The 142,798-nt window shown below is 42.1% G+C and overlaps 8 protein-coding genes and 1 long non-coding RNA gene across 12 annotated transcripts in view; 2 read left to right on the plus strand and 7 right to left on the minus strand.

Annotated features, from left to right (window-relative positions):
• The window catches only part of LOC133019807 (von Willebrand factor A domain-containing protein 7-like), an 8,376-nt gene extending 4,375 nt beyond the window's left edge, over positions 1-4,001 (minus strand). The window contains exons 1-8 of the mRNA XM_061086376.1: positions 3,825-4,001; positions 3,458-3,730; positions 3,237-3,327; positions 2,848-2,979; positions 1,744-1,930; positions 1,484-1,653; positions 797-909; positions 577-693 (exon numbers count right to left, since the gene is read on the minus strand). Of these exons, the coding sequence (XP_060942359.1) occupies positions 577-693; positions 797-909; positions 1,484-1,653; positions 1,744-1,930; positions 2,848-2,979; positions 3,237-3,327; positions 3,458-3,730; positions 3,825-4,001 (1,260 nt within the window). The remainder of the gene's footprint in view (positions 1-576; positions 694-796; positions 910-1,483; positions 1,654-1,743; positions 1,931-2,847; positions 2,980-3,236; positions 3,328-3,457; positions 3,731-3,824) is intronic.
• Positions 4,002-13,106: 9,105 nt separating this feature from the next.
• Positions 13,107-19,789, minus strand: LOC133019808 (von Willebrand factor A domain-containing protein 7-like). The gene is made up of 15 exons (XM_061086378.1): positions 19,625-19,789; positions 19,239-19,511; positions 19,031-19,121; positions 18,641-18,772; positions 17,461-17,647; positions 17,201-17,370; positions 16,680-16,792; positions 16,459-16,575; positions 15,380-15,601; positions 15,154-15,286; positions 14,907-15,056; positions 14,392-14,484; positions 14,012-14,295; positions 13,619-13,912; positions 13,107-13,523 (listed from the first exon to the last, which is right to left on the minus strand). Exons 1-15 carry the CDS (start codon positions 19,787-19,789, stop codon positions 13,107-13,109), a joined length of 2,841 nt encoding a protein of 946 aa, XP_060942361.1.
• Positions 19,790-25,164: 5,375 nt separating this feature from the next.
• LOC133019809 (von Willebrand factor A domain-containing protein 7-like) lies at positions 25,165-33,616 on the minus strand. The gene is made up of 15 exons (XM_061086379.1): positions 33,440-33,616; positions 33,073-33,345; positions 32,869-32,959; positions 32,481-32,612; positions 31,423-31,609; positions 31,162-31,331; positions 30,537-30,649; positions 30,317-30,433; positions 29,324-29,542; positions 29,102-29,234; positions 28,855-29,004; positions 26,447-26,539; positions 26,067-26,350; positions 25,684-25,977; positions 25,165-25,581 (listed from the first exon to the last, which is right to left on the minus strand). Exons 1-15 carry the CDS (start codon positions 33,614-33,616, stop codon positions 25,165-25,167), a joined length of 2,850 nt encoding a protein of 949 aa, XP_060942362.1.
• A 12,661-nt stretch (positions 33,617-46,277) lies between these two features.
• Positions 46,278-59,778, minus strand: LOC133019451 (von Willebrand factor A domain-containing protein 7-like). Its single transcript, XM_061085941.1, has 16 exons — positions 57,345-59,778; positions 55,223-55,410; positions 54,838-55,110; positions 54,633-54,723; positions 54,249-54,380; positions 51,220-51,406; positions 50,960-51,129; positions 50,396-50,508; positions 50,175-50,291; positions 49,108-49,326; positions 48,886-49,018; positions 48,639-48,788; positions 48,101-48,193; positions 47,719-48,002; positions 47,336-47,629; positions 46,278-47,233 (listed from the first exon to the last, which is right to left on the minus strand). The coding sequence occupies exons 2-16, from the start codon at positions 55,397-55,399 to the stop codon at positions 46,823-46,825; spliced, it is 2,844 nt and encodes a 947-aa protein (XP_060941924.1). The 5' UTR covers positions 55,400-55,410; positions 57,345-59,778; the 3' UTR covers positions 46,278-46,822.
• LOC133019452 (protein ABHD15) lies at positions 58,109-62,134 on the plus strand. Its single transcript, XM_061085942.1, has 3 exons — positions 58,109-59,103; positions 60,441-60,670; positions 60,767-62,134. The coding sequence occupies exons 1-3, from the start codon at positions 58,258-58,260 to the stop codon at positions 61,497-61,499; spliced, it is 1,809 nt and encodes a 602-aa protein (XP_060941925.1). The 5' UTR covers positions 58,109-58,257; the 3' UTR covers positions 61,500-62,134.
• Positions 62,135-62,183: 49 nt separating this feature from the next.
• Positions 62,184-86,460, minus strand: LOC133019450 (serine/threonine-protein kinase TAO1-like). Of its 2 annotated transcripts, XM_061085938.1 has the most exons (21): positions 85,922-86,460; positions 78,678-78,936; positions 78,357-78,428; positions 77,705-77,806; positions 77,552-77,597; positions 77,314-77,410; positions 77,096-77,209; positions 76,694-76,785; positions 76,366-76,459; positions 75,881-75,962; positions 70,142-70,309; positions 69,708-69,914; positions 69,022-69,156; positions 68,689-68,925; positions 68,470-68,598; positions 68,039-68,122; positions 67,660-67,779; positions 67,338-67,577; positions 67,043-67,255; positions 66,402-66,584; positions 62,184-66,164 (listed from the first exon to the last, which is right to left on the minus strand). In XM_061085938.1, exons 2-21 carry the CDS (start codon positions 78,807-78,809, stop codon positions 65,664-65,666), a joined length of 3,048 nt encoding a protein of 1,015 aa, XP_060941921.1. In that variant the 5' UTR covers positions 78,810-78,936; positions 85,922-86,460; the 3' UTR covers positions 62,184-65,663. The 2 variants fall into 2 exon arrangements, with proteins under 2 accessions (XP_060941921.1, XP_060941923.1); XM_061085940.1 differs by lacking the exons at positions 75,881-75,962; positions 76,366-76,459; positions 76,694-76,785; ... (5 more) ...; positions 78,678-78,936; positions 85,922-86,460 and adding an exon at positions 75,392-75,412.
• LOC133019453 (uncharacterized) lies at positions 67,114-71,610 on the plus strand. Its single transcript, XR_009682877.1, has 3 exons — positions 67,114-68,620; positions 68,767-68,976; positions 69,765-71,610. It is a non-coding gene; the product is annotated as an uncharacterized LOC133019453 (long non-coding RNA).
• A 1,912-nt stretch (positions 86,461-88,372) lies between the features above and the next one.
• Positions 88,373-101,870, minus strand: smg6 (SMG6 nonsense mediated mRNA decay factor). Of its 3 annotated transcripts, XM_061085391.1 has the most exons (20): positions 101,780-101,870; positions 98,338-100,684; positions 98,042-98,234; positions 97,594-97,704; positions 97,234-97,340; positions 96,915-96,993; positions 96,594-96,704; positions 96,049-96,264; positions 94,391-94,452; positions 94,104-94,249; positions 93,642-93,755; positions 93,336-93,410; positions 92,770-92,944; positions 92,297-92,516; positions 91,957-92,136; positions 91,596-91,754; positions 91,163-91,307; positions 90,808-91,070; positions 90,628-90,709; positions 88,373-90,530 (listed from the first exon to the last, which is right to left on the minus strand). In XM_061085391.1, the coding sequence occupies exons 1-20, from the start codon at positions 101,868-101,870 to the stop codon at positions 90,400-90,402; spliced, it is 5,007 nt and encodes a 1,668-aa protein (XP_060941374.1). In that variant the 3' UTR covers positions 88,373-90,399. The 3 variants fall into 3 exon arrangements, with proteins under 3 accessions (XP_060941374.1, XP_060941376.1, XP_060941375.1); XM_061085393.1 differs by lacking the exon at positions 93,336-93,410; XM_061085392.1 differs by lacking the exon at positions 93,336-93,410 and having other exon boundaries at positions 93,603-93,755.
• Positions 101,871-122,133: 20,263 nt separating this feature from the next.
• Positions 122,134-124,804, minus strand: ovca2 (OVCA2 serine hydrolase domain containing). Its single transcript, XM_061086187.1, has 2 exons — positions 124,373-124,804; positions 122,134-122,863 (listed from the first exon to the last, which is right to left on the minus strand). Exons 1-2 carry the CDS (start codon positions 124,524-124,526, stop codon positions 122,340-122,342), a joined length of 678 nt encoding a protein of 225 aa, XP_060942170.1. The 5' UTR covers positions 124,527-124,804; the 3' UTR covers positions 122,134-122,339.
• Positions 124,805-142,798: the final 17,994 nt, after the last annotated feature.

The raw sequence follows: 142,798 nt of genomic DNA on the forward strand, positions 1-142,798 counted from the left end.
TGGTAAGATTGAGTTTTGTGTTTTTGTGTTGGTATCACACCTTTAACTCTTAAAGAGCGTGAGGCACACTCGCACAATGGTTGCCAGTGCAGATGAAACAATATGCTTCATTATTATCATAAATATATGAAGTAGCAATATTGCTGGTCAAAGTTGAAGTCAATTCGAAGCCAAGCTGTGATTTGCCTGTTTCTTTTGCCTCTGAAGCGAACAAGGAGTGAAGGTTTGCTTCATAAAACAAGAATTTGTGTATCTTCACCAAACTGCCACTGAGTAAAGCAGATCATGTTTCTCCGGTCAGGGTTTGCTGTGCTGTGCATTATTGAATTTACAGTAAACAGTGGAACTATCCAGTTTGACTTTTTCCCACATTAAACTCAAGGACGAGAAGCATAGAATTTTCGTTGGCCTTTCAACACTTATCACGGCCGTTTAAGCATACCTCTGTTATTATGTCATTCATGTTATTACAGGCAGTTATTATTTTTAATTTCGAAGTAAATTCTCTGAAACAAATTTACTGCAATAATAATTTCCCCGGCCTGTGCTTTTACTCGGACAAAGGACTATACTCACCACTGATTTAGTTTGCTCTACGAGTGAGATCACTGTACCCAACAGGTGATCGTCTTTAGCAGTTGCATCAGTGAAGACGAAGATATCAGAGCCTGGAGGAGCACCGGTTAAAGCAAACTGTATGGAGGAGACAAGCAGCACCAATGTAGTTTGTTTTAAACCATTATCGTGGGATTTGCGGTGTCAGATCTTGAAATAGTCTCAAAGATTTCAACAGTACCCGAAGTCCTGAAAGACTCAATTCTGGAAGATCTCCTCCACCAGTTGCAGTAAGTGAATTGATAGCTCTCTTGAAGGCCTCTGGATCTGTTGTCCTCGTCAGGGGCCCAAAGTCTGGGTTTAGGGAGAGACGAGAGGGGAGAAATTATTAGACTTTCATCTTGGTGAGACAGTGAGTAGTAGTAAGGATTTTTGTTACCATTCTCACTTAAAAGCCATATTTATACCACGGACATCATGAACTCTCAGTATAAGAAGCTCAAATGCTGCTGTGAACTGTTGTGCTGCTGTGATTCAGTTTCAAGGTCAAATAAGCCCAACAATAAATCTAATTGGACGACAGCTGATGTTAGCATTCACCACCAGGGGGCAATCATATTATTTAACTTTTGGGGAGCTGTCATGTTATCCATGTTCTTATATAATCTATAGTTAATATGACCTGCAACCCGGATCATGGCAATACAACATTGTTCTGTGGAGAGTATTTGAGCTTCCGGCCTTGAGTGTGACGGCAGAGGAGAATGGCCGCTTTGCGAATATGATCTATCGTCGGAATATGTCGTACAAGAAAGCGACAGATGAAGGTCAACTCATTTCCATTGTGACGGTTTAACAGACAGAAAGAGTAAACTCTCTGTGGGAAAAATGACCCATATACAGGATAATGAAGACTTCAAGGTCCCACCTGGATCATTGAACGGTACGAGAATGTAAGCCGAGGGCTCGTCCTCTGTCCCCACTCTGCTGTTGATTATAGAGTTTGTGACTTCCCTCACTGCCGCGATGTCATCACCCATGCTTCCCATGGTGTCGATCACAAAACAGAGAGGTTTTCCTTTGTTGATTCCCATCAGCCTGAGGAACGAGTTTTCAAAAAGTTGAGATTAACTTTGTGATTCTGATTTTTAAAGTGCATACAGTAACTGTGACTGATTGGTTTCTTACTGTAGGAATGCGGGGTCACCGACAGCCAGACGAATGTCCTCCAGCACCTGCTTGGTCGCAGCGATGGCCATGTTTGCTGCTTTAACGTGGAGATGTCCGTGTTGAGAATCCTTTGTGTCTTTGTTGATCCCACCCGTAGGATCAATGCTGCTTGTTTTGTCAAGTTGACCTCCACGGCAGCATTTTCCTGTTTACCATTAGAAACAGAATAAGAATGACTCGCTCAGCTTGACACTTGCCTCTTCTATCGGTGACAACATTCCTCCGTATTCATGAGCGTTTATATGTAAATGCATTTCAGTTTTATTACCCTGGCTAAGGCGGTTATGTTTTGACCCGTGTCTGTTTGTTGGTTGTTAAATTTTTTTCAAGGATTACACAAAAAACTACTGAACTGATTTCTAACTAGCCTGCTGGAGGGATGGGGCCTGACACATCCCTTGACATTTGAAGATCTTCTGCATAAATTAAGTTACCAACTACCAGTAGATGTGAGCAGGTGTTAATGGCCAACAGCGGATGTTAGGGACATAAAATGTAAAATGCTGTGTATTATTAAAATGCTGGCACTACGGCTGTCTTGTTTGCGATCGTATGCCTCCATCAATCTACAGACATTTCCCTACCAGGGTCGTATGAGGTCCCAGTGACCATTGACCTTCGACCACTGAAAAGTGATCTGTTCATCTTTGGGTTTAAGTGACAACTGGTCAAAATTTGAAGAAAGTCCCCAAAAGCAGAGATATCGTGTTCGTAAGAATGGGGCGGATGGACAACCCCAAAACATAATGCCACTGGGTGTCACCAGAGAGGAGGCATGAAAACCACAGCATCCACAGGTTTATTATTGTTGGATGTCACAAAAAAGTCAACATTTGAATAGAACATGAATCAACTAAACACATTGTTAATTACGGGCCATATCTGTAAAGTGGGCAACTTTAGGCTCACGTCTCATTTTGTTTCGGTCACAAGAAAGCCAGTAGTGCTGCATTATTTCCTGAGGTGGCCCACATCCTTCTGCAATCTGGGAATCACAATCATAAAACTAGCATTGGATTCGGATCCTGTTGATGACCCAGTCAGGTACATGAAGGGATTTACCATTAGGTTTGGAGGATCCAGGCAGAAGTTCAAAATATCCTGTGGTTAGTATCTTCTCCCGCAGGATGTCCTCCAGAATGTTGTTCGTGCAGTCGTCTCTGTTCCAGCTGCGACAGGTTGCTCTGCTTTTTGCTGTAGATTGGATGAGATTAGATTCAGTTTAGTTGCTGTTGAACACAATCAACACCAGAGCAGTGAAATGCAGTGGAGCATCAGACCACATTGAGCAAAGGGGAGTAAAAGTGCATGTGGACACAAAATAAATCGGTGTAAAGAATAATATGCATACAGTTTTTAAATGTTTGATATAATTTGTTAAATGAAGTCAAAGCAAACAAGGTGGTGACATTTTCACATACACACTGAGACTATAGCTTTGATGTATTTACCTGCTGTTTTTCCGAGGCTTCCTGGTTTGATCAGCTTAGAGTTTGGATTTGTTTCTCCCATTTCCACCCAGTTGCTGTGACTGTAGAAATCCTTCAGATTTAAAAAGGTAAACCACAGAAGTTATTTTCACCCAGATCCCTCCAAAAATATTTATTGCAATCGAAGCACATTTTTACTTCATAAATTACCTGCAATGGAGATAACCATAAATAGAAAGTACCTGTAAAGAATGCAGCAGTCTTCCCAGAGTTTTCCTCGCCGCTTCAAAGTTCTGGCGTTTATTGTTGGCCTTGACAGATGATAATCCGCTCGTGATGAGTTTCTTTCCCTTCGTGAATTCCTCGTTGTCAAAGTGATGACGGGCAGTGAAGAAATACCAAAAGTCTATACCCACATTTTTGTCCTTGATATACTCAATGGTTTGGCTGAAACTCTTGGAGGATTTTGCCGCATCACAGGCATGAGCAACAGACTCAGCAGTGTAAGGCGGTATCTAAACACACACACAGAGTTTTATTGCAGTGTGAATTAATAATAATTATTTGTTAGTACAAAATCTGTTTAATTAAGCTTGATTCAACCCTTACAGGTGGTGAGAACTTTTTGCCCGCAGCCTGAACCACAGCACGGCAAACATCCAGCGTGGTTTCAAGGATGGCGCTCTCAGTGATCTCCTGATGATTCAGAGAGTCTCCACCAAAAATATCAAAACCATGAGCCCCAGTCTGCAGGAGCACGAGACACAGCGCAGCCAACCAACCCATCACTGCAGCTCCTGTGTGATAGACACGAGGGAGAGAGTACAAACTGGGTTTCAGGTCAAATTCATTTGCATATTGCCCAAACACAATATGCGCTCTGTGGTACTCCCAAAAGCTGTGCAGCCAGATTGTGTTTGTTTCATTGAATTTGCTGAATAGCATTTTTCTTTGATTTCTAACATAATAACATAGGCTACTGTCTCGTTATTACATTTTTCAAGTGTTATGAAGAAACTTTTTAAATGTAAGCAGCATCAGGTGGAACTTTTGGCATGGGATTACCATTATTATTAATGTACTTCATCCTCCTTACATCGGAGTTTCTACCGTGACAGTCTCATCTTAACTTGAAAAATTATCCGCCTATTCTTTAGAGCATTCCGTTTATTAAAGGTAATCATTAAATCACTGGGACAACAACAACCACCAAACCTGCCAAACAAGTTTACGTCCATTGTTCAGATTGACTTATTCACAGTGGTGAATTTTACTAAGGCTTTTTTTGGACTCAATTCAACAACTTTACTTAAACATGACTTTGCATATTCACGTATATGACACAAAAACATTTAACAAACAAGTACATAAGGATTATGTTATAAGAAAGTAACCTGATACTACATGATTTCACACTTATAACTGGAATAAATTTAGCAAAATGTAAAATACGAAAACACAAATGTTCATATTCAGGGGATCAATCAAAGCAGAGAAAGTGGGGGTGAGTTACAGATATTATATATATATATATATATATATATATTTGTATATACTATAGCTCTGATTACTTAACACCATCTCTTCTATTTCTGTGATCAGAATTAAATGCTTGAGCTGGTTTAATTACAGAGGGCTACCATTTACATACATACCGTGCAAAGTATGTACATGAATAGTAGCCTTTGGTATTTGCACCTGCATAAGCATTTCATTCTGATATCACAAACATCCAAGATTTGGGTAAAACAACATAAGAATGCTAATGCAGTGAAAATCTAGGTTCTGGTTAGTACAAGAAATTGTATTAAAATCAAAAAATGTGACAGATGTCACATTATATATATATATTTTTTAACATCACGAATGTTTGTTAGATATATGATTGTAACCTACCTTATGTCTTGAAGTCGTCCTGGAGACTTTATCTCTCATGGAAACGCTGACATTTATAAGAATTCACATCCGGGGTGGAGTCACTTGTTTGACCGGTTTTCTTTGTCCCACCTTTAGGTTGGATTTTCCTCATACTTTAATGAACGGGAACTTGCATTTGCCCCCTAATTGATTTATTGTAAATGGACACAACTCAAACTGTCTCTATTGATTTGATTTGACTTATCCTTTATTTTTGCAGGAAATCTATGGTTTAACTAGGGTTACGTTGTAGCACTTGCGGGCCCGAGCACCTGCACGTTGAAGCCTGTTGCGGTCGGGGAAGAGAGCGGTCGATGACCAAGCGCACGTCTCCGCGTTGGATGCGTTTTCCTCTCTGTGGCAAGGATAAAAGCTTCACTTCTTGTAGCCACCAGGGGGCGCTGTGATTTAAAGTCATGATTTCTGTGTAGATGTCATCAGGCTGGGACTCTAGTCTTACATGTCTAGTTTGGACTCATTTGGACAATAAAAATAAACACTTCATTTCCTGTAGCCACCAGGGGGCGCTGTGATTTTAAGTCATGATTTCTGTGTAGATGTCATCAGGCTGGGACTCTAGTCTTACAAGTCTAGTTTGGAGTTGATTGGACAATATATGTCCGAGTAAGGAACCTCGTGTTTTGATGGCGTTTAATCAAACTTCGACGCCACGGTCACACGGCCTTAAAACCATATGAAGATCTTCAGGGGGGGGGGCTGTTGATACACACATGTAGTTTGAGTGAGATAGAACCATGAACACTGAAGTAACAGCATTTCGTGTTTCACGGCGAGTTGATGAACTTTGACGCCACGCCACGGTCACACGGTGTGACGAAAAAACAATCCCTAAATCATTTTTTAGCTCCATCTTGTTGTGATGACACTCATCTGAATTCAAAGTTGAACTGATGAAAGCCCTGGGACAAGTATGTCAAAGTAAAAATGTGGAATATGGTCAAAATGGCCACTGAATCCAAAATGGCGGACTTCCTGTTTGGTCTAACATATCGATCCAAGAGACTTATTTGTTTGTTATGAAAAGACACATGCCATACTCAATTTTTGTACATGTCGGCCAATCGTAGTGTCGGGGCTGCCCTTTAGGGGGCGCTAGTCAGTTTTTTTGCCACGCCCATTTCTTAAAACCATATGAATATCTTCAGGGGGGGGATGTTAACACACACATGTAGTTTGAGTGAGATGGAACCATGAACACGGAAGTTACAGCAATTTCGTGTTTCGCGGCGAGTTGATGAACTTTGACGCCACGCCACGGTTACACGGTGTGACGAAGGACAAATCCCTAAATCATTTTTTATCTCCATCTTGTTGTGATGACACTCATCTGAATTTGAAGTTGATCTGATGAAAGCCCTGGGACAAGTATGTCAAAGTAAAAATGGTGAATATGGTCAAAATGGCCACTAAATAGAAAATGGCGGGCTTCCTGTTGCGTTTTTCATAATGCTCTAAGAGGCTTTTTTTCATCATTAGTCACGATACACCTCTCGCCCGATTTTGGTGAAAATCGGTTATGTGGAAACCTAGCGGCAGGGTTCCAGGGGGCGCTGTTGAGCCATTTTGCCACGCCCATTTCCAAATACTCCAGAATACTGTCATTTTCACCACGTTCTAATAAAATGCAAAGTTTAGCAACTTTTTGAGCATTGGAAAGCCCTCAAAAAGCAAATTTAGGATAGTGACAGTAATAATCCTTACAGATTCAATAGGGCCTCTCACCATTCGGTGCTCGGGCCCTAAATACAGCACGAGCTCTAAAACTAAAAGAATTGCTTCATAGAAAACATTCAGAGGTAGTGTGTGATGGCCGCACCAGCAACCACACATGCTGAGATTCAGTAACATGGTGGTAACTTCCTAATTTGCTTAGTTCTTTTTACACACGCACCCACCCTTCATTTATTAAATAACTGGACACATTTTGATTTCTTTCTGTGATAATTAACTACATTTTCTTTGAGTTACCAGTTCCTGGGGGTTGTGGCTGGAGTCATCTGGCCATTCAGCAAAAGCTGCAGCAGGCAACCTTAAATGGGGTTGCATACTAATTGGACTGCACCATGTATCGTGTTGTCATGGGGAAGGACATCATTTCATTATCTTGATTTGTAGTTGTTAAATCCTTGATTATTGTTTGACATTTATATTTAGTTAATTTCCCTTAGTTAATATTATATGGTCTTGTAATGGGGGTTATGTTGTGGCTGTAGTTTGTTTTCAATGTTAGTATGTTTAAGTTTATCCCCCTCTTTGATTTTGAGTGGCTTGACCCGCCACCATATATGTTCCCCCATCTCAGCTGAGTGGGGTCTTTCTTTTTTGTGATGCTGTTACCTGGTCTCCAGCAGTTACAGGAGGCTAGTATAAGAAATTGACGATTTGTGAAATTTATCTTTTTGGCACTTTGTTAAGAAAAACCAAATTAAAAAACAACCTTTTTTTCAAGCAACCCTGTGGCTCTCTAGTCTCTCCTGCTCGGTCCCTGACATAGTGCAAAGAATTTTATACCTCAGGCACAAAAATGAATATTTAGGAAACAAGGCTGGAGATGTAGAGAATTCACTAATAAAGTCTGTTTTTTTAACTTTAGAATCTAAGTCACTTCGCTGCCATCTCACTGATGTGATTCTTAGATCTGAACTTTTTCAATAAATGATCAATGTGCATAATAAAGCAAACTTTTCATAGACCCTTGAGAGACAATATTGTTCAATTAACAGCTTCACTGAGGGTTATACAGCAACGACTTGTTTTTAGCAGTGCTACCTGATTTTAAATTGATTTATTCTGTTTATGTCTTGTGTTGTTTCTACCATCCTGGATTCTACCTCTGTGTGAAATGTGCTTTATAAATAAAACTGCTGTGAGAACGTCATTGTTGGATAAAAGTTAAGTTATCTTCAAACTTCGTTAAAGTGATCAGAACCGAAGCTGTTTTCCATGGAAGAGGGTGTGACCTCAGTGTGTGGGTACCACGTGATGAGTCACTGAACACCGGACCTAAAAACATTTACTATAGAAGTGAGTGCGTGAGTGTGTTTGGCATTCAGACTGTCCTCACAAAAGAAGAAAATTTCTGTTGTCTCGGTGTTCATTATTTTTAATCATCTTGATTACAGGCAACGTGTGGAACATTGCTGGTGATGGTGTGGGCTTTGTAAATAGTGGCTGTTGCATTGTTTGCAGAAGCTTTTCAAGTTAAACCATTCATGAGCTGATAAGGAAGTTAGTGCACGAAAGTGGTCAAACCTGCTCATGCAAAGAGATCAACTGATTAAGATCCCCTCCCTTCAAGAATGAACTCAGAACAATAGAATATACAACGATTTCCAGGGAACAAGCGGGGGAAAGAATACAAAAGAAATGAGAACAGACAAGGTTCAAGAGAATCATACTAAAGTTAATGGGAAACGAGACTTCAGTGAACCTCAGATGAGGTCAGACCTTCACTCTGGTGCGTGAAGCAGCAGTTTGTAAACGATCGGGGTCAAAGGTCAGTGAGGGAATCAAAGCCGAACGTTCCACAGAAAACCACTGGATTACTTTCTGTAAAGATGGAACCGTTTGTATGGGACTGTCTGTTCTGTTGTGGGAGGGGAGGAAGGAGCATCAGTCGGGGGGAAAGGCGCTGGGTTGTTTCACCTCGACGGCTCCTGTCCTTCTCCTCATCCCTCATTCATGGGGAGGGGTGAGCCCTCACTTTTTTTTTTTTGTGATCAAATTTTTATTGGATTTGAAGAACAACAATCATCATTCAACAGCGCATAAATAAAGTAATTACCGTACACAAACATAAGTATACCCATGTACTCACACACACAGATACACACATACACGCTGGCTAATAATGAAATAAAGACATAAAAATAAAATAGAACGATATCTGAAGATAAATATATAGGAACAGTTAAGTGCAATACATATGTCATAGAAGCAAAAAGGAAAAAGGTGCCATTGAAGTGTAACCTAGTTAGATCTATTCAATACAATTTACAGTACACAGTAAAACATAAACAGGCAATATAAACCAAAGAAAAGAAAAGAAAACAGGACCAGGGGGGGGGGGGGGGGGGGGGGGGCTCAGCTCACACCAAAAAGCCCTTGAGAGCCTCCACTGTTCGAGCCCAGTACAATGACACTTCCTCCTTTGCACCATGGACGCGTGCTGTGGACAATTCAAGAAGCGCAACATCTATGAAGTTGAGCAGCCACTGTCGCCGAGATAGTATATGGGGTGGTTTCCACCTTGTTGCGATCATCTTTTTGGCTGCAGTTAGGCCAGCCAGAAATACGCGCTTTGAGGATTTCGTGAGTTTCAGTTGAGAAATATCATTCAAAATAAAAACAGATGGGGACAGGGGGATAGGAATGGACAATAGCAATGACAATTCACTCTGCACTATTTTCCAAAAATGTTCAACCCCTGGGCATTCCGAAATCATGTTGAAGAAGGTGCCCACAGTGCCAGTAGTACATAGTGTACAGTTCGGATTATCTTTAATTTTCATGCAGTACAGTTTACGAGGAGTCATGTATGTTCTGTGAATGAAATTTAGATTAATCTGTTGGTGGTCAGGGTTTCTGGATGACTGTAAAACTGTCTCCCAGACCCCAACCCAGCTGAAGTCGGGGTCAAGGTCAGGAATATCTGCCCGCCAAGATGCATTCACTGGCAGAGTACAATAAGATTTTTCAAGGAAATAACGATACAGTTTAGATACAATTTTTCTAGATTCCCGGGCCTGATGCAAAAGTTTGATTAAAGAGTGTTCCTCCAGTGGACCTTGCCAGGGTACACCATATGTTTTCATGGCTGTTCTTAGCTGCAAGTAGAAATAAAAAGTGGAATGTTGCAAGTTGAACCAGAATGTGAGCTCTTCAAAAGAGTATAGGCCTCTGTCCCCAAAAATATCACCAAGGGAGTGAATCCCCTTGTCATACAGACAATCATTATAAAAAATAGGTGAATACGGGTTCCAATTAGATAGAATACCACAAATTTTTTCCGCTGCCCTCCAGACTGCTAATACGTGAGACACAATGGGACCATAGCTGACTTGAGATTTCTTTAGGGGAACATTGGAAAATAAGATTTCATTTAGTTTCAATGGACGAACCATATTCTCCTCCAGTGTTCGCCATGAAGTCTCGATACCCTTGTCGAACCAGCTGATCAGAGGTCGCAGAGTGAAGGCCCAGTGATAAAATTTGGGGTTAGGCAATGAGAGACCCCCGTCAGTTCTATCTCTTTGTGCTGTGAATAATCTGAGACGAGGACGCTTTCTATTCAGAAATGATCTGCTGGGCTTTGACCCAATAACGTGGGGGTGGTGACAAAGGCAGCATTGCACTCACAAAGTTAATCCGGGGAAGCACATTCATTTTAATAATAGATACACGAGATCTAAGAGAATTTGGCAGCGTGGACCATTTATCAAGGTCACGGGTTATGTTGGACAGAGTTTCTTCATAATTGGACTTGACAATGGTCTGTACCGATGAGCTAATCTTAATTCCCAAATACTTAAAGTGGTTGACTACTGGTATATTTGTAGGTAAAGCTATGTTTCTCATTTGGTCATTCAGAGGTAAGAAGGCTGACTTTGTCCAATTTATTCTGTACCCCGATATCTCACTAAAACGTTGGAAAATAGATAAAACATCAGGCAGAGACTGTTGTGCGTTCCCTAGATATAGAAGGATGTCATCCGCATACAAAGAAATGTAATGTGTGGTCCCAAACACGGTGATAGGAGTGATAGCTTTAGACATCCGGATTGACTGAGCGAGAGGCTCCAGAGAGAGTGCAAACAGGAGGGGACTCAAAGGGCATCCCTGTCTGGAGCCCCTCGCAATGTTAAATAGGGAGGAGCAAGTCCTGCCCGTAAGTACCATAGCTGTTGGATTTGTATATAAAACTTTGATCATATGTAAGAAGTGAGGACCCACCTCCAAAAACTCCAGTACTGACCAGAGAAACCGCCATTCCAAACGATCAAATGCTTTCATAGCGTCTAATGAGAAGACAGCTGATGGTAGTTGTAATGAGGAGGCCCCGTGTATTATATGTATTAATCTCCTCACATTGTCTGCTGGCTGCCTGGATCTGATGAATCCTGTTTGGTCACAATTAATGAGTTTCGTCATAAAGGGTTGGAGCCTACGTGCAAGAAGCTTAGCGTAAATTTTATAAGCATTTATAAGGGATAATGGTCTGTAATTGGCACATTTAGAAGAATCTTTATCCTTTTTCAACAACAGTGAAATGATAGCTACATTCACATCTCTGGAGAGAGCACCTCTCTCCAAGGAGGCCTGAATCATATCAAAAAATAAGGGCCCCAGACTATACCAGAAAGTTGTGTAAAATTCTGGGGGGATCCCGTCCAGGCCAGGTGATTTGCCCTTGTGCATATCATCTGCTGCAGCTTTATGTTCATTTAAAGTGATAGGGGCGTTTAAACTTTGGGAGCAATTGTCTGACATTTTAGGAAGTTGAATGGAACTCAAGAATTTGTTGCATGAATCTTTGTCATGAGAAACCTCTGAGCTGTGCCCGTCTTCTGATCTAATGGAGGTGATGTCAGCGAAATGTTCATTAGCCTTCAGTCTCGACGACAGTAAATGGCTGGGTCTGGCCCCATTAAAATAATATGTTTGGCGTGTTCTATGGATCAAGAATTCTGCACGCCGTTTGAGAATAGCATTCATATCTTTTTTCACCAGATCGTACTGCAATGCAACCTGATCATCAAAATTTTGTTGTAATAAGTTGTCCAATGTTGAAAGTTTGCGCTCCAGCTGGGTCAACCTAGAGGATCGGGCTTTCCTTAAATTAGATGAATACAGTGTAGCATTATTTCTAATAAAGCCTTTAACAGCGTCCCAGAGTATTCTCGGGTCACTGACTGACCCCTTGTTTATATTGATGAATTCATTAAATTGGTGAGCCCTCACTTGAAGGCCCTGTGCCATCAGGCCATGCGTCAGGGCTTCTACGTGGTGGTGTTCCACCCCCGGGCCACAGCAGGGTGCCCGCTGACCACAGCGCGACTCACCGAGTTCGGAGACCCGGCTGATCTTGAGCAGGTAGAGAGAGAAAACCGTTGATTCACAGCAGGTGCAAACTGACGGAAGCATAGACAGAGCTTTTTTTACATGCTGTTATTTTGAAAGTGAAGTTCCTGTATAGACGCGGACTTACTGTTATTAATCTGTCACTTCACAAAGGAAAAGTTGTGTGTTTTAGCGACCCGGCGAAGAGACACAAGGTCTTACTGTGTTGTTTCGAATAAACCTGAAAACATCAGTTGAAAATCTCGACCATCTTTTGGGGGATTTGCTTCAGATAGGTAAAGGATAGTTAAAATTTCCGTCCATAATTCAAATTAATAATTAATAATTCCCCCCCCCCCCCTTTTTTAACCTGTGTATCATGCCACTGAAAGCCTGACAGTACGGGCAATGCATATTTTCAATTAATTTTGTGATCCATGTTGTGGTTTTATATTCAATTTATCATGATATATTTTTTTATTTGTGAAATAAACAAGTCTCAGACGTAGATAACATTTTCATTTAATCAACGGTAACAATCACAGCTTTAATATCAGTAATGCCCACATCATGAATGATGTATTTATATATGTCTTCATCATACCACATAGTGCAAACCCATTAAGGTTTTTTAAAGAAATTTCACAATGACATCAGCAGCCTGTAGTCGCATACTTGTAGCAAACAAAGCTTCAAACTCAAAGCTCCCAGAATCTTAAACTAAACCCATTTAAATCAACACAGGTAGACCAGCTATTAGAAACACCTCTCAGTAGAAAACCGAGATCCTGATTATATACTGAGAATAAACTGGCAAGTGATTTTCAAACCCCCAAAAGCACTTTTTAATATTTGATTCTTGATCCTGGATGTACAGATTTAACTGATCCCGTTTCAGATGGTTAAGCTGAGCCCTAGAATTGTGATGCTGAGGCAAAGAAGAAGAGACTGAACCGCTTGTGCAGAAGCTGCTGTTGTTGGCTGTGCGGTGGTTGTAGTTGGGTTCACTGTTGGTGTCGTTGTCCGAGCCGTGTAGGAGCAGGAGCCTACATTACCCACCTGATCCACAACTACTATCTCCACATCAGGTGAACAGCAAGATGCATTATAGGACACCAGCGTTGCATTACCAGCGAGCAGGCTGGTGTTACTGGTCCCGTTTCCTCCTCTGAACCTGATGGTGTCGATGCCCGTCCCGTTGACCCCATCGGTCACCTCCACTGACAGCTCCCACATCGACGCGCTGCAGTCTGCAGAGCAGTCGGACTGCAGGCTGAGCAGCTGACAGCCTGGCTCCGTGAAATCAGTCACCTGCGGAGAGAGAAGAGAAAAGAAGATGAAGTCAGGTGATTATACATCAGCAATTCAAACAGTAAGAACAAGGATGAGGAGGTTTTGAGAGTTACCGGGACGAGGACACCCAAACGCAGAACGAGATAGTTGGCGTCCGTGCCTCCTGGAGCATTGACCACGATGGTCAGGCCGAAGTCGGTGCCAGATGCAGTGCCAGCAGGTGCCGTGATGTTCACCATGCCATTAGCCATGCTTCCATTGGTCAGGGGTAAAGAGGAAGGGAACGATAGCGCAAAACCTTGGTCATTGGTAGCTTGGATGGTTAAGTTTCCTCCTGAGCCATTATTAAATACAGAGAAAGGAACAGAAAGAGGTACTCCTGGTTCCAAGACACCATCTAAATCATTCTTAAAAAAAAAAAAAAAAAAAAAAAAAGGAAAAACATTCAGTAACAGGTGAAACATCAGGACTGCAATTCAGTTGTTAGCCCGATGTATTTTACGTACAGCAGAAACAGTCACAGCAGAGGCCCGGATGGAGTTGGATGACTGCCTTTGGAATGGTGTAGCTGCTCTGGAGGAACGGGTGCTGCTCTCATTGCTCTGGCCCTTCACAAGCACCACAAACTCAACCGATGGAATACTGTCAAACCGAGCTAAGAATTTTCCTTTCCCCAGAGCCTCCACGCTGCCGTTAACCCTCTCTGACGTTAACGATACCACCAGAAACACTTCTGTCACTATGGCAGACCCCCCCCCGATTACCGTCACCCTCAGGCTGGCGTTGGCACCTTCAGGGGGAAAAAAAAGAGGAGAAAATCCTTTCAAGCATGTAAGAGGTTGAGTAAAATAATCTTTTAAGTATCACAAAGATCTGGGTCCTTTACCAGCTCTGGGGCGATTTTCCAGGACTTCAAAACCTCCCAATGGGCCCTCGGACACCTCCAAAAAGTCGGAGAGGAAGTCGATGGAACTCTCACCTGCAAAAATATAAAAGTTCAGAAAAAGTGAAACAAAGCAGCCACATTTAAATCCGCCCGTGACCTAATTCACTGTAACGTCACTTCTCTGAGGGAAATGGCTGCATGTGCAAAGTTTCATTGCAGTAAGTAGATGACGAGATATTTCCGCCTGAACCAAGCTGGTTGATATTGTCACAGCTTTAAACACATGAGTTGTTGATCGTTGATTTTATGGCCCAGTGGTTCGGCAGCATATCTTCCATGTTGTAGATCGTAGGCTCAAAATCTGTTCGGCAAGTTTAGGTTGAGGAACAAAAATAGCACTAATACCATGTTCTTTTGGGTTTTGAGAAAATGGTCCAGTCCAGATAAAGGATATAGAACAATGCAATGTTAAGTACTCATTATGTGATTAAGCAACATAATCCCGGAGGCCGCACCTTTGACCTTCAGCGTGTAGGGATTTGTTGACATCAATCTTATTTCCCACAGTCCCACTTGTGTTGTCAGCTCCAGAGTCTGGAAGTTTCCCACTGACTGGGATGAACTGATCAAAGGTCCTGTCAGGTCAGTGCTACTCTGAGACACACCTAGAGAAAACAATAAACGAAGCACACTGGTGAACTAGTTAATAAATGGTTAACAAACACGTACTAATCGCTTTAACCAGTAGCAATGACAGATCACCTGAGGGACTGATGAGAGTAAAGGCGACCGAGCGCCCAGTGATGAAGATGGTGAGGTTTTTTACCGTCCCGTCCACTGTGAAAGTAAAATTGGCGGATTTTCCAGGACTCCTGGCCGCTTGCAGAAGGAGAACCTGGAAGATTAATTTATTAAAACTGATGACACAATTTAATCTTGATCAATCAACTAAAAATGGCTCGTGCCAGTGTGAGCGTTTTGTTTGTACCTGAGCGGAGCTGGAGGATTCTGTAACGATGGTGGTGGCAGCGAGCAGCTGACTTTTTGTTGTCTGAATAGCCAAACCTCCCGAAGTCTGAGACAGGTCCGCGTACACCTCGGCAGATGTGTTCAGCATCGCTCTTGGTTGCTGTTGTTGTTGTTGATCGTTGGTATTATTACTCTCTCTTCGGCGACGAAACCCCAGACTGCCAGTTATCATGAAGTTCACCTAAACAGAAAGTAGGTAAATGAGATACTGAGACAAGATCATGTAAAGTTGCAATTAAAAAAATGGAATGTATTATCAGTCTGTGATAAGATAAACGCTCATATTTGGCCAATTCAACAACAGTACTATATATCCTGGCAGGTAACACAGCATAGAGGCCTTTACAAAGCTAATTAAAACCTGCTTTCCTGTTTTAAACGTCATGGAAATGACTAAGTGCTGGTAAGATTGAGTTTTGTGTTTTTGCGTTGGTATCACACCTTTAACGCTTAAAGAGCGTGAGGCACACTCGCACGATGGTTGCCAGTACAGATGAAACAATATGCTTCATTATTATCATAAATATATGATGTAGGTCACATAGAGTGGATAATTAATGAAGTCAAAGAGGGCCCGGTCACACACAAACACAAAAGCAATATTGCCGGTCATAGTTGAAGTCAATGCGAAGCCAAGCTGTGATTTGCCTGTTTCTTTTGCCCCTGAAGCGAACGAGGAGTGAAGGTTTGCCACAGATACAAGATGTGTGTGACCGAGCCTTCATCCTGCTGACAATGAATAAACCTACATAAAAATAGGTTGTGTATCTTCACTAGTGCATTATTGAATTAACAGTAAACAGTGGAACCATCCAGTTTGACTTTTTCCCACAATAAACTCAAGGTCGAGAACCATAGAATTTTCTTTAGCATCCCAACACTCATCACGGCCGTTTTAGTATACCTCTGTTATTATGTCATTCATTTTATTACAGGCAGTTATTATTTTTTATTTCTAAGTTAAGTCTCTGATACAAATTTATTGCTTAATTAATTTCCCCGGCCTGTGCTTTTACTCGGACAAAGGACTATACTCACCACTGATTTAGTTTGCTCTATGAGTGAGATCACTGTACCCAACAGGTGATCGTCTTTAGCAGTTGCATCAGTGAAGACGAAGATATCAGAGCCTGGAGGAGCACCGGTTAAAGCAAGCTGTATGGAGGAGACAGGCAGCACCAATGTAATTTGTTTTAAACCATTATCGTGGGATTTTGCAGTGTCAGATCTTGAAGTAGCCTCAAAGATTTCAACAGTACCTGAAGTCCTGAAAGACTCAATTCTGGAAGATCTCCTCCACCAGATGCAGTAAGTGAAGCGATAGCTCTCTTGAAGGCCTCTGGATCTTGTGTCCTCATCAGGGGCCCAAAGCCTGGGTTTCAGGTAGAGACGAGAAATTATTATACTTTTCATCTTGGTGAGTAGTTTACGATATTTATTTTTTTCTCACTTTAAAGCCATATTTATACCACGGACACCATGAACTCTCAGTATAAGAAGCTCAAATGTGCTGCTTTGATTCAGGTTCAAGGTCAAATAAACATTGATGTAACTTGACCAAATGATAAATCTAATTGGACGACAGCTGATGTTAGCAGTCGCCACCAGGGGGCAATCATAACATTTAACTTTTGGGGAGCTGTCATGTTACCCATGTACTTATATAGTCTATAGTTAATATGACTTACAACTAATTTCCATCGGTTTAACAGACAAAAGAGTAAACTCTCTGTAGGAAAAATGACCCATATACAGGATTATGAAGACTTCAAGGTCCCACCTGGATCATTGAACGGTACGAGAATGTAAGCCGAGGGCTCGTCGTCTGTCCCCACTCTTTTGTTGATTATAGAGTTGGTGACTTTCGTCACTGCCTTAATGTCATCACCCATGCTTCCCGTGGTGTCTATGACAAAACAAAGAGCTTTCCCTTTCTTGATTGCCATCGTCCTGAGGAACGAGTTTTCAAAAAGTTGAGATTAACTTTGTGATTCAGATTTTTATAGTGCATACAGTAACTGTGTCAGATTGGTTTCTTACTGTAGGAATGCGGGGTCACCGACAGCCAGACGAATGTCCTCCAGCACCTGAAGGGTTGCAGCAATGGCCATTTTTGCTGCTATATCGTGGAGATGTCCGTGTTGAGAATCCTTCGTGTCTTTGTTGATCCCACCCGTAGGATCAATGCTGCTTGTTCTGTCAAGTTGACCTCCATGGCTGCATTTTCCTGTTTACCGTTAGAAACAGAATAAGAATCACATGCTCAGCTTGACACTTGCCTCTTACATTACATGTCATTTGGCTGACGCTTTTGTCCAAAGCGACTAACAATTAGTACACTCAACATTCATGAGGGGCCATTTTTAGGGGTTCAGCATCTTGTCAAGGACACAAAGGCATACAGATGGGGAAGAGTGGGGATTGAACTGTCAACCTTCTTGTTGTAGAACGACCACTCTACCCCCTAGGCCACACCGCCCACTTCTATCAGTGACAACATTCCTCCGTATTCACCAGCGTTTATATGTAAATGCATTTCAGTTTTATTACCCTGGCTAATGTGGTTGTGTTTTGACCCGTGTCTGTTTATTGGTTGTTTTATTATTTTCCAGGATTACACAAAAACTCCTGAACTGATTTCTAACAAACCTGCTGGAGGGATGGGGCCCGAGAAGAACCCAAAACTGTTGGTGCAGATGCAGATCAAGATGGTTACTACTTTTTCTCCCAGGGTCATATGAGGTCCCAGTGTTCATTAACCTTCAACCGCTGAAAAATGATCTGTTCATCTTTGAGTTTAAGTGACAACTGGTCCAAATTTGAAGAAAGTCCCCAAAAGCAGAGATATTGTGTTCGTAAGAATGGGGCAGATGGACAACCCCAAAACATGATGCCCCTGGCCACTGGGTGTCGCCAGAGAGGAGGCATGAAAACCACAGCCTCCACAGGTTTATTATTGTTGGATGTCATAAAAAGTCCACATTTCATTAGAACATGATTCAACTAATATATTTTACACATTGTTAAATACGAGCCATATCTCTAAAGTGAACCACTTTAGGCTCTGGTCTCATTTTGTTTCGGCCACAAGAAAGCCAGTAGTGCTGCATTATTGCCTGAGGTGGCCCACATCCTTCTGCCATCTGGGAATCACAATCATAAAACTAGCATTGGATTCGGATCCTGTCGATGACCCAGCCAGGTACATGAAGACATTTACCATCTGGTTTGGAGGATCTAGACCTAATTCCAAAATATCCTGAGGTGAGTATCTTGTCCTGCAGGATGTTCGCCAGAATGTTGTTCGTGCAGTCGTTTCCGTTGCAGCTGCGACAGGTTGCTTGGCTTTTTGCTACAGATTGGATGAGATTAGATTCAGTTTAGCTGCGGTTGAACACAATAAACACCAGAGCAGTGAAATGCAGTGGAGCATCAGACCACATTGAGCAAAGAAGAGTGAAAGTGCATGTGGACACAAAATAAATCAGTGTAAAGAATAATAAGCATACAGTTTTTTTAAATGTTTGATACAATTGTTAAATAAACTCAAAGCAAACAAGTCTGTTGAATTGTCACACACACACTGACATTATAGCTTTGATGTATTTACATGCTGTATTTCCAATGCTTCCTGGTTTGATCAGCTGGGTGTTTGGAGCCTGTTCTCCCATTTCCACCCAGTTGCTGTGACTGTAGAAATCCTTCAGATTTCAAAAGGAAAAAAAACATTATGTTATTTTCACCCAGATCCCTCCCAAAAACAATTCATGCAATCAGAGCACATTTTTACACCATAAAGTACCTTAAATAGAACGTACCTGTAAAGTATGCAGCAGTCTTCCCAGAGTTTTTCTCGCCCCTTGAAAGCTTTGCTTGTTAATGCAGGCCTTGACAGCTGATATACTGCTCGTGATGATTCTCTTTCCTCTCGTGAATTCCTCGTTGTGAAAGTGATGACGGCCGCTGGAGATATACCGCTTGTCTATAAACACATTTTGGTCTTGGATATACGCGATGGTTTGGCTGAAACTCTTGGAGGATTTTGAAGCATCACAGGCACGAGCAACAGACTCAGCAGTGTAAGGGGGTATCTAAACACACACGCACACACACACACACACACACACACACAAACACACACAGTTTTATTGCCCTGTGAATTATTAATTATTATTTGTTTAATTTAGCTTGATTTAACCCTTACAGGTGGTGTGAACTGTTGACCAGCCGCCTCCTGGCAAATACCCAGCGTGGTTTGAAGGATGGCGCTCTCAGTGATCTCCTGATGATTCATAGAGCTCCCGTCAATACCAAAACCATGAGCCCCAGTCTGCAGGAGCACGAGACACAGCGCAGCCAACCAACCCATCACTGCAGCACCTGTGTGATAGACACGAGGGAGAGAGTACAAACTGGGTTTCAGGTCAAGTTCATTTGTATATTACCCAAACACAATATGCACTAACATAATAACATAGGCGACTGTCTCATTATTACATTTTTCAAGTGTTATGAAACAGCAATCAGGTGTAACTTTTGGCACATCAGAGTTTCTACCATGACAGTTTTATCTCATCTTGACCTGTCAGTGAAAAATGATCCGCCCATTCATTAATCTGTAATGATTAAATCTCTGGGACAACCACAACCACCAAACCTGCCAAACAAGTTTAAATCAGTTTTTTCAGATTGACTTATTCACAGTGGTGAATTTTACTGTGATCTTTTTTGTACTCAATTCAACAACTTTACTTAAACATGACTTTGCATATTCACGCAAATGACACAAAAAATGAAACCAACAAGTACATAAGGATTATGTTATAAGAAAGTAACCTGATGTTACAGGATTTCACACTTTTGACTAGAATAAATTTAGCAAAATGTAAGATACGGAAACACACACATTTTCATATTCAGGGGATCAATCAAAGCAGAGAAAGTAATTTTGGTGTGTGTGAGTTGTTACTATTGACACAAGAGTTGTTCATCTTGTAATAAAGATCTCAAGGAGGAAACACGCTGTGTTTTTTTTTTTTTTTTACCGTGGTATAGAAATTGGCATCGAGAATATGTTATTTTACTGGTATTGGCACCGACTACTGAATTTTTGGTATCGTGACACCCCTACTTACAAATGGTAAGAGAAAGTCTTGACTGTCTGACTTAGTAAATAAATCACAATGTCGCTTAACATACGTCACATACTACGCTGCTATATATATATATATATATATATATATAAATATTTATATATACTATAGCCAGTGTTGGGGAGTAACGGAATACATGTAACGGCGTTACGTATTTAGAATACAAATTATGAGTAACTGTATTCCGTTACAGTTACAAATTAAATAGATGGTATTCAGAATACAGTTACATTGTTGAAATCAGTGGATTACATGACGGCACTTCTCTGTTTCACGAGTTTAATCACTGTCTCGTAAAACCACCGGAGGCAAAGCCCCCAGGAAGCAGCTGGAGACCAGGGCTGCCGTAATAGCGCCCGGACCCCGGCGGCGTGAAGAAGCCTCACCGCTACCCGCTCGGGACCGTTACAGGCCCCGGGACCGAGGCTCTGAGAGAGTTCCGTCGCTACCAGAAATCTACGGAGCTGCTGATCCGCAAGCTGCCCTTCCAGCGCCTGGTGAGAGAAGACCGACCTGCGCTCCCAGAGCTCCGCTGTCATGGCTCTGCAGGAGACCAGCGAGGCACGCCGGGTTCACACCGGACGCTGAAGCGACGCTAAAATAATATCACCCGTTGACCCAGTAGTATAAAAGCATATGGTCACTTGTTGCTCCAACATTAACTGCAACAGCGTCCCAATTTAATGTCATCCATCTCCAAGAACTTCTCCGCTGTTTGCTCCGTTCAATGTCGGGTGTCGAGGGTAAATTACGTATTCTCCGCCCCCCCCCTCTCTTTATTTAAAACTCCAGGACAACAGAAGGGGAATACAAACTATGGGATGCATGCTTTATCATTTATATCATATAAAATATGTCATCAATATCGTTTAAAATCCTTTTTCAGTGTGTTTCCTGGAGCGATACGCTCGCGTCAAGCGCAAAAAATAGACCCGACGCCGAAACGATCGCTGCACGGCGCGAGGCAGCCTTGGCGCAGAGGGGGGTTCAGCCTCCGGTGGGACCGGCACAGAGGTGGGAGTGGATGGGAGCCGGACATCCAGCGGGCCCGCAGCATCGGTGGAGAGAGAGTTTAAACTGCTGCTGCTCCACTGACTATAACAACGCCGCAATCATACACTTAAAAAATGCAATACAAACCGGAAGTATTCCAAGTATTCAGAATACGTTACTCAGATTAGTTAATGTAATGGAATACGTTACAGATTACATTTTTGTGCATGTATTCTGTATTCTGTAACGGAATACGTTTTGAAAGTATCCTTCCCAACACTGACTATAGCTCTGATTACTTAACATCATCTCTTATATTTCTGTGATCAGAATGAAATGCCTGAGCTGGTTGAATTACCAAGGGCTACCATTTACATACCGTGCTTTAACTGTTTGACTGATGGTATTAATTGAAAAGATCTATAATAAATCGATTATGTTCTAATTAATTAGTAAAAGCAAGTATGTACATGAATAGTAGCCTTTGGTATTTTCACCTGCATAAGCATTTCATTCTGATATCACAAACATCCAAGATTTGGGTAAAACAACATAAGAACGCTAATGCAGTGAAAATCTAGGCTCTGGTTAGTACAAGAAATTGTATTAAAATTGAAAAATGTGACAGATGTCACTTTATATATATATATATGTTTTTTTTAATATCAGTAAAGTTAATTAGATATATGAGTGTTACCTACCTTATGTCTTGAAGTCGTCTTGGAGACTTTATCTCTCATGGAACCGCTGTCATTTATAAGAATTCACATCCGGGGTGGAGTCACTTGTTTGACCGGTTTTCTTTGTCGCACCTTGAGGTTGGATTTTCATGATACTTCCATTCATGGGGAACTTGCATTTGCTCTTTAATTTATTTTTTGTAAATGGACTCACCTCAATCTAAAATAATTGCTTCATAGAAAACATGCAAAAGTAGTGCAAAGAATATATAGGAAACAAGGCTGGAGATGTAAGGAATTCACTAATAAAGACAGTTTTTTAACTTGAGAGTGTAAATCACTTCGCTGTCATCTCACTGATCTGATCGAACTTCGTCAAAAAATTCATAGATCTGAACCTTTTCAATAAATGATCAATATGCATAATAAAGCAAACTTTTCATAGACCCTTGAGAGACATTATTGTTCAATTCACAGCTTCACTGAGGATTATACAGTAACGACTTACACAAACCAACAAGAAGAGATGCGTTGATGGGATCATTCATAAACATTTATAAACATATATAAACTGTTTTAAGGCTATGATCTGATCTCTAGCCTGATTAAAATTCCCAGTTTGTAAATCCAGACTGAAAGTGTTTTTTAACTGTTTTACTAAATTAATGGTTATCATCATTTAATTTATGTTTACCTCTTTTATTCTTCTCTTTTTAATCTCTTTTGATTCAAAAGAGTTGTTTTTAGCAGTGCTACCTGATTTTAAATTGATTTATTCTGTTTATGTCTTGTGTTGTTTCTACCGTCCTGGATTCTACCTCTGTGTGAAATGTGCTTTATAAATAAAACTGTTGTGAGAACATCATTGTTGGATAAAAGTTAAGTTATCTTCAAACTTTGTAAAAGTGATCAGAACTAAATCAGTTTTCCACGGAAAGGGTGTGACCTCCGTGTGATTAGTCACTGAACTCTGGACCTAGAAACATTCACTATAGAAGTGAGTGAGTGAGTGTGTTTGGCATCCAGTCTTTGGCAGAGAGAACTGTTTTCACAAAAGAAGAACATATCTGTTGTCACTGTGTTCATCAGCTGTCAATCATCTTGACCGAAGGAACGTGGCTGGAGATGGTATGTTGGGTTATGTAAGGTTAGTGCCTGTTGCTTTGTCTGTAGAAGCTTACAAGTTTAACCATTCATGAGCTGATAAGGAAGTTAGTGCACAAAGGTGGTCAAACATGCTCATGCAACAGACTGGTCTCATCAAAATTTCTTGGGAAATCCTACTTAAAGTAATGCACTAGAATTCGTATATGAATTCCACATAATCGTGAGTCAGGAGGCTTGGCACACGTGACCTATGCGCTTCTCTCTCTTCGTGAAAACAAAAAACATGGCGGACATTCATCTAACCCTAACCCACATATGAAAAATACATATGAACTCTGCACCATGGGGATTCATATCATAGGAAAAAGCTGTTCCTGAACCTGCTGGTCCGGGAACGGACGACCCTGTAGCGCCGCCCAGAGGGGAGGCGGGCAAACAGTCTGTGGTTGGGGTTTGAGGAATTGGGTTGTTAATGAACAAAGGTGTCTCTAACTTGGCCCAAAGTGAAACATAGGATTGTGTACGAAGCAAACATACTTATTTTGACCATATCTGGCCATTAAATACCACTTAAAACATACTTGACAGATTTGATCCAGCTTGGACCTCATAGGGGTCTGAGAAAGAAAACCCCAGAGGGCCTGTGCTTGGAGCAAGATGAAATGTAAACTTTGTCGTAGGACAAAAGCATCATTGTAAAGGTTGAAACACGCCCCCATAATCACAGCCCAATGGAGCGGTCTCAGACTCATATTCTAACTAGAATTCTGAGTATGTCAATGTCAGGCTAAGTTTTACCTACTAGATTTAATCAATTTGATTGTATGCATCAAAACATGATGAATCCAAGTTCAGAGTGGCTTCTAGAAAAAAAAGGCAATCAAGAAAAAGTTTTTTAAAGCTTCTTTCTTCTGTATGAGTCAGAGATGATCATAATTCTTCAGCTCAGGAATTAATCACTTTGGTTCTCTGCTGCCCCCATGTGAAACAACCCAAAACTTCAAGTTTTTATTTCCCCTTTCTTTAAATTTGATATCACATTTTTGTGAAAGCCACCAAATAGGATGTTTAATTTACCACCTTGCTTCATCAATAAGATTAAAGCCGATCTAAAAGTCCTGCCCCCCCCTTTTTTTAACCTGTGTATCATGCCACTAAAAGCTTGACAGTATGGGCACGTGTATTTTCAATTTATTTTGTGATCCATGTTGTGGTTTTATATTAGATCATGATATCTTTTTTTATTATTTGTGAAATAAAAGAGTCTCGGACCTAGATAATCAATTAATCAAATTTTATTTGTATAGCCCATATTCACAAATCCCAATTTATCTCATAGGGCCTTAACATGGTGTGATATCCTCTGTCCTTAACCATCAACAAGAGTAAGGAAAAACTTCTAAAAACCCTTTAACAGGGTAAAAAGAACGTAGAAACATTTTCATTTAATCAACGGTAACAATCAGCTTTAATATCAGTAATGCCCACATCATGAATGATGTATATATATATATGTCTTCATCATACCACATAGTTCAACCCATTAAGGTTTTTTATATTTCATAATGACATCAGCAGCCTGTAGTTGCCTACTTGTAGCAAACAAAGCTTCAAACGCAAAGCTCCCATGTTATTAAGCTAAACCCATTTAAATCAACACGGGTAGACCAGCTATTAGAAACACCTCTCAGTAGAGAACCGAGATCCTGGTTATATACTGAGAAAAACTGGCAAGTGATTTTCCAAACCCCAAAAGCATGTCTTAATATTTGATTCTTGATCCTGGATGTACAGATTTAACTTATCCCGTTTCAGATGGTTAAGCTGAGCCCTAGAATTGTGATGCTGAGGCAAAGAAGAAGAGACTGAACCGCTTGTGCAGAGGCTGCTGTTGTTGTTTGTGCGGTGGTTGTAGTTGGGTTCACGGTTGGTGTCGTTGTCCGGACCGTGTAGGAGCAGGAGCCTACATTACCCACCTGATCCACAACTACTATCTCCACATCAGGTGAACAGCAAGATGCATTATAGGACACCAGCGTTGCATTACCAGCGAGAAGGCTGGTGTTACTGGTCCCGTTGCCTCCTCTGAAGCTGATGGTGTCGATGCCTGTCCCGTTCACCCCATCGGTCACCTCCACTGACAGCTCCCACATCGACGCGCTGCAGTCTGCAGAGCAGTCGGACTGCAGGCTGAGCAGCTGACAGCCTGGCTCCGTGAAATCAGTCACCTGCGGAGAGAGAAGAGAAAAGAAGATGAAGTCAGGTGATAATACATCAGCAATTCAAACAGTAAGAACAAGGATGAAGGGTAGAATTATTTTGAGAGTTACCGGGACGAGGACAGTCAAACGCAGAACGACATAGTTGGCGTCCGTGCCTCCTGGAGCATTGGCCTCGATGGTCAGGGTGACGTCGGTGCCAGATGCAGTGCCAGCAGGTGCTGTGATGTTCACCATGCCATTAGCCATGCTTCCATTGGTCAGGGGTAAAGTGGATGGGAACGATAGCGTAAAACCTTGGTCATTGGTAGCTTGGATGGTTAAGCCTCCTCCTGAGCCATTACTCGACACAGAGAAAGGAACAGAAAGAGGTACTCCTGGTTCCAAGACACCCTCTAAATCATCCTTAAAAAATAAACAAAAGGAAAAACATTAAGTAACAGGTGAAACATCAGAACTGCAGTTCAGTTGTTAGCCCGATGTATTTTACGTACAGCAGAGACAGTCACAGCAGAAGCCCGGATGGAGTTGGATGACTGCCTTTGGAATGGTGTAGCTGCTCTGGAGGAACGGGTGCTGCTCTCATTGCTCTGGCCCTTCACAAGCACCACAAACTCGCCTGATGGAATACTGTCAAACCGAGCTAAGAATTTTCCTTTCCCCAGAGCCTCCAAGCTGCTGTTAACCCTCTCTGATGTTAACGACACCACCAGAAACACTTCTGTCACTATGGCAGACCCCCCCCCGGTTACCGTCACCCTCAGGCTGGAGTTGGCACCTTCAGGGGGAAAAAAAAGAGGAGAAAATCCTTTCAAGCATGTAAGAGGTTGAGTAAAATAATCTTTTAAGTATCACAAAGATCTGGGTCCTTTACCAGCTCTGGGGCGATTTTCCAGGACTTCAAAACCTCCCAATGGGCCCTCGGACACCTCCAAAAAGTCAGAGAGGAAGTCGATGGAACTCTCACCTGCAAAAATATAAAAGTTCAGAAAAAGTGAAACATAGCAGCCACATGTAAATCCGCCCGTGACCTAATTCACTGTAACGTCACTTCTCTAAGGCAAATGGCTGCATGTGCAAAGTGTCATTGCAGTCAGTAGATGACGAGATATTTCCGCCTGAACCAAGCTGGTCGATATTGTCACAGCTTTAAACACATGAGTAGTTGATCGTTGATTTTATGGTGTTGTATATTCAGCTAAGAGATCTTTTGAACATGGTTATAAAACATAATACATTACATCTATGACGTCTTATGCTCAGATTTTTAAATAATATTCCAGATGTGGTCTGTTAGTTTCCTCCCTTCTCTGAACGTTGTTTGACCCGCTTATGGAATGATGAAAGAATGGATGTTCTTCAACATGTCTGTAAAACTTAGGTACAACGCATGCCCAAATTTAGTCACCTTATCTCTAGTTTTGGGGCACACACTCCCCCATAAGAGTCCTTGTCTTGCAGAGGCAAGGCGAATTTTCACCATTCGACTAGTGTGTTATCTCCGAGCTTCTAGAGCTCGTCCTGACCTGTAATACTTCCGTTTAACAAACATTGTATACATGTAAGTACTGGGTCCGCGGTTTCCTTCCCTCAAACATCGACTTCGACAACACTCTGCTGCTCGAAAGACACGGCAACGGCTCAGTGGTTGGGCAGCACATCTTCCATGTTGAAGATCGTAGGCTCAAAATCTGTTTGGCAAGTTTAGGTTGAGGAACAAAAATAGCACTTAACCTTTTCTAAGTAATACCATGTTCTTTTGGGTTTTGAGAAAATGGTCCAGTCCAGATAAAGGATATAGAACAATGCAATTGTTGGGACATGATTTTTGTGCAAAGCGCAGGCCTCTCTTTCGGCGTATGTGTAGACAAAACCTGAAACCACATGGCCACATGTGCTGGACCAAGTCTCCCCAACTCAGTCTCCTAGGGGACAACATGTTTTCTTTGTTCTTGGAAAGCTAAAGAACTCTGCCTCCCAGGGTGCAACATGTTCTCTTTGTTTCAGCAAATATCACACAGAGCTGTGAAAAGCCACCGAGATCAACTCCATTGGTCAATCTGGCCACAAGACCTGGGAGTCAATGGGCCTATTTAAGAGCAGGCCTCCTCCAGAGTCTCTCTTTCTCCACGGACCACTACTGAGGACAGCAGGCGACCAGCCATCTCCCCTGCACCGCCTAGGAGAGGGCCGGGCTGCAGCAGCACATCCCCTCTTCCAATACAACAACTGGAGGGCAAAGGTCAAGCTTTCAGCTCATCTCAAGAAAATCTCCTCGCCCTTCAAGCTCTACCATTCTCCTTGCAGGGATTCAATATCCTGCAGGTATAGAATTCAACAAGCGAGAGCATCACAGCTCAACAGAACCGCGGAAGCAGAGACCAAGACGAATGGCGAACCGCACAGCAACTTTCTCCCTGTTCAAGGACTGGTAACATACTGGGCTTAATAATTATACTACGCTAAGCAAGACTGTTTATTTGATTCTGTGTGGTGTTTTTAAAGTTTGATATATGTGGTGTTATTGTGGTTACAAGTAAAATGAAAGTTAAATGTTAGATACGTTCCTCACAGGATTTCTCTGACCCTTTCAGATATCTGTTTAACATCCACATAGACACGCATATCTCCTCACCTCATTAGCTTAGACCCCACTGCATGCCGTAAAACCACTTCTGCAGAAGAAGGGGGGTGCTATCTTAGGGGGTCAAACCACCATTTTGAAGGCATGCTGAAGAAGGTGTGAACTTTTGGTCAAACCACCATTCTGAAAGCACCCGTATTTACATACGCACAGACACACTCACACACATCTTTGTTAGTTAGTATTTTGTTTAGTAATTGGTGTTCTTATACTTATTATGTTTATAATAAATGTTTTCTTTTAACCTTGTCCTTTCATTAATGTTGTATAAGTGAATTTTGCCAACCGTTTCAACACTATCAAGAACTCTATAAACCTTAACTGTTCATTATATAATCTTTAATAGTAAATATTAAGATTTCTAATTGATCTAGATCTAAATGAGACTGATCTTAATCAATAAATTGGCTATCTTTTCCCTTCTGTGAAGGGTGGTGCCCCGCGAGAACTTAAACAAACTAAAGTTATGATTTAATATTAATATTTTAAATATTAATGTTTTATATTTTATTTTGATAACCAAATTTATTGAACGCCTAAAGGCTCACCAGTTTATGCTATCACTCCTAACCATTATTGCACAACACAATGTTAAGTACTCATTATGTGATTAAGCAACATAATCCCGGAGGCCGCACCTTTGACCTTCAGCGTGTAGGGATTTGTTGACATCAATCTTAATTCCCACAGTCCCACTTGTGTTGTCAGCTCCACAGTCTGGAAGTTTCCCACTGACTGGGATGAACTGATCAAAGGTCCCGTCAGGTCAGTGCTACTCTGAGACACACCTAGAGAAAACAATAAACGAAGCACACTGGTGAACTAGTTAATAAATGGTTAACAAACACGCACTAATCGCTTTAACCAGTAGCAATGACAGATCACCTGAGGGACTGATGAGAGTAAAGGCGACCGAGCGCCCAGTGATGAAGATGGTGAGGTTTTTTACCGTCTCGTCCACTGTGAAAGTGAAATTGTCGGATTTTCCAGGACTCCTGGCCGCTTGCAGAAGGAGAACCTGGAAGATAAATTAAAACTGATGACACAATTTAATCTTGATCAATCAGCTAAAAATGGCTCATGCCAGTGTGAGCGTTTTGTTTGTACCTGAGCGAAGCTGGAGGAATCTGTAACGATGGTGATAGCAGCGAGCAATTGACTTTTTGTGGTCTGTATAGCCAAACCTCCCGAAGCCTGGGCCAGGTCCGCATACACCTTGGAAGATGCTTTTGTTATTGCTTTGGGTTGTGGTTGTTGTTGATCGTTGGTATTATTGATCGCTCTTCGGCGACGAAGCCCCAGACTGCCAGTTATCATGAAGTTCACCTAAACAGAAAGTAGGTAAATGAGAAACTGAGACAAAAAACATGGAATGTATTATCAGTCTGTGATAAGATAAACGCTCATATTTGGCCAATTAAACAACAGTACTATATAACCTGGCAAGTAACACAGCATTGAGGCCTTTACAAAGCTAATTTCAAACCTGCTTTCCTGTTTTAAACGTCATGGAAATGACTAAGTGCTGGTAAGATTGAGTTTTGTGTTTTTGTGTTGGTATCACACCTTTAACTCTTAAAGAGCGTGAGGCACACTCGCACAATGGTTGCCAGTGCAGATGAAACAATATGCTTCATTATTATCATAATATATGAAGTAGCAAAATTGCTGGTCAAAGTTGAAGTCAATTCGAAGCCAAGCTGTGATTTGCCTGTTTCTTTTGCCTCTGAAGCGAACGAGGAGTGAAGGTTTGCTTCATAAAACAAGAATTTGTGTATCTTCACCAAACTGCCACTGAGTAAAGCAGATCATGTTTCTCCGGTCAAGCTTTGCTGTGCTGTGCATTATTGAATTTACAGTTAACAGTGGAACTATCCAGTTTTACTTTTTCCCACATTAAACTCAAGGACGAGAACCATATAATTTTCGTTGGCCTTTCAACACTTATCACGGCCGTTTAAGCATACCTCTGTTATTATGTCATTCATTTTATTACAGGCAGTTATTATTTTTATTTCTAAGTAAATTCTCAGATACAAATTTATTGCAATATTAATTTCCCCGGCCTGTGCTTTTACTCGGACAAAGGACTATACTCACCACTGATTTGGTTCGTTCTACGAGTGAGATCACTGTACCCAACAGGTAATCGTCTTTAGCAGTTGCATCAGTGAAGACGAAGATATCAGAGCCTGGAGGAGCACCGGTTAAAGCCAGCTGTACGGAGGAGACAGGCAGCACCAATGTAATTGGTTTTAAACCATTATCGTGGGATTTGCGGTGTCAGATCTTGAAGTAGCCTCAAAGATTTCAACAGTACCCGAAGTCCTGAAAGACTCAATTCTGGAAGATCTCCTCCACCAGATGCAGTGAGTGAATTGATAGCTCTCTTGAAGGCCTCTGGATCTGTGGTCCTCATCAGGGGCCCAAAGCCTGGGTTTCAGGTAGAGACGAGAGGGGAGAAATTATTATATATCTTGTTGAGTAGTTTACGATTTTTGTTACCATTCTCACTTAAAAGCAATATTTATACCACCGACATCATGAACTCTCAGTATAAGAAGCTCAAATGACCAAACGATAAATCTGATTGGACGACGGCTAATGTTAGCATTCACCACCAGGGGGCAATCATAACATTTAACTTTTGGGGAGCTGTCATGTTATCCATGTTCTTATATAGTCTATAGTTAATATGACCTACAACCCGGATCATGGCAATACAACATTGTTCTGTGGAGAGTATTTGAGCTTCCCGCCCTGAGTGTGACGGCAGAGGAGAATGGCCGCTGTATGAATATGATCTATCGTCGGAAAATGTCGTACAAGAAAGCGACAGATGAAGGTCTACTCATTTCATTGTGATGGTTTAACAGACAGAAAGAGTAAACTCTCTGTAGTAAAAATGTCCCCTGTACAGGATAATGAAGACTTCAAGGTCCCACCTGGATCATTGAACGGTACGAGAATGTAAGCCGAGGGCTCGTCCTGTGTCCCCACTCTGCTGTTGATTATAGAGCTTGTGACTTCCCTCACTGCCGCGATGTCATCACCCATGCTTCCTGTGGTGTCGATAACAAAACAAAGAGCTTTCCCTTTGTTGATTCCCATCAGCCTGAGGAACGAGTTTTCAAAAAGTTGAAATTAAAATTTGTGATTCAGATTTTTAAAGTGCATACAGTTACTATGACCGATTGGTTTCTTACTGTAGGAATGTGGCGTCACCGGCAGCCAGACGAATATCCTCCAGCAGCTGACGGGTTGCATCGATGGCCATGTTTGCTGCTTTTACGTGGAGATGTCCGTGTTCAGAATCAGACTCGTCTTTGTTGATCCCACCTGTAGGATCAATGCTGCTTGTTCTGTCAAGTTGACCTCCATGGCTGCATTTTCCTGTTTACCATTAGAAACAGAATAAGAATGAAATGCTCAGCTTGACACTTGCCTCTTCTATCGGTGACAACATTCCTCTGTATGCATGAGCGTTTATATGTAAATGCGTTTCAGTTTTATTACCCTGGCTAAGGCGGTTTAGTTTTGACCCGTGTCTGTTTGTTGGTTATTTTATTATTTTCCAGGATTACACAAAAACTACTGAACTGACTTCTAACAGACCTGCTGGAGGGATGGGGCTCGAGAAGAACCCTAAAATGTTTGTGCAGATGCCGATCAAGGTGGTTACTACTGTGTGCCGCGTCAGATATTTTATGTCTAACTTAAATTAAAAGTGTTAGTGGCCACCAGGGGATGGTAGGGACATATAATGTAAAATGCTGTGTATTATTAAAAGCCTGGCACTACGGCTGTCTTGTATGTGATTGTATGCCTCCATCAATCCACAGACATTTTTCTCCCAGGGTCGTATGAGGTCCCGATGATCATTGACCTTCGACCACTGAAAAATGAAAAGGAAGAATGGGGCGGGTGGACAACCCCAAAACATAAGGCCCCTGGCCACTGGGTGTCGCCAGAGAGGAGGCATGAAAACCACAGCATCCACAGGTTCATTATTGTTGGATGTCAAAAAAAAGTTCACATTTCGTTAGAACATGAATCAACTAAACACATTGTTTAATAAAGGCCATATCTGTAAAGTGAACCACTTAAGGCTCACGTCTCATTTTTTTTCGGCCACAAGAAAGCCAGTAGTGCTGCATTATTGCCTGAAGTGGCCCACATCCTTCTGCCATCTGGGAATCACAATCAAACTAGAATTGGATTTGGATCCTGTCGATGACCCAGCCAGGTACATGAAGACATTTACCATCAGGTTTGGACAATCCAGGGGAAAATTCAAAATATCCTGAGGTGAGTATCTTGTTCTGCAGGATGTCCTCCAGAATGTTGATTGTGCAGTCGTTTCCGTTGCAGCTGCGACAGGTTGCTCTGCTTTTTGCTGTAGATTGGATGAGATTAGATTCAGTTTAGTTTGCTTTTGAACACAATCAACACCAGAGCAGTGAAATGCAGTGGAGCATCAGACCACATTGAGCAAAGGGGAGTAAAAGTGCATGTGGACACAAAATAAATCAGTGTAAAGAATAATATGCATAAACTTTTGAAATGTTTGATATAATTCGTTAAATAAAGTCAAAGCAAACAACGTGGTGACATTTTCACACACACTGACATTATAGCTTTGATATATTTACCTGCTGTTTTTCCGAGGCTTCCTGGTTTGATCAGCTTGGAGTTTGGAGCCTGTTCTCCCATTTCCACCCAGTTGCTGTGACTGTAGAAATCCTTCAGTTAAAAAGGTAAAACACAGAAGTTATTTCCACCCAGATCCCTCCAAAATTGTTTTCATGTAATCGAAGCACTTTTTTACTTCATAAAGTACCATAAATAGAAAGTACCTGTAAAGAATGCAGCAGTCTTCCCACATTTTTCCTTGCCGCTTCAAAGTTTTGGCGTTTATTGTTGGCCTTGACAGCTGATAATCCGCTGGTGATGAGTTTCTTTCCCTTCGTGAATTCCTCGTTGTCAAAGTGATGACGGGCGCTGTAGAAATACCGAAAGTCTATACCCACATTTTTGTCCTGGATATACTCGATGGTTTGGCTGAAACTCTTGGAGGATTTTGACGCATCACAGGCACGAGCAACAGACTCAGCAGTGTAAGGCGGTATCTAAACACACACCAAGAGTTTTATTGCAGTGTGAATTAATAATAATTATTTGTTATTACGAAATCTGTTTAATTTAGCTTGATTCAACCCTTACAGGTGGTGTGAACTTTTTGCCAGCAGCCTGAACCACAGCACGGCAAACATCCAGTGTGGTTTCAAGGATGGCGCTCTCAGTGATCTCCTGATGATTCAGAGAGTCTCCACCAAAAATACCAAAACCATGAGCCCAAGTCTGCAGGAGCACAAGACACAGCGCAGCCAACCAACCCATCACTGCAGCACCTGTGTGATAGACACGAGGGAGAGAGTACAAACTGGGTTTCAGGTCAAGTTCATTTGTATATTGCCCAAACACAATATGCACTCTGTGTTACTCCCAAAAGATGTGCAGCCAGAATGTGTTTGTTTCATTTTAACTTTGATTTCTAACATAATAACATAGGTGACTGTCTCTTTATTACATTTTTCAAGTGTTATGAAGAAGCTTTGTAAATGTAAGCAGCACTCAGGTGGAACTTTTTGCATGGATTACCATTATTATTAATGTACTTCCTCCTCATAACATCAGAGTTTCTACAATTACAGTCTTATCTTAACTTGATCTCTCAGTGAAAAATGTAATCATTTAATCTGTTACGATTAAATCTCTGGTACAACAACAACCTGCCAAACAAGTCTACGTCCATTGTTCAGATTGATTGATTGATTGAAGGCTTTTTTTTTGACTCAATTCAACAATTTTACTTAAACATGACTCTGCATATTCACACAAATGACACAAAAAATGAAACCGACAAGTACATAAGGATTATGTTATAAGAAAGTTATCTGATGTTACATAATTTCACACTTAACTAGAATAAATTTAGCAAAATGTAAAATACGAAAACACACAACTGTTCATATTTAGGGAATCAATCAAAGCAGAGAAAGTGGGGGTGAGTTGTTACAGATAGTATATATAAATATATATATATATTTTTGTCACTTTATATATATATGTTTTTTTTAATATCACTAAAGTTTGTTAGTTATATGAGTGTTACCTACCTTATGTCTTGAAGTCGTCTTGGAGACTTTATCTCTCATGGAAACGCTGACATTTATAAGAATTCACATCCGGGGTGGAGTCACTTGTTTGACCGGTTTTCTTTGTCGCACCATGAGGTTGGATTTTCATCATACTTCCAACATGGGGAACTTGCATTTGCTCTTTAATTTATTTTTTGAAAATGGACACACCTCAATCTAAAAGAATTGCTTCATAGAAAACATGCAAAAGCAGTGAAAAGAATATATAGGAAACAAGGCTGGAGATGTAAGGAATTCACTAATAAAGTCAGTTTTTTAACTTGAGAGTGTAAATCACTTAGCTGTCATCTCACTGATCTGATCGAGCTTTGTCAAAAAATTCATAGATCTGAACCTTTTCAATATATGATCAATATGCATAATAAAGCAAACTTTTCTTAGACCCTTGAGAGACACTTTTGTTCAATTCACTGCTTCACTGAGGATTATACAGCAACGACTTACACAAACCAACATGAAGAGATGCGTTGATGGGATCATTCATAAACATTTATAAACATATATAAACTGTTATAAGGCTATGATCTGATCTCTAGCCTGATTAAAATTCCCAGTTTGTAAATCCAGACTGAAAGTGTTTTTGAACTGTTTTACCAAATTAATGGTTATCATCATTTAATTTATGTTTACCTCTTTTATTCTTCTCCTTTTAATCTCTTTTGATTAAAAAGAGTTGTTTTTAGCAGTGCTACCTGATTTTAAATTGATTTATTCTGTTTATGTCTTGTGTTGTTTCTACCGTCCTTGAATCTACCTCTGTGTGAAATGTGCTATATAAATAGAACTGCTGTGAGAACATCATTGTTGGATAAAAACAGTTATCTTCAAACTTCGTTAAAGTGATCAGAACTAAAGCAGTTTTCCACGGAAAGGGTGTGACCTCAGTGTGATTAGTCACTGAACTCTGGACCTAGACACATTCACTATAGAATTGAGTGAGTGAGTGTCTTTGGCATTCAGTCTTTGGCAGAGAGAACTGTTTTCACAAAAGAAGAACATATCTGTTGTCACTGGGTTTATCAGTAGTCAATCATCTTGACCAGACGGGAGGAACTTGGCTGGAGATGGTATGTCAGGTATGTAAGGTTAGTGCCTGTTGCTTTGTCTGCAGAAGCGTTTCAAGTACCCTTTCATACACAACATGGGTCAAAAATGACCCGATGGAGTTTAAATTGTGAATATCTTTGCAATAAAAATATTTCATCATTCAGAATTTCAGGAATTCCTCAACTAACTTGTTTTTGATCATCACAAATTCTTATTTTCATTTGTCCTTTTCTATGTTTTTAATAAAAAACATTTTTGTATCACTACCCTTCCATGGGTCAAAAATGACCCGTATTCATTTCACATGTTATTTCATGCATGGCTGTGCTTCTTTGCTATGTCTTTTAAAATCTATTCATTTAATCATTTAATATTTCAAAGTATTCATTAAAATATCTTGTTTTTGATTACCACAAATCATTATTTTCATTTTCTCTGTCTTAATTTTTTAACTAAAATAGTTTTTGTATTACTTCATCATGTTTACACACATGGGTCAAAAATGACCCATGTACCCATGTGCAATAGGAGTAGACTTGACGTTGGCTAATTATTAATAATCATGAAATATGATTATTAAAATAATACAAATTATTTATTAAAAATAATTAAAAATGATAAGGCTATCACTTAAGAATAGTAAAAAAATCAATTAGAAATTATAAGGTTATCCATTAAGAATAGTTAAATAATTAATGAAAACAATAAAATTATCAATTAAGAATGATACAATCTGTAATATTTACTTATCGTAGCGGGGCACAACCCTGGTTACAGGGACCAACGAGTCAAACTATAAATATCAGTCTCATATGATAAATGTTAAATTAATAATCTCAATAGTTAATATTAATGATTATTTAATCAACAATTAAGGGTTTTGAGTTTGAGCACAGGCTATCATAATCCAGCTGTATTCACACACTTATGCACAAATAATCACAGACTACAGATACTTTAATTACAAAAGCATTTATTAAAAAGGGGAAATAAAGTTAATGTTATTTAATGATTCATCATTTTAACAAACTCCAATATTTCAAAGAAAACAACAGCAGCAGCACATCACAACTCAGACAATACATGTAATACCTGTGGTCTATGTACGTCTGTCTCTGTGTGTCTGTGTCAAAGTGTCTCTCTGTGTGTGTGTCTATGTGTGTGTATGTGAAATAAAGTTAATGTTATTTAATGATTCATCATCTTAACAAACTCCAATATTTCAAAGATCACAACAGCAGCAGCACTTATCACAATTTAGAACACACATGTAACCTCTGGTCCATCTATGTGTATCTGTGTATGTGTGTCGGTCTGTGTATGTGTCTATCAATGTGTCTGTGTGTGTGTGTGTGTGTGTGTGTGTGTGTGTGTGAGAGAGAGAGAGAGAGAGAGAGAGAGAGAAAGGGGAGTCGTCTGAGTTGTGATGTGCTGCTGCTGTTGTTTTCTTTGAAATATTGGAGTTTGTTAAAATGATGAATCATTAAATAACATTAACTTTATTTCCCCTTTTTAATAAATGCTTTTGTAATTAAAGTATCTGTAGTCTGTGACTATTTGTGCATATGTGTGTGAATACAGCTGGATTATGATAGCCTGTGCTCGAACTCAAAACCCTTAATTGTTGATTAAATAATCATTAATATTAACTATTGAGATTATTAATTTAACATTTATCATATGAGACTGATATTTATAGTTTGACTCGTTGGTCCCTGTAACCAGGGTTGTGCCCCGCTACGATAAGTAAATATTACAGATTGTATCATTCTTAATTGATAATTTTATTGTTTTCATTAATTATTTAACTATTCTTAATGGATAACCTTATCATTTCTAATTGATTATTTTACTATTCTTAAGTGATAGCCTTATCATTTTTAATTATTTTTAATAAATAATTTGTATTATTTTAATAATCATATTTCATGATTATTAATAATTAGCCAACGTCAAGTCTACTCCTATTGCACATGGGTACATGGGTCATTTTTGACCCATGTGTGTAAACATGATGAAGTAATACAAAAACTATTTTAGTTAAAAAATTAAGACAGAGAAAATGAAAATAATGATTTGTGGTAATCAAAAACAAGATATTTTAATGAATACTTTGAAATATTAAATGATTAAATGAATAGATTTTAAAAGACATAGCAAAGAAGCACAGCCATGCATGAAATAACATGTGAAATGAATACGGGTCATTTTTGACCCATGGAAGGGTAGTGATACAAAAATGTTTTTTATTAAAAACATAGAAAAGGACAAATGAAAATAAGAATTTGTGATGATCAAAAACAAGTTAGTTGAGGAATTCCTGAAATTCTGAATGATGAAATACTTTTATTGCAAAGATATTCACAATTTAAACTCCATCGGGTCATTTTTGACCCATGTGTGTAAACTTGATTTAAAAATACAAAAACTATTTTAGTTCATAAATTATGAAAGATAAAATGAAAATAATGATTTGTGGTAATCAAAAACAAGATATTTAATGAATACTTTGAATATTAAATGATGAAATAATTAGATTTCCAAAAATATAGCAAAGAAACACTCAGCCGTGCATGAAATAACATTGAAAGTCAATTCATTTTTGACCCATGTTGTGCCTTAGAGGGGGTTTGCATGGCTTGTGTATCAAAGGGTTAAAGGGACTCTTACCTTTGTTGCATTTTTACACTTTTTGTGGATAAGGTTAAATTGGTATTAATAAGGTAATGACACTCTAAAATGCAAGACAGACCCACCAGGAGTTAAAGCAAACAATTATTTCACTCTCGTAATATTTAGTGAAAACTTCAACCAATAAAATTCTTCGGACCGAAGGACCTTATTGGCCGACAGACCTGTCTGTTTACTGCATGGAAACAGACAGGAAGCCCGTCTGCTTCTTCTGGCGCATTCGGGCCCGCGTCATCAAGGCGCGTCCTCAACTATAGGGTTTGTTTTGATTCCACGGCAGACAGTAGCGAGTAGCGACCCTATCGACCGTAGCGACTGACGATGGCAGACCAAAGTGGTCCACGGCGTACTGAAACAGCCGCTCCCAGGGGGAAAAACAAAAGAAAAAACACCGCGGATGGGAACGAGGGGGTGGGGCATTGGAGGAAGGCGGGATGATTCGAATGTGCTGTAATTCTCAAATGCAACAAAGGTAAGAGTCCCTTTAACCATTCATGAGCTGATAAGGAAGTTAGTCCACGAAGGTGGTCAAACATGGTCATGCAACAGACTGGTCTCATCAAAATTTTGTAGGAAATGCTACTAAAAGTAATGCCCTAGAATTCGTATATGAATTCCACATAATCGTGAGTCAGGAGGCTTGGGACACATGACCTATGCGCTTCTCTCTCTTCGTGAAAACAAAAAACATGGCGGACATTCATCTAACCCTAACCCTCATATGAAAAATACATATGAACTCTGCACCACAGTGATTCATATCATAGGAAAAAGCTGTTCCTGAAGCTGCTGGTCCGGGAACAGAGAACCCTGTAGCGCCTCCAAGAGGGGAGGAGAGCAAACAGTCTGTGGCTGGGGTTTGAGGAATTGGGTTGTTAATTAACAAAGGTGTCTCTAACTTGGCCCAAAGTAAAACATAGGATTGTGTACGAAGCAAACATACATATTTTGACCATATCTGGCCATTAAATACCAGTTAAAACATACTTGACAGATTTGATCCAGCTTGGACCTCATAGGGGTCTGAGAAAGTAAACCCCAGAGGGCCTCTGCTTGGAGCAAGATGAAATGTAAACTTTGTCGTAGGACAAAAGCAAAGACATCATCGTGAAGGTCTTGACCTCGGGAGAAACATTATGTCAGTGGGAAAATTGTGGATGGCTCCTGCTCCTCAGGGATAATCTTTGAACCTTGCACCTTAGTCAGTTTTGATGGCTTTTACAGGATGGAAACTAAATATGCAACAGACATGGTATGAACTGTTTTGGAAAGGTGTTGAACTCCACTACCATAATGCAAATATATTGGGGGCGCCACTGATTAGGGCCAAAACCTTGAAAAAACTAGATTTTACCTTTTTATTTTTTCTCACACCAAAAAAACATAAAAAAGCATGCAAGGTTCCCGGTCGCAATCTCACATAACAGTGAAAACACATTAGTACTACAAAGGATGGGAACAACGCACACACGTACGTGACCAAGCCGTCCTTGGGCAAGATGCCGAACCCACCCCACAAAGTGGCCCCTCATAGATGTTGAATGCACTAATTCTAGGTCGTTTTGGATGAAAGCATCAGCTCAATGACATGTAATGAATGTCGTGAAGATGTTAGAATAAATAGTTAACATTCTGAAACGTAAAATTTGATGGAAACATAAGCATTAGTTAGTTTTTTTGCATGTCTGCCAACATATATAGGAACATATGTATGTGTGATTATCTAACTTAAATCTTTATACCGGCTGAGTCTCGTCCTCCACTGGCTCAGAGCACATTGTGGAAGGAGCATCAGTCGGGGGGAAAGGCGCTGGGTTGTTTCACCTCGACGCCTCCTGTCCTTCTCCTCATCCCTCATTCATGGGGAGGGTTGAGCCCTCACTTGAGGGCCCTGTGCCATCAGGCCATAGGTCAGGGCTTCTACGTGGTGGTGTTCCACCCCCGGGCCACAGCAGGGTGCCCGCTGACCACAGCACGACTCACCGAGTTCGGAGACCCTGCTGATCTTGAGCAGGTAGAGAGAGAAAACCTTTCATTCACAGCACGTGCAAACTTCTTTTCTTATCACGTTAATATTTTGTGTGGCTATGTGCTTAAATTATTAGTAGATTTGTGATAGACAGAAAATTAATTGCCAACACTTTCAGTTTAATCATTTTTAGTAATTTTATTTCTCAACTGGATTCATTCACCAACTCGTCAAGGTACAGTTTACACTATGTTTGTGCAGACTCATGTAAGTGAGGACTCTTGTGAGGTCAGAGGGAGTTTTGCTTAGCCTGGATGCCAGACGAACTTAGCCCCGCCCACAACATTTGAGGTCGGGAAGTTCAGTCTGGAGTCGCTCCATTGGGGAGAAACTATGCCCGAACAGAAGCTGTTCGGACCAATCAAATTGTCAGTGCGGGCTTTATACAATGATGGACAGATGATCAACATTAACGTAATCAACCACCTCACCAAAGAGCGCTTGGGTTGAAATCGTTTAGCACAAACATGCCTGTCGCTGGAGAGCTGAGATGTGTAGATGCTGCCATTGAGTCTGTTTTAGAAGACATCGATAGCGCATTCATTTTGAAAGAGGAACAGAGAAACACGATCAAGGCATGGCGATGCAACTCGGCGTGCACAACGAGGTGGACATTATTTTTTCATCTATAAAACTATTGCATGTTCACTATGTGGCAGGAGGTTTCCCTGAACGCAGCACAGCGAGGATGTTAGCAGCTGGAGGAAGCAGCCCGGAGCTAGCCTCCGCTGCTCGGCTTCATGTCCGCACACGGACCGCCAGTTCATGAGAAGGGAACCCGGACAGACCCGGGTCTGGGTGAGGAGTTCCGGGAGTGAGGGCGTGACAACAACCGGACTGAGAGGTAGAGAGCCGTCAAATCGAGCTAGCTCTCAGCGGTTAGCTGCTCTCTCAGCGGGACTTAAGAGTATTTACAAGTGTAACCATTGAACGGATTCCGTTTAACTGCCAAAAGAGTTGTTCATCTTGTAATAAAGATGTCAAGGAGGAAACACGCTGTGTTGCACCGTGGTATCGAAATTGGCATCGAGAATCGTGTTATTTTACTGGTATTGGCACAGACAACTGAATGTTTGGTATTGTGACACCCCTACATACAAATGGTAAGAGAAAGTCTTGACTGTCTGACTTAGTAAATAACTCACAATGTTGCTTAACATACGTCACATACTACTGTTGTGCAATAGGAGTAGACTTGACGTTGGCTAATTATTAATAATCATGAAATATGATTATTAAAATAATAAAAATTATTTATTAAAAATAATTAAAAATGATAAGGCTATCACTTAAGAATAGTAAAATAATTAATTAGAAATGATAAGGTTATCCATTAAGAATAGTTAAATAATTAATGAAAACAATAAAATTATCAATTAAGAATGATACAATCTGTAATTATTACTTATCGTAGAGGGGCACCACCCTGGTTACAGGGACCAACGAGTCAAACTATAAATATTAGTCTCATATGATAAATGTTAAATTAATAATATTAATAGTTAATATTAATGATTATTTAATAAACAATCAAGGGTTCTAAGTTCGAGCACAGGCTATCATAATCCAGCTGTATTCACACACTTATGCACAAATAATCACAGACTACAGATACTTTAATTACAAAAGCATTTATTAAAAAGGGGAAATAAAGTTAATGTTATTTAATGATTCATCATTTTAACAAACTCCAATATTTCAAAGATAACAACAGCAGCAGCACATCACAACTCAGACAATACATGTAATACCTGTGGTCTATGTACGTCTGTCTCTGTGTGTGTGTGTGTGTGTGTGTGTGTGTGTGTGTGTGTCTGTGTCAAAGTGTCTCTCTGTGTGTGTGTCTATGTGTGTGTGTGTGAAATAAAGTTAATATTAATTAATGATTCATCATTTTAACAAACTCCAATATTTCAAAGATCACAACAGCAGCAGCATTTATAACAATTTAGAACACACATGTAACCTCTAGTCCAGGGGTGTCCAAACTACGGCCCGCGGGCCAACTGCGGCCCGCCATCCATTTTTAATTGGCCCGCATCATGTCTAAAATTATAATGTATAAAAAAAAAAAGAAAAAAAAAAAAATTTAGTAGCCCTCAAATGGCACTTTCATAAAGCACTTTGTTTTGCTTTATGGGGCCAGGATTCGTCGACAGGGGAGGGGCCGGTGCATGCTTCTGCATTTTCGAAAGAAGGGGCATGCAAGCCCCTTCTTTCGTGCGTTCACCAATTTTTGTTACTATACGACAAAGCTACGCAAGCCTCACGCAGCCCGCAAGGCTGTGATTGGTCCGCTAACTACATCCTTCCCAGGGTCATATTTCCGGTTTCATATAATATCGATTCCATAATACCGGCACAAACCAAGGAAGATTTAGAAGAATGGATATGGACCAAATAGAAGAGCACTTGGCAGAAGAGATCTGAAAGTATGACCACTTGTATAACCCGTCACGGACTAAATACAAGGACACGCAGATGACCTGCAATTCCTGGAAGGAGATCTCGGCTGACGTCGGTTTGCAGGTCGACGAGTGTACGAAGCTGTGCAGAATGATCAGGGACACATTTGTCCTCCAGAAAAAGTAATAAACAGTCAACGAAGACTGCCACACACAAAGAAGGTGTCTCTAAGATTGTCTTCGACAAAAAACGTTACTCCACCTAGTGGTCTGGCGGTGAATTGCTTTGCTGACTTGCTAGCTGTCCCTCAGAACGCCACCACGCCACGCCGCCACGCCCCCCCCCCGCCCTGAGCGACGCGACTGTCAACTGTCCGCTCCAGGGCAGGGGGGCGTGGCGGCGTGAGTGGCCCAGTCCTTGGTATTTTTTTCTGTATGTGGCCCTCGGGACAAAAAGTTTGGACACCCCTGCTCTAGTCCATCTATGTGTATCTGTGTATGTGTGTCTGTCTGTGTATGTGTCTATCAATGTGTCTGTGTGTGTGTGTGTGTGTGTGTGAGAGAGAGAGAGAGAAAAGGGGGAGTGGCGATGACGCAGTTGTGGTGGATGTGTAATTTTGTAAATTATCAGTGATCTGCGATGTGTTGCTTTGGCCTGTCTGGGATCTGTTGCTTTGGTCGTTGTGATGTTTTCACACTTCCGGGTTTGGACAGCAGAGGGGGTTGGCTCAGGCATTACAATTGGACCTGCATCCAGCATCAACGTTTCTGCTTCTTTCATGTTCTTTCCCCTGATTTTAGGTAAGGACAGGTGTTGGAATATGGTGACTGAATGCATTTAATGTATGTTTTAGGTCGTGGTGAGAGCCTTGGTGATTGTATATTTGTTACTGGTAGTTTTGATAGTTTAGTTTTAGGAAGTTTAAAACATCAAAGAGCTGGCCCGATGCGCCATGCTTACTGGGTGGGCCGCAGACGGCGCATGCTCCAGATGTGTGTGCAGCGCGCGGCGCTGTGTGTATTGTGTTGTTTGTTCATGAATGCCACATGTGTGTTTTATATCTTGTATATGTCATTTGTACGATTTTCCTGATGTTTTTATGTTTGTTCATGCATTACAATTGGACCTGCATCCAGCATCAACGTGTCTGCTTCTTTCATGTCCTTTCCCCTGATTTTAGGGGCGTAACACAGGCACGTGGTGACGGGGTCTGGTCACATCCAAGATGGAGGACGATAATGATTCACCGAAAAACTCTCAAAATGGTGGTGAATACAAAACAAAATGGCGGAGCCGCTTTGGAAGTTAGAGGGACCACGTGTGAGACACAAAGGCGGAGGTACAACAAAGGATTCTTTGTTCTAGCTTAGCTTTGGCGTCAAAATGGCGGCAAGATGCGTTCAGGCCCTCTAAGTATAGATTTAACTATGTGACGTGAACTGTATGAATTAAGATCGAAACGTGTGCTTCATCGCGCGCTTAAACACTGTAACACACGGAACCCGGAAATGAACCGGAAGTAGCCGGCTCGTCGTGGCTAAAACAATGAGACACAGAGGTCCCACAAACAAATACACTCAAGTATTAAACAATACACTACGTATTAAAAGTAGTATCTGCCCAGACAATATAAGCCTCTTACTGTAAAACCCTCGCGGTGTGCGTGCGCGTCTGCGCGAATATGCCGGGAGCTCAGTGAATCACGTGGTCTCTCTCAAGCGGAGCTCCAGAGCTTGGCCGCTAGACCGGAAAGGGAGCGAATTCCTCGTGCTGCCCTGGACGGAATGAAACTTCGTCTTCTTCTGTGGCAGCGGAGATCGTGCTGCTTTACAGGAATGGAGTGGATTTTCTCATACTCCTCCGCGGAATGTCCGTCGCGCTTCTGCAGGGAACGGCTGTTTGGAAGCCGTTTGTAGATCATTGGAAAAAGAAAGTCTCAGCTCGGCCTGCAAGTGAACTTTGTAATGGAATATTTTCATACAGGACACAGCAATACAATTATCATTCTGGAGTTTAATTCTTACCCAGCTGCGGCTGGGGGCTACTTTCTATCATCACTGACAGATTCGAGCAAGAGCAATGAACAATGAAATCACGTTACATTTATACAAGTTTGACCTCTCCTTTCACATGAGAATAAAGTAGACCAATCATCTCTCTGCATGTCCTGACAGGATGTTCAGACATTCGGTCTCCATCAATGTCCAAGTGATCTGCTTTGAAGTCTACAAGACAATGACCTGTGGTTGTGCTCAGATTCTCTGAAAGACTCTTGGTGTGAATACATCTTCCTCTGAGACTCCACGTCTCTGGTCAGTCACACCCAAAAGGCCTTGAAGCCTCCTGTTGCAGGAGACTTAATTGGCCCCTGCTGAGAAACCTTTTGTTCACACTAGATTGAGGAGGCCACACGTCTTAATGTTTCCAAGAGCAATATGCATAGTGTTACCTTGAGCTACAACTCCTGACCTACAGTCTTAAACACAGAAACACATTTCTCAGTAAACTTCTTCTACATAAATGTAATTTGTTTCGTTAAACATATCTAAATACAAAAATTTCCATCACAACTTCCTGTTTGATCTTTTCGAGTTAAAACAGCAAAAAGTCCTATCAAAATAAAACTTTGACTGAAATAAAAGAAAGAAAAATGAAATGAATTAAAACAAACGTCTGTGGTTGCTCCCTTTTACAACTAAATCGTCTGGTTGACCTGGAGAGGTCTGGAGAGGTCTTAGTGCACGGGTAAAAGCAGAGATTTCTGTGAGTTCAGCAGTCTTGTACCCTTGAGAGGAGGCCAGCCTCCTTGAGAAGGGGGGTCATGGGTCAGCTGGCTATCAGCCAATTGAAGGTCAGAAGTCAAATCTCAGGGAGCGGCTGAAAGTGGGGTCCTCAACGGACACAGGAAGTGATGAGATAAGATCTCCATGCTGTTTTTTTATTAGAGGGAAAAGTCTAGGCTGGTCTCATCATTGCGTGTAGGCCTTGTTTATGGGTCTTTGTTTAAAAGTCAGATCACTGGGGCCTCCCCAACAGTACGTTGCTCTGATTGGTTGTAGGTCTATCCAATCGAGCGAATAGGCACTTTTTTTCCTGGTTCGGTTGAAACACGCCCCATAATCACAGCCCAATGGAGCGGTCTCAGACTCATATTCTGACTAGAATTATGAGTATGACAACGTCAGGCTAAGTTTTACCTACTAGATTTAATCAACTTGATTGTATGCATCAAAACATGATGAATCCACGTTCAGAGTTGCTTCGAGAAAAAAAGGCAATATGAAAAAGTTCATAATTCCTCCACTAGATGGCGATCTTATGGTTTTGTACTACTCAGGAAGGAATCACTTTGGTTCTCTGCTGCCCCCATGTGAAACAACCCAAAACTTCATGTTTTTATTTCCCCTTTCACTAAATTTGTATATCACATTTTGCTGAAAGCCACCAAATAGGATGTTTAATTTACCACCTTGCTTCATCAATAAGATTAAAGCTGATTTAAAAGTCCCCCCCCCTTTTTTAACCTGTGTATCATGCCACTGAAAGCTTGACAGTATGGGCATGAACATTTTCAATTCATTTTGTGATCCATGTTGTGGTTTTATATTCAATTTATTATGATATATTTTTTTATTATTTGTGAAATAAAGAGTCTCAGACATAGATAATCAATCAATCAATCAAATTTTATTTGTATAGCCCATATTCACAAATCGTCACAATTTGTCTCAAAGGGCTTTAACATGGTGTGACATCCTCGGTCCTTAACCCTCAACAAGAGTAATGAAAAACTACTAAAAACCCTTTAACGGTGAAAAGAAAGTAGAAACATTTTAATTTAATCAACGGTAACAATCACAGCTTTAATATCAGTAATGCCCACATCATGAATGATGTATATATATATATGTCTTCATCATACCACATAGTGCAAACCCATTAAGGTTTTTGAAAGGAATTTCACAATGACATCAGCAGCCTGTAGTCGCCTACTTGTAGCAAACAAAGCTTCAAACGCAAAGCTCCCATGTTATTAAGCTGAACCCGTTTAAATCAACACGGGTAGACCAGCTATTAGAAACACCTCTCAGTAGAAAACTGAGATCCTGGTTATATACTGAGAATAAACTGGCAACTGATTTTCAAAACCCCAAAAGCATGTTTTAATATTTGATTCTTGATCCTGGATGTACAGATTTAACTTATCCCGTTTCAGATGGATAAGCTGAGCCCTAGAATTGTAATGCTGAGGCAAAGAAGAAAAGACTGAACCACTTGTGTAGAAGCTGCTGTTGTTGGCATTGCGGTGGTTGTAGTGGTGTTCACTGTTGGTGTCCGGACCGTGTAGGAGCAGGAGCCTACATTACCCACCTGATCCACAACTACTATCTCCACATCAGGTGAACAGCAAGACGCATTATAGGACACCAGTGTTGCATTACCAGCGAGCAGGCTGGTGTTACTGGTCCCGTTGCCTCCTCTGAAGCTGATGGTGTCGATGCCTGTCCCGTTCACCCCATCGGTCACCTCCACTGACAGCTCCCACATCGACGCGCTGCAGTCTGCAGAGCAGTTGGACTGCAGGCTGAGCAGCTGACAGCCTGGCTCCGTGAAATCAGTCACCTGCGGAGAGAGAAGAGAAAAGAAGATGAAGTCAGGTGATTATACATCAGCAATTCAAACAGTAAGAACAAGGATGAAGAGTAGAATTATTTTGAGAGTTACCGGGACGAGGACAGTCAAACGCAGAAAGACATAGTTGGCGTCCGTGCCTCCTGGAGCATTGGCCTCGATGGTCAGGGTGACGTCGGTGCCAGATGCAGTGCCAGCAGGGGCTGTGATGTTCACCATGCCATTAGCCCTGCTTCCAGCGGTCAGGAGCAAAGTGGATGGGAACAATAGCGTAAAACCTTGGTCATTGGTAGCTTGGATGGTGAAGCTTCCTCCTGAGCCATTACTCAACACAGAGAAAGGAACAGAAAGAGGTACTCCTGGTTCCAAGACACCCTCTAAATCATCCTTAAAAAACAAACAAAAGGAAAAACATTCAGTAACAGGTGAAACATCAGAACTGCAGTTCAGTTGTTAGCCCGATGTATTTTACGTACAGCAGAAACAGTCACAGCAGAGGCTCGGATGGAGTTGGATGACTGCCTTTGGAATGATGTAGTTGCTTTGGAGGAACGGGTGCTGCTCTCATTGCTCTGGCCCTTCACAAGCACCACAAACTCACCCGATGGAATACTGTCAAACCGAGCTAAGAATTTTCCTTTCCCCCGAGCCTCCACGCTGCTGTTAACCCTCTCTGACGTTAACGATACCACCAGAAACACTTCTGTCACTATGGCAGACCCCCCCCCGGTTACAGTCACCCTCAGGCTGGTGTTGGCACCTTCAGGAGAAGCAAAATAACAGGAGAAAAAACATTCAAAAATGTAAGAAGTAGATTAAAATAATCTTTTAAGTATCACAAAGATCTGGGTCCTTTACCAGCTCTGGGGCGATTTTCCAGGACTTCAAAACCTCCCAATGGGCCCTCGGACACCTCCAAAAAGTCAGATAGGAAGTCGATGGAACTCTCACCTGCAAAATATAAAAGTTCAGAAAAAGTTAAACATAGCAGCCACATGTAAATCCACCTGTGACTTAATTCACCGTAACGCCACTTCTCTGAGGGAAATGGCTGCATGTGCAAAGTTTCATTGCAGTAAGTAGATGACGAGATATTTCCGCCTGAACCAAGCTGGTCGATATTGTCACAGCTTTAAACACATGAGTAGTTGACCGTTGATTTTATGGCTCAGTGGTTCGGCAGCACATCTTCCATGTTGAAGATCTTAGGCTCAAAATCTGTTCGGCAAGTTTAGCAAGTTAAGGTTGAGGAACAAAAATAGCACTAAACCTTTTCTAAGTAATACCATGTTCTATTGGGTTTTGAGAAAATGGTCCAATACAGATAAAGGATATGCAACAATGCAATGTTAAGTACTCATTATGTGATTAAGCAACTTAATACAGGACGCCGCACCTTTGACCTTCAGCGTGTAGGGATTTGTTGACACCAATCTTATTTCCCACTGTCCCACTTGTGTTGTCAGCTCCAGAGTCTGGAAGTTTCCCACTGACTGGGATGAACTGATCAAAGGTCCCGTGAGGTCAGTGCTACTCTGAGACACACCTAGAGAAAACAATAAATGAAGCACACTGGTGAACTAGTTAATAAATGGTTAATAAACACGCACTAATTGCTTTAACCAGTAGCAATGACAGATCACCTGAGGGACTGATGAGAGTAAAGGTGACCGAGCGTCCAGTGATGAAGATCGTGAGGTTTTTTACCGACTCGTCCACTGTGAAAGTGAAATTGTCGGGTTTTCCAGGACTCCTGGCCGCTTGCAGAAGGAGAACCTGGAAGATTAATTACAACTGATGACACAATTTAATCTTGATCAATCAGCTTAAAATGGCTTGTGCCAGTGTGAGCGTTTTGTTTGTACCTGAGCAGAGCTGGAGGACTCTGTAACGATGGTGATGGCAGCGAGCAGCTGACTTTTTGTGGTTTGAATAGCCACACCTCCAGAAGCCTGAGCCAGGTCCGCGTACACCTTGGAAGATGCTTTTGTTATTGCTTTGGGTTGTTGTTGTTGTTGATCGTTGGTATTATTGATCGCTCTTCGGCGACGAAGCCCCAGACTGCCAGTTATCATGAAGTTCACCTAAACAGAAAGTAGGTAAATGAGAGACTGAGACAAGATCATGTAAACTTGCAATTAAAAAAATGGAATGTATTATCAGTCTGTGATAAGATAACGCTCATATTTGGCCAATTAAACAACAGTACTATATAACCTGGCAAGTAACACAGCATAGAAGCCTATACAAAGCTTATTTCAAACCTGCTTTCCTGTTTTAAACGTCATGGAAATGTCTAAGTGCTGGTAAGATTGAGTTTTGTGTTTTTGTGTTGGTATCACACCTTTAACGCTTAAAGAGCGTCAGGCACACTCGCACAATGGTTGCCAGTGCAGATGAAACAATATGCTTCATTATTATCATAAATATATGAAGTAGCAATATTGCTGGTCAGAGTTGAAGTCAATTCGAAGCCAAGCTGTGATTTGCCTGTTTCTTTTGCCTCTGAAGCAAACGAGGAGTGAAGGTTTGCCACAGTTACACGATGTGTGTGACCGTGCCTTAATCCTGCTGACAAAGAATAAACCTATACAACAAGAATTTGTGTATCTTCACCAAACTGCCACAGAGCAAAGCAGGTCATGTTTCTACGGGCAAGGTTTGCTGTGCTGTCCATTATTGAATTTACAGTAAACAGTTGAACTATACAGTTTGACTTTTTCCCACATTAAACTCAAGGACGAGAACCATAGAATTTTCTTTAGCCTTTCAACACTCATCATGGCCATTTTAGCATACCTCTGTTATTATGTCATTCATTTTATCACAGGCAGTTATTATTTTTATTTTTAAGTAAATTCTCAGATACAAATTTACTGCAATATTAATTTCACCGACCTGTGGTTTTACTCTGACCAAAGACTATACTCACCACTGATTTGGTTCGTTCTACGAGTGTCAGCACTGCACCCAACAGGTGATCGTCTTTAGCAGTTGCATCAGTGAAGACGAAGATATCAGAGCCTGGAGGAGCACCGGTTAAAGCCAGCTGTACGGAGGAGACAAGCAGCACCAATGTAGTTTGTTTTAAACCATTATCGATGGATTTTGCGGTGTCAGATTTTGAAGTAGCCTCAAAGATTTCAACAGTACCCGAAGTCCTGAAAGACTCATTTCTGGAAAATCTCCTCCACCAGTTGCAGTGAGTGAATTGATAGCTCTCTTGAAGGCCTCTGGATCTGTTGTCCTCATCAGGGGTCCAAAGTCTGGGTTTCAGGTAGAGACGAGAGGGGAGAAATTATTATATATCTTAGCGAGTAGTTTACGATTTTTGTTACCATTCTCACTTAAAAGCCATATTTATACCATGGACATCATGAACTCTCAGTATAAGAAGCTCAAATGCTGTTATGAACTGCTGCTGTGATTTAGGTTCATCATTCAATAAACATGATGGAACTTGACCAAACGATAAATCTGATTGGACGACAGCTAATGTTAACAGTCGCCACCAGGGGGCAATCATTACATTTAACTTTTGGTGAGCTGTCATGTTATCCATGTTCTCATATAGTCTATAATTAATATGACCTACAACCCGGATCACGGCAATACAACATTGTTCTGTTGAGAGTATTTGAGCTTCCCGCCCTGAGTGTGACGGCTCTGTGGGAAAAACGACCCATATACAGGATAATGAAGATTTCAAGGTCCCACCTGGATCATTGAACGGTACGAGAATGTAAGCCGAGGGCTCGTCCTCTGTCCCCACTCTGCTGTTGATTATAGAGCTTGTGACTTCCCTCACTGCCTCAATGTCATCACCCATGCTTCCAGTGGTGTCAATGCAAAAACAAAGAGCTTTCCCTTTGTTGATTCCCATCAGCCTGATGAACAAGTTTTCAAAAAGTTGATATTAACTTTGTGATTCAGATTTTTAAACTGCATAAAGTAACTGTGAGCGAATGGTTTCTTACTGTAGGAATGCGGCGTCACCGGCAGCCAGACGAATATCCTCCAGCACCTGCTTGGTCGCAGCGATGGCCATGTTTGCTGCTTTAAAGTGGAGATGTCCGTGTTCAGAATCAGTCTTGTCTTTGTTGATCCCACCCGTAGGATCAATGCTGCTTGTTCTGTCAAATACACCTCCATGGCTGCATTTTCCTGTTTACCATTAGAAACAGAATAAGAATGACTCGCTCAGCTTGACACTTGCCTCTTCTATCGGTGACAACATTCCTCCGTATTCATGAGCGTTTATATGTAAATGCATTTCAGTTTAATTACCCTGGCTAAGGCGGTTATGTTTTGACCTGTGTCTGTTTGTTGGTTGTTTAATTTTTTTCAAGGATTACACAAAAACTACTGAACTGATTTCTGTCATATACAGTGGTTTAATGCGCTTGCGCTGTGATGTTATCCGCGGATAACATCACAGCATATGTTATCCGCGGACGTACTGTAAACAACCTACTCAGCAGGCCGTTGTCTGTGAAAATGAATCTGGTGAGGAGAGTGAATGAAACGGTGTGCGACAGAGGACATCCACAGGCATATGGAGAGCATGGGACTTTAAAGACTGAGCCGGTTAGAATACTGCTAAAAGACAACGCTCAGCCATATGCTGTATACACAGCATGACGCGTGCCTCTTCCTTTGCTGCAAAAGGTAAAGGAGGAGCTCCAGAGGAGGGAGGGAAATGGCATCATCGAGAGGGTGACAGAGTCATGTCAGGTGTGCTGTGAACTGAGAAGAACACAACAAAAGGAACCTCTCATCTCCACACCGCTTCCGGAGCGACCCTTTGAAGAGAATTGCAATGGACCTGTGTGAGCACAACCACCACAACTACCTGGCAATCTCAGATTATTACTCCAGGTTCCTAGAGATACTGCAGCTGTCCTCAACAACGAGTGCACATGTTATCCAAAGAATGAAAGCGGTCTTCGCCAGGTTTGGCATTCCAGATGAGGTGGTAAACGATAATGGACCCCAATTTTCAAATGCGGAGTTCAAGGAGTGCGCAAGGCAGCTCGACTTCAAGCACTGCACATCCAGCCCTCACCATCCACAGGGCAATGGGCACGCAGAGAGAGCCGTGCAGACAGCGAAGAAAATTCTCAAGCAAGAAGATCCTGTGATGGCTCTGATGAGCTATAGGTCCACTCCCTGCTCCACCACAGACTTCAGTCCAGCCGAGCTGTTGATGGGGAGGAAAATCAGAACCACACTCCCCACTCTGGAGAAAAATCTCCTACCCAAATGGCCCAGCAGAACAGCTGTGAAAGAGAGGGACGGGAGGGAAACGGCTAAACAGGCTCACTACTTCAACCGCCGTCATGGAGCCAGGCCCTTACCTGCCCTGCGACCAGGAGATGTTGTATTCTCCAATTGGACCACGAGAAGTCATGGTCTTTGCCAGCGGTGATCTCAAGCGAGAACACCAGCCCAAGATCCTTTGTCATCAGGACGCAGCAAGGAGCAGAGCTGCGGCGGAACCGCCGTCACCTCCAACCAGGGCCGGTTCCCCAGCCCATTCCAGCAGCGCACAGGGAGGCCACAGGGACAGGCACACACTCTGAGGGAGCCACCCCATTAGAGACTGTTCCTGTTAGTCAGAGTGTGGCTACACCCACAACCCCTCTACCTGGTCAGACTGTGACCAGATCTGGACGGGTGTGCAAGCAAGTCGATAGGCTTGACCTGTAAATAAGTGCAGATCATATTGCCTTTGGGGGGGGAAAGAAAAGAAAAGTTGTATTCACATTGATGTGATAATGTTGATTTGTGAAAAAAGAAAGTAGTACAGTTTGTACAGTTGGAAATGTTGATAATGTTTATTCGTTGGTTGAGTGGAAAGAGACCAGTGTATGTTGAAATGTCTCAATTTAAGTTAATCTTAATTTATACTATGTGCTGTCTGAATAGGCATTTTCAGTTAAAGTGTTCCTGTTATTGACATAACACTCAAAAGAGGGGGAGATGTCATATACGGTAGTTTAATGCACTTGCACATTAACTGTGGGTTATACGGTAGTTGCGAGAAGAACCCAAAGAATGTTTGTGCAGATGCAGATCAATGTGGTTACTACTGCGTGCCGCGTCATATATTTTATGTCTAACTTAAATTAAAAGAACATATAAGCCATTTATTTATGTTGCATATGTATGGACTTATTAACATGTTTATTAATTTACGTATTTTATGTGTCATAGCTGTCTAACCATACCTTGTTTCAAGCAACAGAAAATGAGGAGATCTTTGCATAAATCAAAATTGGGCCATTTTTAAAATTGTTTAATATGGGACAAGATGATGAATATCCCTTGAATGTTTGAAGATCTTCTGCATAAATTAAGTTACCAACTAACAGTAGATGTGAGCAGGTGTTAGTGGCCACCAGCGGATGTTAGGGACATAAAATGTAAAATGCTGTGTATTATTAAAAGCCTGGCACTACGGCTGTCTTGTATGCGATTGTATGCCTCCATCTATCTACAGACATTTTTCTCCGAGGGTCATATGAGGTCCCAGTGACTATTAACCTTCATCCACTGAAAAATTATCTGTCCATCTTTGAGTTTAAGTGACAACTGGTCAAAATTTGAAGAAAGTCCCCAAAAGCAGAGATATCGTGTTCGGAAGAATGGGGCGGATGGACAACCCCAAAACATAATGCCCCTGGCCACTGGGTGTCGCCAGAGAGGAGGCATGAAAACCACAGCATCCACAGGTTCATTATTGTTGGATGTCACAAAAAGTCCACATTTTGTTAGAACATGATTCAACTAATATATGTTACACATTGTTAAATACGGGCCATATCTCTAAAGTGAACCACTTTAGGCTCACGTCTCATTTTGTTCCGGTCACGAGAAAGCCAGTAGTGCCGCATTATTGCCTGAGGTGGCCCACATCCTTCTGCCATCTGGGAATCACAATCATAAAACTAGCATTGGATTTGGATCCTGTCTATGACCCAGTCAGGTACATGAAGACATTTACCATCAGGTTTGGAGAATCCAGGCACAAATTCAAAATATCCTGTGGTTAGTATCTTCTCCCGCAGGATGTCCTCCAGAATATTGTCCTTGCAGTCGTTTCCGTTGCAGCTGCGACAGGTTGCTTTGCTTTTTGCTGTAGATTGGATGAGATTCAGTTTAGCTGCTGTTGAACACAATCAACACCAGAGCAGTGAAATGCAGTGGAGCATCAGACCACATTGAGCAAAGAGGAGTAAAAGTGCATGTGGACACAAAAGAAATCGGTGTAAAGAATACTATGGTTATACAGTTTTTAAATGTTTGATACAATTGATTAAATAAAGTCAAAGCAAACAACGTGGTGACATTTTCACACACACTCACATTATAGCTTTGATATATTTACCTGCTGTTTTTCCGAGGCTTCCTGGTTTGATCAGCTTGGAGTTTGGATTTGTTTCTCCCATTTCCACCCAGTTGCTGTGACTGTAGAAATCCTTCAGATAAAAAAAGGTAAAACACAGAAGTTATTTCCACCCAGATTCCTCCAAAAATATTTCTTCCAATCGAAGCACATTTTTACTTCATAAAGTACCTTAAATAGAAAGTACCTGTAAAGAATGCAGCAGTCTTCCCAGAGTTTTCCTCGCCGCTTCAAAGTTCTGTAGCTTATTGTTGGCCTTGACAGCTGATAATCCGCTCGTGATGAGTTTCTTTCCCTTTGTGAATTCCTCGTTGTCGAAGTGATGACGGGCGCTGTAGAAATACCGCTTGTCTATACCCACATTTTTGTCCTGGATATACTCGATGGTTTGGCTGAAACTCTTTGAGGATTTTGCCACATCACAGGCACGAGCAACAGACTCAGCAGTGTAAGGCGGTATCTAAACACACACACGCACACGCACACACACACACAGTTTTATTGCAGTGTGAATTAATAATAATTATTTGTTAGTACGAAATCTGTTTAATTTAGCTTGATTCAACCCTTACAGGTGGTTTGAACGTTTTGCCCGCAGCCTGAACCACAGCACGGCAAACATCCAGCGTGGTTTCAAGGATGGCGCTCTCAGTGATCTCCTGATGATTCAGAGAGATCCCATCAAAAATATCAAAACCATGAGCCCCAGTCTGCAGGAGCACGAGACACAGCGCAGCCAACCAACCCATCACTGCAGCACCTGTGTGATAGACACGAGGGAGAGAGTACAAACTGGGTTTCAGGTCAAGTTAATTTGTATATTGCCCAAACACAATATGCACTTTGTGTTACTCCCAAAAGCTGTGCAGCCAGAATGTGTTTGTTTCATTTTAACTTTGATTTCTAACATAATAACATAGGTGACTGTCTCTTTATTACATTTTTCAAGTGTTATGAAGAAGCTTTGTAAATGTAAGCAGCACTCAGGTGGAAATTTTGGCATGGATCACCATTATTATTAATGTACTTCCTCCTCATAACGTCAGAGTTTCTACCATTACAGTCTTATCTTAACTTGATCTCTCAGTGAAAAATGTAATCATTTAATCTGTTACGATTAAATCTCTGGTACAACAACAACCACCGAACCTGCCAAACAAGTTTACGTCCATTGTTCAGATTGACTTATTCACAGTGGTGAATTTTACTGAGGGTTTTTTTGGACTCAATTCAACAACTTTACTTAAACATGACTGTGCATATTCACGCAAATGACACAAAAATTTTAACCAACAAGTACATAAGGATTATGTTATAAGAAAGTAACCTGATGTTACATGATTTCACACTTTTAACTAAAATAAATTTAGCAAAATGTAAGATACGAAAACACACAAATGTTCATATTCAGGGGATCAGTCAAAGCAGAGAAAGTGAGGGTGAGTTGTTACAGATAATATATATAAATATATATATATATATTAGGGCCGGGCAAGTTAACTCGTTATAATCAAGTTAACTCATCACTTATTTAACTCAGACAATTATTTTATCTTGCATTAACTCAGGTTTGATTATTTATTGTTTTATTGTGAAAGTCAGGCTTTTATTTTGTGAAAGTCTGTTGCTGACTGCTGCGGAACCGGAAAACAGAAAATAATTGGCGGATAAACAACCATGGATAAGGATACGGAGCTTTTACATGGCCATTTTCATTTTAAAGTCCTTCCAGACGGCGGAGTCGACAGAACCGTTACCGAAAGTTATTTGTAGCCACTGCCAAGGTGAATTTTCTTATCACCGGAGAACTTCCAGTCTAAAATATCACCTAAATGCAAAACACACAGTTGATATCAGCAAATTATTCAACGAAACAGCGAGTGGAGCGAGGCTTCGGCAGACTACGTTAGACGCAGGGAGGAGTATACATTTTTCATAACGAAGAGGATAACATTAATGCCCTGGCAGTGGCATTGAGCTTTAATTTTGTATTTGCTTTGATAACATTGTTAAGTTGAGATTTACACTGAATATTTTATTTAACTGCTACTGTATTAAATGCTGATGTTAAAAGTGTTTGCACAACAAATGTTATGGCACGTTCGTTCATATGGCAGAACATTGAAAATAAAATTGCGCTATACACTAATTCTTAATTCATTATTGGATTTTGCGTATACAAATGCGATTAATCGTGATTAATCAGGGAAATCATGCGATTAATCGCGATTACAACTTTAATCGTTGCCCAGCCCTAATATATATATTTACAGTATATATATCTGATTACTTAACACCATCTCTTCTATTTCTGTAATCAGAATTAACTGCTTGAGCTGGTTGAATTACCGAGGGCTACCATTTACATATCGTGCTTTAACTATTTGACGGATGGTATTAATTGCAAAGATCTATAATAAATCGATAATGTTCTAATTAATTAGTCAAAGCCTGGTATGCACATGAATAGTAGCCTTTGGTATTTTCACCTGCATAAGCATTTCATTACAAAACAACATAAGAATGCTAGAGCAGTGAAAATAAGAGCTCGGCACATATAATAATATTCTGAAAATCTAGGCTCTGGTAAGTACAAGAAATTGTATTAATATCTAAAAATGTGACAGATGTCACTTTATATATATGTTTTTTTTAATATCACTAAAGTTTATTAGATATATGAGTGTTACCTACCTTATGTCTTGAAGTCGTCTCGGAGACTTTATCTCTCATGGAAACGCTGACATTTATAAGAATTCACATCGGGGGGGAGTCACTTGTTTGACCGGTTTTCTTTGTCGCACCATGAGGTTGGATTTTCATCATACTTCCATTCATGCGAACTTGCATTTGATCCTTAAATGATTTCTTGTAAATGGACACAACTCAAACTGCTTCTATTGATTTGATTTGATTTGACTTATCCTTTATTTTTGCAGGAAGTGAATGGTTTAAATACAGCATGAGCTCTAAAACTAAAAGAATTGCTTCATAGAAAACAAGCAAAAGTAGTGCAAAGAATTCTATACCTCAGGCACAAAAGTGTATATATAGGAAACAAGGCTGGAGATGTAGGGAATTCACTAATAAAGTCATTTTTTTAACTTTAGAGTCTAGATCACTTCACTGTCATCTCACTGATGTGATTCATAGATCTGAACTTTTTCAATAAATGATCAATATGCATCTTCAGACTTCATTAAAGTGATCAGAACCGAAGCTGTTTTCCATGGAAGAGGGTGTGACCTCAGTGTGTGGGTACCACGTGATGAGTCACTGAACACCAGTACCTAGAAACATTCGCTATAGAAGTGAGTGCGTGAGTGTGTTTGGCATTCAGTCTGACCTTGGCAGAGAAAACTGTTCTCCCAAAAGAAGAAGATATCTGTTTTCTCTGTGTTCATCCGTTTTCATTCATTTTGATTACAGGCTACGTGTGGAACATTGCTTATGTGCTTTGTAAATAGTGGCTGTTGCATTGTTTGCAGAAGGTTTTCAAGTTTAACCATTCATGAGCTGATAAGGAAGGTAGTCGACGAACGTGTTCAAACCTGCTGGTGAAAGGATTAAGATCCCCTCCCTTCAAGAATGAACTCAGAACAATAGAATGTACAAGGATTTCCAGGTAACAAGCGGGGGAAAGAATACAAGGTTAAAGAGAATAATACTAAAGTTATTGGGAAACGAGACTTCCGTGAACCTATCAGGTGAGGTCAGACCTTCACTCTGGTGCGTGAAGCAACAGTTTGTAAACGATCGGGGTCAAAGGTCAGTGAGGGAATCACAGCCGTACGTCCCAGAGAAAGCAACTGGATTACTTTCTGTAAAGATGGAACCGTTTGTATGGGACTGTCTGTCCTGTTTGCTTCCTTCCCTGTTCCTGTTCCTGCTGAGTCTCGTCCTCCGCTGGCTCAGAGCACGTTGTCGGACAGGACGGGCGTCCATGACTGAAGAAGAACCCGCGCTCATCTGCAAAACCTCTGCGCTGGCAAAATATCTGCTGCGCCACTGTGGCTCTCTGGCCAGGCCGAGACCGGCCGCCTGGCCCAGGGGGGACCCCCACCTCCAGACCCTCTCCGCTCTGCTGTGTGGACCAGCAGGAGACACAGTAGAGTTCACCAGGGACAATCTGCTGCTGAGAGACGGGGGGATTGTAGCGGTGGACTGGGCTCTGGAGACCAGACTGGGTGAGAGGACTGGGAGGGGGAGGTGGGAGGGGAGGAAGGAGCATCAGTCGGGGGGAAAGGCGCTGGGTTGTTTCACCTCGGCGCCTCCTGTCCTTGTCCTCATCCCTCATTCATGGGGAGGGGTGAGCCCTCACTTGAAGGCTCTGTGCCTTCAGGCCATGCGTCAGGGCTTCTACGTGGTGGTGTTCCACCCCCGGGCCACAGCAGGGTGCCCGCTGACCACAGCACGACTCACCGAGTTCGGAGACCCGGCTGATCTTGAGCAGGTAAAGAGAGAAAACCGTTGATTCACAGCAGGTGCAAACTGACGGAAGCGTAGACAGAGCTTTTTTTACATGCTGTTATTTTGAAAGTGAAGTTCCTGTATAGACGCGGACTTACTGTTATGAATCTGTAACTTCACAAAGGAAAAGTTGTATGTTTTAGCGACCCTCCGAAGAGGCACAAGGTCTTACTGTGTTGTTTCGGGAAGTTTCTAATAAACCAGAAAACATCAGTTGAAAGTCTCGACCATCTTTCGGCGGATATGCTACAGATAGTTAAACGATAGTTTAAATTTGTGTCCATAATTCAAATATTTCGTTTGTTAGTCTAAGCTATTTTATCTAGTGGCTTTATTATGGAAGGTTGATTTGTAGTTCCTCATAAGCAGGGTGTTGGTTGGGAATTTTGTTTTGAAAGGGTTCTGTCAGAAAAAGGTTCTGTCAATAGAGAGGTTTTGAAGTGTGAAGGAAGGTAAACGGGTGTGAGGGTTATTAGGGTTAGGGTTAGTATCCCGAGTCAATAAGCATCTCTCGTGTCCTCTTCCGGCTGAGGCCTCCTGACAGTAAGAGAACAAACCGCTACATTAGTCTTTTGTAGTTCACTGTTATTTATACAGATGGAGAGTCTAACTGTTTTAAGCTACGCTATACGTCACTTTCAAAATAAAAGCATGTAAAAAAAGCTCTGTTTTTCTGAATCAATAAAAATCTGTTTTTCTGAGATAATTATCTCGGAAATACTGAGACAGTTATCTCAGAAAAACAGATTTTTTTTTTCATTTTTTTATCAGAACTTATCTCGGAATTTCCGAGACAGTTATCTTAGAAGAACAGAATGTTCTTAATTTTTTTATGAGAACTTATCTCGGAATTTCCGAGATACTTATCTCAGAAAAAAAACACAATCTTTTTTTTTCAAGTGAATGCAATACGCTTCCGTAGTGCGGCTATGTGCTGCAATTATTAGCAAATGCATTGATAGACAGAAAATAAATAGCCAACACTTTCAGTTTAATCATTTTTAGTAATTTGATTTCTCAACTAGATTCATTCACCACAAGGTCGGAGGTAGTTTCACCTACCAGATTTAATCAATTTGATTAAATCTCTACAATCCACTGGAATTCAGTGTTGAAAGTCTATTCAGGTTAAAGCAAAGATGGATCATTATTTTATTTTTATGGTTTTAGCTCCAACAATATTTTTGTTATATTTTTTTTAAATACTGTTAATTTTTATGTTTTGTGTTTGGCACCTCTCAGTAGGATCTGTTTTTTTAGCACTTCTATTTTATTCTGTGAGGCTCTATAGAAATAAAGTGGATTCCTTCTCTTTTGCAGGCAGTGACCTACATTCACAGCCGCCACCCGTCCTCCGAGCTGGTGGCGGTGAGTGAGGGTTCAGGTTCAGGGATCCTTCTCTCCTACCTGGGGGAATGTGGATCCAGCACATACCTGACTGCAGCTGCTGCCCTCTCACCCGTGCTCCTGGGCCAGCTGTGGTTCCAAACAGCCATGCCTGCCATTTATCGCTGGGGTGCGCTGTTCCACCGGAAACTGCAGCTGAGGAGGTGAGAGAAGTTCAACTGAAAAGTGTGAAGTGTATAACACTGATATGAATATAGACATGATCATAACTTTTACTTCTCACATGGCTCCGGTGGAAGATACGCAAACTCCTTCAGAGGAGTCGTGGATGTGGACCGGGCCCTCAGCTCTTCCTCCCTGAGAGACTTTGAAGAAGCTCTTTTCTGCTCTTCGGCCCAACGTCCAGAGAATCCTCCAGTAAACTCTCTTAACAACTCCGGACTGAGGCCAAGACCTCATAATGAGAGGGAGGTGGCTCCCTCGGTGGCCTGGGCACTGGGGGAAAGGGCTCAGCCAGCCGAGGACTGGGACAGCTACTGGGAGAGGAACGAACCCCTGAGAGATGCAGATGAAGTGGCCCTCCCTGTGCTCTGCATCTGCAGCCGTGACGACCCTCTCCTCCCTCCTGCCTCCACTCTACCCATCGCCCTCTTCCAGAACAATCCCCACTTCTTTCTGGTGTTCACGGACAAAGGAGGGCACTGTGGATTCACCCGAGACCGACAGGAGATGGAGGAAGGGAAGGGTGAAAATAAGGAGGTGGAGGAAGCTAGCTGGAGTCACATTGCAGTTCTGGACTACTTCAGAGTGGTGGCTGATTTCCTAAGAGGGGAGAGGAGGGATGGGACAAGCTGGGGGGGTCCACTAGGGGGAAACATCCATGCTGGGCAGAGGAACAGGGGCAGCACCATGGGCCCTCTCCGCAGGAGGAGAGCCAGCGTGATGAGGAGGCCGAGACCTCAGGCACCAGAACAGAGCAGCGTGGATGCAGAAGGAGAGAACTTCACCTGGAAGAGGTCCTATACACGCTGAAGAGGAAGATGGTGGAGGATCAGAAAGATTCTATTGATTTTTGTACCTTGTCAATCAAACGTCTGGAATATAAAAGCAACCAAGTAATGGACAGCTGTTGGAAACGATATTTTAGTTCAGGAATGGGTTAAGACAAACTAAGATCGCTCATGATACAATACATGGTCCACAATAACGCTATCATCATACAGCAATTCTGCACTAATCATACAAGACAATCGTATAATGATACATCACAAACTAAACAAAATCACCCTAAAGAGTTAAAGTGCAGGATTCGTTCTGTAATTTGGTCTCAGTTTCAGAGTTTGACACAAACTGAGTTGAAACAATGGAGAAAAAAAATTGCATAAAGTTGAATCTTCTAATGTCTCTTTGGTCTTTTACAAACACACTGTAGATTGTAACATGTGCCATTATTCAAATTTAAAATGACCACAAACTAGAGAATATAAATATAACTAAATATTGAAATTTGGCCCCAGCATATTGATAATGTGAGTAAGGCCAATATGTTACAGAAACTACTTTGTCCCACTCTTCCACTTTGTATGTATCAAAACATGATGAATCCACGTTCAGAGCCGCTTTGAGAAAAAAAAGTCAATAAAGAAAAAGGTTTTTAAAGCTTTAAATACTTTTACTTTGTCATTCTGCTCAAATGCAAAACACCATAGGACAACGAAATATTAAAATTACTTTATTACAGATGATTCTTTATCCAGTAGCCCTCTTCCAACAAAAAATAGTAATTACAAACAAAATATTACATTTATCCCCTAAACTTTGTTTCTGAATTTCTTTTATACATTTTAAATCACTTTATCATCTGTGAGGAATAGCTTTTCTCTTCTGCTATGCAACATTCAGCTTTTTGCACAATCTATACAGTTTAATACAGTTTAATACAGGTCTCAGGACCAGGGAGAATAAAACAGCAAGATCCACCAAATGACGGGAGAGATAAAAGAAATACTGATCAACAGACTGTACAGAAATGACCCTGCCTCCCGCCTACTCTCAGCCAATGGCAGCCGTCCCTCAGCACACTGAGGGGGGGTGGGGGATCACAGTAGACTCTTTAATCTGGTCAATCACTTGTGCAATCAGTGCAACTGATCCAGTTCAGAGTGACCAAGGTCTAAAGCTAGACTCTGCCCCAACTGCCTCCAAAACACACAACTGGGAGTTCTAGTAAACACACGAGAAATCAAAAAATCTGCCACTGGTTTGGCTGCAGACATCGACTGGAAAATAAAATGGTCCATTCTGTTGTTAAAGGAAATAAAATCTCTAAGGAACTGGAAAAATAAAAGTTGGTAAAATGTGTTAGGTACAATGGCATCCTGGCAGAAAAAAGTTTTCATTGCCATTAAAAAAAAAATTGTAAATAGTGAGTTCAGGGAGGTAAGATTTAACAAAAGGCAAATTCTTTTAAGTGCAGTGTGAAAATGCTTTGTGTAAAACCAGAACAGAAGCAGGAACATAGAAGCAGGAACATGTTTCATAAGTCAGTCGCTCAAGTTCAAATAATATCAGTGGATCCCACAACACCTAAGAGTAAGTCTGTAGATATCAAACAACAGATATATTTTCACTGTCTTGTGCAAGAACTTGTCGGGTTGTGGAGGAAACCAAATGTTACAGAACTGAGCAGCTTTTAGGACAATTCTTTATCTCTCTATGTCACTGTGACCTCAACCTAGAAACCATGAAGAATCTAAGTAGACAATCTAATATAGCCCATGCTAAATCAAAGGCTACACCTTACTAGATTTCAAATGATGTGCAAAATTATCCTCATTCAGCATAAAAAATAAAAAAAACGGTTGCCGTTACACTCGAGTCAATCTGACCAAGAGTCCTGTTGTTGTCATTCACAACAGAACATCTGTAACAAGTCTCAGAACTCGTGGCTGCAAGTAAGACAGTGAAAACCCAGCGGCTGTAAAACACTTAAAAACCGCTGGTCGAAAACCACATCAGTGTGTCCGCATCACAAGTTCAATTGTCTTTGATTTGTCAATCAGGATTTCCATATTTTCAAATTCAAAATATACAATATTAACAGGTTTCCTGTACATTCCACCTCTGAAGATAATAATAATCTCTGCATTTCACAATAAGACTGCCACCGTTATCTCCATTTCTCTATAATCCTTTTTTTTTTTTTACAGATTTATATCATACATATATTTTTTTCTTCTTTTCTTTCACTTGAAGAGCTCTTCTCAAAGACAGGAGCGGGGGGGTTGAAGACCACGATAGGCTCAGGGGGGGAGGAAACAGAGGAGGAGGGAAGCAGGGAGACCGGTGGTCAGAGGCTGACGTCGCGGCCACCGGGGGTGAGACCGAGCGGGGGGTCACACCGGGGGAAGTTGCAGGGTCATGGCAGCGGAGAACCCAGCGTCACCACCCACGCTCCCACGGACACATTCAGCAGTCACCAACCAGCAGAGCGCCAGCGACGCTCCCCCGTGCATTCAGTGTTCATTCCTCTCAATTTGACCCCTTTTTAAAAAGTCAGAAACTGCACACTGGGGCATATTTCAGACAGATGTGAGTTGCACAGAAACAAATAATTGTTTGAGCGTGTTTGTTTATTTACGACCAACACAGCTATGTGCACCATTTATTTTCACTTAAATGTCCCAATACCACTTTCACAAAATGTGACCCTGTACATGCATTCATCAGTAAAGAGTGCAAAGGGACATAACTGGTGGTCTGGGGAATACAGAATTTAAAAAAAAAGTATATTTCAAGTGAATTTGTGTGTGAAAATGTGTCAGATTAATAATATCTGTGGGTAACGGCCTGTGCCGAAGTGCAAGTCATTGTAAAGTCACGACACCTGGTGGTGAAGCTCTACTTGAGGTAGGCAAACAGGCATCGTTCACTTTAAAGAACTTCATAGAGCATCGATAAGACGGCGCCAAATTGGAGCAGGAAATTACGGCATTGAAGTGAAGAGTGAATGCACGGGTTTGAATCTATGCAGGTAGAGGTTGTGTGCTGCTGAAAAGCCATCCTGTCATGACGGCTGTGTAAGGCTGTAGTATCCCTCAGACTGTGTGAGTGGAGGGCAGAGGCCTGTGGAAACCCAAGAGTCGAACCCATAAGGCAGAGCACGAGCACAGGGAGTGAGTGCTTCTCTCCTGCAGTCCAGCTGAAGATGCATCTGTTTGGCCTCATAGTCTGAACTGAACCTCAACTGAAATCTCATTAAAAACTTCACAATACGTTGGCATGAGTAATGAGTAGTTACCATAACGATATCTGACTCTGTACCTTTGGCATCTTCGCAGCCCTGCTGGTAAACAACTCCCCACCCAAGGGTGTTCAACCCAGGAGATATTCAGGACTGGGTGTATGTGATTTTTCATCTTAATGAATCAGGTTACATTTCCACTCGGGTGGTAGATCCCATCCTCAGCTACATCACTGCACTGATACCCACTTACATCAATCTCTGTTCTGCTCTTTCCATCTCCCTTCTAGACCTTTGCAACATGCTCTGAAACTCTTTAATCTACGTCCCCTCCTGCCTTCTCAACAGTACGTGAGTAATAATCTCATAAAACTTTCTCTTATAACGATTTCTGTGCTTTAATCTTGAGCCGGTGGCTTGAAGTAAAAAATATTTAAATGTTATTAAAAAAAATTGCACACATCAAATGCTAATTTCCCCCTGATTTGCTACCACAAAACAGCATATAAAACAGCAAACTGCAAACAAACTTCTCCTGATGAACTCCTGCTAGATAATCTGAACTCTACTTCGAGTCTATGGCAACAGAGACTAACATTGCAAATATAAAAACACATTAAATAGCACGGTAGGCTACAGTAAAACACTATTGCACTGTGGGATACTGTCTATGGCCTTCAGCCATCTTGGATTCATCTCGAGACTGTTGGGTTTCCACAGACCGCTGCTGGTAGCAGTGCACTGGTGAAAGAGAAGTGGTGATGGGAGCAACTGGGTGGAAGTAAACCCAGTGTCAGTACTGTGCAGTACGAGTCGGACGTACAGTGGGAAACAAGTGTATGAGAAGCATGTGTGGAGTTCTGTCTGTGTACAGTGTTACTTCGGTGTGTCAACGTTAAGACAATGACTGTTTCTCTTTTGTTTGTGTGTGTGTGCTTGTGTGTTCGTGTTGCCTAGGTGTATGACAGATGGGATCCGTTGGAGATCTGAGAGGTGATGCTGGCGCTCCTGCTCATGCCCTGTTCATTCCTTCCCCCTGATGACGTCCTCCTCGTAGCCTGCGGGCTGTTCCTCACCCCTCCCGCACCGCCTCCACTCCCCCTCTGACTCCCTCCTCCAGGGTGATGGAGGCTCCAGGGCGGCGGACCCCCAGCTAGCATGGGGTGACCCCAGGGCTGCTGAGAGCTGGAGCTCCCCTGGTGGTGATGACTATGGTGGCCCCCTCCTCCACCTCCTGCAGGCCAGTGGCTTCCCCCCTGAGCCCCCTGGCCTCCTCCCCCTCCGCCCCCCCAGCCTCCCTGGGGATCAGAAGCCAGGTTAGTGAGCACCATGTTGCTAAAGCCCAGACGCATGGACTCAGAGTCAAAAGCCTCGATCTCTCGGGCCTGTCGCTCCAGCAGTGAGCGGATCCGCTCCAGGCGTTCGTTCTGTAGGGCGAGCATTTCCTCCTCAATCTGTGGAGAGAAACAAATAATATCAGCTTGATTTCATAACTTAACAACTCACATTGAAAGTGAATGAGAAAGGGAGTCAAGCCAATCGCCTTTTAGCAGGTTTAACCACGTTTAAAAACCTGCATGTACCTGCAAATTTTGGTGTAAGATTTAAGTAAGGACAGTATGTGAATGTCAACATTAGATTTGTGCGATAACCAACATGACGACACAGTGTCCGTCCAGGCTCTTTCTTACTTTCTGCTCCAGCAGAGCCCTCCGCAGAGACACCCTCTGCTCCAGCTCCCTCTTCTCCTTGTCGTGCTGAGCGTCCGTCTGCATCTTGATCTTGCTCTGGTATGCGTTGAGAAGCTCCAGCTCCTGCTGCAGCTGCATCCTCAGAACCTGACACTCCCCCTCTTGAGCTTCATCTAACCGCAGCTGAGGGCCGGGAAACAAAAGACACAGAGAGAAAGAAACTGAATCTTTCTCTGTGAGCACGTGTATTTGGCCAGCGTCAATGAAATATACTTTTTTAAGGAACAGAGATCCGAAATTAGAGTATAACTAATTTTCATCCCTCAAAATTGACAATGAAATGTAATCATGCATCAAAAAAATAACCATGTACTCATATTCATTGGTATCCATGTGTGTTAAATTATACATTATAAATAATGACCAAAAACAACAACAACATGTTGCATGTCCAATTCAATTCATATTTAGATTCTTCTTTCCTGAGATTAAAAGATAACATTGGACTCTTTTTATCAATGCAAACTCCCAATGGCAGCTTTGAGTGAAGACAAATCAGACATTGATTTGTTTGGTGACAGTAATGAAACATTTCCATCTTTGTTTCATGAGCCTGTTAGAGTTTCTCTTCAGATACTCACAGCCTGCGTGGAGAGCATCTCATTGATGGAGTGGTCGTACTGCTCTGCCAGGATGGCCAGCTTCCTGGTCTGCTCCTCCTTCAGCCTCTTCAGCACGGCCTTGTGTTCAGACTTGGGCGTGCTCTCCAGCAGATGATTCCTGAGGGCCTTGTACTGCCTGGTCTGGGTTTTACAAGTGTCTTGGAATTGCTTCTTAATCTGAAGCTCCTTAGACTGAGAAAAATAGTGACCGTTAAGTGACGTGTGTGCCTGTGTGTGGTTTGTCAAAGGGTCTGTTTCAAAGTGTTTTTTGTACCTTGAGGCTCTTGGGCTGCTGTCGGACCTCCATGACATGTTTCCGCCTCAACTCCCTCTCCCTCCTCTTGTTGTATTCCAGCTGGTTTGTGAGCTCGGTCTGGTGCTGGGTACGGATCAGATCTGCCCGCGCCTTCTGGATCGTCCCCAGATGCCTGAACTCCAGCTCCTGCATCGACTCGTGATGCCGGAGCAGCATGGCGTGCTCCAGGTCCTTCTGTGTCTGCCGTTTGTTCAGCTCCTGGAAAAAATGAGAGAAATTCAGGGTGGAAGTGATACAAGAGCAGGTGATGCTCTGTAGTTGTCTCTGCATGTTGAAGTACCTCTCTGGCCAGATCCTGCTCCACATTGTGTCTGGCGATGAGGACCCTGCGTTTGAACCGACGACACTCCAGCTCCAGGTACTGCCTCTGTCTCCTCAGCAAGTTGGCCTCCTCCTCCGCCTGGAAGTGGACACGTGGTCACATGACTATAATGTACAGTATATCTCACAATTCGACGGAAATGGAGACAAGAAAACTTGGCAAGTGAAGTTTTGGGGGACAAACGAGCCAAGCAGGGTCAAACCTAGGTAGTAATTAGATGAGAGGTACATTTAGTTAATGTTGGAGATTCAACTAATGGTGCAAAGATCCATTGCCAGGTTTGAGGAAAATTATAACCTGATCTTGGAAATGTACGTAAAGTCTGAGAAATCCTCACCTGGAAGTGCTGGATGTTCTCTTTCTGCTTGGAGAGCCACTCCTGCTTCTCTTTCTTTGGAGTCGACTGGTTCTCACTCAGTTCCTGCCACACAAGTGATACTTTGTTTTCTTTCAGTGTCTCAGGGGGTCATCACTATCGGGTTTAATATCAACATTTAGCAATTCAAGAATGGTGTTAACTGACTGGATGAAACTCAAAACTTTTATTTCATGGAAACTGGCTTTGTGAGACACAGAGAAACTTTCAGGAAATATCGGTCTTGAGTCATTAAGGTGAAGAACCAAACTGGCTTCTGAGATAATGAAGTGTCTTTGAAAGAACAAGATATCTGGTGAAATCCCCCTGGCCCCAAAAAAAGACTTACTCCGATGAGTATTTTTTGCATATATATTTCTGTATGTGCGTGTGTGTGTGTATGTGTATGTTACCTCTTTGAGCTGCTCCTTGCGTAGTTTATATTCTCGTTTCTGAGACTCCAGAAAGCTGCTGAGCTCTTTCTTCTGCTGCACCTGGATGTGCTGCTGGAACTTCTTCTCATCATTGGAAAATGTCTTCAGCTAAACCAAACATGGACAATGAGTAAGAAAGAAAATACACTCTTTTAAATTTTTAGATTAAAATTTTGTGTGTGTGGGTAATTTGCTGACATCTTTCTCGAGGGCTGCCTGGTGTTTTTTGAGCAGCTTCTCCATCTCTTGGCTGAAGTTGCTCCTCTGACTCTCCAGCTCTTTGTCCAGCCTCAGACGGTGCTCATCCATCTCGCCCTTCAGCTTGTTCTCCAGACCCATCAGGTGCTTCTGATGTTGCCGTCTCATTCGTTTGTATCCTGACATCTGCTCCCGAAGCTCAGAGTCCTGCTCGTGTTCCTGCATCTCTCGAGTCACCTACAAGATACACGCCAGAGAGAATCAGTGAGGTCTGGATTATTTTCAAAGGTGTGTTGGTATAACAGCCATGGTGAAAGAGTAGTGTGTTCTCACAAGTGACGCTGTGCGTATGGTGGCAAAATGCTCTCTGTTGCGGTAGTGCTTCCTTGGGAGCTGAACTGGTGTTGCCTGGGGCTCAGTCGGTTGACTGCTGGTTTCCTGCTCCCCAGAGAAGCTCTCCTCTTCTTCCTGGAGACATGAGGCAGCACTATTAACAATTTAGTCTTTCACAGTAATTAACAGTACACATACCAAAAAAAGAAGCATTGGGAGCATGAGGAAAATCTTGGACAGAGCGAGAGTAAGACAAACAGAAAAGACCAAGGTGCTAGAGAAACATCACGGCAGTGAAGTGCGATGTCTCACTCTGAATCCATTCACCTGGCTGCTGTAAGAAACTCCCGACTCACCCACTTGATTACACATCAACCCTTTTTTTGCATTCATCCATCCAATATTTATTTAATATAATAAAGAATAATATACACAATTAATCACAGGGATGCTCTAGCAATGTTGTATTGCACTTCCGTAAAGGGATGGGTAGAGACAGATTTCCCTCGACCTTCTCTGAATGGTAAATGCCCAAATCTTTCAAACTTTTGCTCAATTTGTAATGCAGATTTTCAGCTATAAGGACAAGGTCAACAGGAGGGAGTAATTCTCCCAGACTAGACAAAGTGCCCCTTTTTTTGTCATAATTCCTCTCAATAGTTGAGTGTCTGAGTCACTTTACCCACCGGTTTGAGGTGGATGACAGAGCTGTTAGACATGACTGTGTGGTCCCCCTCCATCAGGTCCACCTCGCTGCGGCTGTCCTGAGCCGCTTCATTCAGGCTGTTGACGGAGCTGCTCTGGGAGCTGGCGCTGATGGACATACTGGGGATGGACTGATTACTGCCGACGCTGTTCACTGTTCCTGTTCGACCTCCACCAGGCTCCAGCTCCTGGGACAGAGTGGAAAGAGCACAGAGAGAGAGCGAGAAAGAGAGAGAGAGAGAAAGAAAGTGAAAGAGACGGAGAGGAAAGACGAGAAAGAGACACAGAGAGAAAGAGAGACATGCATACAAACCAATGCATGCCAAATTATTTTCTCTTCATGGTTGTTTTACTGTCCCACACAAATCTTCTTTGTATTCAGGCATCATTATTTTAACATGCAACTCAGACGCACCTCATCTCCATCCTGGGCTTCTGCAGCGGGTCCGTTGTGAGCCTCGTGAAGGAGGATCTTCTTCATCTTACGGTACTGCAGGTTGTCCAGCTCTCGCACGGCATCCTTGGTCCTTTGAATAAGATCCATTAGCACAGAGTCTGGACGTTCACGCTGCAGAAATGCATGCTGCAGAGGAAGGTAGCAGGAAGGAAAAGACGGAACATCATTGAACAGAGAAGTCACAGAAGAAAAAGAAGGATAACAGGAATGAAATTCAAGTTTTTGATACTGAAACTTTGTGTTTAACAGCGTTAATAGGCACGAAAGTTTGTGCACTTGTTGTAACGTGTAATAGATTTTTTTCTTCAGGATGTGTAACATGTAAACGGCAAGAGAGCGAGGTGAAAGAGCTTTTCAGTTTCCAGCGCGTTTGTGACCTCAAACGTCACACGACAGTGAAATAAAAACAGAAAAAGGCTAACTCCTCTACTTGCAATGAGAAAAGAGTCCATTAGTGGGTTTACCAGTGGGTTTACCAGCAGGTTTACTAACGGATGCCCTGCATGTACTTGCTAATTTTGGTGTAAATGAGATACCCAAAGAAAAAAAAGCAGATCATGTCTAATGTCAAAGTTAGTTATTAGGGCCTAAAATATAATTGGAAATCCCATAGCTATTGTAATGATCTGCAGCCCATTAAGAAACATTAACTATGTTTTCCTGTACTTTGTAGTAAAGTAAGGTAAAGTTGGACCAGTAGTTATACTGAAGAAGATCAATTAGAGAATAAGTTAAAACTAGGGCTACGTTGTAGCACTTGCGGGGCCGAGCACCTGCACGTTGAAGCCTGTTGCAGTCGGTGGAGAGAGCGACCGAAGACCAAGCGCACGTCTCCGTGTTGCGCACTGCGGCAAGGATAAACGCTTCACTTCCTGCGTCCGTCACGCAACGTCGATCCTTGCCTGCTTATTGCTCATTACGGTCCACGCTATCAAATAGCACATCACACTGTGAAAATGTTATATAAGTCGAATGATAGTTGTAAAACAAAGCTTACTTCCTGTTGCCAGTAGGTGGCGCCATCAATATTATTACTCACAGACAAAAAGATCTGTTCAAGTAGGCGCTCTGATGTAGCGTGAGCAGTTTTGTGTCAATTGGATAATATTACCATAATGTAATTTTCACACTGATCAGTAGGTGGCGCTACAACACTGAACTAATATTTATACATGGAGCCGTTCAGGTCAGGATTGTGATCATAGGTCATTAGTTTGGAGCCGGTTGGATAATGCAGAGTGGATTAACAAAGTACTTCCTGTTTCATGGCAAATCAGTAGGTGGCGCTATGACACTGAGGAAATATTGACACATAGAGCTGTTCAGGCCTGGACTCTAAATAGGTGACAGAAGTTTGGTAGTGATGGGACAAAGCACAGTGGAGTTATGACAACATCGTGTCCTTGTGTAGATGTCATCAGGCCGGGACTCTTACATGTCTAGTTTGGACTCAGTTGGACCAAATATGTCAGAGATACAGAACCTCGTGTTTTGATGGCGTTTAATCAAACTTTGACGCCACGATCACACGGCCTTAAAACCATATGAATATCTTCAGGGGGGGGGGCTGTTGATACTCACATGTGGTTTGAGTGAGTTAGAACCATGAACATTGAAGTTACAGCAATTTCGTGTTTCACGAAATTGCCATGCCACGGTCACACGGTGTGACAAAAAAATCGATCTCTAAATCAGAGTGTCATCTTGTTGTGATGACACTCATCTGAATTTGAAGTTGATCTGATGAAAGCCCTGGGACCAGTACGTCAAAGTAAAAATGTGGAATATGGCCAAAATGGCCACTACATTCAAAAGGGTGGGCTTCCTGTTTGGTCTAACATATCTATCCAAGAGACTTATTTGTTTGTTATAAAAAGACACATGTCCCTATCGATTTTTGTAGATGTAGGCCAATCGTAGTGCCGGGGCTGCCCTTTAGGGGGCGCTAGTCAGTTATTAAAACCATCTGAATGTCTTCAGGCGGGGGTTGTTAATACACACATGTAGTTTGATGGAAGTTGAACCTCGAAAACCGTAGTTAAAGCAATTTCGCCCTGAAAAAGCCCCAAAATGGATTCCCTCGAAATACAACCGGGCCTCCAACCGCTTGGTGTCGGGTTCTTTCAAACACATTCATGTCAGTGTAATTATAGATTTCTGTCTTTACAAAGTTAGAAGTAAATGTGTGTGATAAAGGAAGGTCAGTGTTTGATTGACAGCTGATCTCTGTGCGGAGCAGAAACGTCACCGCGACGAACTTTGATCAACAAACATGGAGACAAAAGAAGTTAAAGATTTACACACAGAATCTAAATCACTGCTTTTAATTACTCGAGTCTATTTGAGTTTACACAACTCAGCTGTGGATCCAGGATAAAAAACCGTAACTCCAACATAGAGAGGCAAAATGAATGTGGTCTGGACTCTGTGGAGGAGAGTCATGGTGCTAGAGACGCTGTAGAAGGACAGAACACCTGCACTGTGATCCAGGTACACTCCTACTCTGGAGGCCACAGGATATGACGCTAGAGTCATGATCCTGTTGTGTAAAACAAAATTGTGTCTACCATTACAACATAATGACCAAGATTTATCATTGAATCCAAATATACTGTAATTTGGGTCTCCTGCGCCTCTTCTGATATTCTTGTATGTGAGTGATACAATAAACTGATCCTTCCTCCTCCTCCTCCTCACCCTCCTCCTCATCATCCTCCTCATCCTCCCTCCTCCTCCCCCCCACCTCCACCTCCCAGTAGCATCGTCCAGTCAGACTCTCTCTACTCAGGACCTGAGGCCAATAAGTGAATCTGTCTGGGTGATCAGAATAAGACTGATATTCACTCATACATGTTACTTTTCTATTTCCCTCAGATAATAACAGCTCCTTGTTTACTGTGTTTGGATCCATTGTGATTTCCTGTGAATATTTTAAGAAGTCAGCTCTGGTCTTTGGCTCTGGTTATCGCAGTTAAACATCCACTTGAGACACAATCTGTAAAATCTCTGTCTCTGTCTCACTCGGAATGTCCTGTAGTCGACCTCTGACCTGTGACACAGCTGCTGTCACGTCCTCAAAGTTCCTCAGAGGATGGATCCTGATGCTGGATGAGTGTGTAGATCCACTGAGTGGTGACAGTGAGGGGTAGTTGTGTAGAAACTGGTTGTGATCCTTTGTGTCTGAGAGCTGCTTCAGTTCATGGTCTTTCCTCGTCAGCTCTTCAGTGATCTCCATCTCCAGTCTCTCCTGAAGCTCTCTGACTCGACTCACTTCAGTTTCCTGCTGGGATCTGATCTGCTGCTCCACATCAGAGCTTCTTTTCTCCAGCAGATGGATCAGCTCAGTGAAGATCTCCTCACTGTCCTCCACTGCTTTATCAGCAGAGCCATTGACGGCCTCCTCCTCCTGTTGAAGCAGCTTCACGTCTTTCTCTGTGTCCTGGACTCTCTTCCGGATTGTTCGTCTCCTCAGCCTGAGCTCTCTCTGCCTCTTAGTTCTTTCTGCTGCAGCTGACACTGTGTCGTGGTCTTTATGTTCATCCACAGAGCAGAGATAACAGATACACTGCTGATCAGTGCGGCAGAACATCTTCATTACCTCTTTGTGAAGAGAGCAGATGGTCTCCTGGAGCTTCTCTGAGGGCTCCACCAGCTTGTGCTTCTTCAAAAGAGCTGACTGAAGATGAGGCTGGAGGTGTTTTACACAATATGAGGCCAAACAAACCGAACAGGACTTGAGAGCTTTTCGTTTTCTCCCAGTGCAGACATCACAGGCCACATCTTCAGGTCCAGCATAGCAGTGATCAGCAGGAGCAGTTTGGAGTCCAGTCTTCTTCAGCTCCTCCAGTGAATCAGCTAACATGGTGTTTTTCTCCAGGACAGGCCTCGGTGTGAAGGTCTGTCTACACTGAGGGCAGCTGTAGCTTCCTCTCTCCTCCTCTTTGTCCCAGTGGGTGTTAATACAGCTCTTACAGTAGCTGTGTCCACAGACAGTAGTCACCGGATCCTTCAGTAGATCCACACAGATCGAACAGGAGAATCTTTCTCTGTCCAGTTGATTTTCTTGCTGCTCCATTTCAGCTGCTGCCAGAGACTGTAGAACAGCTTCACTTCCTCCGAACAGAAACAGATCTCTGCTGCTCCCTCTCGTTCACTTCCTCTATTTGACAGACTATTACTAACACACTATTGAAAAGAGCAAAAGTCTTACCTCTCCTCAGCAATGTTGTCAAACTGTTTAAAGGCAGCTGCCTATAAACAGTTAGCTTAAAGGCAGCTGCCTTTTAACTATAGTAAATAAAATGGGAAAAAAAACACTCTATGGAACACATAGAGCTGTTCAGGCTTGGACTCTGAACAGAAGTTTGGTGGTGATAGGATAATGCACAGTGGAGTTGTAATAAATCCCTTTTGGCGAATCATTAAAATTTCAAGACACACCACGGTCACACCGTGTAACTTGAATGTTAAAAATTCTCTTTTTACCCTCAATCATGAACTAAAGTTATCTCTCAACATTAATTGTCAAACATCAGTACGTGTTATTTAGTTTCCAACACATTAAAACTGTGTGAACGAAGTCTTTAGCCCTGGGAAAGAAGATTTGGTCCTTGGTCAACCATGGTCTTACACTGCCCTCTAGTGACTTAATATTGCAAGTGCAGCTCAATCGTCTTGATTTGACTCATCAAACTTTGACGCCCCACCACGGTCACACGGTATGACGAAAGTTAAAATTCGAGTAAGTTTAGATCTCCATCTTGTTGTTATGACACTCATATACATCTTAAGTTGATCTGATGAAAGCTCTATGACAAGTGCGTCCAAGTAAAAATGCGGAATATGGACGAAATGGCCACTAAATCCAAAATGGGGGGGCTTCCTGTTGCGTTTTTCATAATGCTCCTTGAGGCTTTTTTGTATGAATAGTCAAGATACATCTTTGTTCCAAATTTGGTGAAGATCGGTTATGTGGTTATGTACCTAGGGGCTGCGTTCCAGGTGGCGCTGTTGAGGCATTTTGCCACGCCCATTTCGGAATACTCCAGAATACGTACATTTTCACCACCTTCTAATTTAATGCAAGATTTAAAAGATTTTTGAGCACGTTGAAGCCCTCAAAACCCATTCACTACGCTCAGAATAATCATTACAATTTTAATAGGGCCTCTCACCATTCAGTGCTCGGGCCCTAATAAAAATCCTTACCGATTCAATAGGGCCTCTCACCATTCGGTGCTCGGGCCCTAATAAAAATCCTTACCGATTCAATAGGGCCTCTCACCATTCGGTGCTCGGGCCCTAAAAAGAAGATTGTAAGAGTTTGAATTTTTCAAGCAAAGTCTGTTATTAACTTAACATTTAACAAAGAACGACACTCAGCAGTGCTTACAGTATCCCAAGGACGACTTCCATAAGCAACAGTGAATCTATTAGTGAGCTATGTGACAGCTTCTCAATTACTTAACAGTGGGTGGAGAAGTCGCATCTCTTCAGTGATTACATGTTCTTTCTACAAAACCGAGCCGCGTGTGTGTTTGTCCATGTTTTGGATGTGTGTGAATCTGGAAACAGGGGATTAGTGATTCAAAATAGAAGCTGATGGAGGAGAGAACTGAGTGCAAACATCAGATTTATCACAGGAGGGCCTGTCATCAGGTGTATATGTGGCAGTGCACAGTGCGGGCATGAACTTACACCCAGCATGTCGTCAGAGTGCGGCCGGTCCTGGGGGATTTTCTGAAGGCAAGAATCGATAAAGTTTCTGAAGTAATCCGTCCTGCAACAAAGACGACAGGAGAGAGGGTCAAAACACAACAAGACGCTGACACCGACCGTCCTAACAAAAGTCATCACAAAAGGTTCAGGTGCAAAACATACAACGTAAATACAATACAGCCCAATTTAAAACTAAAGCAAAGCATTTTATGGCATGTTTGTAATTTTTGATTATTTAATTTAATTATATCACATTTCATTTGTTATCTTTGCTCATCATTTTTCATTGCCCACAAATTAAAGGATCAACCCAGAGTTTTTGTACAATCAGTAGTACATCATGTTGTCTTAGAACTTAAATAGAAACAAAAATATTTTCACAGGTAATGCAAGTCCTTAAGTAAGCAGTCCAAATCATTTCACATCCTGCTATTTATTTACATTGTGTGTTTGTGGCAACTTACCATTCACTAGACATTAGTGTGGGACTCTCATTCTGCGCTATGTGGTATAAGGCACTCATTGCATTCATGTTAAACAAGGGAGGCTTCCTCTCCGCTGGAACAGAAAACACAAAGTCAGGACTTATCTCTTCTTATTAAATCAACAGTATGACAACCAGAGAGGCATATAGGCTCTTTGTATACAAATCATTTCACCACTGATAAAAAACTGTGTGTTTAAAAAGAATGGAAGGGCTATATTTTATATTATTTTACATTTAATATTCTATAATATACTGCAGTTTCATCCTTAATTATAAAATAAACACAAACATACACTGTTACCCACCTAATTCTATACAGGTGATCCCCAAGGACCAAACATCCACCTTCCCATCATACTGGCCCTCATCCATGGCCAGAATCACCTCAGGGGCCATCCTGGAAGAAGAAGTGGGGCAGAAGGATAAAGTTGTGGAAAAAAGGGAAAGCTTAATTTACTATAATCGTCCAAAGTTCATCAGCAGCATAAATAAGATTTTAAAAAGCAGGTCCTCCCTCCTGAAGACGATATCTCTATCCTGAGCAAAGCCTTCAAACACTACAGCAGGCTGCTCTTTACTTGTGTGCGAGTATGCAAATAGAGGTAAATACCATTTAAAGTGAAATGCATTTCAATAATCAATACTTCTTTAAGCAGACTGTCAATCCCAGACTGCTTCTGGAGTCAACATTTTACACATTCACTTACCAATACGGCGTTCCCACAAAGGAGTTGGCAGGCGAGGCGATGGAGGCAGAGCCAAAGTCGGCCAGTTTGACCAGCCCCGGCTCAGTCAGCAGGATGTTACCTGCCTTCACGTCCCTGAGAGACAGAGAAAAAAGAAGAAACGCATTCTGATGATGGGGTGTGTGGGGGGGATATGTTGTTTACAGACAGTTCTGCAAAGATTTTAAAAACTGCCTCACCTGTGGATCATATTATGGGAATGAAGGTAGGCCAGCCCCTGCAGAGCACCATGTGTAATGGCAGCGATCTCTACTTCTTGTAGAGGCTTTTTATGAACTGTAGGAGGAAAAAAAGATTTGGAACGCCAGCTGATGAAGACACATCAAAGACTACTTTCTTTTCTGTCAGCTCAAAAAGACAAAGACAGATCAAAACCTCATCTCTTGGGAAAAACTGAACCACAGAACACCTACTCACCTTCTAACAGATCAGAGGCTGAGCCGAGACAATACTCCATCACCAGCTGGAGACGACAGATGAGGTTGTGAATAACAGCGAATAGACAAATACAAACCTGTATATTTGAACGAGATGATGTTTCAATCCTGTGCATGAAGTCAGGTGACTTACCCATGCTGTGTGCTCACGGAGGTAACATCCTTTGTACTCTATACTATTGGGGTGCCGGATCCTCTGGAGAAACTTCACCTCCTTTATTATGTCCTGCCATTTCTGTTGGGGAAAGCAGCGACTTCAAAACATGCAATGCCTTGATTCTCATCACAGATTATGTGTAATCTGATATAGCTAATCTGACATCAGCAGCTGTATCTAGGTGAAAGAGAAAGTGAGCGCACAGGAGCGACCTTGTTGTGTGTTTAAAGGATTTTAAATCAGCTTTACAATGATACCCCACTTTAACAGTGTGGTCCAGCAGGTCTTGAAAACACCTTGATGAAGCACAGAAACAGGCAGTTTTTGTTAATCGTTGTCATGTCATTGACGATATCAGCGATCGTTATTGATTGCTTACATTAAGAATTAAAAAATGTATATATCAAAAACTTGTATTGTTCGTTTGTGGTAGAGAAAGTAGAAGACAAAGAGCAGCTGTATTGATCTGAGTTGTATTAAAGTGCACACAAATCAAGGTTTGATACATTTACATTATTCAGCGGAGAATATTTCCTGAAACGTGTAGGAAAGTTTATTGTCAAAGTCTGAACTATCGTAGATTATTAATTACACGTATATATAAATATTATTATCATTCTTGTCTCACCTCTATAGACTGTTTGCCATTGTAGGACATCTTTTTGATGGCCACCACCTCATTAGTGCGAACATCCCGTGCCTGGCAAAAACAAAGAACACTGTTAGGACACATTTTGACCAGAACATAAAGGACATTTTTTCTGTAATCATGGACCGCGGACTCAAACATACAAGTTGTATGTGATTCAGTTGCTTTCTCAAAAGGCCTTGAGCTACTGTTTTAATCAAAGAAAGGTTTACAGTAGCATAATGTGTATTAACTGAACAACACTGACTGAAAGCAGATACTTTTGCTGTATGAGTTGGTGCAAAGATGTAGTTTACGTACAAAGTAGACAGCGCCAAAGCTGCCATGGCCAATCTCTCTGAGGTCTGAGAAAAGCTTCTCTGGGTCTTCTTTGAAGAAAAGATCAGACACCTCGGGATCCTTCAGGCTCCCTGCCCTTACAGAGGCCGGCATCCTGGTCAATGTAGTCCCTTATCGCCCACTGGAAGGGGATGGGACTATCTGGGTGCTGAGCTACGCCAAAGCCGCTGAAGATTCATCTGCAGTAATGGATGGGCCTGTGGAATCAGCACATGGGCGCCTAGATGGACAGAAGGGGTGAGGCGGAGCGGAGGCAGAGAGAGAAAGACAGAGGCGTTAGCAAGGACAAGATAAAACTCTCATGCAAATCGACTGCTCTCCATCCATTCAAATTACAACACAGAGACACAGCACACAAGGTGTAAAACCAAAATGCTTTGATTAGGTGTGCAGCAGTTCTCCAAATCCACAGTTCAGTTCAGACTTCCATTTTTTAGCCACAGTTCATTTCAACTCAATTTCGGTGTTATTACCAACACAGTTGGAAGACAATGAAATAGGTGTGATACAACTGTAAAGCCCTAACTAGAAATAGAGTTATGCATGTGTGATTTAGATGTGTTGTTGTGTTAACTGTGAAATGAAAAATGAATTGTTGAGCTTGACCGGCTGCAGCTGCAGCTGGACGGGGTATCATGGCTGTTCTGTTTCACAAAGCCTGGGAAAAAAGGTTTGTACCTTCCTATGTATCTTTAACAATTGTGAAAACACACGGGGGCTAGAGGCCTAATTAAGATATAATACGCCGTACGACACCACACTGGCTGAGGTCACATACAAAGTTACTCCAGAAAGATTAGAGGCTCCACAAGTAAACACAGGCTCTAAAGCCACTGGTTGCAACATCAAATGCTGACCCCAATATAATCCACTAACTGCAGAGTCATCATGAGGGTATCAGTTCAGTTCGCTTCAGCAATTATTGTAGATCTGTAAGTGACTGGAGTACTGGGCAATGCAAATATCCCGGCTCAGAGATTGATTTCATGTCTGGTGCTATGAGGAGGCCGACAGTAATGAGGGGTGAACTGCATCAGAAGATCAATTAAAGGACCCGAGGTCAAATTTGACTGTGTGCTCTAAACTGGACGCATCAATTGTGCCCTTGTTAATTCATGTAATGTGCATGTAAGATTAATACTGTGCTTTAATGCTGAGTGTGTGTGAAAGCATATTGTATAATCTGCATCTATACAGCAAATTATTTGAGTGTGTGGGTGTATTTCAGAATTTCATCACAAAAACAAAACTGGCTTATATAATGTCCCATGCATATAAGCAGTATCTGTCCTACATACATCCTGTATTGTACAGGTAGAGGCTCAGCTATGCTCAAAGTTTGACGTACGGAAACGACTTCTGTCAGTGCTTTGCTTTCATTTCGTCCGTATTTGTGCTTGTCTAATGAAAGCTTACGGATATGGACGATACAGAGCAGTGCCACCAGGAGCCATGGGAGCAGTGCCACCAATAGTTAAGGCGAGATGGCCATAGGACAGGAGGGAGAAATCTCAACAATGACAGAACTTTTTGAGGAGACTTTGCAAGTAGGAATGAAACTACAGGCATTTACAACGTGGCCACTTTTGCATCTTGCTCCCTTTCTAATGAGGAACATTATCACAACAGCGCCATTGTCGTGTTTGTTGTCAGAAACTCTTGACTGATTTATTGCTCAACAACCATGACAACGTAAGCAGCAAATGGACGTACGCGGGCAGTGATGGTTACACATCTCTTTTGGTACATAAAGGCAGCATAAATGAGGTTTAACACTTCCCTGGTGCATATATAGTTTGTGTACATTTTCTGAATCAGCTTTTCACAGTAAAATGCAGAAAAAAGCTGGAGGTTGAAAAGGTTTAGACAGCCCTGAGTAACTTGACGAAAGTAAATACAAACCCGCAGCAAGGAGACATTTAAGAATGAGCATTTCTTCAAATGTTAATACACTTCTACTTTTTTTCCCATGAACTTAAAAAAAATGCCAACTGTTTAGCATGTGGGGGGAATATTATGATTGTGTGGCAGCCAGTGGAACATTGCCACGAGATCTGAAGTTCAATCAAAAAACTGCCAATTAAAGAATCACTCCGCCCTGTTTTAACCTCATCTCCATGTTTTGTCTTCAGCCAACATGATACGAAGCACAACCCTTTCCATACCCAGATACCACAGGGATATCATTACAGACATGCTCAGAGGGGAAACTGCTACTTTCCTCCTTTCAGCTTATCTTTGTGTTGGCAGCACGGTGAACGGAACCTATGGTTATCAGCACAGGCCGGCCGCCTGCGGCACCGCTACCACACAGGCTGGCTTAATGTCACAAGGTTCGTCCTGGTGAAAACGCGGTCCAGCTGACTAGGAATAAAACAAGCATGAAAGTCTTATGATAAAACACAAAGCCCCCAAGGACAACACATACCCGGGAACAAACAGAAGTAACCACAGTCTTTTTATGTTGGATACTAGTGAACAGAGATTCATTCAGATTTTGTATGAATTTGTTCTTATACGTGCAGAACTACAAGCTAAGCATTATAAGACCTTCAAAACTTTCATTTTTAAAAGGCTATAGGAAGCTTTCAGCAACCGAGCCAGGTTAAACACTGAATATTCAGGTGAGGGGTCTTTCTGCGATGAAAAAAATCTGTGTACAGAAACAAATCACACATAAAATATTCCAACTGAAAATCAAAGCAATGAACTGCATTCCTTCAGATTAGAATAACTGCTTCTAAAAGTTCAAATTTATTCGAGCTATAAGATAAATTGTTAATAGAGGAATTTGACGGACCCCTCTGTGCCTGTAAATGTGCGTCAGTGTGAGAGACTTGAGTTGAAATAATTTGTGTGATGTTTGTGTGAAGAGCAGAAATGCTCACAAGTAACACACCCAAATCAGCAGAATAACAGAAAAAAACATGTTCCAACATATTCTCTGTCGTCTTGAAGCTCTCTGAACTGTAAAGATGTTTTCTATCTACCATGTGATAATAATACTTCCTCATAAACACTCCGGATTCAGGCCGGATTCAGGCCGGATTCAGCACACACTGATTATGAGTGCACAATCACAAGGTAGGTTACAAACAGCAAACTATTATTTACAAGCTTAACCTTGCTCCCAACAGGCTCAAGGCTCCGGCTACACCTGAGAGCAACAAATGCTTTGTCATATTTTAGATTTGACTGATGTACTTGAGCACAGATTTTTCTGTCATCTGTCAAAAGTTTGACCATCTTTTGCTTTACACATACAGCACAAGTTTAGTTTTACTCACGAGTTTTACTGACCGTTCACTGCTCAGAATATACACAAAAAACATTACTGTAAAGTTAAACAAACGTCTTGTCACTTAATTTCTAAACCTGCACTTCATTATTTTACATCAAGAAGAAATATCTACATTCGACTTGGCTTGTGTTGGGCTATTTGTACAGTTACAACAGACTAGATAATACAGTGCAATACAAATGTAATTGGAGTTAATATCCATATTTCTCTGTTTCTCTCCCCCACACACAGACAATCCGAGCACCACACACTTAGTCACAAGACTGAAGCTGGAAGAGACAGACTCGTCCGCAAGACGTGCGTGCGCACGCTTTATCACAAAGAACAGTGTGTTCGAGAAATGCAACCAAAGTTGTTTTGCTTTACTGCTTGAGAAAATGGATTCTCTCTTGATGTATTATGTGAATTGATTTCCTGCGCACAGTAAAAATCACCAAGAAGCCTAATGAAGAGGGAACCAATACACAAAGCTAAGAAGCGAAGGGTGTAACGGAGAGAAAGAAAGAGAGAAATGGAGGGGGATGATAAATAATCTAATACTTTATTGATCCCCACAGTGAAACTCTCTCAGCTGCACAGCACAGGGTCATCTACAGAGGAGCAACCCTGGAGCAATTCTTCCATCTGCCGCTTTATCAAAAGAGAAAGAGAGAATTTCTGCTAATTAAAACCTAGAGAACCAACCACCCGTTCATCCTTTATATTGTTTTTTTTTTCCATTTCTGCTGTTTACAATGAATAACATACTGCAAATACAGTTTTATCATCAGCTTTTATCAGACAACAATGCAACACTTTTGGATTTAACTGCGGATTGTGTTAGTTCAGCTGTTTGCGTTTGCATTGATCACTTCCAACACTGAGTTAAACAGAAGCCTACTATTAGAAATGTTATCATTCCTCCAAAAACCGCTAAGATCTGCCGACCACCAAAATAAACAGATTGTCAGATTGATTTAAGCCCCACACATACATGGTACACCTCTGTAGTTAGCTGTTGTTATTTTGGTGATGACAAAGAGTGAAAGCCGTCGGATGGATTTGTTGCACCTGTTAGTTGTTGCAGGATAGTTTACAATGTTGTGATTCTTTTAGATACATGGAGTTCACTTCAGTAGAGCTTCAACTTTAAATGTCACTCTGAGACGAAACCTCATCAACAACGATATACTAAACCGCTTTAAACTGTTTTTATAGAACTGTGGGAACTCAGTTTTGATATTAATTTATACACACACACACACGCACACATATACTTTCATGCATATAGTTTCAAAATGTCCTTCAGACAGATGCTAAATGCTGTATTGCTAAATAATTTAAGTAGGAATGCACTTAGCTGACACATCTTATTAAATGATCCTGTATCAGCCAGATGTAACTGGTCCACATGAAATCCTTCTCTTTCACTTAGTTACAACATTTTAACAATGACTCTTTATAACAAATATTTAGTTAAAATGCTCACATGCCAAAAAGAAGAATCTCCTCTTACATGTACCGTAATGTTCCCTCATCAGGTTCAGGGAGGTGTTCAGATTTTAAACTGACAGAGAAAAGCACTGGACTAGTAAACGATCTGTGTTTGAATCAGACAGATTTTAGGCATTAGATTCATTCAAGGCAGTGAAAAATGGGTTAGGTGTTCAGAAACAATGCTAATTTGTGACCTACATTTGCGCTTTTGTTCAAATAGCTTACGCGCTGTGTGTGGATGGAGATAGAAGATGGAGGGTGGGGTGCTCATGCTCCTGCTTCCCAGACTGATTACGGATTGTGGCTTTCACTGAGTGGAGGAAGTGAAAGCTCTCTGGCTGCCCAATGTCAACAACAACGCATCCCGACTTGTAGTGCTACAGAGATGATGTGAGCAGAGTGACCAAGCACTAAGAGGATTTGATCCATCCCGTTCCTCTCTCCGAGCTCCACTTACACTTTGTTTTTATCCGTGTTGGGATAAATGTGACCAGCATCGACAGAATAGTTTCTTCTGAAGGAGAATCACTTGGGTAAAAAGACAATTTCCTTTCACGACATGACAAACAAAAGAATCCAAACAGTCATCTCTGAGTTTAGCACTACTGGACTTCACACTGAATCTTATTGACGGCTTAAATCTTGAACTCTTCTCCACAAATGTGTAATCTGATGAAGATTGAGTGATTGAAAAGTTCCGTCCATATCTAAAAAAACTTAAAAATTTTAATTGTTTAAACAGTGTGCGTCATCTCTCCATCACCTGAAATACATTTTGGACCCTAACCCTATCCTCTGCCTTTTCGTTCTTATTTGTAGTCTGACTCGTCAAATATGCCACGGGTTTCCAATTGTCCAGCAGCCAAACTTTAATATTCCAAACTGCTATGTCACTGCTGTCTGTCAGGTTGGTCAACACAGTGAACACATAAGGATCAATGTCACTTTATAAGCCCTGTGGTTTGTCAGCTAAAAATTCAGTTGTGGTGGCGATGGTGGATGATATCGTGGAACCGGGTCTTGTTCTGCAGAGGCTGACAGTTCCTGACTGACTTGGATCTAGACTTAAGCAAACAGGGAAGGCTGTGCTCCAGTGTCTTATCCATTTTTCCTTGGAGACACTTCAAACCATTATGCAGCGTGACCATATTCAGCACCCCCTGATATAACACTGACACACACAAAAAAACCTCACAACTTTGCAAAGGCTTCTCCTGCATAGGGACGTTCACGTGCAGAGGCAGCTATGCAACTCTACTCATCGGCCAACAGCCAGACTTTGAAAGTAAACAAGGGGAGATGATCCTTCTTGTGTTCTGACAGAAAAACAAATGTCAGAGGAGCACAGGTTACACAGAAGAACACGAGGAGGCAGGGATGGGCATCTGAGCGGAGATCCGTGATGAGATGAGGACAAGTTGTCCCTGCTTTTCAGCTGAGGTGCACGGACAGCCTGTTCATTAGGGTGCAAAGACAACAACTAAGACATCTGGGTTGCTCACACTGCAGCTAGTATAGGTGGCACATGAAATACAAAACCCTATCCATGTGTGTGTGTGTTTACATCGGCCATGAAGCCACGGCGCACCAGAGTGGCTTCACCAACCCGGAGGTGCTGGGTTCGATCCCCGTGTCGACGACCCACTGTAATGCACACAATCGTGGTCCTAGACAATCCCAGCAGGAGAGGAGCTGGTGGAGCGATGGGCAGCGTTACGCAATGTCAACAGTGAGGACGGGAGGAATGCAACTCACGTCAGTGCACAACAACAACAGCGGCCGATGCATGCGACCTCTGCACGGATCCCTCGATGCTGAGTGTCGGTCTCATGGAGGAGAAGCTGCCTGTCAACACGGGGCCACAACGTGTGCGAGCCCCAGACACACAACATGTCACCTCCCGTCCACCCAATGCAGACGTGGTGCTGCTGGTAACTGAGAAAACTTCCTAGAATAAAAACCTGACAGCTTCCACTTTACGTACAACAACACAAACGAGGGAGTGGCACCGCTCACTACTATAATAGCATAAATCTGATTAGCAAGCTAACCTGGCTAGCTAGCTAACGCTGCTCCAGGTAAAACAGTCTGTTCGCATTGTTTACAAGAAACCGAACCAGCGACCACCTGGCTCGCTAGCCCCCCTGCTACATCCCCTGCTCGTGTTTTACACTGACATGCAACACAACACACCTCCGTGATGACCAGGATGTGACAGAAGTGGCACAGACAGACACACAACAAATCTGACAATGTGACACACCACACACAAGTTGTGACAGCAGCTGTCAGGTGAGCTGGCGAGTGGAAACCGACCTGGCGAGCTAGCTAGCTTCCCCGGCTAACCTGCGGAGCTTAACCGCAGAACACACGTTAACACGTCCCAACGGCTGGGTTAGCATGAAGCTACAGTGGGAGAGCTACTCACCTCGGCCGGGAATGAGTCCTCACGGGTCGGGGAGGAGAGGGGTGTGGGCGGCTGGTTGCTCCGGTCGACGCCAAAAAAAAAAAAATCACAGACGAGGCGACGCAGTCCAGAGGAATCGAAGCGGGCTAGCTTACACGTTAGCAGCCGCTAATTTGCTAATCTAACAACACAGTCGCTTTAGCAACAGCTGATTTTGTCATTTATAGTAGCGGGTGGCAATAACAATTCAAAACAATGCTAGCTAGCCGGGCTAACGACTGTCAGTTGTCTGCCGCTGTCACAACGGGCTAGCAGACGAGCTAAGCAAGGGATACTGGCCAACTAGCTAGCTGCTAATGTTAGGCGTTAGCTAGCAAACTTTCTCCCCTCTCGACAGACAGTCCCCTTAATAAAAATGGCGGCCGGTGGAGAATCGCCTCCCTGGCACCGTGCGGGAACCCGAGGAGCGGAAGAGCCGACAGACCCGGAGGAGAGAGGAGAGAGGGAGAGAGGGAGAACACGTGTGACAGGTCCGGGGGAGAGTGTTGTTGATGCTGTGCCGCTGAGCCCCCTCCGCTCGCTGTCTAATCTGTGAGTCTGCTCCTGCTGCTGCTGCACAAGCCAGCACCTGCAAGCATGTGCTGAGGAAGCTGGGAGCCGTGCACACACAATGACTGTAAACACAACATCACAACCGGTCCATTCCTGCAGCAGGGGACAACCATCCTTTCCCCCAGAGTGTGTGTGTGTGTGTTTGGCCTTCTTGCACACTTTTAGTCACTGAGCTCCTAACCTGATTAACAGTTCCAGTCCTGATCTGGCTTCCTCTATAAATAACCAGTCGTTCACTCATAGTCAGTGTTAAAGACAGTTTTGTGCACCATCAAAGAGCAGCTGTGGATTTTCTCAAGATGTCAGAAAAGAACCAAGACACACACACACACACACACACACACACTGGTATTGTGAGAACATCAGAAGACCGTAATTCCTTCTAGTAAAACACACTAGAACAGACCAAACAAGTCTAGATGATTTGTACAAGAATGTAATATGAATGAAACTTCTGCAACACCACCTCACGGTCCATGATCTTGCTCCAGTTATATAATATCAAGTGCAGTTTGTGCAGATGCCAGATGATCAGTTCAATATGGGCTTGATGCCTGGCAGTTTCTACAAGTGCACCGAGGTATACACACATTTCTTCCAGTGTCACTTTACTTTAAATCTTGTTATGTTGACATAAACAAAAGTGGGCATTTGTGAAACCTGTGTTGACTCCATATTCACATTTAATGTACACGTTCCAGCCTCCACATGCAAAACAACTTAACATCAAGTCGGTGCAAGCGTGACACATCAGAGGAAGATTACACAGTAATCTGCATCGAGAGAAATATAGAATGTGTGCAATGTGCACGGCAGCTGAGAGGTTAAAAGATGGGCATTCCACAACAGGCTGCTAGAGGGACAACCAATCAGCTCGGAGAACAGGGCACAGAGGGCTTTGATTGGTTGCCTGGCAGCACTGTTGTCATGATGATGGGAATCAGGTCCTGTCTGTGTGGTCTGTATCCAAGCGCAGAAGTATACTGAAGCAAATGATATGGATGGATGGGCTGCAGAACTTTCTGTCCCCGACTCTCTCCATCTCTCCATCTCACACACACATACACACGTATATATGGTATAAATACACAAATCCCTCCTGACTTTAATCAGAGACACTGGGGGTTATTCAGACTGGAACGTGTGTTATGTTGTGAGTCTTGCTCTCGTTATCATTGTGAGTTTTTGACAATATATCAGACCTAAGAACAGAATATCAGGACTGAACCAGAGCAGTTGTGTTTCGAGGCTTGTCTAGATTATATCAGTCATTAAACTTTATTTTTATACAGACGTCTCCACAGTCTCTTCAGTATAGTTTGATCTATAGCGTCCTCACGTTTGTCTCCTTCATGAATTTATCAACACATTCCCAACTCCCCAAAGTCATTGCTGCCTCCTTGGTTCAGCCACTTTCACCTGTGTAATCTTCGACTGCCACATGAGGGCATACGTGTAAAGGTTTTGGTTTGAAAGTGTTGTATAGAAGATAAAGATGTATGTATAAAGAAAGATATAGATATGTCCATAATATAGAGTTGTGCTGATACTTAGATAACATTAAGGATGCATTTTATGTTCGGATTATAGTGATAATTTGGATTCTGTCAATTTAGTTTAGTCTTCCTTTCAATGCTATAAAGTGAGTTGTGTATCTTTCATTACAACTAAACTACAGGCTTTCTACACAACAGACATCCTGATATACCACAGATAGAAACCAGAGATTTGTAAATGTATGACAGTTGAAGTAATAATAATAATAATAATGATAGAGGCATTGTTCATGTTTTTGGTAACACCTGTGCCTTTCCTGTTATTGTCAACTGGCCATTTGCACATAAATAAGGAGAAAAACCATTGCATTTTAAAGTTATTTTTAATGATGAATGATGAAAAACACCCACTTGTCATGTCAATTACTGAATACATTTGCTCTGACACTAAAACACAGAAGCAGTGCAACTTAACAGAGGCTACAGAAAGAACAGAGGCGCTGAAAAGAATGAATTAACCTGGTAACACAAATACAGAAACATCTGCGGGTGGAAGTTGTACGCGCCATGCTGAAAAGGTACAACACAAACAGAAAATGGAATAGCCACATCAGCATACAGTAGAGCATTAACATATGGTGAACATGTGGACTGGAGAGTGAACTTTGAATTCTGGATGAGGTCACAAAACAGAAGTTTAGATTATATCTATTTTGAGCATCCAGCCACTGTCTGAGAAGTACATAGAAATCAACTCAGATTCTGTCTAAAACAAAGAACAAGCTAAATCTCCAACACAAACTCTACCCATCAGTGAAATGCTAAATTTAACAGTCTGGGATTTGAGGTTTTCTAACACATGTATTTTATCCAAACTAAAGTAAAGCGGATATCTGAACGACAATGCTACGCTCTGAACAGGAAAATGCGTTTTGGCTAATAAAAGCATTTAGTCAAAAGGTAAACTATTGAGCTCGTATGAACGTAAAAGCACAAGACACTGATACCAAACAATGGAGGTCAGAACAACTCCTTAAAAATGAAGCCAAATCATCTCCATCGCCCCCTGGTGGCTGGCACCATGATATGTTAAACAAAATGCACTCAGAGATGGTTTTTTGTCATTTTAGAGAGTTCTTCTCACACTGTTGTGTGTCCAAGTGGTCATTCAGTAAAATTGGTTTAAATTAGCTGAGATCAACTTGCAGTCGGTCGAGTGCATGTATCTGCAGGACCTCCCCCCCTGCTCTTCAACACAATCACAACTGCACATACTCTGGCTTCACATTTTGCTTAAACGACTAAATTCCATTCAGTTCCAAATGTTTCAAACCTGAAAACTCAACCCAAACCAGCCTTGATGTATTAAAGCAGTTTACACTGCTCATAAACACAAATGATGGACTATGTACAAATGGATTTGCACCCAGAAGTATGGTTCATACTGGACATCTTTGCAGATGCATATTATCAGTGTGTTATATGGTGTTAAAGGGGAAAAATTGCCTTCATGAAAGAAACAAAACCTTTTACAAATTAACTCAAAAAAAGTCAAAAACAGAACAAAATATGAATGAACCAAACCTTTTTGTTGTTGTTGACTTTTTAAAACCATTTGCTGGCAATATCAAAACTGAATGTTGGCTTCAAACTGAATGAATAATCAAAGTTACGAAACAGGCACAGTGCACTTCCTGGTTCAGCAGGAAGTACTGTACCTGCTTGAGATTCCTTGCTGGGGCTGAGGTTGAGCGAAGGCTCTTGATTAATCCTCACTACAGTAAACCTGTCAACTGTACTGACACAGACGCTCCAGCTGTGCTTCTCTCTGCCTTCCTTTCCCTCAGCTGTGCTGTAGGGGCCATAGCAGTCTGTAAGACTGGGCCCTCAGAGAAGTGGGGAAGAACCAGGTGTGGCCTTCAGTACTGATGTATTTCATCAATTAAATGGCCATTAACACTCCCTCTCTCTGGCTCATCCTATCATCAGGCCCACATTTAATACCGCTTGCAGAGTACACACTCACTAACTAGGTGCAGAGGGTCGAGGCTGGACCCGACAACTTACCAATCACATCACTCCATTTTAACTCCCCCCACTCTGTAGTCCAGCCTTTCTGAGACTCATCAAGTCTCCTGTCTCCCTCTGAGGAAGCTCACTGATCTTAACACATAACACACACACACTTCATCAACAGAGGGAAAAGCTCACAGAAACCACTCTCACTACATTTACTTGTGTTTCATAAGTAGTGGTTGTTTGCTCTCTTCTTCATCTCCTCTCCCCTGTTATTTCATCCTCTTCTTGATCTGTTTAAGTGTGTCTCCTCCTCTGGCTGAGTGGCAAGCAGGCTTCAGCAGTTGGCTTTCTTTGACTCCAACTGAGCTCGGTTCAGCCCACTTTGGCCCAGCTGAGGAAAGCAGAGATGTCTCGCACAGGGACGTTGCGGGTCAACGCTTTGACGCGCAGGTTGCGGTCATCTGTGAGGAGTACGACCTCTCGGTGGAGCCTCACTGTCCCATCTGTGGGGGGGAGGGAAGAGTAGAGAAAGAGAGATGCATTCAGAAGACTGTACTTAATACATTATAGTATCTGCATGTGACGGACAGAACTACATACTTCTTTGTTCGGGCATGAAATCTTTTGCCTTGTCTTTGCAGTAGTGGAGACAGCAGGACAGAATCACATCATCGTTGTTACCCTGAAGAGGAACAGAAAAGAAACAGTCTTATTTCATTGCACTATATGAATCCAATTGAAAAAAAATGTATAAAATAAAAGAACTTATTTCGGGCTCACCTGTTGTCCAGAGGTGTCTTCACTCCGGAAAGCAATAGACTCCAGCTGGCTTCCCCTGCTTGTTAGTGCCCGGAGGCACGGTTCCCTGGCCTCGAATCCTTTCTCTAAGAAAGCCACCGCCACCCGGGCCTTCTCCTGCACAGACCGCACATGGGCTGCACTGACATTATAGTTGCCACGACTGCCCGAGTTGCGACCCCCTGACCCAACTCCACCACCATAGTTGTCCTGGCCTTTAGCCAAGCCGTCTAACTCAGTAATCACTAAAAGAGAGAACACACATCGTCACACCATAAGTAAACATAAACACTACACTAAATCATTATTACTCCTTTCTTTGTCTTCTCAGTCTTACCAATGAGAGGCAAAACTATGATGTAGGTTCTACACTTAAGAAGTTTCTGCAGGCCTTCCAAATGATCAATGAATCCATTGGTGTCTGGAACCAAAAACAGAGGCCTCACTTCCAGCTCCAGCTGCCCACCAGTCTGCAGAACCGCCTGGGACAGACACAAACACACACACACACACACACGTATGACGAGAAATGTTTTTTGCAGTTCACACTGTAGAATCTGAGTATATAAACATTAGCCCATAAGAATTATCCTCATTATTGCAGCTTCCATTTAAAACAATTGAATGTAATAATCGAGTGATATCATGAAATGCATTCTGAGGTTAACACTTTTCAGCAACTGAACAGGCCATTTCCTCATTGTTGGACACTACAACAAATAGGTTTTTAATTTAATTTAAATAATTATAGGTGGGTATGTATGGTTTACCTGTATTTTGTCCTTGCGCTTCTGTTGCTGTGCCAGTTTGTTGGTGAGGACATGGCGTCGTGCCTTCAGCTGTCTGATGTCATTCTCACTATCATCCACCTCCTCCTCTCCTTCTGACGTGGAGAGAGACGACTCTGCCTCGACTATGACATCATCATCCTACCAAACAGACACGATTAGACATTCAGCAATTTTACTTCAACTGCTCTTAACCGCCTCTGCTGAACGGCATGGAAAATGTGATTTCAGCATTTACTTTATTATGAATAGGTCACATTTTGAATAGGAAGGAGCACAATCATAGATAACAACAGAGCAGAAGAGAACATTATTAGAGGGAAAGTAGGAGGAAAATAGTCACCTCTTTCTCTTTGAGAGCATCCTGCCTGCCTCCTGTATTCGCTGAGTGGTCGGGTGGAGGAGAAGTTGCCACAGAGATGTACTTGCCTCCCTTGAAGGCCAACAGAGGCTCTTCCTGTCCACACAACGCCTCCAGAAAGTACTTGAGCACCGTCACTCTCTTACAATCTTCTGCTATTGTCTGAGGAAAGAGGACGAGGATATTTGTACATGAGAACAGCACAATGAGTAGGGGTTCATGTTAAAAGCAACAGACTAATCAGTATAATCACCGGAGTTCACAGGAGTAGAAGTATGTATATGGTTATAGACATAGAAATACACCTTTGCCTTTCACTCACCATGTCAGTGTGGCTGTCTGTGTAACACGCCTCCTGTGGTGCAGCCAGTATTGGTACAAAACCAGCAAGCAACTTGTCCTCCTTCAACTGTAGCACAGTCAACTCTTCATCTCCCTCGCCTTCATCAGTGTCCGCTTTGAAAAGTGGCACTTCCTCATGGTCCACACGTGCCAGCACATTACACAGGTCAGCCAGGCATTGCCAAACATTAGGGCTACCACTGGATCGAGAGGAAAAGGAAAACAGTGTTGGTGGGAAATGTGTTTGTTAAAGAACCACCATCTGAAGAGAGTTATGCAAAAGAAGCATGACTCATAGTGATAAACCTGAAGATAAGTTCCCCTGAATCAGCAGCTTCCCTCGGCTGTAGGTCTTTACAAGAAGTTATAATGAGCTGTCAACTCTGCAGCTTAATGTTTGAGGTTCACTCTCACCACTCATTGTTTGTGTTATTGAAGGTTTTAAATACTCACTCTATACTGCATGGCGGTGGGTTCCACTGGTCTGGCTGTCCCAACATCCAGTCAGACCAGACCTTGATGCTTGGCAGTAGTTCTGTTAGATCACGTGGAAAAGCAGAGACCCTGAACATACCCTCAAGCTCCTGCCCTTCACCCTCCTCCTCTCCATTTGCCATGGGAACTGGTTCTGAATAAGAGAGAGAGGAAAACAATAAACACGAATCCTCCAAAACATGTTAACAATCACAAAAAAATTAATCAAACTCCCATCAGGTGTAAAACACATAGATGACGCATCCCCACTTCCTCCCACTGAATTTAAGTAAAGCTAAAATATCCTGAAAACAGGGTCTGCAATTTTGGTGTTGAGCTCCAATCAATACACATGCTCGACCAATAGAGGGCCACTCTCTAGAGGACCACTCTCACCTGTCAATCATGACGCATCTCCCCGTTTAGTATAAAATAACTAATTCAAACCAAACTCATCAGAAAAAATAATAAATAACAACCAACACCAGTGTAATAAGAACTATCAAAAACATTTGGCATGTTGAGTTGGATGTGTGGTTTATGACCTTTCCTGCAGCCAGCCACCAGGGGGTGAGGGAGATGTTTGGATTCACTTTCAGGGAGCTTGTCACGTCGTCCATCTTTTTATACAAAATTGTAAAACTACTTGAAAATACACTGTTTAGTAGTAGGCTCCACAAATAATGTCCACTGTGGTGCTGTGGGACAGTCTTGCAAGTTTTGACTTTAAACTTTAGTTTAACTATCTGATACAAATAATAACATACTGATACTTATAATGATCTTGATTTCAAATTAGGGAAAAAACTTACTGCTGATCAAATACTTCTGGGGTGCTTTCATGTCTGTACCTGCAGGAGTATCTTTGAGCAGCTCCGTGCAGCGTTGAACCAGAAGTGCAAACATGCCGAGGCCCAGCGCAGTGCTTTGCTCTTGCAAAACTGACCTCACATCTCCTCCTTCATCTGATAAACACAGACAATAATTCAAATAAGTTCTTCTTCAGCACTCTTTGCCTCAATATAGACAATGACTTGTATAAAGACGCAGCACAAGTGTTGTTTTTTTGTTTGCAGAAGAACAGGCTCTACTGTATTATAAAGAACATGTATGTGAAATCCTTTAAATATCTATGTAAACATGCCAAAAAGTAAATGTGTGTTTCGGAGCCACATTTTGCAATAAATAAAACCTACAGAGAAATAATAAAGGTTGTTCACTAGCTATATTTTGCCTCAATTTAGCATTTAAACAAAATGCACCAACACTTTGAAGCAATGTTTGTTGATACGTGCATGCGTGGGGATCAGTACCTCTGCTGTGGGCATTGTGTATACTGAACATGTTGATGGTGATGATCTGAAGCATGTGTGTGCTGCCCAGTAGGGAAGGTCCATGCCGGAGTAACTTCTTGAACTCCTGCAGAACCTGGCTCGCTACCCCCGGGAATGACTCCATGCTGCATACGCAAGACACACATATTCATAAAAATACAAAAGAACAGGCAAAGGTACACTCACAAATGTTCTTTTTTTTAAATACAAAATCTTTTAAACTTGTCCATGAATCTGAGAGCTTGAATACATAAGATCTAACTTACCCCACTTTAGTGAAGAGCTTGCCATGTGCATGCAAGAACCTCAGAATGAACCTCTTGTTTAGCTGGAGAGAAAAGAGAGAAGGTCGAAGGAAGTATTACTAAGATGGGATGATTGAAGTATGTGCTAAGCAGTAAAAAACTGCACTACGCCACTTGTATGTGATGGAGTTGGGTTTCCGCCCTTGGACGCAGAAAACTTGTACTTGTGGTCAAGAACAGTGTCAGCATCAACTTGAGTGGAAAGTAACAACACTCCAAAACGTTTTGTTCTTTCCGCAATTGTCACTAATAGCAGTGAGTGTCTAAGTGTGTGTGTGGCACGATGCTGCAGCCTGAGAGAGAGCTGGCTCTGGCCGGGCCACTTACACATTCTAGGACAGAGAGATCTTTTGGATTGGGAATGACGAAAATGTATCACAGATTAAATGTCTTAATCACAAACAGAGTTGCTGAGATGAAATGTTACACGATATCATTTATGTAGCAATACTAAATGAGAAATATGTTCGTATATAACATTGTAGCATATCGATACAATGCTCTTTAATAATTTAGCCACCGGCCACATTGAATACTCTGTTTGAGCACTCATCCCTAAAGACAGATTGTGATCTTTCACGAGAAGAACTCACTTGACAGAAATAAAGTATTTACTGTGAAATGTTCAATAATTTATCACTTTGACTCACTGCAGCTAAAACCACAGAAAACCCTCTCACAAAAACAAGTGATTTGCATCAAGTTTTTAAATGAGATAGATGATACGGTTGGATGCCTTTTCAGCCCATTGGAGGGGTAATGGTCCTTACACATTTAAATAAACATCTTCTAAAAGACCTCGGACCAGCTGGTGAAGGTACACAGTGACTTCAGAAACTCTTCTGACCACTTCACTTTTAGCATGCTTTAAAAATGTTTGCCGTTTTCTCCAAAGAGCACAAATTTAGTATCATAAGACCAGATAATAGTTTTCCTAAAGCTATCAGTGCTTTAAATGCGGTCAAATGTCTTTTACTCAAAGGGGCTTGTGTATAGCCACTCTATCATAAAGCCTGTTTGATGGAGTGCTGCTGGGAGGGTCATCCTTCTGGCAGATTCTAACATTTCTGCAGAGGACTTCTGAAGCTCTGTTAAGCGTGACTGTCGGGATCTTGGTCCCCTCCTGGAACAAGGCCTGTCTTGTCTGATTTGTAGTTATGGATTATGAAGTGTCAGAAGTGATAAATCTTCAAAGCAATAACTTTTACAAAAGTGAATGTGTTTGACTACTTTCTTAAGACTATCTCACAGTCGAGCATTATTTCTGCCTCAATGTCACAAAGTAGACCCAGACTGTTATTAATTATTAACAAAAATAATTGGTGAATCACTGCAAGCAATGAGAGAAAAAAAAATGAGGAAAAAATAACAAAAGGACAGAAGAAAAGGTACAAGGGTTAAAAACAGTAATCATAACAAATGATTACTGAACACAAATTAAGTCCAAGGATATACTGTGAAAGAGAAAAGGAAACAAATGAGTCAGAAGAAATGAATGTAGAAAACCTGTAAGACCAAATGCCCACACAGGCAGTGTCTTTCATGAAACGGTGAATGACGCATGAGACTTGTTGTGCACTCGTGTATAAGTGAGAACAAAACGAAGAACAGGATCTTACGTCACTTGCGCTGAGACTCCCCAGCTCTCCATCCAGTTCAGAGTCTCTGCTGGACTCACTACCTCCTCTATGTGAGGAAGGCTTTGCTGCTTGCGCGCTGGGGCGAATCCAAATCTCCACACGTGCTCCATCTTCCCCTCTTCCTCTTCCTCTCACCGGTGGACCCCGAGATCCCCCTTCATGCTCCTTCTTCCTCCTTCCCTCAAGCTGCTCTGTCTGCAAGAACGAAAAACGATAAACAAGAAGCAATTGTGCTGCAGAGTCTCACCATAGTTACCAGATGATAGTAAATTGAATCAGCGGTGCTAATACGGTAATTTATTTAGCAAGTAAGTGTGTTAACTCATTAATGTGTCTAGCTCATTATATTTTTCTGAACGCCCTCTACATCATTGCAACCAAATCATGATGGTTAATTTCCAAGGCTCTAACTAGAATTTCTATTAGTAAATCCATGTCACGGCTGTGCACTGATGACAAAAGTTTTCTTCCAAATAAAAAGTCAATTATCTGGCACAAGTTAATGACCAAAGTGTGTGTCTGACCTTTCGCTTAGCTTCTTCAAACAGATTCATCAGGCTCTCCTTTGCAGTGAGGATCGGGTTGGAAGCTGCCAGGCTGCGCATGTAATAATACACAGCGTCCAACTTCCTCTTCTGTAAGTGAGAGAGGTACAATGAGACTAAGAAGAAGAAGGTATCCTGCAATAAGCCGCACACTAATGGTGGGTACCAATACAGCATTACAAAAAATATACATGTAGTTTTAAATTATTCCAGGAACAGGCCAAGAGAAATGCAATCAGTCATAAAAAAGTCAAAACCAAGTTTTGACCTTTCCGTTCTTTCTTACTACATATTACTTACTGTATATACTGCCAGCAGGGCCAGCTGGTTATATGGTCGTCCATTTTTGGGGGCAATCTGCGTGGCTTTCAGATACCAGCTAAGAAGAAATATAAACAAGTAGAAATGAGATACATTGATAGAAATGTTCTGCTTCTTCCTTGAATTTAAAGATTCTCATCGACTATTTAATACCCAGCTGGGAAGAAACTTTCTCTGAAAGAGATTAAGACTTGTGTATGATCTGGACTAAATGAAAACCAGTAAGTAACCAGTATCTTAAAAAAAAGAAGAGGAATTTTGAAACTGCAGCCTCTTGACTTCAAAATTTACAGCGTACCTGCGAGCCTTGCCGTAGTTGGCCGAGTCGCTGGCTTGTTCCCGGTAACGTGCGATATCTCCCTGACAAATCATGCAGCGCTGAGCACTTATAAGTGCATATTTTACCTGAAAAGGACAGAAATAGCAGAAAACCGTTATCAATTAACTACAAAAATCAGCTACAACATAATTACAGCTAGAATTAACTTCTTATGAAATGCCAAGAAACTAAGTTGCTGTCAGCAACTGTTGCTAGTAACATTCACATCATCTGATAACTAAAACATGAATAATATCATTAATATGTGACTGCTAATACAATACTCTATCAAAATGTACATATCTGAACACACTATGTATTCACAAACTATTGCTGTACCATTTTGCGTAATGGCCGAGCCCTTATAGCCATGCCGTCCATGTAATCCTCCAACTTAAACTGGTATACTGTCTGCAGCTTCAGAAGCAGAGCATCGAAGAAGAGTGATCCCTGTAAAACACAGACAATGATTATAGGTAATTTACAGAATACATACCAAGTATAACAGAAATAGAAAATATACATGTGAGATTGACATTTTAACACACGGTGACCATTCAAAGTTTTCTGAAGTATGGTGCATATGTAAATTAAATTAGTGCTAGAAAATTACTAGTCTTACGGATGATTATTTGCATTGTGAAGAAAAAAAAAACTTTTATAGCAAATGAAGAATGCATCTCAGGATGAAACGTACATGCTTCTTCAGACTTAATCACAAACTGCCCCTTTGCAATAACCCAATTTTATCAACCCTTGCCCCATCTTAATTTTTCACATTTCTTACCTCATCAAGCAGCGTGAGCAACATGTTCCTGATATGAGGGGTGTTGTCAGAGTCTGGGTCTTTGAGAAGTTGCCGGAATCGCTCTATGACCTGGTAAAACACATTCTTCCACAAAGCTTGATCCAAATTCTGAGAGTCTGAAAACTCTATGTCTGTGAGGATGACCTGCTCATATAGCCGCAAAAGTTCCCCTCTAGAAAACAGAAAAACAGAACAGCGCCCTTTTCAGTATTTGTCCAAAGGTGCAGCTGACAGACGTAAACGTGAACCAAAAGAGTTTCCCCATAAATCCTCACCTGAGCTGGGCCATGCGATCCAGTCCATCCGCACTCACTCTGTCCCTGGACAGCAGGTTACTGAGCTGGAGCTCCTGTGTATCCGCAGCCCTCAACAGCTTCCGCAGCTCCCCCCTGGCCTGTTGCTCCACCTCTTGAAAACTCAAACTACCTCCCTCACCTGATTGAGAATAAGCTGCTCCCTTGTAACTCCCACCGATCTGACCCACCCCAGGGCCCGGGTATATACCGTTAGAAGGGGGCGCCATTTGGTAGGACCCTATGTGATATGGATATGGATAGTGTTGGCTGGTGGTGTTGCCAGGACTGTGTGGGCTGCTGGTTGGCATGGGGTAGCCGTAGGGGTTGTCAGAGTTTTGGAATTTGTAGTAGGCTTTGGCAGCAGTCTGCTGGGATCGAAGGTGCTCACCCTGCGGGACTGGAGGACTGCCCGCTACCTCATCGTCTGTGTCCAGAAAGTGAAGTTGTCCATATCCAGTCCCTGTCTGAAGATATATAGGCTGTTGGAGAGATTTATGCTGTGAGGACTGGGTGCTGGTAAGGCCGGGTTTCTGGTCTGGGTTATTGGGATCCCAAAGCCGTCTCACTCCTCCTCTGCCTCCTCTACTGCTGGAGGCAGAACCCCCCCTAATACCACCAAAAAGCCTTTGCCCAACCCCAGGGGAGTTAGAGATGTCGGTGTGGGATGGAAGCACCAGGATACCCCCACCTCTGGCACGAGGAGCCAGGCCTTGCTTGCAATGTTGTGGATCCCCACTATGTGGTGTGGAAACTGAATGTTTCTCAATAGAAACCCTTAGGATTCCCCGACCTCCACCTCTGTTTCCCTTCCTTTCTTCCCTCCGTCTCGCTGCATTTAGTTCGTCCTCCCCTCCTCTTCTCCTCCGCCTTCTAATCTCTGCTACGTCACCTTTCTCACTCCTTTCCAGTGATTCTGTAGATGATTCCCCATTAGTTGTCCAGCTTTTTAAATGCCTCCTTTGTCCGTCCCTATAAGTACCCATCTTCTCTTTATTATTGAGCTTAGGGTGCAAGCCTGGCCACTTGGTATTTTCCAAATTCATCCCTACTCCTGGACCTTCGAGGCTGGTCACGCTGCTGGCTGAGCTACTGCTGTAAGTTCGATTCCGAGGGCGTCGAATATCTGACTTGGAATATCTCTTTGATGATGATGGCGTGATGTTTGCATTGAATTGGTTTCTGTTTACTCTTTCTTCAATCCTCTCTACATTTTTTTCTGTCTTAACATCTTTCTCAGGTTCTCTGGACCGGTTGTTGTTGTAATCTCCTCCTCTTCTGTTTTCTCCACGATTTTCTCTCAGTTTGCTTTGGTGTGTCTCTACTGTCTTAGCTGGTTTGTTATCCCTGTCTGCTTCTACTGCTCTCCGGTCTCTGTCTTTCTCATCTTTCCCTTGGTCGCTCCTTCGTCCACCACTTATGTCATCCCGATTCCCCTCTTTTTCCTTCTCCCCTCCTCTTCTCCTGCGGTTTTCTCTCGTCCTATCTATCTTTTCCTCCTCTTCTTTTGCCCCACCTCTTTGGCCTTGCCCTCCCTTGTCAGTGGTTTTCCCTCTCCTGCAACTTAACTCTCCAACATCTTGGCCTTCACTTCCAACTTTACCCTTTTCTTTCAGGCTTAGTTTTTCTATCTTGCAGGTCATTTTCTCCACTGAAGCATCAGGTGGTAACAAAGGCTTTTGAACATCTCGGCTTCCTTGCTTTCTGTTTGTCTCAATGGGTTTGGAAACCTTTACATTTTCCTGTGCATCTTTTACTTCTTTACCTTTCCCTCTTGGCTTCTCTGGGGGTGTCTTTTTGTTCACCTCCACTTCCTCTGTATTGACCTGGGCTTCTGGCTCAGTTTTATGCTCCTGCTTCCCAGGGGGAGGTGTATCTTGCTCTTTTCCAACTCCATAGTCCTTTCCCTGGGTACTCCTGCGGGTCCCAGGTTGATAAAGTTCCCGGTCAGGTTTGCGTGCTTTCCTTGCTGGTTTAGCAGCTCCAGCGGGTTCCTGGTGTTCTTTGTCATTTTCGACAAAGCTCTTTTCTGGATTTGCTTCCATTTTAGGCCGCGAGTGGCTGCCCTTTTTACGGTTCTGAGTGTTACTTCCATCACCTGTCACCCGGTCTTCTTCCCCGAAGTCAGTGCCTGTCCCACCATCTGTGGAGTCTGAAACTTTTTCAGAGATCACCTTTTTCTCACTCTGCAATGGGGGATCACTTTGACAGATTTCCCCCTCCTCACTGTCACGGTGATGCCGGCCATGTCCAGCTGCTGGTTTGAAGCGCTGCTGATCAGGGCGCTTTGCTTCCCGCTTCAAATGTTGCTTGGGTACATGCTGCTCATCTGAAGAAGGAAAAAACAGACAAAATTAAGATTGTGAACATCAATGTCAGAGAATGAGATAAGGGGATTACACATTCTGATGTTCTTCTTGTGAAGACATCCCAGACAAAGACTGACTGCAACTCAGATCTTCTCAAATGTCACACCTCATCTCAAAAGCATTAATTTCTAATTAAAAAAAGTGTCAAAAATTCAACAGCTCAACTTACTTAATCAGCTGGGTACTGTAGTATTTAAATAATCTTTCTTAAACAGAAGCTGACAGTGCACTCGATAGGGATTTTTTTTCAACTGTTATGAATATAGACAGTGTTCGTTGACTCAAAGAACCATTCATCCAGTCCGAAGATACGCGTCTAATGTGTCCTACATTTGTAATAATGTTTTAGTACGGTTACAGCACCGTTAAATCAGACCCTTTACCCTAGGTGTAAAAATTACAGCCTTTTTGGAACCAATTCAATGGGGATGTAAACACAGACAGTTGCCTTTATTGACACACTGCTACCAACGTTACCCACTACAACCATGTCTATGACTACAACGACAACGCCTGAATTACACCGGAAACACATGCTTTTATTTACCTTGCAATACATGACAAGAGTGTGTTCCTTTTTGAAAAGGTGCGCATGATAAAAGAAAACAATCCTCTACAGAGGAAACACACTTTTTAAAATACACGTTGTATAGTTACACAAAGAAACACACGTAACAATGATGGTTAAACAGCGTTCGATACATTCTCTGAAGTCAGTGACGTTTGTCATTAAAGAACACGTTCCTTTTGCTAAAACGCTTTAAGTACAATAAGTACAATATAAAACCGAGAACACATATATATAGTATTATTGTAATAGTATTATTAATACAGGGTTAGTGTGTGACATGGATTTTAGCTGGAAGGGGCGTTTGAAAGCAGCCGCGCAGGATCAAAGGATGCACAGAGCGCTAACTTAGCTAGCTAACAACATTAGCTTGAACTTAGCAACTCCGTCAGCTACTTTCCACGAACTCATGACGCGGCTTCGTTCCGGATTCGCCGACCCTCTCCTGAAGCTTCGCTTCCCGGTGGTCTGCGTCGCTTTATCTCACCTTTCTGACAGTCGGTGCTGGTCCCGGCGCTCGACGCCTCGGCTCGGAGCTCCGCGGCTGAGATTCGCACTCGGTCCAGTTCGTCCGCCATCTTTCCTTCGACTGAAAACAAACACAACAAGTACGGTGGCCCGGAGGCGGCAAACCCGTGCTCAGCGGCTGACGTAGGAAGCGAGGACCTCTGGGTAATGTAGTTCGCAAAGCCTGTTGCGCTGATCTCAATGTTTAAAGATCAAAGCAAATACATCTTATGTAGTTACCTATTACGACACTTATATTACTATTTGTTATTATTATTAAGACGGATAGATAGACAGATATAGTATAGTATAGTATAGTATAGTATAGTATAGATAGATAGATAGATAGATAGATAGATAGATAGATAGATAGATAGATAGATAGATAGATAGATAGATAGATAGATAGATAGATAGATAGATAGATAGATAGATAGATAGATAGATAGATAGATAGATAGAAGGATGGATGGATGGATGGATGGATGGATAGGTAGGTAGGTAGGTAGGTAGGTAGGTAGGTAGATAGATAGATAGATAGATAGATAGATAGATAGATAGATAGATAGATAGATAGATAGATAGATAGATAGATAGATAGATAGATAGATAGATAGATAGATAGATAGATAGATAGATAGATAGATAGATAGATAGATAGATAGATAGATAGATAGATAGATAGATAGATAGATAGATAGATAGATAGATAGATAGATAGATAGATAGATAGATAGATAGATAGATAGAAGGATGGATGGATGGATGGATGGATGGATGGATGGATGGATGGGTAGGTAGGTAGGTAGGTAGGTAGGTAGGTAGGTAGGTAGGTAGGTAGATAGATAGATAGATAGATAGATAGATAGATAGATAGATAGATAGATAGATAGATAGATAGATAGATAGATAGATAGATAGATAGATAGATAGATAGATAGATAGATAGATAGATAGATAGATAGATAGATAGATAGATAGATAGATAGATAGATAGATAGATAGATAGATAGATAGATAGATAGATAGATAGATAGAAGGATGGATGGATGGATGGATGGATGGATGGATGGATGGATGGGTGGGTAGGTAGGTAGGTAGGTAGGTAGGTAGGTAGGTAGATAGATAGATAGATAGATAGATAGATAGATAGATAGATAGATAGATAGATAGATAGATAGATAGATAGATAGATAGATAGATAGATAGATAGATAGATAGATAGATAGATAGATAGATAGATAGATAGATAGATAGATAGATAGATAGATAGATAGATAGATAGATAGATAGATAGATAGATAGATAGATAGATAGATAGATAGATAGATAGATAGATAGATAGATAGATAGATAGATAGATAGATAGATAGATAGATAGATAGATAGATAGATAGATAGATAGATAGATAGATAGATAGATGGATAGATGCTAGATTGATTATGCCTAAAGATTGTCTTAACTTTATTGGATTATGTTGTAAGTCCTTGTGATCCTTGTGCTACATTAACTGAGTTCTGCATTATTTCAGCATTCTGTGTTTTGTCTGCTCCACCAGAAACATTAACAGGTTTTAACACCACGCCACCGAAACTGTTCAATCCAGATGGTGTTTGAAAATGATTGCAGTTTTGAAGTTTTCCAATCTTGCACGTGGCCAAAATATTTCAATCGAAACTCTCCTAATTGCCTTTTCAATTAGACTCATGTTTAATCAAGCCATTAAAAAAATATATTGTTACTGTGTGAAAAAACGTGTTTTACTCTGAAAAGTACAGTTATGTAATTCTTAAGTATAGGCTTTGACCTACATTTGAGGACTGGGGGAAGGGGGCTTAAAGGTCTCCACATTATGTAAAGAAACTGACAGAGAGATACTGCATACATACACACTTTGCTGTTTCATGCAATATCCACTAGGTGTCAGGAATGGTCACTTTATTATCATGTTTAGTTGAACTGGCCCATTGTCCAATGCTTTGGCCCAAAAATTAACTTACTCGCTACTGTTTTCCCCAATAAGTAATTTATATTAATGTTATCGCCTAATCAACTTCTCACAACATCTTCTCTCTCTGTTTTCCCATCACGACCTCGATGTGGTGCAGAGGGGGAGTAGTCTTACTGCAGAAACCAAATGACAAAAACATATACAGACAGACCAGGTGCTGTGTTTTTGCATGCTGGTGCAGGCATGTGCACATGAGGAGGGGGAGTTCCTGCAGCCACCATCTGAGGCTGAAGCTAGAGTAAACAGCTTCATTTCCCTAGCAACACCAAATTAAAGGGCCAGAGTCTTTCGTCCTTCCTGTGAATCTCCCACACGAGTCTTCCTCCAGAGCCAGACCTCCTCTTTACATCCTCACATTCCTTCATTATACCACAGACTCATTCATCTTAGATGCTCGGCTCACTTTGTCGGCAGAGTAATCGGGAATGTCAACACATACATATGAATATGCAGGTTATTTCTTACATAGACGTTATTAGCGGTTGTGCTGAATTTTGACAAATTATGAAGCAGGCAACAACAGAAATAAGTGCAGGAAGAACTGGATTAATTACACCATTGTATCGACCATGTTCGGTTTTACTTTCATTGTATTGTGTTATTCAGGATAGGTTTTGTGATTGAATTTCATGATTTATTGAAGGCACTTGAAAGAAAGGTGCAGTCAAAAAAAAGGTGAGATCAATATCACATGTGGATGATGGTTATTATTGTGATTTATGGGCATCATCATTGTTATCATTCCTATCTGTTCCTCATTTTTATGATTACAATAATTTGATGTGGTACAAACAATATGGCACATATGTGTATGCAGAATACTGTTTTGATGTAGTGCTGGCAGTGTCTCTCGATGAAGCAATGGCACACCAGGGGTTGTAGAATGTTTCGTGTCTGCAGTGGAGAGGTGTGAGGGAGGGAGGGGGGCTGCCGGAAGTGGTGGGCGTGTGTCTCCCTGTGTGTGTGTGTGTGTGTGTGTCTGCGTATGTGTGTGTGCCTGCAAGTTACTTGTGTGCCTCCGTGCGCGTGTGTGTATGTGTGCAGAGTTCTGATTGTCAGTGCTGCACCACAGTGCAGGTGGAGCAATGCAGGGTGATAAGTGACACAGAAGGACAGAGAGAGGGGGGGGGCAGAGAGGTGGTGAGGGAGACATGGGGGGGTGGGGAGAGGAAGCGAGGGAGAGAGGTGAGAAGGCATGATGCAGGAAGAGAGGGGTGAACAAGAAGGAGGATAGACTGTGAATACAGATAAGAAAAGCGGGGGAAGCAGGGAGTTTTTGCAGGTGGATTTCTGACACCAAGGGGGTTTCTCCAGCCCAATCATCTAGATCTCTCCTGCCCCCTTCTCATTTTCTCCCTCTCCCTCACTCTCACTCCGTCTCCCCCCACTGGGACACTTGGAGGTGGGAGGAGATGACTTTTAGAGATGACTGGAGTGAAGGAGGAGGAGGACAGATGGGGAAATACAGTCAGCAGAGAATGGTGGAGACAGGAGAGAAACATTGTGGCTGAGAATGGAGCCGAGTGAAATTGCTGCAGGGCTGAAAATGGGAAATAAATGGAAAGGAGAGAGAAAATGGCAGAATGGAATATTCATTAAAGACAGACAGACAGACAGACAGACAGACAGACAGACAGACAGACAGACAGACAGACAGACAGACAGACAGACAGACAGACAGACAGACAGACAGACAGACAGACAGACAGACAGACAGACAGACAGACAGACAGACAGACAGACAGACAGACAGACAGACAGACAGACAGACAGACAGACAGACAGACAGACAGACAGACAGACAGACAGACAGACAGACAGACAGACAGACAGACAGACAGACAGACAGACAGACAGACAGACAGACAGACAGACAGACAGACAGACAGACAGACAGACAGACAGACAGACAGACAGACAGACAGACAGACAGACAGACAGACAGACAGACAGACAGACAGACAGACAGACAGACAGACAGACAGACAGACAGACAGACAGACAGACAGACAGAGGGATGGACAGAGGCTTGTGTGACGCATGCTTACTGGTATTGGATCTTGGAGTAAATCCATTCCAACTGTTGTCTGCATAATTCACAAAAGATGGATGGAGTGATGGAGAACAAGAAAAAGCCAATGTGAGACAGAATACATGGAGTGATGTCAAAACACAATTTTAAAGAAGTACAAAAACAGATTGGGGCAAAGAAGCTATTTCATTTCATCACCACATTCAATTGCTGACATTAATTAAAGACCAAAACTATATTTAATCACTAGTATGTTGTGCACACACCCCCTAATACACCCTTTCCCCTTATTGCCCTTGAACTTTATTTTCTTGCTCCAACTCTTCATTAAAGCTGTGAAAACACAAAATGTGTGTCTCCCAAAATTCAACCTGATATATTTGCCATCTTTTTGAACTTTGGATTAAAGTGTTTACTTCACATTCACAGTAATACTCAAAACTGCAGAATTACACATGGAAAGCTCCTTTTTACTCGGCCACGTGCGGCACATAGGACACAGTGTGTGTGTCGTATGCACTCAATTACAGACACTAATATTCCCAGTGTCATCTGCTCTCAAAAATTCCATTGATCCATAAGCTGAACTCATGCAAACAGATGCACTCATTCTAACACTGATGACAGCCTCACCAACACATGCACAAACACCAACCACCCTCCCACTCACACACTGTGCAGCTGGCAGTGCATGTTAATTACATTCAGCATATGTCTTTGGCATAATGTTGTGAAGTTTTGTGTGAGTCAGTGTTGGAGTTGCAGCAGATGAGACGAGGCGGCCTGTGTGACTTTGCGCAAGGACAGATGACCTTGGCGTCCTGTGGTGCCCGTGTAAACATAATGAAATCATGGGAATCATCTTGTCGTGCCATCTCAGGTAAGTCAATTTTCACTGGAGCCATTAAACAATGTAGGAGGAATTAAACACACACATGCTTCTTCCACTGCAACACACAATATTATATACACACACACACTCGCGGACATATTAAAGTTTCTTCAGGTATGGGCTCATTGAATCTGCCTGTGATTAGGGTGTGTGTGTGTGTGTGTGTCTGTGTGTGTGTGTGTGTGTGTGTGTGTGTGTGTGTGTGTGTGTGTGTGTGTGTGTGTGTGTGTGTGTGTGTGTGTGTGTGTGTCTGAGTGTGGGTTTGTGAAGAGGAGCACAGAGACAGCGAAGGGAACGATGTGGGGGCGGGAGGGGTTTCACTAATAAACACCCACTCTTTCCAGACCTCCATTTCACTCTGACACATACTCCCACCACCACCGTCACCACCACACACACACGCTCTCCTCCTCCCCAGCTCTCATTTGACAGAATCCTCATTACGGGCACGTTTGGCAGCAGAGTCTTCCTCCTCCACCTCCTCCTCCTTCTCCTCTTCTTCTTCTTCTTCTTCTTCTTTTTCTCCCCTCCCCTGTCTCCATCTCTCTCCCTCTCTTTCGTTTTTTTTATTTGCTCATTCTCTCTTTGCCCTGCTCGCTGTGTTCGAGCCAGCTTGGCAATCAAAGGGAGAGAAAACACAAATGAGAGTGGAGGAGGAGGGGTGGGGAGGGGGGGGCTCACTGGGATTTCAGTATGAGTCAGAATGGGAGAAAGGGGGAGGCGGGGAGGTGGGTAGGCAAGGTAGGCGGCAGTGAGGAAAGAGGAGAGGAGAGTGTAAGGGAGGGATGAGGTTTTTTTTTCTTTCTTTCCTCTCTTCTCTCTTCTCTGACTGCATTCTCTGTTTGGAATACAGATGAGGAGATAGAAAGAGAGCCAACGGCCGGCCGTGACAGATGAACAAGAGATTTGCACGAAAAATAATCAGCATCTTGATTCGTGATCAAACTTTGAGATTTAAAAAGAAGCTTCCTCGATGTTGTGTATAAGTTGAAGATGGACCGGCTGATCGCTCGGCGTCAAAACAAGAGGCAAAAGTTTAACAAACTAATGACTTCAATCTGGAGCTTAATCCCAAACGAGCAGGACAAAATTAAAAATGCTGCAAAGAAAAGAAAAAGATAATGTCGCTCTGTGTGTTTGTGTGTGTGTGAGTGTGTTAGTGCATTTGCATGTGTGTAATCATGCCACTGTGGTGCTGGTAGTAAGAGGGAGTGTGTGTGAGATTAAGGAGGGGGTTAGAGAGGAACTGTTTCATTCACACTTTTTCAATCATTCATCTGCCCCCTGGTTGCATATTCATGCTGGGTGTAGTGTGCGGAAATTGGATTGCGTATGCTTGTGTACACACAGGCTCGCTTACCGAATACTTATCCTCCACCACACGTCAGCACATTTATATTGCTGTTTGATTGCAGTCAGTGGAGATTCTACCGTTCTGAGGCCCAGAGCTGCGAGATTGACGTTCCCGCTCTGCTGCAATCACATCTGAGGCGAGGGAAGAGAAGCAGAGCACTTGTCCCAACCGAGATGTTGAATTGTATAAAGAATGAATACAATTCAATGTTGGACTGTCCACTGTGGGCGTCTCGCTGTCCAGATCTCTTGCCCCGTGCTGCGAGGATGTTTTTTTTCTTCTTCTGTGAAGTCATAAGCGTATACATCTCAGTGGGCTGCCTCTCGAGGGGCTATTGATGTACATTGTGAAGTCATGGGTGAAGTGAGCCGTGGTCGATACATCTACTCAGTTGCGTCATCGTTTAAACATCAATATAAGAAAATATTCATAGATGTACTTGAATAGAGGCACCCTGCATATGGTCTGTATCACAAACTAGGTCAATCCATTTTATTATTCTGGGTAAAATCAATAACTCAAATCCCACAAGATCTTAAATTTGAAACAAATATCTGACGTCAAACATGAGACATTTCAGTCATGTGATAATTCAAACTGATTTTAAAATATTTAAAATGTTGACAAGCCCATAATCTAACCTATGATAGAAGACAACTGCTGGAGTTTTGTTTCTCTGCACACAGACAGGAAACAATGTGAGGGAGGTGAGTATGACATGTATAAAAAGGTTATATAAAAGGTGCTTGGAGAGAAATGTCAGGTTCTGTGCAGCACTATGTCCCCTGGGTCTCCATGAAGCACGTTCAGGTGAAAGAGCAGAAGCTGATGGTAAAGGAGAAGAGATCAGGACCCCTGTTTGTTTTCTAATGGAGGATATGAAAACACTGCTGCCTGATCTTTTCCCTGAGATCCATGTATTAAAGATATTTGAATCTGAAGTCTCCACAGGTCATGAGGCCCAATGACAGTGACCTTAGGAAATTTAAGAAACAGAGAGAGGGGGAGAAAAAGTAAGAGTGGTGATGAAGGAGAAGACTCTTTCATCACCATGTCTTTTGCACTTTTATCACTTTTATCACTTTAGTACGTCTACACTTTACTTTACATAAAACCTATGCTGCTATACCTACTGTACTTGAATCTGTTTACTTAGAATTAGGAATGTCTTGTTGTCTTATCAGTTGTGCCCCCTGCACTTTATGTTTCACCGTGGGAGAGTGGGAAACGATATATCGATTTCTTTGTATGTCTGTACATTTAAAGAAATTGACAAATAAAGCTACTACTATACTATCTGTCCATTTGCTCATGAGGAGTTATTTTAAATTCACAAACTGAGACTGTGTGAATGTTAATTAAGAGTTGGAGAGTAAAGAGATTGAAAAAGCAGTTTAAAGAAAATAATGATTCCACAAAATCACCAAACCTTACGGCGTTCCACCACTTTGGTGCCATTTTGTGTGAAAGGCCCTTGAACCACAAGTCTTTAGATGGCTGTGTGGGATATGTAATATATTTAACTTGTCAGATCAGAACATTAAACGGCTGCTTGCACATTAAAGCATCACTGATAACATCAAATTAAAAAAAAACTTTTACTTTGGACGCTAAAACTTCCAGCTAAAATGTACAATACTGAACATTTTAATTGAAAAAGCACAAATCTAAGTAATAGTCATTGAACTGGAGCAAAATTACATCAGATTTCATTCTGCATTCGCTGTAGTGAGTGTGAACCTTCAGCCGACAGCTGCCTGACAGAAAGAGAAGCACGACAGGACGTTTCCTGCAGTGGATGATTTGGGACTTAACTTCAACATTGAGCGTTGAATCATAATTGAAGAGACTTTTCTTTTGAAATCAGGTGCTGCGAGAGGTATAAGTCATCTCGACTGTATTGAGTAGTTTGTGGAATAGCGGTGGTTTCGTGTAGGTGGAGGTGGGCGTGCCATCCCACAGTGTTCTGGAGAGGGAGGGGTGGGTGGGGGCATGAAAGGCCATTTAAGTTACTATAAGTCCCCTTGTTGTGTGACGTGCTTCCTCCGCACAACGGTGTAAATTACACTCGCCCTCTCGCTGCACACACGCCTACGTATGTCTGACACTCTTCTTCACGCACAAGGGTCTCCCCCAAATCTCGCCACGTTCGACAGCGCGGATGTGCGCACCACTCCCATCACGCCCCCCCCCCCCCCCCGAGGTTTGCAGAGTTAACAGGTGGAATACTGAGTAGATCTCTGGGTACATTTTTCATGTGTGAGACGTAAAAAAACCTCAGTGCGGTGCAGCAAAGATTTTTTAGTCATTCTGAGCAGACAGCTGCTTAACGTGACTGCAGTGATTCATCGGCCAGTTTTAACATCACGATGCTCACGATCACTGGGTAAACAGTTGTTGAGCACGTTGGACTTTGACGTGTCAGCTTCAGGTGTTTGCTTTCACAACAGCTTGGTCCAAAACAGCAGCGAGAAAGAAGTGGAGCTGTAACATGCAGTTTAGGATTCAAGATTCAAGATTCAAGATTTTTTATTGTCAAATGAACAGAGATAACATGAAGTAGTCACTGTCAATGAAATGCTTGGGTCACACACTCTCTTTAAGCAATGCTCAGTAATTTCAACCCAAAAAAATAAAAATAAAAATTGAAATAGTATAAAATAGAATAAAAAAGAATAAAATAGAAAAACAATGAAATAGAATATCAAAAATTCAAAAAATTTAAAATTTAAAATAGAAATTAAAGTATATACATCTCAATATTTTTTATCAACTTTGAACAATCAAATTATTATGATTCCTTGAAGTGCCCTCCACTCAGACTGAATATAATATTATTATCACATAAAAGGAGCGACTGGCTGAAACGGCAGCATCATATTTCGAAAAATAGACTCGGAAATACCTCCCTTGCGAAATTTAACAACACACGATGAGTAAAAACTTGAATATGTGGAGGTGTAAGTTTGATTTAACTCAGTGATCAATACCTCAGTGGCTCCAAATGTCTTTAGAATATACATATTGTTAGACAATAATATTTTTAGCTCCGGGTTTTATTAGGCAATTTCTCGGTACGGGTGCACAACGGAACACGCTATTTTCATCCTTCTCGGTAAAAGACCCGCACCATGATTCAGGCTATACTTTTCCTGCCCTTTATAAATAGCTGTGCTCTGTGACGTGGTATACGCACGTACATGTGTAGGTGAATCTTTGAATGAGCTCTCCCTCTCCTCCTTCCTCCCTCTCTCTCTCCCCCTCCTCCCCCGTTCCCCTCTACTAGTTACTACGGGATCTCTATAAAAAGCCTACGGTTGATGGGAGAGCCCGGTCTGTTTGGGAAGCGACTTTGGAGGAGAGGGACACCGCGCGTCTTGTGCGTGAAGACAGCGTGGCACCGGTTTTGGCGCTGACAGTTTGGTGGTGTGGTGATGAAGGCTGAGTTTAGAGATAGGACACAGACATGACTCCACAGCAGCCGTGGCCACACTGCGTGGGAACTTTGACAGAGGTAAGTTCAACTCCTGTTTCTACAAACTACATCTGTGTTATTTAATCACAATTCCTGGCGGGAGATTTGGGTAAAGTGCAGCCTATAGGAGAGAGGGTGAAACCGTCCAACTCATCCTCTCTCCTATCTCTCTCTCCAGCCTGCTTTGATTCTAATGTTCTCTCGGTGGTTGGAAGTTGCTGCAGTGTGACTCATGTTCTCTCCCAGGTGGGCAGCACTCAGCCTGCGTCCTGAGGAGAATGTCTTAGAAAATACACAACTGCGGATAAAACTCGCTTTTCAAATCAGAATCTGGTTCGGCCGGTTCCAGTTACGTATGTCCCAGTATGTGCCCACGTATGATGGTTCTGTTGCGTTGTGTGCACCTGCCACACTTTCTCCATTACACCTGGTTTCGGTGTGACTCTGGTTTCGAGCCGCTGCTGCCCACACCAGATGTGCGGATTGTGCACACAGACACAGAAACGCGCACACTCCGATGTGTGTGTGTGTGTGTGTGTGTGTGTGTGTGTGCACATGCAGGTTTCTGAACAAGTGTGCACGTGTTGAGGGAGGGAGGAGGGGGGGGGGCAGATCTTCATCAAATCCTGTACATCCTCAGGAGCGCGTGGCACTTGGATGCTTCCGGTGATAGTGAAGACATTATAGCCATCACTTTCTTCCAGTGTGTCACCACCCCCTCCTCCTCCTCCTCCCCCTCCCCCCTCCGTGCACTTCCGGTCGGCGCTTCCTCTCTTCCAACGCTTTTTTTTTTTTTTTATTACCCTCCTCCTTCTTCTTCACTCTCGGGCTCTGTGACGTCGCCCGGGCAGTGAAGTCAGTCCTGCGTCATTCTTGCGCACTTTGCAGAGGGATACGCAGTCGCTTACTATGATCCTTTTAAAGGCATCATGGGCACGCTCGTACGCGCACGCGCACACTGCGGAGTATGATCCTCCGGCGTGCGTGGGTGCGTGTGCGCGCGATTTGAGAGGCTCGTGCACGGATAACGCGAGGGTGGAGTGCGTGGAGCGAGTCAATGAAAAACCCTTGTTCATTCACAATTCTTTGTTGAGGCTTCTGTACTGTCTTCAACTAGACATTGTTAATTATAGGTTTGTAAAACATTGTGATATTAGACTATATTACTACTAGTATATATATTTCTGGTATAGATTCAACAGATGATTAAGATTAAGATACGTTTTATTATCCCACACACATGCACAGACATGCACGGGGTAGGGAGAATCCTCTTGGATTTTTGGACAGATTCGTCAGGTCTTTTTGTTGTTTCTCCGTGGAGTCGAACCAGAGACGAACCAGAGACCTTTTCCGCCCATAGTCCAAGTTTCTGCCTCTAGTCCACCGCCTCTCCCTACTTTATGACATTTTCTGAAGTTGCACAAGTGTATGTAGGCAACTGGACTTCCAAGAGGCTTCTTCAGTTCAGTTCAGCCACTTGGAGGTGAAACGTCTTCAAGAAACACAAGCGAGTCCAGTTGAATACTTGTACAACTTCTGACTGAGAATCTTCACAGACATGACAGAGTATTCATCGTCTTTTAGTTTCAACTTTGCGTCGTGTACTTCTCGGAGCCAAATGCATAAATCTTGAGCAATTGCAAAACTCTCTCTTCCTTCTGGTGGGTGAGAGTCCAGGTTCAGGCTCGAACTGTTTAGGATTCCGTGCGTGTTGCGCTGGAGGGTCCGCATGCTCGTCAGCACAGCCCACACACAGCCGAGGCGGTTTCTCCCCGGTGCCACGGAGACCGAGCCAGACCAAGCCGCTGCCCACACACTCTGATAAGCCAGACAGCAGAATGGGACGAGAGGCGATTGGTTCGCTCGCAAAGTGACGTCACACGCCCTTAACCGCGGGCATGTGACTTCACGACCACCGAGATTCGTGACTTCGGCATCTATTCGGTGTTGGAGGCTCGGGGACCGCAGAGGGAGAGCTCCGGTCCAGCTCCCACAGGTTCAGCTGCAGAGAGCAGGGCGATGCAATACCGATGGATGGACGTTAAGAGTCACAATTTTATAGTTATACGATGAATCACAATGAGATGAAACACACGTTGTCACCATTCGAAAGATTACAACAACATCTGCTGCCTCAGATTCCGCTGTTTGTCCAGTTCAGCACCGCGGACAGCTCCGAGACTCCGAGGCGCTGTGACGCTGTCCCCGCGGTGTGGTGCTGAAACACACCAGAGGGAACCTGTTGTAGACGAACCACCAGTAACACGACCCGTCCCGCTTTAGCGAAGCATTACATCTTTTAATAAAGGTTATTTGTGTTGATAACATGTGTTTAAAAGGTGAAAACAAAGATTTTTCTCTAACCAGCTAGATGTTTGAATGGTGTTAAAGTTTTAAATCCACTGCACCATGAGTGAATGTCCCCTGTCATGTAAACGGTCAGTGAACTACTGAGCAGCACAGGTCAAACTCATAATCCAGGTTAAGGAATCTAAAACACGGCAGTTTAAAGGTGTTGAGAAAGAGACAAAAGAAAGTAATTTTTTAAAAGTTGTTTCATGTTATATAGTTTCCAATATTCAGTCTATCTCTCTCATTCTATCTTGTTGCTGTTTCAGTCACTCTCCTACACTCTCTCTCTCTCCTACTCTCTCTCTCTCTCTCTCTCTCTCTCTCTCTCTCTCTCTCTCTCTCGCTCTTACACAAACTAGGGCAAAGACAGGAAAACAGTGGGTGGGTGACGCTAATGCCAAACTTTCCAACAGTTTTTCAACAAATGTTTTTAAAGTTTTCTAGGCTATTATATAAATAAAAAAAAAGAAGATATTTCTGACTGAGTTCACTTTGAATCAACTGGCTGATCCGTAGAATATGTGAAAGTAGTTGATCATTAATAAATCATGATTAAAATTCAATGTGTTTCCATAACTTCAGAATAGACTGCAGATCAAAAACTGTGATCTTTAAGGGCCTAACAACGTCCCTACACCAGTTTCTACGTGTTTCAAACTTAAATCCAGTGTAGATTATTGTTCATTTTGGATGGTATTCCCCTCAAGTTTTAGTAATCAATATGTTCTTTTATCACTTATACAGGGTTGAGAATAACAATGCAGAGATGGTGCTTTAACAACTCCCAGAGCTCTAACATGGAGAAAATGAGGCAGCTGTAATTTTCAGCATCTTATAGAGTCCCTGTCTTTCCACAACATCTATATAGGTCACTGAAATGCCCCTGATCACGATTAACTGTATTGATCATCATTCACGTCTTGTCAGGATTGATCCCATTAACATTATATCTATATCCTCTCCTCTCTTTATGTTTATTCAGGAATCCACAAAGCGGAGTGTTTGTCCTAGTTTACAATCTCTTCCCCGTCTTCCTAACTTGGCCAGAGCATCAGCACCTTGGCTTTAGACTGCTTACTGCTTATACAGTGTCACAGTACAGTAACAGTCTACAGTCATGGCTACTGAAGCCTGGCAATGCACCAGACACCACGCTGAGGACGACATGGACATGCAGAGACCAGGCCACAGTGATGTTTTGACCCGACAGCTGCAGTTCTCTACGTATGTTGAAGTTTTCTCTCTGTGTGTCTCTCCTGCTCCGTCTCTTCCCTCCGGCTCGGAGAGGAAACCTGTGTGGGTTTGCATTGGGGGAGTCCTACAACGTACAAGTGCGTAATATCCACGCTCAAACCAATGAGACCTCGCAGTTTCCAGTTTCCATGCCAACTCCAGCTCGTCCTCCACCCTGCTGTCTCCATGGCAACCGTGGCTTTAGATTGTTACTCTAGCAACAGCACCATGGTAACAGTCTACAGCCATGGTCGTTAGGGACAGCCCGTCCAGAAAGACAAAAAGAGAAAAGTTAGAGCTAATAAGTAAGTTTGGATTTGATGTGTTTCCTCTCAATTAGGTCACAGTTTATTCACTCATACATGTGCACTGCTGACTTTTTATGGCTGTAAGTTTCTGCCTTATTAAGCCCTTTGATCAAATACTGGAGCTGTACTTTAATTTGATTTAACATGTAGCCTTGTAATTATATGTGATATCACAAAACACCCATAACGCAATCCATCTGATCACTAGGGAATGTTTAACAATCAAGTACGCAATGACACACAAGACACATATTGTTTCACTTTCATTTTTATTAGATGTAATGAGTTTCTTTAAGGTTTGATCCTTGAGTACAGTAATAAATGCAGCGAGCTCACGCTGCACGGATGAGTCAGCCGGCTCCAACACCTGCTCCGCTCTCTGTTTGTCAGACGAGAGCAGCCTCACTTCAAAGCAGCGCAGACAGGAAATCCCAGTGGGCAGCGCAGTAACCTGCAGGCAGACATAAACCACACACTGGATCCACACAGGTGGGCCAACCAACATGCTCACATGCAGATATAAACACATGCAACTTGTTCACAAACACACAAAGAATAGACTCGTCCTTCATCCATTCTTCTTCAGGCACCACTGCTATCCAGAGTTATTCTGCCATCTACAGGTCATAATTTGTCTGTGTGTAAATCAACAGTTTTTCTGACCTGAAACATCTTGGAGCAAAACATTCGCTTGATTCAATAAAGTCAAATAAAAAATGAAGAACATTTTCCAGTGTTTTGTGGATACGACGGTAGATGCTTTCAATGTTCTCTGGTGTTTTTACAGTTTGTAACTGAGACACAGGGTGAAAAGAGCAGAACAAATACTCTGTGAGCGATTGCAGATTTCTAGGATGAAACTGACATTGATTTTTATCTCAAATTATTTGTGGCAGCTGTCTTAACTCCCAGGCATCCTGAAGAGCCAACGTTTTTCAAAGTTAGTGAAAATTACTGAAAATAAATGGAGGACTGAGCTTTTCAGTGTGTTTTCCACATTAGTTCAGAGCTGCCAGTAAAACATCAGAAAACAGAGCAAGGCTGCACCTTAGTGAAATTAGAGTTTCACTGTAAACATAGAAAAATGTGTTTAAACAACGTTACTGTGCAGAATAAAGACCTTTTCAATCACCAATGTGAAAAAAACAATTAAAACAACAAACACAATTACACACACACTCACTACTTATGACAAAGTTTGTAACTGATGATTATGGAGAGAAATGCATCTTTAGCCATCACATTTGTGCCACTTATCATTTCCTTTGTCCATGACTTTTTTATTGGCGGCACAAGAAAAGGAAAGAATGAGAAGTTGTTTATCCTCGGCCTCCCTGCACCGTAAAAGCTCATGTGCTGACAGATAAACAACAGCACATAAACTCTTACTGTTCAAGGCTGAGAGGTAAAGTGTTCTGCCACAGACACACACACACACACACACACACACACACACACACACACACACACACACACACACACACACACACACACACACACACACACACACACACACACACACACACTCACACACACACACACACACACACACACACTGCTTTAGGTCACATCAGATTTAAAGGAGCATTCCTCTGATTAACCACTGTAGACGTCTGCTGTTTAACATTCTTTAAGAATTATCAGTCCTGTCATTCGAAATGTATTTCTTCATTATGGCCCGAAATGCTCCTGAAATAAAGTTATATATATAATTATTATAAATGAAGACAGCTAAAACCCTTTTTTATCAAATATGTATCTGTATAGGTCAGGATGTAATCCCAATACGAGGCTGAGAAAGTCTCACGTCATTGAGTACCCATTGGGATTTAATGACTTTTATTATGGTCATTACCAGAGCGGCTTTTTGATTGTTATTGTTTAGTAAGTTTTGAAAGTTGCAAACATTATCGTTAGTATTCCTCTACACAGCAATGACTCCTCATGACATTATTATAATGTCTCTTCTCAGTCTTCTCAGCCTCTAACTGCCTGAAACAAAACAAGATTGAGCAACAGCGCTCACATTTTTTGGAGCCAGGACGTGACTCTCTCTCTCCCTCTGTGTTTTATGCGGACACCACCACAGTCCTCCTCCATGGCCGTGATGACTAATATCTACCCCTGTAGTGTCAGTCAGGCACCTATGAGGACAGCCAAACCACAACTCTCATCGCCAGGGCCCAGCCGCGGCCTCTAAAACAGTCCAGCAAAGCACAGACAGACAAATGACTGCGGATGAGGTCATAGATCAAACGGCTGAAGAAGGCTCCAGCTGCGTCCTCAGTTCACCTCAGAAACTCCTCAGTCAACATCACCACGACCTCTGGACACATTTACATCTGGTGTTAAAGTGTCAAGTCTTGCCAGACGCAGCCAAATTGAACAGATTGACCCGTCAGTCAGAAACACGATGATGCAGGGGATCAAATCTGCGGCTGTGTTGTCCAGGTGACAGGACAGTCAGACATGACCCACGTCCAAATCAGTTGAAAGGGAGAGGTGAAGCGAATGCGAATGTTTTGACCTCAGCCAAAGTAAACTTCGTCCACACAAACAGGAAATCCACAAAGCAGAAGAAAAACCAGAAGCATGCGGGAATGCAAGCAATGGAATAAGAGATGACCAGATCACGCCCATATGGAGGAAAAATACAGACCCACACCCACACACACGTGAACAACCACCGCCTGCAGTCAGGGCCGAGATGTCACATGAATAATACCATGCAATTCCCCGTGTAGTTTCATGTTGTTCACTCACATCAATTGACTTTCCTCTGCCCTCTCTGTTCTTTAAATAGCATTTTGACTGATAACTCTAAATATACTCGCCCTGCTCCCTCTCTCATGAGTCATCACACACCTCAAACACACGTCGCTATCTAACAAGCTCTCGCGTCATGAGGTGTGTGTGTGTGTGTTTCTTTTGTAAACTATCTGCTTAGTTTACAAAAGGAGCACACACACCCTGTCAGACACGCAAACAAACACAGGAAGCTGAGAGGCTAAATCCCATGTGATGTTGGACGCAGGCCATACCTCTGGAAAGAATCCAGGGTGATGTTACATCACATCCATCTGCAGCAGCATACCAGTTTAACAACGCAGGCACACACACAGACACATGCAGACATGCGTAGACTTAAACTCATTGCTAATCGTATGATTTAACGTTCCAGTCTTTTTACAGAGGTATGGAAACACGGGTTAAAAATCCAAACTACACAATGGTCCCACTGTTTTCAGCATCTTCTCTTTGTTGGGTTCAGCAAATTGTAGATATTAACGCACACAAAAAAAGTGCTGAAAAAGAAAAGTGTGTAAATCCAGGAGTTGTGGGCCCGGTGATGAAATGTCCAGGCGTCAGCGGAGCATCTTGTAATCGGAGGTTATTCCAGCGAGAACTGTCAGTAGTGGGAGCTGTGGTAACAAGTTCAGATTTGCAATGCTCTGGATGAGCCTGGTCCATGGGATGACCAGGCTCTTTGGAGTTTAAGTGCACGTCTTATATAGACACACACACACACACACAGGTTGCCCCTCCCCTCCTTCCGTCTCCCATAACAACAAACGCTCCATAATCAAAATAGAGCCCATCTGTGCCCTGACGCACCCTCCTGCCCCCAGCTCCATCCCCAGCGCGCCACTGGGGGAAGAGGGAAAAAGTGATCCTTCGGTCGCAATGAAAACTTCAATGTGCCCTTACTCTCCCCCTTTTTTTATTATTTCAAACTGCAACAGCCAGAGAGGGAGAGTCAAGGGGAGAGTGGGAGGCAGACGGGGAGGAAGGGAGGATAACTCCACCCTCATCTGTCTCTGTCTCTCATTCCATGATTTCCCGGTTGTTGTGCAACAGGGAGAACGGATTCCTGAGGAGAGAGTCACGGCTCTGTTGTAAAACTTACTGGCAAGAGGGACCCTCTGTGTTTTCTTTTACCGTTTCCCTCACTCACTCACTCACTCCGCTCGTTTCTTACTTGTTATCAAAACCATGTGTACTAGCGTGTGTGTGTGTGTGCTGTGAGGTCTTGGAGGGACACAAGGACCACAGGGGAGCCCGGGAGAGAACAAAGATCAGGGCTGCGATGGAGAAACAAGACCACGCAGCCACGATGTGTGTGTGTGTGAGTGCGAGAGACAACAGAAGCTCATTAGAAGTTGGAACAGGTGACATGTTATAAACATGAGACAGAGAGCAAGGCTGTGCGTTTACTAGAGAGGAACCTGATGCTGTCTTACTGTGAAAAATACATCTCAGCGAGGTAATTAACCACCAACCAGAGTAGATTACTGAGATACCCAGACAAAACTATTTTGGTCCAGGTCATAACTATGGCAGGCATGTGATGGGGCATGTTGTGCCCAATGCTGGTGACAGTCAGCGAGTGTGGGAGGGAGGAGGATGTGAAGAAGAGTTGGGAGTGAGGTAGAGGTGGGAGATGAAGGCAACAGGGAAGGGGAGGGAGAGAGAGAGAGAGAGAGAGAGAGAGAGAGAGAGAGAGTAGGGAGAGCACACATCTGGAAACAATCGAATGAGCGCAGTCTGACATGCACATGCTCCAGCTACAAAAGAACAACATGTCCTCGAAACCCAGCGTATTTCAGCGCGCTCATAAACCCGCACTTATGAGGAAACATAGTCAGGCATCCCGAAAAGTAAAACACCTAAAGAAATCGTCTGGAGTCAGTTTGGAAGAAACTCCTCATGTCAGGGTTGTTCCTCCCACGCTCAGCTATGTACAGTGACTTCTGAATGGCTGAAAATGGCTCAGTAACCATGTAATGATGTGTGGAAATCTAGTCCAACAACTGTGATGGATTTTATTGTGCTCACAGTGAAATATTAGTTTCATTTTTTGTTGCAGTATGATTTTATATTGTTATAAAACTGACAGTCCTTCACATTGTAAAATATTGTTACTGAAACTTATTGAATAACATTTTCCACCCTGGCTCTTCTGAATCTAAAAAATTCTTGACATAACTTTCCAGTTATGTTGGTATGGAAGAGTAGTAGGGGCACGCATGAGGGGGAAAAAGAACAGGAAGGTTTCTGTCCGGCTTTGAGAATAAAGTAAAAATGTTGAGTAAACTTGAAATGGAATGAGACTGCCTCTACAAAATGATTAGTGTAGATTCATTTTGCTTACAAACAGCGTGACAGTCAGAATTGTGTCTGTACAGAAGGAGAAACCACGGAGTTGCAACTCTAACTGGATTTGATTTACCAACCTCGTCAACATTTCCCATTTCGCATTTTGACTTCATCCACGAAACACAAGAAAAGTCATCTTCCTGATTTAGTTTTATTTGTTCATTCTTAAAATGTTAAACGAAAGAAATCTACCTACTGTTATTATTTTTTAACGCTAGGCTCTGACACTAGGGATGGGGGGAAAAATTGATTCAGTTACAAATCGCGATTCTTGTGAATGACGATTTTTATATCGCCATGCTGCCTCCCAAATCGATTTTTTTTAAATATATATATATATATATTTTTTAAAACATATTTATTGTTTTATACCGGGGGGGATATATGGGGGGAGCAACATCACCCCAGAGTATGTTGACCAGCTCTTGTTTTTGCACAAGAATCTAAACATACCCAAGCACTAGCTTTGCATCGGCTACATGCAAACAATAGCCTACTTTCTGTTTATTTCAAAGTTTATATTTTAAGTAAACTTTTATTCATTCTATTTAATTTACCTTTTATTTATTGTTTAAAGTAGCCTAAGTGGCTTACATTCTTAATCTGTCAGTTTGTGTGCAGTTGACAGGGGCTATACAATAATAGGGAACATTTTAATTTATTTTCTCTATTGGCTGCCCGGCAGTCATTAAGTTAATGTTAATATTTGAAATAAAACTTGTAAAGTTCTAACTGAATTTGACTGTGTTGTATTGAAGGTATGATTCAACATTTTTCCATGGTCCAGTATTTAAAAAAAAAAATAACCAAAAGAAATCCCAGGAAATCGTAATATCGAATCGCAATACATATGGTATCGCCACCTAAGTATGGTGATAGTATCGTATCGGGAGGTCCCTGCCGATTCCCGTCCCTGCCTGACACTCTTCTTTATGGTGGAGTGTCCCCAGCACATGAAATTGTCCGTCCTCCTCTACTGTTGTGTTACTTTTGTAAAGACTTTTACTTTCTGCGACTGAGATGACTGCAAACGTCAAACAAAGCAAAGTTGGATTCTCTTACAGCCCCTGAACACGTTCTCTCTGAAGCTGGAACAATACGGTCTCTATGTCAGCATCCAACAATTTTAAAACTTTCCAAAATCGCCAATCCTGCAATTACACAGCAGCTGACCAAGGTCGAGGAGGCATGAACTTCTTTCAAGGCTTGATTTTCATTCATCACTGTTTTTGAATCCACCATGAACACGTCTATCCCATTATCTCAATCTATTCTCATTCATCAGACTCAGCAGGAAAAGCACATGTGTAATTTACACCATTTCACCAAAACACACCCATAATGAAGGTTACTAATTACACCAGTGTTCCTGCTAAGATCCATTCAAATCCATTCCATAAATATATTGTCTATAATGAAAAGATTATAATCACATTTTATCAATAAATTACAATACATTTTCAGCACAAGGCCGTAAAGGCATCACACACAAGAAAAGACAGAGACGGAATAGATTAAATAAACAGCTGTCGTCTTATTTATTGCCTGTTACAGGACATCTTCCCTGAGAAGGACAGCAGGTATCTAAAGGTCATGATGTTGAACCAAAATTGTCCTTTGAATCAATTGTGTTACCATGAGCCATCATATTAAACATTAAATAATCCACATTCCCTGTGGATATGTAAGTGCTGCTGTCTCCTTCCTACATTGGAGTTTGTCTCACTGGAAACTCTTGAGAAAGTCCTGGTACGTTTGTCTGTGAGCAGAAGCAGCAGGAACAAAATGGCCACCGGGATGCGTCAGGACCTGCGGCTGCTGGAAGGAGGGGAGGAGCTCCCTGCTCATGTTGTCAGGGATGACTCGGTCCTCCAGTCCAAACACATGCAGGGACGGGATCTGAAGGGGAGCGCTGTAGAAGCTCTGGTGCTCCTTGCACGCGCTGGGGAAACCGGCGACGAGGACGGCGAAGCGGAACTTGAAGTCCGGCTCCAGTTTTTGCTCCTGGAGAGAACACAGCATGGCCACGAAGGCGGCTCCCTGACTGAAGCCCAGGATGCCGTCAAACGGACCCTGGACTCTCACAGCTTCTCTCACGACTGTCACACTCTCGTCCAGCCCCAGGCTTTCCTCACACTGCTGCTGAGCACTGAAGCTCCGAGCCTGGACGTCAGAGAACCACCAGCCCCTGGGGTCCTCGTCTCCTCCGGGGACAGGACCTGAAGCATTCTCCTTCTCTGGAGCTTCTGAAAGGACAAAAGGTTATAGTGCTGTGTTTGAATTCAAAGAGAAGCGCCACAGATGACAGATCCATGAGCACAGTGTGTGACAGATAGGGTTGCAAAGGGGCGGAAAGTTTCCGGTAAATTTCCGGAAACTTTCCAGAAACTTTCCTTGGGAAGTTTAGCTCGGGAATTTGGGGAATTTTGAAGAAAAAAAAACTACGCAAATTAAACGCTGATCAATAAAAACATCATTAAAAACTCTATTTTAAAGATGTATGGAATGCAGCACACGCTGCACGTTGAGTTTCAACCCTCCACTGTGCATTCTTCCATCACATGCACAGATAATTCCCAGCATCCTTCACACTTCAGCAGGGCTATTGAGGCCTGCTGTAGTGTGCAGGACTAGTCAGGTAAGTTTCTATGATATTACTGGGGAAAATATATTAGCATGCTGATTGAGGATTGTTCATCTGTTCATCTAGCCTATTTCCATTGATTTATCCATCAATTGTAAAATATGTTCACAGACGATTCCAATTGTTTGGCTAACTATTTATATCTCTGGAATTGCCTTAGTGTTTTTTTACAAACTTTTTTCTCATCTTATTCTACAGAACGTGCACTATCTCATGTGTGGAGACATTTCACTCCATCCAATGTAGAAGGAAAGGCTGTGTACATTAGCAAATACTGTGCAAAGACCTATGTTAAGAATGACACAAAGATGCAGAGGCATATAGTCAAGTGCCCAAAGTTTCCTCAGGGCTCAAATCAGCCTATAACAAAACAAAATGTTTATATTTATGTCAGTAAATGACAAGGTAAATACAGTTAGTATAAATTACCCACAACATTTTTGTTAATTCCCGTATATTCCCGTTAATTCCCATGGAAAGTTTCCAACTTTGAATATTCCCGGAATTTTGCAACCCTAGTGACAGATGAATGTAATATCTCCTTATTTTCATAAAAGGTCGATTAAACTAATGATTATTTTCATCTTGGGTTAATCTACGGAGCATTTCCTTGATAAAATCAAGTTTGATAAAGTTCAGAAATCATGACAAATCCTCCACACATCCTCCTGGAGTCTTCCTTCTTTCCAAAAAAACAACATAAATGATATTAAAGAGATAACCAGAAAACCCCCAAAGAAGCTGCACCCTAATCACTAATCATTGCAGCACTGAAGGCAGATCCATTTCAATTCTTCAGTCATTTCTTTAAATCTATCCAAATAAACTAAATACTGTCCAGTTAATAAATCAAAACTTTGTCCAGCCTGAATTGTGAATGTTATATGATTAATATTAATGGACAAGAACACTATTTTTTGTGTTGATTCCAATGGAAATATACTGAGTTTGTCCATAATTATTACACGTAAACAAAGACATGTTCTCATAATATCATTTAGTTATTAGTAACTTTACTACATCTTAGGAGCCACTGCGTCCACCTAAAGTTGACACAAACTTTTAAAGAGTTGAACAGATGAAGATGAAGATGAAGATGAGGATGACCCACCTTCACTTCTGACCTGATGGACACTGTGAGGCGCGCTCACATAAACCAGCTCCACGTGTTTCTTCAGCAGCTTCCGCAGAGCTCCCGTCTTCTCCCGGAACGAGCCTCCGTTCTGCCGGTAACCGTGAACACACAGGACCCGGAGAGGGGCCATGGAGAGCCTAGCCTAGCCTAGCCTAGCTTAGCCTACCTCAGCCTAGTTTAGCCTAGCTCTGCCTAGCTTAGCCTAGCCTAGCTTAGCCGAGCTAGCAGGAGAACTTCAGTTCCTAATGAGGCTTTTCAAAAGATAACTCACAGGATAGAAAGTCGTTGTCAACTTTAGCTGAAGAGTTCAAACCCACAGCGGGATGTTCGAGTGATGAGAACAACTACGTGTCTTTTAAAATTCACATTGAAGAAGTTTCTGCACAAGTTAGAGTGACAGCCGCTACCGGTGCTGTACCGGAAATACTTTGAAAGCGCTTCCTTTGATCCTTTTCAAAGTAAAAAACATTTTCTGTTAATTATTACATTGACGTTCCAAAGTGAAACTCAAAATATAGTCAAAGTGCTTAATGTCAAAACACACATGATGCAGAATGATCTGTACTGTTGGGCAGTTCCAGCTAAAACTAATGCACTTTAATACAATAAATGCTCCTTCCTGAAGATATTTATATCCAGTTTGCGATGTAACCCTCTTTAAAGGGGATGGTAATTTGTAATCATAACATTTTGTTTGACGTGTACAGAGTCTGCTTTGATTTAAGAAAACAAAGGTTTGGTTTGTAACATACACAAATTAAATGTGTGGTGGGTCAGTACCACGGTGCAATGAGTGAGAGGGATGGGATTACAGGTAAATAAAAAAAATTGAGGAATGTGTGAATAAAGAGAATTCAAAGTAAAAATATTTCTATTTTGAGTTTTGAAATGTCTACACAATTTTTTTGTTCAGAATATAAAAGTGTAAAATGTACACGTGTAGCAATTTTAAGGCAACGTATGCAATTAAATTTACACAAACTTGAGTGCACATATACAGGTAGATATGCCCATCTCCAAAGCAAATACAGAGATCAACGCACCAGACGAGGTTGAGGATGCACAGAGGTCAAAGACAACACATATTAATATAATAGGCACAAATATATCTTGCACTATTTAGCGTCTCCTACACACGTCTAGTTTAATCACACTTTAAATATGTTAAAATGATGCATCTATTACAGGGATATTTTATCAGTGCACATCATCAGTCATTTTTCATCAGATGATCTTTCAGCGACTGCAGCAGGTCAAAGTGTCTAAAGTTTCGACAGCCCTTCACATCAAACTTCTTCCTCGTACATCACTGGCTGCCTGCGCTGCTTTCCCTCTCCAGTAACTCTGATTAACCGCCTGTAGGCTGTATGGCTCATACTGATGATGCTGCAGCAGCTTTTACTCCAGCTACACGACAAGCTGGCAGCTTGTACTGACATTAGGCTTGAGGAGTTAGGAACGACTGTGTCGAGCGCGAGAAACAGTATGATCTTGACATTTTACCACATATAGAATTAGTTTTGTCAATAACTGGTGCAGCGTCTGGCAGTTGAAAGCAAAGCGATGTTCTCAGAGTCAAATCTGTGACTTTGACAAGAGAAGAAACTCTGTGTTCTTTCTGTTCTGGTCTGAATTATTCAACAGCAGACATTCTTCTTCACAGTGTCTGCTACTTCTCAAGTGACTGGTTGAGCATTTGACTGACGGAAAGCTAATGAATTCCAATTTCAATAAATTATTTGTGTGGCTATTGCACATAGACTGTATAGAAAGATGGATAACACGTCTCCACTTGCTCCCACTATCCAGAGATGAAAGAAAAATATGTCGGATTTGAAAGCTGCCATCTTGCACCAGTGATTGGGGGAATACACACACTTGACCATCAGTCTCAGCTGTAAACCAGGTGTGGTAAGAACTCCCTAAAATCGCAGAGACCATCTTTGAAAAAAACTTGTTTGATGTCTACTATGACATTTGAGTTTGGTTCATGTCCCATTTACTAATATGGAGTATTCAGTATAGGTGTGTACACAAACAAAACCATGAAATCTATGAGTGCTTAAATCTTTCATCTCTCTGCAACAAAATATAACTTTATTTCCAGCTGAGAAAAGGGAAATTGTCATTCTAGTCCACACAAACTCACTAATCACACTCCCTTTCAACTTCCGTGGCAGAACAGTTCTCCCAAAGGACCCTGTCAAAAATACAGGCATTGTCTTTGATCTAGATTCTCTTTCTGTCGAACGCACGAAGGCATTATCCCAAAATCTAAACTCTTTCTTCACAATGATACTCAGAAGCTGGCATTTAGCTAGACCTCCTATGGGTTTGGGGGTGGCCCACTGCGGTGTCAGCCATTACAGACTCAAAAGGGGGAAATTAAGAATGAAGTAAAAGTTAGCTTAGCAGAGGTAATAAATATTAAATGAATAATACATAAACATGTCAAAATACACAATCAACCACAAACCAATTATATAAAAATACTAATTATACTAATTAGAGTCTTGTGTAATATACCTTCCTTTGTCACAACAATTTCTTCATGATCACAATACCTTAATTAGTGTATAAATATAACATGAGCCCATAATGTGTGTCTAGATACTCAAAGTCAACTAGAGACATAAATACAGACTCTTGGACATTTCTCAATGACTGTTTTGCATAACTTGATATATTATCGTACGTAATTTATGACTGCATATTCTTTTAATAAGTTTACTGTGTCTCACTTAACAAATAAAATTAAAAAAATCAATCCTGACAAGCAGATTGGTGAAGCCTGTTATTTTGTCCATGTTGGAATGGAGGAAAAATTGCATCAATATTAAAACAATCAAAATGGGGAAATCATTCCTATTATATTATATAATAATTATAGTTGTTTGTGATTTACAGGGAGCGTAGACACATAAGCAATGTTTAAAGTGTTAAACTATAGTAGCTGTGAGATGCTATTACGCCTCCCTTCATATTTTACTGCTGTCCACATGGAGGCAGTGGTGCACCACAGGTTCAGGGTGTAGCAGGACCTCCCACCTCCCTGGCTGCAGAATACCACCAGCAAGCAGAGCCTCTCTGAATATACATGGACACAAACCCACTGCATGTCATTGCACAAACTAACAAGCAGGAGTTGAGTAATTAGGGACATTCAGAAAAACGCTGTGGTACTAATTAAAACCTTTCAAATGAAAAGAAATAGCAGATCCACTCCATTGTGTGTCCTGGTGAAACACTGATCATGAGGACACTCGGACAAGAGAGAGCAGAGGGGAGCAGTGGAGACAGCAATAACATTAGATCAATAAGCTGTGGATCTGTGTGCGATCGGTTTGAGGAGTGCGTGCACAGAAAGGAGGACAGAGAAGAGTATGACAAATGTCCCGTCTGCTCCAGATCCTCACCAGAGCGGCTGCTGGTAATGTAGGCCATGCACAATGTGAGCGTCCTCGTATAAAAACAGATCGATGATCCAGGAGAGCAGCTTTACGCTTATTCACCGTGTTTATCTTCAAGTCGTACATTCTGCTCACACCGTGATGCTTCCTATCGAGACAGGTGCAGTGCAAACATAAGAAAAAGTGCCAGTGGGATAAAAGAAGGGTTTTGTTGTTGTGTCGTAGCTTGGCTGACAGATGATATCACGAGGTGGGACAGAGGTGACAGGTGAGACGGAAGAAGGTGGAGATATGTCTTATGCAAACATCAGAGTTATTCAACGTGCAACACCATTATCATTCTTTTGTTAAATAATATAATCTCTCAACGAATCTGTCACTTCGTCTTATGCAGTCATCTGTGTGTTATGAAACATTGTGTCAATATTGTACACGTTTCGATCCACGTGTTTCAACGCATGAAATCACATTTTGTTAAAATGCTGGTGTCAGGGATATCGTGATGCTGCACTTGCCCATTAGGCTGATCAGGCTGCTGTTTTGGCAAAATGCAAGTAAACAGATCGTGTCGTTGACCCACTTCAAATCAGTACAAAAAGGTCCATCACATGAAACTAGGGCAGCAGCAGTCGCAGAGGATGTGTGTTTAAAAAGAATCGAGTGCTGAACCTTGAGCGTCCTCGCCAATCTGCATCACTATCATGACCCAGCCACACAATCGTCCCTCACCTGGCGCCAGACCTGTCACCTGACACATGAGGAGCGGCTGATTGAGTCCACCCTCCCCTCCCGTGTCAGATGATCATGAGCAGAGACCACGTGCTCTACAGGCATCGGGCGACACAGGAGAGGCTTCAGATTCTGCACCAGCAGCGGTCAGACTTGAGCTGGCCAAGTGAGTGTGACCTCACAGAAATCTGCAGGAGGGATTGGGGAACACTGAGGTGCAGCCAGGCCAGGTCCACCATCTGTGGGCAGAAATGGAGAGACAGGAAAGAGAGAAAGAGCAGCCGGGGTTAGTGACATGTGACTGGAATGAAAGTAAAGTCTGATCGACCTGGACCCAAGACACATTCTGCGTTGGGGCCTACAAAGCTTAGACCTAACCCCTGAATCATCAGTGCATCCATGATCCATACCACTGGTCCTTTGAGGATTGCAGGATGAGCTGGAGTCAAGCCAGATGATATTTGATATTGGGCGAGGGGAGGGGTACATCCAGCGTATCTAAGGAACCAACACAGAGAGACAAACAACCACACAGGCACACATATACCTGCGGTCAACTCCTATTAACCTCATCCTCAATCTGCATGTCTTACGTCTGTGGGGGGGAGTGGGAGTACCGGGAGAAAACCCACACAGACACAGGGAGAACATTTTAACTCCAAAAAGACCCTGGACGAAGCTTCTTACTATGAGGCAACAGTAACTAACTCTAAGTTCAACAATGAAGCAGTTTCATTGGTTTCCTTTGCTGGTGCATCGGATGTTGCTCTCAGCTAAACTGAGTCACGGTCTGATCTGCTACGAAGCAGAAGATTCTGTGAATGAGCAGCCTCACACCTTGCTCACACTAGATTATGTTTGAGTCCTTTCATTTACACGCAGACTGTTTCTTCTTAACAACCTTGAAATCGAAGAGTTACTAATATTTGTTTTCAGCCCCGACTGGGTTTCTGCCTGACTCATATAAGAGGAACTCCTGGTGATCTCAGCTGTTCATTTATGCGACCGAACCATACGATACGTGATTCGTTGGGCTCGTGACTCGTCATATTAACCAGTGACAGGGAGAGAGCTGGTTAAGTTAAAGGATGAATTTGAGATAAAGCTCGATATGTGAACTATAATCAATACTTTTTTTTCATTGATAGATTATCAAAAAGCAAATGGAGTCGCCTAACTTGTATGTTTATTTATATGCATTTACTGAGTTTGGCTTGATGTGTAGTCTGCAAAATATAGATAATAATATTTGTTGCTCTGCCAAACATTTTTTCTTCTCATTTGACTGAACTTTGAGGGTCTAATATAGTAAAGATGTTCACTTCAGTAAGATTTGGTGCAATTTTTGAGTTTCCTATGGTTTTATGCTTCTTTACATTTACTACACATACTCCACCACTGTTCTTATATTACTTAAAATCTGTTCTCTTATATGAATTATATTTTAAGTTTAACATGTTTTCTTTTTTTTCATTAAATATTATGTGGCATTAATGGATGAAGCCAACCAAGGTTTATATTTCCTTCATCTTAATTGAATAAGCAGTAAAATGCTACTAAGTAAAGTAATGAATCATTTTACATAAAATTAAAATGCAATACTGCAAAGAGACTGTATGATTTATCAGTTAGCTGATAAAAATCTGCACATATGAGCCATTCACTGACACATCAGTATCAACGTTTATGTTTGCTGATTTCTGATTTGAAAACATTAAGTTTAGAAAATAATGGGTTTATTGTCTTTGTTCAAGTTCGATGTATTTGTTTATATTTGTGTTTTCTTTTTATTTCTAGTAATTCATGATAAATATAATGGTTAAACTGTAAAATATCAAGCCTCAATCATATTTTTTGGTAACAGGGGTTTGATAAGAACATCTTAGGAATCATTTTTGTAATATATAATGGCTAATGTATAAGTATCAGTATCAGTAAGTATTTTTACACAGTGTCTTGTCTTTTGTCTTTTGCCATCTCTAACTCTTCACAGCCAGTGAGCGATTCACAAAAGAAAAAGAACCACCTCAGTGTGCACATGAACATGTGGGTGCTGCAGTAAGACTTGAAAAATGTGAACCAATTCCTTAAGATAATCAGAAAAGAGAAATTGTGCTCATGACTTACAGCGTCTTTCCTTCGAAGCGGGAAGGAGAGAATCTCTGTAGTGGCAGTCAAGGTCTTTTTCTTTGTAGGAATCTGTCCAACACTACTCTCTGGTGAGTATTTAAAAAATGATGCACTGATGCATCGCTGTTCAAATTCACAGTCCATTGGCTGCGGCAGAGCTCGCACAACTTCAATGGTTTGCAAGCGATCCTGATGCTTTTGGCTCCAGGCTTTCATTAAAACATAGATCAAAGAGATCAAATTGATAAAAGTGTAGAGGGGAGGGTAAACCATGTCGCCAACAGAAATTAAATCTTATGATCAGACACATGGGAATCAAACACTGAACATGGGATATCCCGCTCTTTACCCCCAACCCATTCGCACGCTGCTCAATTATTCAATTTTATGTTACAGATGTTTCCAGATAAAGTCACTGTAGTCCAACCACTGCATATGTTATAAATCACTGTGTCAGCAGAAAGCTCCAGCGTGAGGTGGCTGAGCTTCTTGAAGACGCACTTTTCTTTGGACACAGGCCCAAGACTCTGAGAGACAAATGACCCTGAACTTCAGCAGAATAACATATTAGGGCGGTTGGGTCGTAGGGAAGCTTCATTGGTTCATAACAGGGGGGCTGCAGCCGGGCGAGTGTCCGCAGGGAGGGAGAACGGACGCTGAAGATGAAGACGGAAGAGGCAGAGGGAGAGGTACTGTATCAGTGCTCTCAGGGAGACAATGGAGAAAGACGTCCATGTCTAATATGTAGTGAAAGGTCTGCTTTTTCAATCGCCTCGAGCCGATGGGAAACGTAATGAGGGTTCACAGAGGAGGCGCATAAAAAGTTACATACCATACTTTCTCACATTTTCCAGGAACCTCAAAAGCTCCTGAACTCCACAGGGTTTCAACTTCAGCTGCTTGAAAATGAATTGAATTCCACTCGTCGATTCTCAGGATTATTTTACCTGCGATATTACATGTTACAGCCTATTAACTACTTACTTAACTACTGCGTTTTCCCCTTGATGAGGAAATTATCTTTTCGTGCAAACAGCCTCATTTCTTTTTAGTCCTTTTCTGTTCAGATTGTCCACTTGAGACATCTGAACAACATTGTGTTCACATTTGTTCTTCATGATGTGTCTCAAAAGATGTTTTTTCTTGACCCTTCAAAATGTTGTGATTAACTGTGGTGTGTCTTTTTAAAACCCAACGGGGGTGCAACTATTCATGGTTACCACCCAATGTGGTAATAACCAGATTAAGGGCAGCATGATCGTGCAGTGGTCAGCTCCGCCGTCGCATTGAGAAGGTTTCCAGTCCGAGTCATGGTTTCATTGTGGTATTTCCGTGTGTTTCCCTCGTGTTTGTGTGTGTTCTCTGTGGGCACATCAGCTTCCTCCAACATCTGCACGTCTGGAATTGGGACGATTGGATAATGTGACTGAGATACGCTGGCAACTTGTCCAATGTCATGTGGGATTGGCTCCAGCCACCCCTCACCCCTTTGACCCTTAAAACGACAAGCCGTATAGAAAATGCGTGGATTTTTGCAGATTTGTCAGCTGAACATTCAAGCCGCCTATCTCCTCTTATACCACATCGTAAAGTTGTTCTTTTTGACTCGGATCTGGCGGCTGTGGGAGCCAGTGAAGTTCGCTAAACCCATTATCGTGTTCATGCTGTAGGTACAGACGATGGTAAATTGTGGACATAAAGGGATGCACATGGTCAGCAACAATACTCTGCTGCATTCACATTATGATTTATTGTTATTAAGGGGGGCAATGTGCTCTATGAAAACATTCCCCACACCATTACACCACCAGCACTAGCCTGAACTTATGACACACGCAGGCTGAGTCCATGGATTCTTTCTGTTTATGCCAACTCTCTGCAGCCTCAGTAGGAATTAAGATTTCTCCAACCAGTCTTGAACTGTCCAGTGTTGTTGAGCCTGTGTCCACTCCAGCCTCAGATTTGTGTTACTGGCTGACAGGAGTGGAGCCTGATGAGGTCGTAGCCCGTCCTCCTCCAGGTTTTTCGCCTATTTCGGATAAACTCATTCACGCACCAATGATCGCACCACAGCCAAAGTCATTTAGATCACGTTTTACCCCCATTCTCATGTTTGTGATGGGTTTATAACGACAGGCTGCATGTGAGAGTTGCCTTGAGAAAGACCATCGGTAGCTGACGGATCACCTGCTGCATCAATTGAATTCCAGGTCTTAGCATGATGATATTTCTGCCTTTCTTGCCAAAAAACCAATGGCAAGAAAGCAGAAATGCATCTGCTGTGATTTGGATTATTGTCAGCGTTGCATGGTTTATTCATAGATGGGAAAAACCCAGATGCGTCACCAAGGCTTCACCAGGCTTTAGATGGTAAGAACAGGATAGGGGAGGAAGCTGTATCCTGCAGGTACACAGAGAGTCTTGTGTGAGCGTATTTGCTATCAAAGAGCTCAGCTGGGACCTGGTAGTTAGGCAGCGGTGGCACCGACTGTGTGGGGGGGGTGTGGTCTCTGGACCTGCTCCATGTCAAGCCAGCTCCCACATAAGAGCGTGTTTCCTGTCGCCTCTCAGACTCTCTGTGACTGTTCTACTTTTTTCTACTAATTAATTTCAAGGATGTACCACTGGTTTTGGAGAGGTGTCACATAGAGGCTGCGCTCGTTAGTTTTACTAAATGTCGTTGGCTGCAGAGAGAGGCGCACACAGGCCCACTGTTGTGTCATGATGCACATGCCAATTAGGGAGAGTTAAGAAACACACCCGGGGGACAAGGCTGCTGTTGACGTTCTCCCGCGCTTATGAGGAGCCATGTGTCGATCCCTGAGGGAGGCGCAGGGAAGGAGAAAGAGAGCTCAAATATAAGAGAGGGCTTGATGAAAAGGTACGGAGGAAGAGAGAAAGTGAGGGAGTTCCATTACACAGGTGTAACGTGTCCCTTCCCTGTCACGGTGATTTATGAGGAACCGAAATATTATAATATTTCTGCCGCAAATCCGAGAAGGGAGAGAGAAGAGAGGGTTAGAGGAGTAAGAAGGTTTAAACTGTGTGTGTGTGTGTGTGTGTGTTTGTGTGTGTGTATGTGTGTGTGTCTGAGACAAGTCGATCAGAAGGGAAAATACATTTAAGAGCCAAAACCAGACAGCAAGCTATATCAAAAGGATAAGTGGACATGGCACTTAGCATAACACATCTCCGAGCTGCACCTACACACCACTTTTGTGTGCATTTGCAATGTATGTGCATACAATACTCTTGCACAAATAAAGTAGTGATGCACAGCTGATTGCATTTGATGTCTCTGCTCTGCTCCTGTAAAGGTGGGAGTCGTCCTAATGGAGTTTTAGCAGCGATGACTCAACTCAGCGCTCCTTTGCATTAGTGCATAACTTATTTTATAGGTCAGACGTAGAAATATAAAAATAACAGAAACTATATTTAAATGTCTTGTCGTGACTTTTCGTTCATTTGTGAATTTAAAGCTGCAACTCTTGCAGCTCTCGACTCTCGACTCCCACATTTGCAGCTTTTGATAAGTTCATCCAGCGGAATAGGCTTCAGGTCCAATTTGTGCTCTATACATTCATCGGTGCAGTTGTGTGTACATGTGTCCACGGCTCTTTATGTGGCTTTATTCATCGTTATCATGGCTCAACATGCACAGACACAAAAGGAAGAGCATGAGGAAAGAGTGATAACCTTGAGAGAAGGTTTCTCCGTGTGACACTCCAGGCTTTTCCTCTTTGAAGTATTGCTCTGAATCCCGTCTCTCCCACTCTTATCACATTCATTACTGCGCCAACAAATATCTGCACCTGACACCTCACCCCCCCAACGAACACACACACACACACACACACACACACACACACTGTACCAACCCCTTCCCTATATGTCTTTTTAACACAAAACTCTCCTACACATTCAGCTTCAAGCATTTCCACAATTTTGATGAACACAAAATAAAAATTGATTATATTTCAAAGAGAAATATTGCTATGGGTATATACAGATGGGACTTGCCTGCTGATCTCAATTAATGAGAATAGCAAGAACTATGTGATCGATCGATCTTCCACTGGCAGGAAATCTACATTTTTTGTTGTTGTGTGTAAATAACTATAGATATTAATCCACTGCAGCTGCTCTGGGGACTGATAGTCAGCAACAGCCTTCAACCTTCGTTTTGAAAACCTCAACGAAAAACTTCACCCGAAGAAAATTTTAATATCGTGATTTCGACTCCCCCGTCAAAAGAAAAGAACAAGTAAAGAAAGACAGAATTCTCACGTTTGATGAAAAGTGGCCATGTTCAAAAGACAAATACTCATTTAAAGGTCAGTCAGCTGGTTATGATTCCAACAGAATTCAACAGCAAAACATAAAAACACACCACAACTAATTGTTCTTCATTGCTGTCATCAGTGATGGATAATTGGAGATGAAGAGGGTGGGGGGGATGGTGGTTCAGGGGCCACACGTTTAGTAAGAGTGGCATGCAAAGTCAAAAAGATGAGAGATGTGTGGAGTGAGAGGAAATGAAAGGGGCAGAGGGGGGATTAGCTACAGCTATTAGCAGCTTCTAGAGTAATCACACTCATTAGTTGCTATCAGATTGAGTTAGATGGTTATAAAATACAAGAGGGAGAGAGAGAGAGAGAGAGAGAGAGAGAGAGAGAGAGACCTAGAGCATATTTCCTACTCCTTCTCCCTCTCCCTCTATTACAGAAACAGCATTTCGTAAAAATGTATATAATAAAGTTGACATATTTATCATCACCTTCTTATTTGATCTGGCATCATTTTAAGAAAGCTACGGTGGCTGAGATGTCTCACACGAGTGCATTAACAGAAACCAAGGAGACATAACACCAATGGAAGTGAGCGACAACGGGTGTGGACGATGCAAAGAGCAGATTCAGAGAGAATCAGAATCTCTCTCGAGGTGAAATCAAAAGTGAGCGAACACGAAAAATGTCTGCAATGCCTCAGAACACAGGAGAACTGCATGTCCTGAATTTTTTATTGAGTTTGCTATGTTCTACGAATCAACATGAACACACTGTTGTTAAAGGAAATCAACAAAAGTAACCAACACAGCTGCAATTACAGTAAAAACATGAATAAGTGATGCAGTTACTTAATTATACAGTCCCCAAAAAATGTGTTGAAATTATATTTATATTAAATAATGAATACAGGGCAGCCGATTTTTTCAGAGAAATGTTCTGAATATTTAATCGACCTCAGTTACCAGACAGGATCCTAACAAGTTCTCTGCTTCTTCACAAGTTACCGTTACTATCAGTTATTTTCTATTTTCAAACAGACCAGGCATGAAGACTCAACGCCCCAGTGGACTGACTGACTGACTCCCAGACGCTGGAACAGGCATGTACGATATACAACTTGTAGCTTCTTCTATTCCATTAGACTTCCAGCTGATTCCCTTTGGAAATGAGTAAGAAGTCTGGATGTATTTTATTCATGTGACAAGGGAGATTGTCAGTGACATGATTTATATCGTTTCTGGTTCCTGTGATGACAGGAACGTGTCTCGCCTCTGAAGATAAGACGAACGATCACCGTGTTGGTCACTAGTAGTTTCTGTTTCGCTCCCGTGAAGGGAGGAGGAGGAGGAGGAGGAGGAGGAGGAGGAGGAGGAGGAGGAGGAGGAGGAGGAGGAGGAGGAGGAGGAGGAGGAGGAGGAGGAGGAGGAGGAGGAGTCCAGGGACGCTGCTGCAGGAAAGTTTGAGAGCGGCCGTGCATTTAACTGTACGAGTGCCTACAATAGAGATGTTGCCGACTTGGTTTTCATGAATAATTTTCACATTATCCAACGGTGCAGAAAACCTATTGAGACAAGGAGACAGAGTCAGGGGCGAGGGAGAAGAAAGACGAGAAGGGAGTAAATTATAAAGAAATATGAGCGTATGGCTTTTATTTTATTTATCGTTTAAGCTACACTTTTCTTTTTCGTTATTCAAATCGCCTGCTTTGGCTTCCAACCACATGAATGAATCAAGTTCACTGATCACTTATTAGTGCACTAATACGTCTCCTCCACCTCTTTGTAAGAAACCATTTTTCAAAAACATCAAACTATTGGAGCTCTCTCTGGCTGAGGAGAACATAACGTTTCCAGTCCGGATTGTTTCATGAATAACTCCACAGCAGCTTGTGTATCACCATCAGATCTCTAATGAGTTCACTAAAAACACTCCCATCAAATCCTATTTAAACCTATTTAAGTGAAAAATAAGGATCAAAGCTGGAACTAAACTCTGCTTAATACAACAAAAACAGAGCAGGGGAGATTTTAACAGCTCAGGGCAATTTAATATTCACAAGGTGATATGGTAATTAGATTTCCTTGTTTTTGTACCAAAACAAATTTGGTGCACCTCAAAAAGACTTTTAGCCAAATTTGGAACGCAGATTTTTCTTTCTTTTAATTATCTATGTATATTATTGTTAATCAAAAGCTGCAGTTCAGAATTTCATTGGATTCTTCAGCTGAGACAAGATGAAAACAGAGTGTACAGTGGAAACAGAGAGGTGATCAGGGAGGTTGCCATCGTGTGCTTTGTTTGGTAATGTTGGTTTGTAATTTCCCTCCGGTATTTAATAATCATTCCTAATATATTTCTCGACTCTTGAATCATTCATGAAGCCAATTATTGCTGAAATATTTGACTGAAGACTCGTATTGTATTGTTTTACATTTGAAAACGCTAAATATTAAGGATGAGTTACACGTTTTAAAACCATTTTTTTCCGGAGACAGCAATACATCCTTGAAATCTGAAGGAGAAGAGAAAACGGTGGGCGAGGCTAATGACTGGAGGGAGATGGGAGTTTAGTGAATTATAGATATTCGCTCTGGTCAGTGATATTTATCTATCTATGCAAAGAATAAACTTGTGCAGCGGCGAAGGGCCCGACTGTCTCTTGGCAAAGAAAACAATGCGCTCAGCTTCCTGTTTAATGGAGACACTGCTTTCTGTGCAATGTGTTTACCAAGTGCTGCTGGACGGATAAAACAAATCTAGACTATTTGTCCACATAAGAGAGGAAGGTGGTGATATAACAAACATAAACTCCTGCGTCTGCAAGAACTTCAACTTTGTTTGGGAAGTTGCCACAGTGCACGTGACGAGTTGCAAACATGGATCCGCAAAAGACACAGCCACTTAAACAAAGGAGTCTCTAATACTATTGATAACATATTGAAAGCGATAAAACTATTTTCAACAAATCAGCATATCACTGAGGGAGAGAATCCTTCATCACAATGTTTATAGACACTGTAGTTTACTTGAAGTCATTCCTACGGAGAAGTCTGCTGCTAGAAGTGATCACGAAGCACTGAACGTGTACGGATTTCAGAGTGTATACTTTACAGAGAATTGGGTTTTACTAGAGTCCCTTCAGCCAAGAGGAAGAAGAATTATATAAACCAAGACAACAACACAGAGGATTTGTAAAAATATGTGTTTTATAATACAATGTATAAATGAAAAGTATAATTTACGGCTGAATTAGTCCCAAATAAATTCAGCATTTACTTGCGTGACAAGATAGAAAATATATGTTTTATTTAATGAAATAATATATTTGTAGCACATTCTAAAGACTAATATCTCCAATATGAATGGATGGCAAACTAATGCATTGTTGGTTTTATATTTTTTGGTCTATGTAATAAAACAAACAAAAAATTCACCACTGATCCTGGAGGAAAAGCATTGGAAAATAAATAGTTTTGTATTTTATATAATTGACGGCAGATGAAAATAAATATAAATTCATAAATATGAGGTGCCTTTGTTAAACTTAGTTATCCTACACAAAGCAGCACTGGGCATGACACAAGGTTCTTTGCCTCGTTCATACCAACACACAGTTTTCATAGATTTTTCTTGCGTCCCTCTAAAAGCCCATGTGTCTAAAAATGATCAGGCACATTGTTGGTGCTTTGCTATCTTGAGGGAAGTTAATGCAAGATTCACCGAGAAAAACCTGCTCTGAAGTCAGCGATGGTGAACATCACTGTTCTATTCAGGGCTGAGTATCAACATAACAAAATGCATAATATATAGCAGAGTATAAAATGTTCATGTGGGAACCGAAACTGTTTCCTCTACTAAATCCAGCGTTATAAGAGCAACCTGCCGAGCTGCAAGCACATCTGGACTTTAAAGGGAAAGGGAGATGACACTCCGATTGGTTTATTGCAGGTTACAACCAAAACGTGATGAAACCCATGATTACGAGACTGTTTGGATTTAAACACGCCTTGTGTTTTTAGATGAATAAAATACAGTCACCACAGTTAAGAAAAGGCAATAGCTGATATTTTGGGGGCAGCTTGAACTTGCTGTGAGCGACATTAAGGTATATTCAGCTTATGTGGTAAACTTTGTAGCTTGTTTACATATCGAGCAGATATGAACATTCATGTTTCTGTCCAGCTGATGGATTTAAGTCCAGTATGACTTCTCTTCTGACTCTGTTTTTGGTGTGAGGATAATATCTGGTGCTTTATGTACTGGTCACTATGTTTATCTGCAGGTTGCTAACTTTGTCTCCTGTATCGTTCAGGTCGTGCTAAGGGATTATTTTGACCCTTTTCAAATTAATCCGCTGCCTGCTAGAGGAGCGCTGAGCGCGGTGACACGGAACCCGAACAGAAAAGTTGGAGCTGGACGACTAATCAATGAGCTGAGTGGCGAAAACTTGGTGAAGCTGAGGGGACCTGAACATTTTGGTGATAATTCTTTGCAGCGTCCTCTCTACGAACAAACCCCCTTTAAATTATTTTCCGTACTCATTTGTTCGTTATTATATGAAAAAGATCGACTGTTGGCTCAGAGTTAATTACAGGAATAATAACTGACTTTTATTGCCGTGTAAGATTTAGCGTTTACAATGTGTACGCTCCCGTTTGCCTTCCACAACCACTTAAAATCACTTATGCCTGTTTCAGAGTGCGAGCAGGGGCAGGTTTATCTGTACGTGCACACCTCAAGGTGAAGGCCAGCGGGTTCTCCCACAGGGACCGACAGACGCTGTGAAGCTGCACAGTAAACACGCCACCTTGTCTCTCTCTCTCTCTATCTCCCTCTCTCTCTCCCTTTCTCTCTCTCTCTCTCTCTTTCTCTCTCTCTGTATCTCATTTCCCCAAAGCCTGTAAAACAAGATGGACAGCGATAAAATACAACAGGGAGAGAAAGATAAATGATAGGACAAGCAAAAGATATGGATTGGGCGAGATAAAATAACTCCTTCATTTTGGCTGAGTCTCAGAGGAATAGATGCAGTGTGTGGGCCCTGCTGACGGTTTACAATCCGGCCTATAGTAACTGCTTTATATAATGTATGGAACATTTTCATCGGCAGCTGCGGCGTTGTTCCCACCTGCTATTGAGTCCAACTGAGCTGTTGAGTGACCGAAGGGGACAAAGCTTCATCCTGAGATCCGTTTGTGTTCATGCTGTCCGACCATCTCTTTATTTTCATGCATGTTTTCATTTCCCCCTTCGCTCACGGTGAATTTGTGGCTTGTGCAATTACGATATAGCTGAAGTGGCGGGTTTCAAACAAGTAAGGACATTAGCTCCTGTGAAATGACAGAAAAAGAGAGGGTGAAGGAATTTGTTGGAAAAGGAGAGCGGCCGCAGTTAGTGAAGAGTAATCGAAGAACACAGAGTCTATTGTGAGGACAGAGTGAAATGTAGGAGGAACGCAAGTACAGATTTGCTGTGGTTAACAACACGGTGGTCGATAGGCCTCATCATTTTACCCTTCAGAAGCAAAAACAGGAGACGGGAGAAGGGATTCTTGAGCGTGTTGGACTCTGTGCATGTGTGTGTGTGTGTGTTTGAACGCTGGTGCAAATGAAGGCGGTGGAACAGAAGTACGGGTATGAAAGGGAAAGCAGAACAGGGAGCGGACCTTTCACTTGAAAAGGTCGTCCAAATAGCTCCGGTTTTCGGGCTAATCAGAGGGAGATGGCGCGGACACTAATCAGCTGGTCAGAAAGTCGCAGAAGGTCACGCAAAGGTTGTGGAGGTCACGGCAGCCTGGCACAGATCACCTGTCCATCATCGCTGCGGGTGACCTATCCCTGCAAAGCGAGCGGGCGAGCGAGACGGAGAGGAGTTATTAACGTCGCTCCGTGTTGCACGCTATTTGCTTAGGAGAGGTCTAATGCAGCTTTTACCGAAAATAGGCAAAGCTCATCTGGTCAAGACAGAAATTAGCCTCACAAGAGCAGATAACACGGAGGGAGGCAAGTAATTTATAGGAGCTGGGATGACGGATCGGAGGGCAAAGGGCAAATAGGTTTGCAATTAAAGGAAACTAAAAAAGAAAGTGTGGATTCAGATTAGATGCCAAAAAAAAGGGGAGAGCCAGGAGCATTATATCATATTAACTATAAAAATATATGAAACAAACTGCATTTAAGGACAACCACACTTTTGTATGTGTGCTGGACGTTTTATAAACAGTCAATAATTTGTGTTTTAGACACTGTTATTCAGAAAATGAAATTGAATTTGAATTTTAATAAATTAGTTAGAATGAAATACTTGTTTTTTTCACATTGCATGTGGCTATACCAGTGGTTAGTTCAAAACCAAATTCACAACATTTCAAAATAAGAGTTGCTGGAGCTTATCCGACATGTTGAACTCGGTCAACAGACTGAAGGGACACTGCCCCCCCCCCACACACACACACTGACTGCTACAGGGCGCTGGATTACTCAATCTTTAATAATATTGACCGTATCACATGTTCAAATCCCACAGACATCAACACTGCACTTTCCTGGGCCATTAATAATTCACATGTCAGGTGTGTAGCTGATTCTGCGAGATATGTGATTTACAGACAGGAAGACAGAAAGGAGTTTGTGGAATTAGTAGGTGGATATATACATAAGAAATAAACTGACTAACACTAACAAGCTGCCTTTGAGGAGAATGAGATGCGAGATAAGGGAAGCTCTACGAGAGACACACGGGTTGAGAGAACTGTTGACATTGATTGAAATCTGAAACAGGATCTCTCTGATGATAGCGTACTTCATCAATACAAGGAACTGCTGCAGTTTGTGAGCAAAAGGTCACATTTCTCTCCCAGAGAATACACTCGGCCAACTGGTGCCATCAGGGCGTCTCACTGAATCTGACATTTCCTGGTATTCACTGGCGATTTTGCTTATTCTAACCACCGGCCGGTTTTAATCATGGAATAGAATCCCCAAACAATGGTTGGTCACCTGCCAGAGTCACGGGTAAGTAGATAATAACAAACAGCATTTGGCAGATGAGTGACTGGCTCGACAGATGGCGGCTGACCGGTGCTGACACCACAACCAGGAAAAAATGGCCGTACGTGGCCAGAGGATTTCACACACAGGAGTCAAACCTGTTCCGGGGATAATTTATTCGCTATACGTGTTGCTTTACTGCAGATCTTATTTTTGTAGAAAATAGCAAACATCAGGAGGTGTGGATGTTATGAATAAATGGATGAGATGCTCTGTTTGTTTTTATGTGAGAATAATTTTTTTTTTCAGTGGCTGATGCTCAGCTGTCAGGTAACAAGGAGCCTGATGTTTAAAGAACGCCTTCAGGCATGTTTGAAGACATTTAAACAAACTCCGCATGGAATAACAATTAGTTTCTAGCACGTCCCTTTTTAAATACAAAATTAGAGACTTATTTCTTCACAGCACATCTGCATTGTGTAAACTGCATTTTGTCTCAGGACTGACGTCAACACTCTTGTGATGTTCAACGCAGACTTTAAGGCGAGCACAGAGAAACCTTTAGCCTTCCGCTGAGGATAAATGTTGAAAACCTAATCTGCGTCCAATGTACATCATTCTGCACAATGAAGCTCAAACCGTCAAACTGATCATTAAAACAAACAAATGCTCTTTTGTTTAGTGCAGATTGTGCAGGAAATACCCAAAAAATGGGTAAGTGTAAAAACTCAAGTCCTCCAAACTAAATGAGCATAGATGTCATTTGTCTCAGTTTAATCATGATTATTTTTAAACTATGTCTCCCTTAATGGGAATAAATCTAGAGCCTTTTTCGTTGATTGGCATCTTTGGAAC

This window comes from Limanda limanda, chromosome 14, assembly GCF_963576545.1.
Source record: "Limanda limanda chromosome 14, fLimLim1.1, whole genome shotgun sequence".
Classification (NCBI taxonomy): Eukaryota; Metazoa; Chordata; class Actinopteri; order Pleuronectiformes; family Pleuronectidae; genus Limanda; species Limanda limanda.

Bases quoted from the DNA above. Each gene is read 5' to 3' on its own strand.
- LOC133019808 (XM_061086378.1), bottom strand. From the start codon at position 19,789: ATGGGTTGGTTGGCTGCGCTGTGTCTCGTGCTCCTGCAGACTGGGGCT. The intron at 17,648-18,640 runs GTAAATGTCTTC...AACGGTAAACAG, and splicing joins TAGATCCTCCAAACCAGATG to GAAAATGCAGCCATGGAGGT. The intron at 14,296-14,391 runs GTAAAGGACCCA...TTCCCCCTGAAG, and splicing joins GGAAAATCGCCCCAGAGCTG to GTGCCAACGCCAGCCTGAGG.
- LOC133019809 (XM_061086379.1), bottom strand. From the start codon at position 33,616: ATGGGTTGGTTGGCTGCGCTGTGTCTTGTGCTCCTGCAGACTTGGGCT. The intron at 31,610-32,480 runs GTAAATGTCTTC...AATGGTAAACAG, and splicing joins TGGATTGTCCAAACCTGATG to GAAAATGCAGCCATGGAGGT. The intron at 29,005-29,101 runs GTGATCTGTCAT...TGTTTTCTCTAG, and splicing joins TACTCTCATCAGTCCCTCAG to GTGTGTCTCAGAGTAGCACT.
- LOC133019451 (XM_061085941.1), bottom strand. From the start codon at position 55,399: ATGGGTTGGTTGGCTGCGCTGTGTCTCGTGCTCCTGCAGACTGGGGCT. The intron at 49,019-49,107 runs GTACAAACAAAA...TTAATCTTCCAG, and splicing joins AGTCCTCCAGCTCTGCTCAG to GTTCTCCTTCTGCAAGCGGC. The intron at 48,194-48,638 runs GTGCGGCGTCCT...TATATTTTGCAG, and splicing joins CTACACGCTGAAGGTCAAAG to GTGAGAGTTCCATCGACTTC.
- LOC133019452 (XM_061085942.1), top strand. From the start codon at position 58,258: ATGTACAAGGATTTCCAGGTAACAAGCGGGGGAAAGAATACAAGGTTA. The intron at 59,104-60,440 runs GTAAAGAGAGAA...TCTCTTTTGCAG, and splicing joins ACCCGGCTGATCTTGAGCAG to GCAGTGACCTACATTCACAG. The intron at 60,671-60,766 runs GTGAGAGAAGTT...CTCCGGTGGAAG, and splicing joins CGGAAACTGCAGCTGAGGAG to ATACGCAAACTCCTTCAGAG.
- LOC133019450 (XM_061085938.1), bottom strand. From the start codon at position 78,809: ATGCCGGCCTCTGTAAGGGCAGGGAGCCTGAAGGATCCCGAGGTGTCT. The intron at 77,807-78,356 runs GTGAGACAAGAA...TTTCCCCAACAG, and splicing joins ATGGCAAACAGTCTATAGAG to AAATGGCAGGACATAATAAA. The intron at 66,585-67,042 runs GTGAGTATCTGA...CCCGGCCCTCAG, and splicing joins AGATGCTCTCCACGCAGGCT to CTGCGGTTAGATGAAGCTCA.
- smg6 (XM_061085391.1), bottom strand. From the start codon at position 101,870: ATGGCGGACGAACTGGACCGAGTGCGAATCTCAGCCGCGGAGCTCCGA. The intron at 96,994-97,233 runs GTACGCTGTAAA...ATTTCTTCTTAG, and splicing joins AACTACGGCAAGGCTCGCAG to CTGGTATCTGAAAGCCACGC. The intron at 92,137-92,296 runs GTGAGTGAAAGG...CTCTTTCCTCAG, and splicing joins CAGACAGCCACACTGACATG to ACAATAGCAGAAGATTGTAA.
- ovca2 (XM_061086187.1), bottom strand. From the start codon at position 124,526: ATGGCCCCTCTCCGGGTCCTGTGTGTTCACGGTTACCGGCAGAACGGA. The intron at 122,864-124,372 runs GTGGGTCATCCT...TTGTCCTTTCAG, and splicing joins CCATCAGGTCAGAAGTGAAG to AAGCTCCAGAGAAGGAGAAT.